We start from the raw sequence: 123,508 nt of genomic DNA, 5'->3' as shown, positions 1-123,508 counted from the left end.
GGAGACATGTCTTGTTATATAAATGTTAATCTGACTGTCTCTTGTTTTTTGTATTCTGTTTGGCCAGTGGCCATACTGGTGGGTGCAGGAAACTGTTTTTTACCGGAATAATTCACTCCCTCAGCTGTAGCAGTTCCACATTACCTGTGAAACAAGACCAGGTCAGTGTAATTTCCAGTCTGTCAATCATTATGATCATAAATTCTAGAGATTGAAGGAAAGTCAATCATTACATTTTCAGTTCTTAGATAATTCTATGTAATGGCTTACAAAATGGCACAACTGTCTGATATATTGTTGTGTGAACTTGAATTTTATCTTTGTGAATGTCCTGCTTGTATGATAGATAAACAGTGTTTATTTGTATTTATACAATGGGTGGGTCTAAACCTGAATGCTGATTGGTTAAAAGCGTATTATAGCCGGTGTCTATTCCACAAGTTACCACCGGCAAAATCTATGAATGCCTATTTACTCTGTTCCATCTGAATCCGCAATCCACTGTCTCATCAGCCCAGCCAAGCAATTTATAAACTTGATCTCCACTATAAAAAGCATCTAGACATTCTCACATTACTTTTAGACTAACATTTAGTTTTCAACAGCGGAGATTTGTATAAACCTTGCTGTCTGTCTCCGACATTTGCAAAACTGTTTTCAATATTCAAATTCGATCTCCAGCTCTCCCATAGTAATGAAGGTGAAGGGGTCGGAATGAGACAGACAGGCAGGCAGCGTTTCTCAGCCAGTCGAAATCATGAATTGTTTCAATCATTTTTAAAAGGTACAACGAAACACAGTGCAGCTAGTTTGCAGTCTTTACAGCTTAAACAAATGCAAATGCAGATACTGTTGTTATTCTGGCTGCACTGTTTGACGTGACTGTAAGTTAGCCGTAGTTGGCTAGCTAGCAAGCAAGGGTTAAGAACGTTGCCAGCCAGTATGGAACATTTAGAACAAACGACTAGGTCGTTTCCATTTCCAAAATGTTGGTAACCCGTTGTATAAAAGTGATAATGCCCTCAAAGCCGGTGTTTGGAGGGTATTGACCTAGTCTAGGGCCTAACAACACCCATGCTAATATATCTTCCAAACACCAGCTTCTCTGGCATTATTACCTCCCGGTCATGCCATGAGCTCTTCGATTGTCTGGTATATAATAATCACATCAGCACTCAACTTTACCAGAGGCCTTTATGGCAGCTCAACTCTGGGATGCCAGAGGTAGGCACATCTATGAGCATGTTATTTTTATATTGCTTTGTGAAAGACTGTACACTGTGTGTATAAAACTCATGCTCTTTCTATGACATAGTCTAACTAGGTGAATCCAGGTGAAAGCCACAATCCCTTATTGAGGTCACTTGTTCAATCCACTTCAATCAGTGTAAATGAAGAGGAGGAGACAAGTTAAAGAAGGATTTTTAAGCCTTTAGACAATTGAGACATGGATTGTGTATGTGTGCCATTAAGAGAGTGGAAGGGCATAATGTTTTTTACACTCATTGTATATGGCCATAGAGATCAATTAGGTATACTCAGCCTTGTCTAAGGGTAGTAAGTTGGTGGTCTGTTGATATCCCTCTAGTGGTGTGGAGGCTGTGGTTTGGGTGGGGTTATATCCTGCCTGGTTGGCCCTGTCTGGGGGTATCGTCGGACAGGGCCACAGTGTCCCCTGACCCACCCCTGTCTCAGTCTCCAGTATCTATGCTGCAATAGTCTATGTGCCGGGGGGCTAGGGTCAGTCTGTTATATCTGGTGTAATTATCCTGTCTTATCTGGTGTCCTGTGTGAATTTAAGTATGCTCCCTCTAATTCTCTCTCCCTCCCCTCCCGGAGGACCTGAGCCCTAGGATCATACCTCAGGACTACCTGGCTTGATGACTCCTGGCTGTCCATAGTCCACCTGGTCGTGCTGCTGCTCCAGTTTCAACTGTTCTGCCCGCGGCTAGGGAACCCTGACAAGTTCACCGGACGTGCTGTTTTCGATCTCTCTCTCTACCGCACCTGCTGTTTCGACCTCTGAATGCTCAGCTATGAAAAGCCAACTGACATTTACTCCCGAGGTACTGACCTGTTGCACCCTCTATCACCACTGTGATTATTATTTGACCCTGCTGGTCATCTATGAACATTTGATCATCTTGAAAAACAATCTGGCCTTAAATGGCCATGTGCTCTTATAATCACCACCCGGCACAGCCAGAAGAGGCTCTGAAGCCACCCCTCAGAGCCTGGTTCCTCTCTAGGTTTCTTCCCAGGTTCCTGCCTTTCTAGGGAGTTTCTCCTAGCCACTGTGCTTCTACATCTGCATTATTTGCTGTTTGGGGTTTTAGGCTGGGTTTCTGTATAGCACTTTGTGACATCTGCTAATGTGAAAAGTGCTTTATAAATATATTGATTGACTAATCACTTGGCAAATGGAGTTTGTGGAGTACATTGTTTGTGAAAGATCCTGGTTCTACTGTAGGCCTAATTATACCAAAAAGTATGTACAATGACCTGGTGGTTTGTGAAGGGTGTGTCAGCACTTAGTACACAATTGTGTTCGGCATTTCAAGACTGCTGTCACGGCTTTCTTCCTGGGATGAAGGAGAGGACCAAAATGCAGCGCGGTTAGTGTTCAACATGTTTAATTTGACGATAAACTGTGAAACATTAACAAAATAACAAACGTGAAAACCGAGACAGTCCTATCTGGTGCAGAACACAAAGACAAGAAACAGGAAACAATCACCCACAAAATCCCAACACAAAACAAGCCTCCTATATATGATTCTCAATCAGGGACAACGATTGACAGCTGCCTCTGATTGAGAACCATATTAGGCTGGACACAGAAACAGACAAACTAGACACACAACATAGAATTCCCACCCAGCTCACGTCCTGACCAACACTAAACAAGCAAAACACATAAGAACTCTGGTCAGGACGTTACAACTGCAAATTAATGATAAACTACAGCTTCATCCAGAGGTCACATAAGAAATATTTCAGAGAGAATTTAGACTCCAGAGAATTGTACCTTATACATACAATTCATCCTTCATTTATTCCGTTAGATATCCATCAAGTAGATGGTTCAATGTCTTTTTTTTCCATCAAGGAAAAGGACAGAAATAAATTAGATGCAACAAAGGGCAACAGAAAAAAACATTGCCGGATGTTATCTGTCGTTTAGGGTTGCAGCACACCCTATCAGCATTACACTATCACTTTCTCAAGGACAACACAAGTTACGTTTCCCAGTGTACGTAGCTTTCCTTTCAAATAATTCAATTTTTAAACTAATAATGTATCTGTATGAATGAAATAAAATTAATCATCTGTTATGACATGGATTTTCCTATTTGACAAAAGATCAAACACTAAACATTCAGTCTCTCAAAGGTTAATAAAAGGAAATATATTTTTCTGTAAACAAATGAATGCGAATAAATATTTAAATCTGTGACAGATGATATGATTCATATCAATAATTGTAACCTTCTTGAGCAAAAGCATACATTGGACTACAAATTACTTGAACTAATTACTTTAAAGGTTCCATCTGTTTTGCAAAATAAAACCCAATTGATCTCTATGGCCATATACAATGAGTGTAAAAAACATTATGCCCTTCCACCCTCTTAACGGCACACATACACAATCCATGTCTCAATTGTCTAAAGGCTTAAAAATCATTCTTTAACCTGTCTCCTCCCCTTCATTTACACCGATTGAAGTGGATTTAACAAGTGACATCAATAAAGGATCATAACTTTCACCTGGTCAGTCTATGACGTGGAAAGAGCAGGTGTTCCTAATGTTTTGTACACTCAGTGTATAATATCATATCAAAAAAACTCAAGAGACATTAAGTAAATAAATAGTATATCAAGCAAATATAGCCTTTCCCCCCCAGGGACTTTTGTTTTTTTCCATAGTTACTCTTTCAAAAATGTCACATTTATGTACTTTGGTTAGTGACAAACTCCATTTCCTCATAAAGCGTCCCCTCTATAGAACATTTACATCTACTCAGGTTTAGCTGATCGGAGCCCCTGTTGTGACTAGTTTGTAGTAGGCAGCCCTCTTAGCCATGAGTTCCTCATGTGTCCCCTTTTCTATGACAGCACCTTGGGACATGACGGCTATGATGTCTGCCGTCTGGATGGTAGACAGTCTGTGGGCAATGACAATGCAGGTGCGTCCACGTCTGGCCTCATCCAAAGCCGCCTGCACTGTCTGTAGTTGGAAAACACAATGTTAAAAATAAGTTCAGTTGAAAGTGTTTGTTTTCATCATAAGGACATTCTATATTCTCTCTAATGTAATACAGTACATGGCATGCTAAGAAAATATCTAAGCAAATGCATCATTGAGCTGTGGATAGAGTGATTTATCTGATAGAAAGGATAATCAAGAGGTGATATATATATACTGAACAAAAATAAAAATGCAACATGTAAAGTGTTTCCTGAGCTGAAATAAAAGATCCCAGAAATCTTCCATATGCACAGAAAGTGTATTTCTCTCAAATGTTGTGCACAAATTAGTTTACATCCCTGTTAGTGAGCATTTCTCCTTTGTCAAGATAATCCATCCACCTTACATGTGTGGCATATCAAGAAGCTGATTAAACAGCATGATCATTACACAGGTGCAGCTTATGCTGGGGACAATGAAAGGCCACTCTAAAATCTGCAATTTTGTCACACAACACAATGCCACAGACATCTCAAGTTAAGGGAGCGTGCAATTGCCATACTGATTGCAGGAAGGTCCACCAGAGTTGTTGCCAGATAATTTAGTGTTAATTTCTCTACCATTGGCCTCCTCCAACGTCGTTTAGAGAATTTGGCAGTACGTCCAACCGGCCTCACAACCGCAGACCATGTGTAGCCACGCCAGCCCATGACCTCCATATCCGGCTTCTTCACCTGCGGAATTGTCTGAGACCAGCCACCCGGGCAGCTGATGAAACTGTCGGTTTGCACAACCAAAGAATTTCTGCACAAACTGTCAGAAACAGTCTCAGGGAAGCTCGTCTGCTCGCTCGTCGTCCTCACCGGGGTCTTGACCTGACTGCATTTGGCATCGTAACCGACTTCAGTGTGCAAATGCTCTCCTTCGATGGCTAGTAGAACGCTGGAGAAGTGTGCTCTTCACAGATTAATCTCGGTTTCAACTGTACCGGGCAGATGGCAGGGTATGACGTTGTGGGCGAGCGGTTTGCTGATGTCAACGTTGTGAACATAGTGCCCCAAGGTGGCGGTGGGGTTATGTTATGGCCAGGCATAAGCTATGGACAACGAACACAATTGCATTTTATCGATAGAAATGTCAACACACAGAGATACAGTGACGAGATCCTGAGACCCATTGTCGTGCCATTCATCTGCCGCCATTACCTTATGTTTCAGCATGATACTGCACGGCCCCATGTTGCAAGGATCTGTACACAATTCCTACTCACCAGACATGTCACCCATTGAGCATGTTTGGGATAGTCTGTATCGATGTGTATGACAGCGTGCTCCAGTTCCTACCAATATCCAACAACTTTGCACAGCCATTGAAGAGGAGTGGGAAAACATTCCACAGGCCACAATCAACAGCTTGATCAACTCTATGCAAAAGGAGATGTGTCACGCTGCATGAGGAAAATGGCGGTCACACCAGATACTTTTCTCATACCTTTTTTTGAGGTATATGTGACCAACAGATGCATATCTGGATTCCTAGTCATGTGAAATCCATACATTAGGGCCTAATGAATTTATTTAAATTGACTGATTTCTGTATATGAACTGTAACTCAATAAAACCTTTGCAATAGTTGCACGTTGCGTTTATATTTTTGTTCAGTGTACATTGGTCTGGTCTATGGGTACCTTTTCACTCTCTGTGTCCAATGCAGAGGTGGCCTCATCCAGAAGCAGGATCTTAGGGTTTCTGACTATTGCCCGAGCGATGGCGATGCGTTGTTTTTGCCCTCTGGAGAGCTGGGACCCCTGGGCGCCAACCGGAGTCTCATATTTCTGCCAGAGTCAAAGATAACACAGGAGTGTCTAGTACACTACTTACAATATGAAGAGAACAGTATCAGAAGAAAATATCATGTTCCACCACAATAACATGTTTCATTTTTTTTACATTCTTCACAGTATAAAGGGAAGTTGGATAGTGTGACATAGACGTATTACAAAGATAGTACAATTTCACTTCCTTTACTCACATCTGGCAGAGTCATCACAAAGTCATGGAGATAAGCTTTCTTTGCAGCATCAACAATCTCCTCCATGCTCATGTTCCTGGTGTTATCACCATACTGTATGTTTTCAGCAATACTGCAGTCAAACAGCACTGGCTCTTGGGAGACGATGCCAATCTGAGCCCTCAGGAAGGGCACGTTGACAGTGTGTGATGGACGGCCATCGATCAACTGAAATTGGAACAAGGAAGTGTTTATTGTAAATACAAATAATAGTAATAGATTATGGCAGGCACTGTGGGCACACTTGATGAATTGTACCTGTGATTCCATCTACACTGAGTGTACAAAACATTAAGAACACCTGCTCTTTCCATGACATAGGCTGACCAGGTGAATCCAGGTGAAAGCTATGATCCCTTAGTGATGTCACTTGTTAAATCCACTTCTATCAGTGTAGATGAATGGGAGGAGACAGGTTAAATAATGATTTTTAAGCCTTGAGGCAATTGAGACATGGATTGTGTATGTGTGCCATTCAGAGGGTGAATGTGCAAGACAAAACATGTAAGTGCCTTTGAACGAGGTATGGTAGTAGGTGCCAGGCGCACAGGTTCATGTCAAGAACTGCAACGCTGCTGGGTTTTCCACACTCAACAGTTTCCCGTGTGTATCAAGGTCTTCCTAATGTTTGGTATACTCAGTGTACATGGCAGATAAGGTAAAGCACATGAGGTTGGTGGAACCTTAATTGGGGAGGACAGGGCTTGTGGTAACGGCTGGAGCGGAATTAGTGGAATGGTATCAAACACATGGTTTCCATATTTATTTATTTTTACGCCACTTCATTTGCTCCGTTCAAGCTGTTGTTATCAGCCATCCTTCCCTCAGCAGCCTCCACTGAGGTAAGGTCATGTAAATGAAGTTGGGTCTGGTCTGAGGACTCACCACTCTGCCCTCATCTGGATCATAGAACCTCTCCAACAGCTGCACACTAGTGCTCTTCCCACAGCCACTACAGCCCACAAAGGCCAGGGTCTGGCCCGGTTTCACAGACACCAGTAGTCCATTTAGCACCTGGATGTCAGGCCGGGTTGGGTATGTGAACTTGCAGTTGATGAATTCTAACTCCCCTTTGAAATCATCCTGGAAAGAGGGCATGGCATTATTACACACCAACATGTTTGATGTCAATGTGAATAATGATCCTTTTCCACTTGTACTGAAAATGTCTGATTGAATAAACAATCATGTTTTTCTCACCCATTTCTCCCCGTCTATCTGACTCATGCTGATTTTGGGGACTCGGTCCAACAGTTTAAAGAACTGGGCAGCTGCAATCTTGGCTTTGGCATAATCTGGGGTGAATGAGGAAGCTTTTCCCAGTGCCGTCCCACTGATCACAATGGCAGAGATCACTCTGGGGATATGCACAACACATTGGCATTTGTTTGATAATACAGTAAGCTTTTAGGACAGAAATACAGCTTAAATGGGTATGTTTTTGAAAATGTACAGTAAATATGATGATGACCTATATGCAGTATTGTTATTCACAGGTTTTCTGTATGTCACTGTAAATACTACATGCACAACATTCAGCAAAAGAAACAAATGTACCTGAAGACCACCAGGTAATGTAATCTTTCAGAGCTGACCAGATAGCCTCCATATCTAAAGGAGGCGGCGTACGCCATAAAGATAACACACTGAGCAAAGGCAAAACAGATGCCGTAGATGTTTGCCTTCTTCTTGGCAGACTTATACGGAGCCTCCAGCTGCTGTTCATATGTATCCACAAATGTGCTCTCCTTGCACAGCCCTGCGATGGTCCTGATGTTGGCTAGAGCCTCGCTGGACACCTGTGCGAGAGAAGGCAGATTGTCAAGTCTCTAAATTGAAATTTAAGTGAATAACACTCTCTGGACCAGTGCCTCGTACGAGGTCCTTTCATTTGACAGAAATGTTCTAACAACCCTTTTAGGGACCATTATTGAATTATCTTCAAATCAAACCAAATGCGCCAAATACAACAGGTGTAGACCTTACAGTGAAATGCTTACTTACAAGCCCTTAACCAACAATGCAGTTTTTAGAAAAATAAGTGTTAAGTAAAAAATAGACAGGTAAAACATTTAAATAAAAGTAACAAATAATTAAAGAGCAGCATTAAAAGAACAATAACGAGGCTATATACAAGGGGTACCGGTACAGAGTCAATGTCCGGGGGCACCGGTTAGTCGACGTAATTCAGGTAATATGTACATGTAGGTAGAGTTAAAGTGACTATTCATAGATAATAAACAGAGAGTAGCAGCAGCATAAAAGGGGGGGCAATGCATATATTCTGGGTAGCCATTTGATTAGCTGCTCAGGAGTCTTATGGCTTGGGGCTAGAAGCTGTTAAGAATCCTTTTGGACCTAGACTTAGCGCTCCGTTACCGCTTGCTGTGTGGTAGCAGAGAGAACAGTCTATGGCTAGGGCGGCTGAAGTCTGACAATTTTTAGGGCCTTCCTGTGACACCACCTGGTATAGAGGTCCTGGATGGCAGGAAGCTTGACCCCAGTGATATACTGGGCCGTACTCGCACTACCCTTGCGGTCGGAGGCCGAGCAGATGCCATACCAGGCAGTGACGCAACCAGTCAGGATGCTCTCGATGGTGCAGCTGTAGAACCTTTTGAGGATCTGAGGACCCATGCCAAATTTTTTCAGTTTCCTGAGGGGGAATAGGCTTTGTCGTGCCCTCTTCACGACTGTCTTGGTGTGTTTGGACCATGATCATTTGTTGGTGATGTGGACACCAAGGAACTTGAAGCGCTCAACCTTCTCCACTACTGCCCCATCAATGAGAATGGGTGCATGTTCGGTCCTCCTTTTCCTGTAGTCCACAATCATCTCCTTTCTCTTGATCACGTTGAGGGAGAGGTTGTTGTCCTGGCACCACACGGCCAGCTCTCTGACCTCCTCCCTATGGGCTGTCTCATCATTGTCGGTGATCAAGCCTACCACTGTTGTGTCATCTGCAAACTTAATGATGGTATTGGAGTCGTCCCTAGCCATGCAGTCATGATTGAACAGGGAGTAGAGGAGGGGACTGAGAACGCACCCCTGAAGGGCCCCCGTTTTGAGGATCAGCGCAGCGGATGTGTTGTTACCTACCCTTACCACCTGGGAGCGGTCCGTCAGAAATCCAGGATTCAGTTGCAGAGGGAGGTGTTTAGTCCCAGGGTCCTTAGCTTAGTGATGAGCTCTGAGGGCACTATGATGTTGAACGATGAGCTATAGTCAATGAATAGCATTCTCACGTAGGTGTTCCTTTTGTCCAGGTGAAAAAGGGCAGTGTGGACTGCAATAGAGATTGCATCATCTGTAGATCTGTTTGGCCAGTATGCAAATTGGAGTGGGTCTAGGGTTTCTGGGATAATGGTGTTGAAAAGCACTTCATGGATACAGACGTGAGTGCTACGGGTCGCTAGTCATTTAGGCAGGTTACCTTGGTGTTCTTGGGCACAGGGACTATGGTGGTCTGCTTGAAACATGTTGGTATTACAGACTCAGTCAGGGACAGATTGAAAATGTCATTGAAGACACTTGCCAGTACACATCCTGGTAATCCATCTGGCCCTGCGGCCTTGTGAATATTGACCTGTTTAAAGGTCTTACTCACATCGGCTACGGAGAGCGTGATCACACAGTTGTCCGGAACAGCTGATGCTCTCATGCATGTTTCAGTGTTACTTGCCTTGAAGCGAGCATATAATTAATTTAGCTTGTCTGGTAGGCTTGTGTCACTGGGCAGCTCGCGGTTGTGCTTCTCTTTGTAGTCTGTAATAGTTTGCAAGCCCGGCCACATCCGACGAGCGTCGAGCCGGTGTAGTATAATTCAATCTTAGTCCTGTATTGATGCTTTGCCTGTTTGATGGTTCGTCACAGGGCATAGCGGGATTTCTTATAAGCTTCCCGAGTGGCGCAGCGGTCTAAGGCACTTTATCTCAGTGCTTGAGGCGTCACTACAGACACCCTGGTTCGAATCCAGGCTGTATCACAACCGGACATGATTGGGAGTCCCATAGGCCAGCGCACAATTGGCCCAGTGTCGTCCGGGTTTGGCCGGTGTAGACCGTCATTGTAAATAAGAATTTATTCTTAACTCACTTGCCTGGTTAAATATATATATTTTTTTATTCAGTCCCACTTTTTGAAAGCGGCAGCTCTACGCTTTAGCTCAGTGCGTATGTTGCCTGTAATCCATGGCTTCTGGTTTGGGTATGTACATACTGTCACGCCCTGATCTGTTTCACCTGTCCTTGTGATTGTCTCCACCCCCTCCAGGTGTCGCTTATTTTCCCCAATGTATTTATCCCTGTGATTCCTGTCTCTCTGTGCCAGTTCGTCTTGTATTTTTGTCAAGTCAACCAGCGTGTTTTTCCCGTTCTCCTTTTGCTATTCTCTTTTTGATAGTCTTCCCGGTTTTGACCCCTGCCTGACTCTGGACTACTTTCCTGTCTGCCTGATCATCCTGCCTGCCCTCTGACCTTGATTCTGCCAGCCCTTCGGTACCCTTGAACTCTGAACTGGTTTTGACCCTTTTTCCTGTCCACGACATTCTCTTCCATTACCCTATTGGATTATTAAATATTGTAAGACTCCAACCGTCTGTGTCTGGATCTCGCCTTGTGTCATGATACATACACTCACTGTGGGGATGGTGTTGTTGATGCACTTATTGATGAAGCCAGTGAATGATGGTGTGTACTCCTCAATGCCATCGGAAAAATCCCGGAACATATTCCAGTCCTGTAGCTTAGCATCTGCTTCATCTGACCACTTTTTTATTGACCGAGTCACTGGTGCTTCCTGCTTTAGTTTTTTCATGTAAACAGGAATTAGGAGGATAGAATTATGGTCAGATTTGCCAAATGGAGGGCGTGGGAGAGCTTTGTTCGCGTCTCTGTGTGTGGAGTAAAGGTGGTCTAGAGTTTTTTTTCCTCCTCTGGTTGCACATTTAACATGCTGGTAGAAATGAGGTAAAATGGATTTTAGTTTCCCTGCATTAAAGTCCCCGGCCACTAGGAGCGTCGCCTCTTGATGAGCGTTTTCCTGTTTGCTTATGGCCGTATACAGCTCATTGAGTGCAGTTTTAGTGCCAGCATCGGTTTGTGGTGTTACCGATAATAGGGTGTTTAACTCACCTGTCCTGCTGCTTCCATTGCCTTCTTATCCTCGTTTGCGAAACCTGTCAGCATTTTGGCTTGGAAGACCCCAGACAAGCCAATAAGTGGTAAAAAGCAAACCACTACCAAGCTTAACTTCCAGCTAAAGGAGAACGCAATGATGAAAGACGCTCCGATGTTGGTCAAGGAGTTCACAATCATCCCAATCTGCGATCCAGTTGCCTGCAGTGAAAATACTATTAATTCTCCAAGCTCATTTCATAAACAGAAATATATACAGTGAGGCACAAAGAAATGTTTCAGAACTACCCCTTTGGATCATCTCATAATTTGTTAGAAATGGTTCTAATGGGTTCCACAGTATGTGTCCCTGACACTCACCCCCTGGACCATGGAGGCGTCAGTGGCCAGCCTGGTGGTGAGAGCTCCAGGGCTGTTCCTGGGGTCATCAAACCAGCCTACCTCCTGTTTCAACATGGCCTGGAAGCCCACCTTCCTTAGCCTGCGGGTCAGGAGCTCCCCAGACTTCCCAAATGCATAGCCCTTAAACAGAACAACAGTGTTCACACACATTACTAGGGCCTATTGTCTGAATCACATGAGGCTGCTGAGTGGAGAATGGCTCATAAGAATGGCCGGAACGGCGCAAATGGAATGGCATCAAACATCTGGAAACCATGTATTTGACACCATTCCACTCATACCGCTCCAGTCATTACCACAAGCCCGTTCTCCCCAATTAAGGTGCCACCAACCTCCTGTGGTCTGAATGTTAGCATCTTACTATGGAATGTAACAGCTTGATGTGCAGTACAATATAGCTACCTGTAAGAACTGAGAGAAGAAACTTGTCACCGCCACAGCGCAGAACAGGATACATATTCCATTGATCTGCACTCTCTGTTCATCCAAGTCACGTATAGAGAACGTCTGCAAATCAAAACAACAATATGGATGGAATGAAATACATTTAATGGAACAGCAACACCTATAATTATCACTACCAGCCCAGCTAATATGAAACTACATTATAAACATAGGCTTGATATGTACATAATGAATAGCCTCTCACCCCAAGGATCTGGCTGAATAAGATAGCATAGATTGGATTGACGGAGCCATTGATGGCAGCTCCTATAGATCCCAATAGCATGTAGGGCCACTCTGACTTGTTGTACTTCAGGATTCGAGCCACTGGTGCTGGCTCCACACGTTCCTCTGCTTCCTCCTTGGAATGCTGTGGGAATATACTGTATGAGGGACACTCATTTCTCTCAGAAATTAGGAGGGAAAATTGAATAAAGTACACTAATACAAAACTGATAATACAAGGCTGCTTATAGAATGACCTCAATACCTTTGACCTTTGAGGTTCCATCTCGTTTTCCATTATGGCAAGGAATTTGTCTGATTTAATTCTGATACTGCCAGTTATGGCATCAGGGATGAGTTCGTTTGACAGCTGGGTGTGAGATCGCAGGCGAAGAGATTGCCTTTAGGAGAAAGAGTGAATTACAAAGGCTTTACAAATTAGCTTCACTGAATCATTGTTAATCATAAGCAGTGTCACAAGCCTGTTCTGACATGACAATTAGGTTTACCTCAACCCAGATTCATAGCTTCCTCGACTGAAACGCTGAAGGATTTCTTCCTCAATGGTTTCATTGTCCGGACCTAAAATTGAAAATGAACATGTTATTTTTATCCATACAGATATCAAAAGTGAACAATGAATCATTATGAATTGCTCTTTATGTCAGACCTACCTTTGTTTGTTTTGTCACTGGGCATGTCATTTCCTTGGTTCTGAAGGGTAACGAGAGTAAAGTAGACCCCCTTCTTTTCTAGAAGATCATTGTGTGTACCGCTTTCCACTGCCCTTCCGTGCTCAAACCCAATAATGACATCAGCATTGCGGATAGTGGAGAGGCGGTGGGCGATGCTAATGGTTGTCCTGCCCATCCGAGCCTTCAATCACAGACATGATCCGTTTTGTAGTTGAGGTAAACATTACAACATGGGTAGACCATGATTTAAAACTGGAACAAATATTCAAAGCACTGACTTTGTGGTGATATAATGATTGATCGATTTTGTCTTGGAGTCACACACCTTGTCAAGTGCCTCTTGTACAATGGCCTCACTCTCGTTGTCCAGAGCCGAGGTAGCCATGTCCAGCAACAGGATCCTGGGGTTGCGGATCAGAGCTCGGGCAATAGCGATCCTCTGCTTCTGTCCTCCACTCATCTGACCACCACCCTCACCCACCAGCGTATCAAACCTCTGTATAACCACAGACAAACGTTTTCTCATTTTGACATTTCAATGTGTTTCTTGTATGAGATAGTATCAGAGTAATACATTGTATTTATTTGCTAAAGGTGTGCCTGTGGTACCTGTGGGAGGTCCATGATAAAGTTATAGGCGTTAGCCTCCTTGGTGGCCTGGATGATGTCGTCCATGGTGACCCCAGGTCGGCCGTAGCGGATGTTGTCAGCGATAGTCGTGGCGAACAGCACTGGCTCTTGCTCTACTATACCAATCAGAGAGCGAAGCCACTGGATGTTCAGGCTGCGGATGTCATGGCCATCCAAAGTCAACTATAAATGAGAAGCATTATGTGCATCAAACACAATAACATCTTGTTGTCACACCCTGGCCTTAGTTATCTTTGTTTTCATTATTATTTTAGTTAGGTCAGGGTGTGACATGGTGAAGTATGTGTTTTTGTATTGTCTAGGGTGTTGTTTGGTTTAGGGGGTTAAGTAGAGTAGATGGTTTAGTGTTTAGTGTAGGTGTCTAGGAAAGTCTATGGTTGCCTGAATTGGTTCTCAATTAGAGACAGCTGGTTATTGTTGTCTCTGATTGGGAGCCATATTTAAGGCAGCCATAGGTTTTAGCTGGTTGTGGGTAATTGTCTATGTCAGTGTGTAGTGGTCAGTGTCAGCACCATTTTGTTTATATAGCTTCACGGTCGTCAGTTTGTTGTTTTGTTTCATTCGTTGCTCTTCTCAAATAAAAGAAGAATGTATTTCTCACACGCTGCGTTTTGGTCCTCTCTACAAAGTCAAGACGATCGTGACAGAATTACCCACCAAACCAGGACCAAGCAGCGTGAAAGGATGGAACAGCGCTTAGTGGAGGAATGGACCCGGGAAAAGGATGAGTGGAGAACAACCTGGGAAGAGATAGACAGGTGGGCGTGCGATCCAGAGAAAGTGCCGGAGCCTGCCTGGGATTCGCTGGAGCAGTGCGAGGAGGGTTACAGGATTATGGAGCTGGAGAAAGGAGCACGAAGGCGCGGTAGGAAGCCCTCGAGGAAACGCCAAAAATTTCTTGGGGAGGGGCTCATGGGGAGTGTGGCGAGTCCAGATAGGAGATCTGCGTCAACTTCCCGTGCTACCCGTGAGGACCCTAAGAAGGAACCTGAGCCAGTCGGGCTGATATTGGAGGTGAGCAATGGGAATGATACAGAGACTGTTAAGGATTTATTGGGGAGGTTGGAGGAGAGTGAAATGAGGGAGCTGCTGTGTTGGTGCGTGAGGCACAAAATCCACCCGACAGAACGTGTGCGGGAAGTGATGTTACCTGAGTCAGCTATCCATGCTCGTCCTGAGGTGCGTGCTAACCGTCAGGGAATGACAGTCCCACGAACCAGGCCTCCTGTACGCCTCCCTAGTCCTGCACCTCCTGTAGCAGTTCCACGTGCTAACTCTCCTGTGGCAGCCCCTTGTACCAGTCCTCCAGTTCCGGCACCACGCACCAAGCCTTTTGTGCGTCTCCAGAGTCCAGTACGTCTTGTTTCTCCTCCCCGCACTAGCCCTGAGATGCGTGTCCCCAGCCCGGTACCACCAGTTCCGGCACCACGCACTAGGCCTAATGTGCGTCTCCAGGGTCCAGTATGCCCTGTTCCTCCTCCCCACACTAGCCCTGAGATGCGTGTCCCCAGCCCGGTACCACCAGTTCCGGCACCACGCACTAGGCCAAATGTGCGTCTCCAGGGTCCAGTATGCACTCTTCCTTCTCCGCGTACTCGCCCTGATGTGCGTGCCCTCAGCCCGGTACCACCAGTGCCGGTACCACGCACCAGGCCTATAGTACGCTTTGAGAGTTCAGTGTGCCCTGTTGTTGTTCCCCGCACTAGCCTGAAGGTGCATGTCCTTAGCCCGGTGCCTCCAGTTCCGGCACCACGCACCAGGCCTACAGTGCGCCTCATCCGGCCAGAGCCATCCGTCTGCCCAGTGCCATCTGAGCCATCCGTCTCCCCAGCGCCATCTGAGCCATCCGTCTCCCCAGCGCCATCTGAGCCATCCGTCTCCCCAGCGCCATCTGAGCCATCCGTCTCCCCAGCGCCATCTGAGCCATCCGTCTGCCCCGAGCCATTAGAGCCGCCCGTCTGTTCCGAGCCGTCAGAGCCGTTAGTCAGTCAGGAGCCGCTAGAGCCATTCGTCAGTCAGGATCTGCCAGAGCCGCCAACCAGACAGGATCTGCCAGAGCCGCCAACCAGACAGGATCTGCCAGAGCCGCCAACCAGACAGGATCTGCCAGAGCCGCCAACCAGACAGGATCTGCCAGAGCCGCCAGCGAGCCATGAGCGTCCAGAGCCGTCTGCCAGCCATGAGCGTCCAGAGCCGTCAGCCAGCCATGAGCGTCCAGAGCCGTCAGCGAGCCATGAGCGTCCAGAGCCGTCAGCCAGCCATGAGCGTCCAGAGCCGTCAGCCAGCCATGAGCGTCCAGAGCCGTCAGCCAGCCATGAGCGTCCAGAGCCGTCAGCCAGCCATGAGCGTCCAGAGCCGTCAGCCAGTCATGAGCTGCCCCTCAGCCCAGAGCTGCCATTTATCCAGAACTGCCCCTCAGTCCAGAGCTGTCTCTCTGTCCGGAGCTGCCCTTCAGTCCGGAGTTGCCCCTCTATCCTGAGCTACCTCTCTATCCTGACCTACCTCTCTGTCCTGAGCTATCTCTCTGTCCTGAGCTACCTTATCCCGGTGCTGCCCCTTGTCCCGGTGCTGCCCCTTATCTTAAGGTTACCATCTAAATTAAATGGGTGTAAAATGAGGGTGGTCATTCTAAGGGGGAGACGTAAGCTGGGATTGACTATGGTGGGGTGGGGACCTCGCCCAGAGCCTGAGCCACCACCGTGGTCAGACGCCCACCCAGACCCTCCCCTAGACTTTATGCTGGTGCGCCCGGAGTTCGCACCTTAAGGGGGGGGTTATGTCACACCCTGGCCTTAGTTATCTTTGTTTTCATTATTATTTTAGTTAGGTCAGGGTGTGACATGGTGAAGTATGTGTTTTTGTATTGTCTAGGGTGTTGTTTGGTTTAGGGGGTTAAGTAGAGTAGATGGTTTAGTGTTTAGTGTAGGTGTCTAGGAAAGTCTATGGTTGCCTGAATTGGTTCTCAATTAGAGACAGCTGGTTATTGTTGTCTCTGATTGGGAGCCATATTTAAGGCAGCCATAGGCTTTAGCTGGTTGTGGGTAATTGTCTATGTCAGTGTGTAGTGGTCAGTGTCAGCACCATTTTGTTTATATAGCTTCACGGTCGTCAGTTTGTTGTTTTGTTTCATTCGTTGCTCTTCTCAAATAAAAGAAGAATGTATTTCTCACACGCTGCGTTTTGGTCCTCTCTACAAAGTCAAGACGATCGTGACACTTGTACTGGGCTTTAGTCATACGTTTTGTGTCCCAACCATATTGCTGTAATAATGTGATAGTAAACATAGGTGTATCTTCTGAGCCTTATTACCATTCCTTCCTTGGGGTTGTAGAATCTCTGAAAGAGTTGAACTGTGGTGCTCTTCCCTGATCCGCTTGGCCCAACAAAAGCTGTGGTTTCTCCTGCTCTGATCAGCATGCTCAAAGAATCTAAAATCTAAGTAAACAGATGGTGGTTGTACATTGAGATATCTTTTGGGGATGATTTGAAGTTAAAGAAAGTGAGCGAAGAGGGTTTACCTTCACATCTGGCCTAGAGGGGTAGTTAAATGTGACGTTGTGGAATTCAATGTCACCCGTGACCTTGTCTAGTTTGTGGCCCTTCTCTGAGAAACAATCGATTTCTGGCTCCTGAAAGTGAACAGATTTATAAAATACTTTATAACTGAAATTTAATTGTTCTTAGTTCATATATTTTCTAAATTTCTGGCCTTACCCGGTCAATGGTATCGAAGATGGTCTTGGCTGCAGCTCGACCTGAGGCGAAGGCTTCCAGGCATGGTGAGGCCTGACCCAGGTTCATAGCTGCCATGAGAACTCCAAAGAATACCTGGAGACAAAAATACAAAGACATCCGTACATTTTCACCACTCCTATTATTACGTATTGGATACATATTTATTATTTGATCATGTGAGTTGCCATACCTGGATAAGAGTACCAGGGGATAGCTCTTTGGTTTCGATGACCAGTTTTGAGCCATACCAGAATGCCAAAGCATAGCAGAGGAAGATGATACACCACAGGTATCCTTGAAACACTCCAATGATCGTCCCCTTTTTCACACCCCAGTTCTGAGCCTCAATAAGGTTTTTGTCATACCTGTTCAAATGTGAAATGCATATTTATAACACATTTTCAAGTGCCAAGACATTGAAGTCAGCAGGGAAGGGAAGGTTAATTTGACCAGTGTCTCACAGCAAGAAAATAATCCTGCAGCAACAGGAAATGTGAATTATTGTGTGCATTATAATTAATGGACATTTTTGTAGGGGTTGTTTTAAAGTGGAAATGACTTTTTGAAACCTTCAATACACTACAAGTTTGCATTTCCTGCTGCGCAGCATATTTTCGCCAACAGGGTGATCAAATTAAGATCCTACAGTATTTCATGTTACCTTTCAACCTCCTTGTCCTCCCCTCCAAAGGCTGCCACTGTTCTGATGGATGACAGTACCTCATCAGCTACTGACCCTGCCTTGGCATAAGCCTGGAGCTCCCGACCTGTCAGTCTGGCAACAGCCTGAGGAGTGAACGAGTGGAGATGACAGACTGGTTTGTCTGGTTTATCTATAGTACATTTCACACATCTACTAAGGTGGTGTGAGACCTCACTAACAGACTCAGAGGCTGTTACAACAGAATGAGTGACCATCATCAAATAAAGTGATTTAATACATTGACTTCAACCCATCTCACCATGGCCATTAGTCCAGCAGCAAGTCCTATTAGTGGGCTTACTGCGATGACCACCATGGTCAACTTCCATCCTCCGATGAACCCCACCATGAAGCCGAAGATGAAAGTGGAGATCCTCTCAATGAAGATAGACACCTGGTCAGCTATCGCATTGTTGATCTTGTTGATGTCGCTGAGGTGAGAGAACAAGTTCAATCACACAATTGTTGTGGTCCGATTAGAATGTGTCAAACCCAAAATGTAATGGTTATTTATAGAAACATCTTCCAAACATGCCCTCAATCATTCACACATCTGTCACGATCGTCTTGACAAGAGAGAGAGGACCAAGGCGCAGCGTGTGTAAAATACATCTTTTATTATAGAAGAGAGAAAAAACAAGAAACGAACAACTATACAAAAACTAACAAAATAACAAACTGACGACCGTGAAGCTATACATATAAATAGTGCTGACACAAACACTATACATAGACAACTACCCACCAAAGCCTACTGCCTATGGCTGCCTTAAATATGGCTCCCAATCAGAGACAATGAATGACAGCTGTCTCTGATTGAGACCCAATCTAGGCAGCCATAGACATAACTAGACAACCTACCTCTTCTCTCCCCCATACACATACAACACCCCTAGACTAGACAAAACACACAAAGACAACCCACCCCCACTCACGCCCTGACCAACTAAATAAATAACAGAAAAAGGAACAATAGGTCAGGAACGTGACATAACCCCCCCCTTAAGGTGCGAACTCCGGGCGCACCAGCATAAAGTCTAGGGGAGGGTCTGGGTGGGCGTCTGTCCACGGTGGCGGCTCTGGCGCTGGTCGTGGTCCCCACCCCACCATAGTCACTACCCGCTTTCGTAGCCTCCTCCAACTGGCCACCCTCCAAATTAACCCCACTGGATTAAGGAGCAGCACCGGACTAAGGGGCAGCACCGGACTAAGGGGCAGCACCGGACTAAGGGGCAGCACCGGACTAAGGGGCAGCACCAGGATAAGGGGCAGCACCAGGATAAGGAGCAGCACCAGGATAAGGAGCAGCACCAGGATAAGGGGCAGCTCCGGACTGAGGGACGGCAGCTCCGGACTGAGGGACAGCACCGGACTGGCTGGCGGATCCTGGCTGGCTGGCGGATCCTGGCTGGCTGGCGGATCCTGGCTGGCTGGCTCTGGCGGATCCTGGCTGGCTGGCTCTGGCGGATCCTGGCTGGCTGGCTCTGGCGGATCCTGGCTGGCTGGCGGATCCTGGCTGGATGACGGCTCTGGCGGATCCTGGCTGGATGACGGCTCTGGCTGGTCATGGCTGGATGACGGCTCTGGCTGGTCATGGCTGGATGACGGCTCTGGCTGGTCATGGCTGGATGACGGCTCTGGCTGGTCATGGCTGGATGACGGCTCTGGCTGGTCATGGCTCGCTGACGGCTCTGGCTGGTCATGGCTCACTGACGGCTCTTGCTGGTCATGGCTCGCTGACGGCTCTTGCTGGTCATGGCTCGCTGACGGCTCTGGCTGGTCATGGCTCGCTGACGGCTCTGGCTGGTCATGGCTCGCTGACGGCTCTGGCTGGTCATGGCTCGCTGACGGCTCTGGCTGATCCGGTCTGACGGAAGGCTCTGGCTGATCCGGTCTGGCGGAAGGCTCTGGCTGATCCGGTCTGGCGGAAGGCTCTGGCTGATCCGGTCTGGCGGAAGGCTCTGGCTGATCCGGTCTGGCGGAAGGCTCTGGCTGATCCGGTCTGGCGGAAGGCTCTGACTGATCCGGTCTGGCGGAAGGCTCTAGCGGCTCCTGTCTGGCGGAAGGCTCTAGCGGCTTTGCAGGCTCATGGCAGACGGGCGGCTTTGAAGGCTCAATACAGACGGGCAGTTCATACGGCGCTTGGCAGACGGACAGTTCAGACGGCGTTGGGCAGACGGGCAGTTCAGGCGCCGTTGGGCAGACGGGCAGTTCAGGCGCCGTTGGGCAGACGGGCAGTTCAGGCGCCGTTGGGCAGACGGGCAGTTCAGGCGCCGTTGGGCAGACGGGCAGTTCAGGCGCCGTTGGGCAGACGGGCAGTTCAGGCGCCGTTGGGCATACGGGCAGTTCAGGCGCCGCTGGGCAGATGGCAGACTCTGGCCGGCTGAGACGCACTGTAGGCCTGGTGCGTGGTGCCGGAACTGGAGGTACCGGGCTAAGGACACGCACCTTCAGGCTAGTGCGGGGAACAACAACAGGGCACACTGGACTCTCAAGGCGTACTATAGGCCTGGTGCGTGGTACCGGCACTGGTGGTACCGGGCTGAGGGCACGCACATCAGGGCGAGTACGGGGAGAAGGAACAGTGCGTACAGGGCTCTGGAGACGCCCTGAAAGCCTGGTGCGTGGTGCCGGAACTGGAGGTACCGGGCTAAGGACACGCACCTTCAGGCTAGTGCCTGGAGGAGGAACAGGGCTCTGGATACGCACTGGAAGCCTGGTGCGTGGTGTAGGCACTGGTGGTACTGGGCTGGAGCGGGGAGGTGGCGCCGGAAATACCGGACCGTGCAGGCGTACTGGCTCCCTTGAGCACTGAGCCTGCCCAACCTTACCTGGTTGTATGCTCCCCGTCGCCCGACCAGTGCGGGGGAGGTGGAATAACCCGCACCGGGCTATGTAGGCGAACCGGGGACACCATGCGTAAGGCTGGTGCCATGTAAGCCGGCCCGAGGAGACGTACTGGTGGCCAGATATGTAGGGCCGGCTTCATGACATCCGGCTCAATACTCAATCTAGCCCTGCCAGTGCGGGGAGGTGGAATAACCCGCACCGGGCTATGCACACGTACAGGAGACACCGTGCGCTCTACTGCGTAACACGGTGTCTGCCCGTACTCTCGCTCTCCACGGTAAGTACAGGGAGTAGGCGCAGGTTTCCTACCTGACTTCGCCACTCTCCCTCTTAGCCCCCCCCCAGAAATTTTTGGGGTTTACTCACAGGCTTCCTTGCTAGTCGCGTACCCTCATAGCTCCGGTTCCTCTCTCCGGTTGCCTCTGCTCTCCTAATCGCCTCCAGCTGTTCCCATGGGAGGCGATCTCTTCCAGCTCGGATCTCCTCCCATGTGTAGCAACCCTTGCCGTCCAATACATCCTCCCATGTCCACGAGTCCTGGTTACTTTGCCGCTGTTGTTGGTTCCGCTCACGCTGCTTGATCCATGGTTGGTGGGTAGTTCTGTCACGATCGTCTTGACAAGAGAGAGAGGACCAAGGCGCAGCGTGTGCAAAATACATCTTCTTTTATTATAGAAGAGAGAAAAAACAAGAAACGAACAACTATACAAAAACTAACAAAATAACAAACTGACGACCGTGAAGCTATACATATAAATAGTGCTGACACAAACACTACACATAGACAACTACCCACCAAAGCCTACTGCCTATGGCTGCCTTAAATATGGCTCCCAATCAGAGACAATGAATGACAGCTGTCTCTGATTGAGACCCAATCTAGGCAGCCATAGACATAACTAGACAACCTACCTCTTCTCTCCCCCATACACATACAACACCCCTAGACTAGACAAAACACACAAAGACAACCCACCCCCACTCACGCCCTGACCAACTAAATAAATAACAGAAAAAGGAACAATAGGTCAGGAACGTGACAACATCCCTGTAGAAAATAATTCATGGGTTTCGGTCTTACTCTGATATCCTGGTGTTTAATTCTCCAACTGAATTGCAGTCAAACCAGCCAATCTCCATTCGCATCACCTTCCTAAAGTAAGTCTTCCTGATTCTCTGGATCTGTCTGGCAGCAGCAGACACCCAGAGGGCAATCTACACAGAGCAGGATTGAATGCATGTTTAGAAAAACCGGTTATAGATTAAGAAGGTTAAGGATGCAAGACTCAATGGAGAGAAAGCACTTTGAGCAGGAAGTTTAACCCACTTACTTGGAAATAACTAACAATCAAGACTCCTAATCCAATACCAACATAGTAATATGCAAACATGGTCATCTGTGCTTCGATATCCACCCTGTAAAAAAAATGGATGCTTAGCTATACTGTATATATTCTTGCTAGCCATTTCACATCCGTTACATAAACATTTTGGGATCCATAACCCATTCCATTCTAACCAGGACCTTCAGCATCAGCATGGACAGTAATGTGAATAGATCGACATAGAAAACCTTGGCGCAGGAGTAAAATATAGTCCACAATAGAAAAGTGTCACCTCACCCACAGAAGACCGTTGTGTTCTCTGCTATTTCAAATATGGAGCCATTGATCCAGGTGATGGTGTGGTTAATGCAGGTTTTGTTGGGGTCTGCCAGTTCTTGGACCTCTAGCTCGTATGCCACAAAGGTGTTCGTCATCATGCCATACACCAAGAGCATGAGAGGGGAGGCTGCCCCGTGGACTAGTGCACATAAGCCCCCCACTACCATCATCAGTGTGTCCTTCCATGTTGCAAATCGAAACTGGATCAAATAGATAGGTTACATCATTTTCTTCCAATAAAAGGAAATATAATATTGTGCAATCATAGCAAAAACAGTCATTATTAATCACAATTAATAATAATTCATAATATCTTAAGGATAAAAAATAAATACCAGTTGAAAGAATCCAACATCCAAGAGCTTTTCTTTTTTCTTTCCATCTCTGCAATAGAAACAATCAAATGGGAAGAGCTGTTGTATGGTGATGATCAAAGTTGATCTGATACTTTCATGATGATAGAAGTGTATAGCGGTATGATAGATATTATGCTAAGAAGAGCCAAGTTACAATTGGAAGAGTTTTGTGAAAAGTACCCGTATAGGAAAAAAGTGTTGAAGAAAATAAATAAGATATGGTCAGGTTTCATTTGTGAGGTTCATTCAACTGTGAATGAGGGCAATAATGCAATGAATGGAATGTAGTTTACTTGAGTATGAATCAAATGTTGTTATTTGAAAAGTAAAGAAGAAGAAAAAAGAAGCTACTGTTATTACAATTCCAATCAAAAACAGACACTTACCCTTTTTCATTCTCTGTTCAAAAAGAAAGGTCAAAGTTCAATTGAAACTTGAAGAAGAGATCTACAATATGATTTCAATTCTTACTGGGGCATAATCATGTTAACGTTATGGTATTTGTGGTATAACAGGAAGAAATGGGACACTTACCTTCTTCTTCTCTGTCTGGTTTTGTATGGCAATATTCTTTGTCAGTGTTCTCCTGTAGAGAAGTGACCTTTTTCAAGTAAATAGGATCCTTCATTTTTGTAGCTTTAACTCTGACAGGCACGTCCTCGCTGGGTCTAATGGGAGAGAAGGGTCATTTTAGCTCACAGTCTTCTTCACAAACATCCGCAAAAATACATTCACAGTCTGGAGTGAACTGTCTGTACTGCCATCCAAATGTAACTTCTATGGTAACACATTTTGTGGGATAAAATTTCTAACAAAACAATCTTAACATCTCTGGAATTCAATGTTGTGTTATCTATTTGCCATGACTATAGACGGATTCAGGACTTTTGGACTATGAAGGACTTGATGACAAGTAGTTGTATCCTTGACAACACCATTAGAGCCATATAATAAGTCCTCTATTACATAAAATGGAAAATAAATAAAATAAATAAATATAATAAATAAAATAAAACATTTGATCATTGAAAGTCATATTATTGAATAGAAAAACCATAGAATGAATAGGATCTCTGTAAGATTTTTTTTTTTTTTTAAAGGAGCTACCCTGACAAATTCTGAAATGGTTTTTTAAAAGATATAAATATGTAAATTACAGTACATGGATGGAAAAACACAGAAAAGATCAGTTTAGAGAGTTACTAACAAGTTCAACACATGTATGACTCATTTCTTATCAGAATAAAGAGCATTATTACCATAATACACAAGAAAATGCAAACAAAATATGTAGATATGGAAATATCCAATATATCTACCATGAAGATCCACTTTAGCTACGCAGAAGAATCATTTCTCATATATGCTTTCCTCCCTATCTTACTATAGAATGAAGAGCAAACTGTAGCGTACCTGTTTTGTCTCCCTGTCAAGGACTCCTCTGATATCCTAGCCATTTGGTCACTACCAACAATAAAGAATCTTATTCTCAGTCTACGCCTTTCACACTATCTCCCCTTCCGTTAGACTGATAAGAGTTCTATCAGCATTATGTCTCTAACTAAGGAGCTTTTGTGAGGCAAAGGTACATTCGTCCAATCAATGAGTTAATATAAGTTAATGCGTTTAACCATGCATTGATTAATATGAGCATTACTCCACACCTGTCTGACAATTTGTTCTCTTAGAAAGATTTAGGTGTGCATGTGCATGTATGTGCTGTATTTCTATAAATACATTTAAATAAACTTGAATACTGAAGTACACGGCTTGCATCAAATTCACCAAATATCTGAATTACATGTTTAAATATGCCTCTTGAATAATATGGAAGGAATGTTCAATGAGATGGAAAATATGAATGCAGTAAACGTAAATTATATCAAGATTATTTCTATGTAAGTCAACAGTTGGATTGTTGAAAGAACTTCTCCTGTTCCAGTGATAGGTGTGGATCACCTGGATGTCAACAGCAGAACGTCGTAAAATGATTGTACTGACTGACCTAAGGTCGTTAGTCTGTACAGCTAATTCCCCCAGAGCCACCATGATAACATTCATTAATAACAGAATCACACCATAGAATAGCCACACCATGGATAGTAAAATGAGTGTAATGACCTATGGGCCGTAAGTCTCTAGAGCTGATTCACACAGAGAATATATAGTGCAACATGCATCAATCAGAGATACATAGATACAATCAGAGATACATAACTCCCCAACCTTGGACTAAATTAGGCTAATGAGTATCAGGTCATAGTGTGAACGCATGGAGTTCACTTCTTAGTTAAAGGGCTCGTGAGCACCAACATGTGAAGTTCATATGAGCATGTCTAATTGGGTGTCAAATGAAAGCCAAGAGTCTATATTTTTGAGAAATTAAGCAATTTTTCAACCATTTTCCATCTTAATAATTAGGAATAAGCAAAGGCTTTGATTTCTGGTCAAACAGATGGAAAGGGGGTTTTAGAAAACATCTAGCAGAAAAAGTCTTAAAAGGTATTAGAAATACATCAAAACACAATAATGTTGAAGTAAATACCCCTGACAACTAATATCAACACTTATATTTAGTTCTGGAGGAATGTTCCTGCTTTCTGTTAGTTTAAGAAACATTGCCTTGTGAGTTGAAATTCTGTTACCAAAAACCCACATATCTTTTAGATATTTTCTCATTTCTCTCCCTCGTGAGGATGGAGGATAATGAAAGTTCACAGAAGTAACAAGTAAACGGAGACCTATCAATTAGTTATAGTGTTTTACTGATATCAATTTTGAATTACTAAGTTATAAAAACTCAAAATTCCAGTAACGGAATTAGCCAAAAATCGGTAACGGAATTTCTTCAATTGAATCGGCTACAATGGGAAATCATAGTAGTCACAAACTACAGTTGGGTTCACAAGTTTGGACAGTACAGTAGAGTACAGTACTTTAAAGAAAAATATAATTCAGTACAGTACACAGTAGACCACAATAGAGTTGAGAACACTATAATGTACTGTATTGTGCTGAACTATACTGTTCTGAACTACAGTACCAGTCAAAAGTTTGGACACACCTACTCATTCAAGGGTTTTTCTTTATTTTGCTGGTCTCTACATTGTAGAATAATAAGGAAGACATCAAAACGATGAAATAACATATGTGGAACCATTTAGTAACCCAAAAAATGTTAAACAAGTCAAAATATATTTTATATTTGAGATTCTTCAAAGTAGCCACCCTTTGCCTCGATGACAGCTTTGCACACTCTTTGAGATTTTTTTCAAAGTCACTGTGTCATGTCATAGCTGACACCCCATTCTTTCTGCAGACATCTTTGAATCTTAATTTGGAGCATATTTTTAAGTGTTTTTGGAAAACATGGACATAAAAAAACTGAGGAAGATTTTACCGGAATTCTGTTACCAAATTTTTATGTGTTTTTGTCACATGTTCAGTGAAAAATTGTTAAAAGTAGTCCTTGTGCATAGAGTTATATGGTTTGTTAAACTTTGAAATCAATGTTTTTTGTTTAGCATTCATTTTAAGTGTCAGCGCAATTCCGTTACCGTAGAATTGCCCATGTGTCAATGGTTGAATGCCACAGGATATGCCATAGGGGTTGGCAATAAGGCCAGGACTAGGCTAAGGGGTGATTTTTAGATTCTAATATTAAAAATGAGAAGATCGCTTTGAATCGAAACATTGTCAATAAAGGTGGTAATTTGGAGCATATTCAGTTAATGGGCCTTTTTGTTCTTTTCAAGTATACTTCATTACCCAACAACTACGTTTTTAAGGATGTGCCTATGACCACAAACCATTCAACAGGCAAGAGTACACTCATAATTTCTTTGTTATAAATTATCCTAATATCTGACCAAACTCAGGTCTTTACAAAAGTCTGAATGGTTTGAGGTCAATGCCCGCAATGGCAGCTGTCAGGATAGACAGGAATTTGTATTGCTTTAGAGCCGGTTATTAATTACCATCCGTAACTGATGATAAGTCATATCAAGTGGGAGCTTGAGAGGGTTTGTTTGAGATGGCCTGTAATAAAAACAGGACTGGTCATTGTGAGTCATTCCACTGGGTGTCTCACAATGTAGCTAGAGTGACGACCCTGAATGAATAAGGGTAGTGATGCAAGATAGATCTATGATAATCATAGGCTATCATTATAGACAGATATCATCATGAAAACATCCTATACCAGCATACCCACCACACCTGAATGGTAGGCCAGTAGACTTGGTGCAGTAGGTGATCATTTCAACACTGTCATGTTTACACTTCATTAGTGTTTACATATATATTTCACTCATCCACATAAATAGGTTGCAAATCGAACATTTTAAATTAACGACTGGTTTTCAGCTGTGGTTGAAGTGTAGTTACAGCTTTTATAACGTCCAGCAGATGGAGTACGTCGACCGTCCATAACAATGTGTTAAATAAAGTTTCTTCACACACCGGAAGGTAAAGAACACAGAGAAAATAGAAACTATTTTAGGACAAGGAATACAGTCACTGATGTTACACTATTACCAGCCGCTCAACAAGCGTACTTAGGGGAGCGAAATTCTGTCGCCTGGGGTAAGTTTCCAGTGTTTCTTTGCCATGTCTGAGAAAGGATATTAATCAAGCGGTTCAGTTTTTGATTAACATTAAATGTTAAAAGCGCTTGGTTAAAAGGACAAAGGTTAGTCGAGCTGATAAAGTTGCAGTTCGCTGAACAAGTGATTCGAGTCATTCATGTTTATCATCTTTCAAAGAATGGGCTAACTGCCTTGACGTGGTTATTGAAAGATGTGATGAAATATAACGAGGTGATTTTTTTTTTTTTTTAGGTCTTGGCGTCTGAATCTGATTAATGTTCATATTTTATGCGTAGGTGTTGGAGGTCATTGCTGTCATGTGAGGCGCAAAGTTTTGTGTGTATATATATATATATATACTTTTGTATGCAACAGGGGCTAGTAATGTAGATGTGGTATGAAGATTTCAGGCATTTATCCGAATAATATTTGCTCAATAAAAACTAGGCATAATCTATCAGATAACCCATAGTGGTCAAAGATCATTCATGGTTAAAATGGTAAACAGGAGATCTTATCATTCTTTTAGATGTTATGTAGACAGTTTGTGGTTTTGTTGATCCAGGTAATAGGGCAGGCTAATCAGTTTGGAGGTATAATACTTTGTAATAATGCATCATATTTTGTAGCCAAGTTGATTTACCCATCAAGTTTCCTCTAATTCCATGCCTCACTTCATGTTCAAATGGCCATGTCATCAGACTGTCTACTATATATTTCACTTGGAAATATTCTGTAATTACTGTAGGCAAGTTGTCCTTTGTCCTGGGCACATTCTTGTTTTTTCCCAAGCACTACACAGCTGATTCAAATGATCAAACCATCATCAAGATTTAATGATTTGAATCAGGTGTGTAGTGCAAAGTCAAAAACACAATTGTCACCCATTTGGGTCCCAGGGAACAGGATTAAGAAACATTGCTCTAGCTGTAGGATAGTCACTTAGCAGAACTTTGTTGCACACCAGAGAAATGTAAATAGACCTTGAATACTTAAACAAATGTCGTAGTGCAAACAGCACAGCAGATATGATATGAATTTGCTTCTAAAATCCAATTAAAATGGATGGAAATATACTGTTTTTCACCATAGCTCTTGGCCTACTATCTGTAAACTACTCAAGAATTTGTCAATGGTTTGCAAAATAGTATCCTACAAGATTCTGCTGTTTTTGCCATTGGACTGATTGCATTGATTTTTCTACTAGTTTGTGCTCCTCTGTAAAATAGAAGATAATATGATATGCCCCCAATGAACCTTCAATTACATATCTTTGCAAATAGAAAATGTTTATTTTTAATATGATAACATATGATGTTTATCTGAATGAACCTCTTTCCTCCCAGAAATGTTCCTGTACATTATTGGACTGGTGGCTTTTTGGTTTGTGTTCCGCTGGTACAGGGAACTCGCGAGAGTACCCAATAAAGGAGAGAAATATGTCTACATCACTGGCTGTGACTCTGGGTTCGGGAACCTTCTGGCCAGACATCTGGACAAGCTGGGCTTCTGTGTGATCGCAGCCTGCTACACTGAGAAGGGGGAGGATGAGCTGAAGAAGGTCTCTTCTGAACGATTGAACACAGTCCACCTGGATGTCATCAGCACTGACAGTGTCAACAAAGCAACAGCATTCATCAAAACCTTGGTTGGGGAGAAGGGTGTGTGTCTTTGAAGTCCAAATTAGCCAAATGTTGCAACTTTTGTAATACTTGGATATTTTCAAATAGTCAAATAGTCAAAAAGGAACAACTTGCTTCTTAGCAAAGAACAATTTCTCAAGCAAGATTTTTGCTAGGACTGTCTGGGAGTGGTCTGAGTGGGGAGAACTGAAAACTAGCTGTTATTGGTAGACTGGTTTGGATGTCACCAGACAGGCCGAAAACGCCATCCCACTAAAACAGTATAAAAATTCATGCGATCTTTTCAAACAGCTCTAAAAGGGCATTATCATAATGTTCACAATTTCACAGTATTATTCCAACCTCATAGTGTGGAAATATATACAGTTAAAGTTGGAAGTTTACATACACCTTAGCCAAATACATTTAAACTCAGTTTTTCACAATTCCTGACATTTAGTCCTAGTAAAAATTCCCTGTCTTAGGTCAATTAGGATCACCACTTTATTTTATGAATGTGAAATGTCAGAATAATAGTAGAGAATGATTAATTTCAGCTTTTATTTCTTTCATCACATTCCCAGTGGGTCAGAAGTTTACATACACTCAATTAGTATTCGGTAGCATTGCCTTTAAATTGTTTAACTTGGGTCAAATGTTTTGGGTAGCCTTCCACAAGCTTCCCACAATAAGTTGGGTGAATTTTGGCCCATTCCTCCTGACAGAGCTGGTGTAACTGAGTCAGGTTTGTAGGCCTCCTTGCTCGCACACGCTTTTTCAGTTCTGCCCACAAATTTTCTATAGGATTGAGGTCAGGGCTTTGTGATGGCCACTCCAATCCCTTGTCTTTGTTGTCCTTAAGCCATCTTTCCACATCTTTGGAAGTATGCTTGGGGTCATTGTGCATTTAGAAGACCCATTTGCGACCAAGCCTTAACTTCCTGACTGATGTCTTGAGATGTTGCTTCAATATATCCACATCATTTTAATTCCTCATGATGCCATCTATTTTGTGAAGTGCACCAGTCCCTCCTGTAGCAAAGAACCCCCACAACATGATGCCTTTCAGGTTATGTCGATATAGGACTCGTTTTACTGTGGATATAGATACTTTTGTACCTGTTTCCTCCAGCATCTTCACAAGGTCCTTTGCTGTTGTTCCGGGATTGATTTGCACTTTTCGCACCGAAGTACGTTCATCTCTAATAGAGACAGAACGTGTCTCCATCCTGAGCGGTATGTTGGGTGCGTGGTCCCATGGTGTTTATACTTGCATACTATTGTTTGCACAGATGAACGTGGTACCTTCAGGCGTTTGGTAATTGCTCCTAATGATGAACCAGACTTGTGGAGGTCTACAATTTTTCTTCTGACGTCTTGGCTGATTTCTTTTCATTTTCCAAGAAATGTGTGAAGTGGTTGAAACACTTAGGTTGAAGTCATTAAAACGAGTTTATGTAAACTTCTGACTTCACCTGTACATATAAAACACAGGAAAATCAGTTTTTTGACTGCACTGGGCCTGTTAAGTTAACCTTTCTCACTGTAAGATACCTCACTCCCACATGTGACAACTGGCATGTAAGCACTTGTTGACATTTGTAGGCATGGAATGTTTTCCTCCATCCTTCATTGTGACTACAGCCTGTGTCCTGCTGTGTGTGTGATTTGTTTGTACTATATGGTCTGCCTTAATGTTTTTTTCAGGTCTGTGGGCTGTGGTGAACAATGCTGGTGTCTCTGTACCATCAGGCCCCTGTGACTGGATGACCGTCGACGACTACAAGTCCATGTTGAATGTTAACCTTATTGGAGTCATTGGTGTGACTCTGAGTGTCCTGCCCCTCATCAAGAAGGCCAGGGGCAGGGTGGTGAATGTGGCCAGCGTGTTTGGGAGGATAAGCGCCTTTGGCGGTCCCTACTGTGTGTCAAAATATGGAGTGGAGGCTTTCAATGACAGTCTACGGTGCGAGTCCCGGCTTTTTGTCTAAGAATATACTGTATCACGTTTATTTGAATGAGTTCAAGAATTGTAGCAAACTGAATAGTGATGCTCAGAGCATTATTCTCTATGGCTCTGACTTTATATGGATACTGTATTGCAGACATGTTTTAATGTTTGTTGTGGCACATTTTTGTGTTTGAATTCCAGGATGAACATGTCAGCGTTTGGAGTTAAAGTCCTGTGTCTTGAACCAGGATTTTTCAAAACAAGTGTGACTGATCTAAATCTCCTGAGAAAAAATGTGAAGACATTGTGGGACAATCTGTCTGAAGAAATCAAAGATCAATATGGACATGATTACCCAGAGAGAGGTACTTTTTAAAATATTGTTTACATTGTTTTAAACAAACAAATATACACATGAACCTGTGCATGCTGCTGTAGTATGATTGACGCAAATAGGTTTATCAAAACCTGTGACAGAATGACAAGCACTCCAAGAACGGGCTGACAGGGATTGCCCAGGGCAAATGAACTGGGCAAGTTAAGTCTGCCTTTGACGTCAGCTTGTTAATGGAGGTAATACCTTTCTTCCAGCAAATGTGACATTGGAGAAGAATGTTGCGACGTTGCTGGATGGGGACCTGATGAAGGTTGTGAGCTGCATGGAGCACGCCATCTCTGCTCTCCACCCTCGGACTCGCTACTCACCTGGCTGGGATGCCAAGTTCTTATGGTTGCCAATGTCCTACATGCCAACTTGGATCGCTGACAAAATGCTCTTAAAAGATATGGCCAAACCAACAGGATCTATTCTTTAATGTTAATGGTTGTCTGACCAAAAGTAAGAACAAGTCTTTATTTACACCCACGGGACAGCAAGAAAAATGCCATACATTTTTTCCGATGAGAAAAAAGTATAGCATTTGATTCAACCAATGAATGAAAAATGAACATTCATTTGTTTACAAACTTAAACAGAGTTGGGATTTGCATTTTGTCTAGTCACATTTTGTATTTGTACGGTGTTTCACTGGTCTGATAATAAAATGTAATGGAAAGTGTTTCAGTGGTTTAGATGTTTTCATTGTGTCCACTTGATACATACAGTAAATTATATTCTGTCTCTAGACCATAAATCCAAACTCTAGTCTAGATCTACTTGGGCTGGGTTTCTGTATAAGCACTTTGTGACATCTGCTGATGTAAATATGTATAAATACATTTGATTAGCTTATAGCTACCCAATATCATTGAAGGATACAATCAATAGTTGTTTCCCAGGTTACTAAGGGGAGATGGCTGATTATAGTATTATGTGCATTCTACTTTACCTGCACTGGCTCCCTTCTTCTCATTCATTGGTCTTGAACAACGTCACACTTACACTGCTCTGCTCAATTATACTGTATGACTTTGCAGAATGGAGTGCACCTTCAAAAGAAAAACATGAGTGGCCTAGCCCTAGTGGCAATCAGGTGAAGAGGATGTATTTACCAGGACTATTATGGTCATGTAAACCATTGAAGGTCAATGGGACATATTACACAATCAAGCAGTACAGACCTTTGACACGGCTCCCATTCTGTAGCCCCTCAGAAGTCATTTTATAGTAGCCACTGGGAAGCACGTAGGTTGGACAGAGGAACAAACTCCATTCTGCTTTTTTATATACTGGATCAGAAAATACCAAACTTGCAAGTAGCCATGGTAGGTCCAATGTATAATTCACATTACAGAAGATGTTGTATAGGATGCAAAATGTACCTATAATCCTGGATTTTTCAGACATCCTAGAATTTGGGGAAACTAACAATTTTGTAACCCCATGCAAGTGTAAGCAGTAATAATGTTCCACCCTTTTAATGCTCAATTGTGAACATATTGAATTCAGCACAACATACTTATTGCATTTGTGAATAATTTATATATAATTGTGTGGCTATATATTATACATTTTTACATAAACACAACACTGCCTGAAATGAATTACCTTTAACCTTGTTGACAACAGTGTGTGGACTTGCACATGATTTACTTTACAACAGTGTTTCTTGTACACATTTAGGAGAGACCAAGATGCCATCTGGTGGTTAGATAAACACTATTACAGTTTGCCATTATACTGCTGTGATAGAATAGTATCATGATGAGAAATCAAAATAGGCCTAGCCTACTGTATGACTTACAGCATATTCTTCCTATCAAAAAACAAAAGCTTCCTAATCAAATGTTTACTCTCATTGGATATACCTGTGACTTGCTACCATTAATTCCAACTGCGGAATCAGAAATCATTATTGAAAAAAGAGGGTTGTAGAATTTAGAAGAATTGTAGAATTTTCTATTCAGCCACGTTCTCTCAAACCAGAAATACGCTTTTAGGTATTATCTTTCAACCCGCCAGACATGTATACTATGTCAAATGAAAAGCTGTGAGCTGCCTGCAGCCAAGTTTGCTTATGACCAGGTGACTGCTGTGATTATGACAAACTAATAATATAATCCTTAAAGTGTGTACCAGTTCTGTAAGCAAGATAGACAAGGAGTATGGTGATGGAGGACACAGACAAACAACTGCATATGAAAAGAAACGGAATACTTATATTGTAGGCCTACTCTAAACACTAAGCTATTGTCTTATTAATTTGAAAACTCATATGATGTTATATGTTTCTTTAGAGCCTATTCCTCTTTATCAATATAGTTATGCTGTTTTTATTATACTGGCAAACATGTCAACTATTCAAATGAATGAGTACTTAGAATACTAATGGATGAAGACTCAGCTTTCTCTGGTGTAAGTGTTTTGAAGAAAAGACAAGATGATATGTTATTGAAAAGGTACCATTCTATAACTGAAAGTTAACCCCTACAGGTCTTTCCTCTGGTGTCTGAAGAGAATATTCTATTCGATTTTTTTCAGGTGAGATTGATACAGTTCCTCATCTTTTAGAACTTTATAACATTACTTTCTGTATTACATTGCTTGTTGATTATGCAAGAAATAATGTCATTTTATGTGTGTCTGTTTTAGGCAATCCTATCACACTTGGCTCTATTCTGCATACTAATTTCAGTTACAGCCATAGCCATCGCCTGGTTTATTAGAGATTCTTTCAAAGTTGAAGATTTTGACAAGAAACATGTCTTTATCACGGGCTGTGATAGCGGATTTGGACATTTGTTGGCAAGGCAGCTTGACCAAAGGGGGTTTCATGTAATAGCCGCATGTCTCACGGAGAAAGGTGAATCGGAACTGAAGGCTGCGGCCTCTCCCAGACTGAAGACAGTTCTGTTCAATGTTACCGACAGTCCGAGCATCGAGAGTGCGGTGGAGTTTGTGCGCGCTGAGGTTGGAGAGCGAGGTAAGTGAGGAAGGCAGCAGGGGGTAGATAGGGTGCCAGTCAGAGTCGAGCACCGGACGAGATAAAAATGAGATAGGGGTGCTTGACTAACCGAAACTGACCCATACATCTGCATATTTTCAAACCACTATCACCTTGAGAGCTGCTGAGGAAACATCTAGAAAACCTACCGTAACATTATCTAGACACAGTGATGAGAACATTGACAAACTTTTGTTAGTCACCAGCCAAGTTTACTCTGAATCACATAAATGGTCTATGTGATTTGAATTAGATGCCAAATTGGAATGTTCTTGCTTTAAACACTAAACACTAAAACATATTGATTTATGGCTATCCCAATCTTTGAAGTATTACTACTGCACTTACTGTAGCCCAACCCCTTTAGAATGAAATATTTGGTGCAAGATCCACAATCATGTCATGCATCTTGCATCCTTTACCTCTTTCCACAAGCAGATTAGTGAATGTAATATTTAAGACAGCTTTGCTTCACATATCCAGCCCTGGTTAAAGATGAATGAATTGCCTTTTGACATTCCCAGAATTCATCTAGCTATTGATAGGACACATATTGCACTAGGGGGCATCACTCTAGGATTACATGTAGTAGAAAATAGTGTGTGTTACTACAGTTACTCTACAGAACAGTTGCAGTGTATCTCTTTCTACCCACATTTCTCATCATATAAGAGTACTCTAATACTTGATAATGCTGTATCACATGTCGTTATTGTAGGAAATCTCCTTCCCTCTCTGTATCACAGGTCTCTGGGGGCTGGTCAACAACGCTGGGAGGTCCACACCTATAGGCCCCACTGAATGGATGCAGTTGGAGGACTTCAAGAAAGTTCTAGATGTGAATTTAATAGGTCTGATTGACGTGACCCTGAAGTTCCTCCCACTCTTAAAGAAGGCTCAAGGAAGGGTGGTCAATGTTGCCAGTATCCTGGGGAGGCTTGCCCTCAACGGAGGAGGCTACTGCCTATCTAAGTATGGTGTGGAGGCCTTCTCTGACAGCCTTAGGTACTGTGGCATTGTTTTACAATATAATAAACTCAGGAAACTAGAGATTCATTTCCAAGCATTCTATTATGGAACTGGAACTGTGCAACACTGTGCAGGGTAGATTCGCACCACAGAGTTATTCATAGATTTAAGCATCTTAGTGTATTAGCTAGATAACAACTAAGCTGCTTGCTCTTATGTTCAGGCGGGATATGCAGCATTTTGGTGTAAAAGTGAGTATCATTGAGCCTGGTTTCTTCAAGACGGGTGTGACCAGGCTGGACCTCATTGAAGCAGACCTGCAGAGACTGTGGAACCGTCTCCCTGAGGAGGTCAAGCACTCGTATGGACCCACATTCTTTGACGAATGTGAGTAAATACTGTGTACTGTATGTTTTTTAAATTGTTTAGTCATGTCATTACAATGCTGAAACATTCATGTCTGATTTTCATCCATTTCCTGTGGTCTATTACAGATGTAAAAGCTCAGGATTTCTCCATGGGTCTCCTGTGCAGTTCAGACATCTCCAAAGTGACCAGTTGCATGCAGCATGCCCTTACAGCCCGCCACCCACGGACCCGCTACTCACCTGGTTGGGATGCTAAGTTCATCTGGATCCCCCTGTCCTACCTCCCTGCATTCATAGCAGACTTCACAGTCGCTGTTCTACTTCCTGTCCCCAAAGACGACAGAAAGAGCCATGCAAACCAAGTGGGTGTGGAAAACACATGAGCCACTGGACTCTTTCCTTTATCAATCACATCTATGATACATTTTAGATTGATTTATATTCATTATTTGCATTTCAAGGATGTTGATACTACACTGAATAAAAATATAAATGCAACATGTAAGGTGTTGGTCCCATGTTTCATGAGCTGAAATAAATCCCCAACAATTTCCATACGCACAAAAAAGCTTATTTCTCTCTATTTTTGGTGCGCAAATTTGTTTACATCCCTGTTAGTGAGCATTTCTCCATTGCCAAGATAATCCATCCACCTGACAGGTGTGGTATATCAAGAAGCTTATTAAACAGCATGATCATTACACAGGGACACCTTGTGCTGGGCACAATAAAAGGCTGAGGAGTATTTCTTCCAATGATAAAGCCATTTTGTGGGGGAAAATACACTCTAATTGGCTGGTCCTGGCTCCCCAGTGTGTGAGCCTGGCTGCTAAATGGGGGCCTATGCCCTCCAAGGCCCACCCATGGCTGCACCCCTGCCCAGTCATATGAAATCCAAAGATTTGAATTTATTTAAGTTGACTGATTTCATTATTCACTATAGACATACACAAGTACGTGGACACCCCTTCAAATGAGTGGATTTGGCTATTTCAGCCATACCCGTTGCTGACAGGAGTATAAAATCGAGCACACAGCCATGCAATCTCCATAGACAAGCATTAGCAGTAGAATGGCCTTACTGAAGAGCTCAGTGACCTTCAACGTGGACCTTTCCAACAAGTCAATTCATCAAATTTCTGCCCTGCTAGAGCTGCCCTGTAAGTGCTGTTATTGTGAAGTGGAAATGTCTAGGAGCAACATCGGCTCGGCCGCAAAGTTGTAGGCCACACAAGCTCACAGAACAGAACATTGCCTCTGGAAGCAACGTCAGCACAATAACTGTTCATCAGGAGCTTCTTGAAATGTGTTTCCTTGGCCGAGCAGCCGCACACAAGCCTAAGATCACCATGCGCAATGACAAGCATCGGCTGGAGTGTTGTAAAGCTTGCCGCCATTGGACTCTGGAGCAGTGGAAACGAGTTCTCTGGAGTGATGAATCACGCTTCACTATCTGGCAGTTGGACGGACGAATCTGGGTTTGGCGGATGCCAGGAGAACACTACCTGCCCCAATACATAGTGCCAACTGTAAAGTTTGGTAGAGGAGGAATAATGTTCTGGTGCTGTTTTTCATGGTTCGGGCTAGGCCCCTTACTTCCAGTGAAGGGAAATCTTAATGCTACACCATACTTTCACAAGTGTAGAGATGAGTAGGCAGTCGCAGGTTTAGAACTACTGAGTTTATTAAAGTGTGTGTGTGGGGTCACTTAAAAATGTCCTTGTTTTTGAAAGAAAAGCACATTTTTTGTACATTAAAATAACATCAAATTGATCAGACATACAGTGTAGACATTGTTAATGTTGTAAATGACTATTGTAGGTGGAAACGCCAGATTTTTTATGGATTATCTACATAGGCGTACAGAGGCCCATTATTAGCAACCATCACTCCTGTGTTCCAATGGCACTTTGTGTTAGCTTATACAAGTTTATCATTTTAAAAGGGTAATTGATCATTAGAAAACCCTTTTGCAATTATGTTAGCACAGCTGAAAACTGTTGTTCTGATTAAATAAGTTATAAAACTGGCCTTCTTTAGACTAGTTGAGTATCTGGAGCATCAGCATTTGTGGGTTCGATTACAGGCTCAAAATGGCCAGAAACAAAAACCTTCTGAAACTAGTCAGTCTGTTCGTGTTCTGAGAAATTAAGGCGAGAAATTGGCAATAAGCTGAAGATTTCGTACAACGCTGTGTACTACTCCCTTCACAGAACAGCGCAAACTGGATCTAACCAGAATAGAAAGAGGAGTGGGAGGCCCCGGTGCACAACTGAACAAGAGGACAAGTACATTAGAGTGTCTAGTTTGAGAAACAGACGCCTCACAAGTCCTCAACTGGCAGCTTCATTAAATAGTACACGCAAACACCAGTCTCAACGTCAACAGTGAAGAGGCGACTCCGGGATGCTGGCCTTCTAGGCAGTGTTCCTCTGTTCAGTGTCTGTGTTCTTTTGCCCATCTTATTGGCCAGTCTAAGATATGGCTTTTTCTTTGCAACTCTGCCTAGAAGGCCAGCATCCCGGAGTTGCTTCTTCACTGTTGACATTGAGACTGGTGTTTTGCGGGCACTGCAGTGACGATCGGCCTGCGCTTTCTACCGGAGGACGACGCATTGGAGACGGGTGTGTGCTGTGTTCCATACCTCCTCAGCATGCCGGAACCTTTTGTCCACCACAGGAGCCTCGATCCGACTCCGGTGCCAGGGTGCCCGGGCCGGCTCATAGCCTAGAACACACTGAAAGAGTGTGAGGTTAGTGGAGGAGTGACGGAGGGAGTTTTGTGCGTATCCTTCCCAAGGCAGAAACGCAGCCCACTCCCCCGTCCGGTCCGGACAGTACCTACGAAGGTACCTACCCAGTTCCTGATTTACCCTTTCCACCTGCCCATTTGATTGGGGATGGTACCCGGAGGTGATGCTGACCGTGACCCCCAGTCGTTCCATGAAGGCTTTCCAGACACGGGAGGTGAACCGAGGACCACGGTCAGACATCATGTCCTCTGGGATCCCGTAGTGCCAGAAGGTGTGAGAGAAGAGAGCCTCCGCGGTCTGCATGGCCGTAGTGAGACCAGGCAGAGGAATCAAATGACAAACTGGTGTGCCCCTCCGAGGGGGGAAGGTCTGTGACAAAGTCCATGGAGAGATGGGACCAGGGTCATTGTGGAACCGGCAGTGGGTGGAGTTTGCCATAGGGGAGGTGTCTTAGTGTCTTGCTCTGTGTGCAAGTGGAGCAGGAAGAGACGTAAACCCGGACGTCCTGGGCCATGGTGGGCCCCCAGTACAGAGACAGTTGATAGTACTGGCTATACCCGGGTGCCCCGACACAGGTGCTGTGTGTGCCCAGGCGAGGAGACGGTACCGCACATCAGAGGTATTATAGGTACGCCCCTACGGGCAGTGGGCAGGTGAGGGTTCCTGTCGCAGGTCTCGACCGATGTCGCGTCCACATTCCACACGACAGGAGTCACAATGCGGGACAGGGGAATAATGGGTGTCACTTTCTCCCTCCGATCCCTTGTGGCATGCACCCGGGACAACACATCGCCCTTGACGTTCTTAGATCCCGGCCAATATGAGAGGGTAAAGTCAAACCTGGCGAAGAATAGGGCCCACATGGCCTGACGCGGATTCAGCCTCTTTGCTGCTTGAATATACTCTAGGTTCCGGTGGTCCGTCCAAACAAGGAATGGGTGTTGAGTACGCTCCAGCCAGTGCCACCATGTTTTCAGCGCCTTCTTGACGGCCAGCAACTCACGATCCCCCACGTTGTAATTCTGCTCCGCGGGAGACAGCTTCCATGAGTAGAAGGCGCATGGATGGAGTTTAGGCGGCAATCCAGTCCGTTGGGAGAGAACAGCCCCTACTCCAACCTCGGAGGCGCCCACCTCCACAATGAAGGGCAGTGACGGGTCAGGATGAGCCAGAACAGGTGCGTTCGTAAAACGTTCCTTGAGCATACGGAAGTCTTCGTGGGCCTCCTCAGTCCATCGCAGCTGTCTAGGACCTCCCTTCAGGAGGGAGGCGAGAGGGGCCACCACTGTGCTGAAACCCCCAATGAAGCGCCTGAAATAGTTGGCAGAACCTAGGAAGCGCTGCACTGCCTTTATGTTGGATGGAACAGGCCACGACCGTACTGCACTGACCCTTTGCTCTTCCATCTCCACTCCCGCAGTGGATATGCGATAGCCCAGTAAGGAGACCACCTGCTGGAAGAAAAGCCACTTCTCCGCCTTGGCGTACAGGTGATGCCCTACTGTTCCTGAGGTGCCAAGAAAATATACTACTGTGTTAATCACAATGTAGTTTAAGGTAAGAAAAACAGACTGTTGAGATTGTTTTAAAAAAAAACATTTATTAATTTTACGTCTCAGCAGCATTTTGTCTCCCACTTTGCCAGCTAGAAAACCATTTGAGCATATTTAGAATGATCATTGATACAGTCTTTATTTGTCATTTTCATCACAATACAAAACAATCAATCTAAGAGCACAGGATGTATAACCCATGTTTAGAAAATGACAGTCAGATTCCTAATTTCTTCAAATTCTGTATCTCCAGATGCTCTTGGACTTTACCAGCTTACCAGAGTCACTAGAGATGTCCAAAATTATACATCTTCACATATTAAAATCATTGGCATATTCAAGTATTGTTCCAAATTAATTTTAAAAAGAGGCCATCATTATTCATAAAAAAGTCTTACCTAAATATGATAGTTTTGATTTATATATGCCAAAAAAAGTCAGGGAATTGTTTTTACAAGTTTGAACGTAAGTACCATGTAAGTATGCTTAGCATACTATTCTTCGAGATATTCCGAATTTTGATAGTTTTCTTTTTACAGCGTCTATAGATTTAGAATAGCTAAGGTAATTGGATCAGTTTGTATTTGTTTTGCTCCGTTTTGTTTTGTTTTTTTAAAGCCCTGAAATGAGGTATATAAACATGCAAGATAAAATGCATACATCTTCAGTTTGGTTCAGTGGCAAAAATAGTTAGTTATCCTTTCAAAACATTGTCCTAATGCGATATATCTACTGTACATCCACAATGCACTTCACCTGTTATGTGTTACTTTGTTTATGAAGCACTATCGATAAGCTCATCTACTTCCAACAGCCAGAGAATATTATCGACAAAAATCTTACTCTTCAAATTTACAAATGTACAACATATTTATAACATTTCTATCAGCAGCTTCAGTGCAAAGATATACATATATTACATCACAATAAAAAAAAAATCAGGAAACAAGAATTGGCATCAGAAATATCCGAAGGCATAGTCACGACAGACCTCTTTTCTGTATGCTAAAGAAACGTTTGTCTAATTTCTTTTCTCAAAACAATCTTCGTTTGTTTTTTTTTGTTTTTTTTACACAGGCTGCATATAAAAATAGATTCTGTGCAAAGGAGAGTGTGTCTTTGATTCCCATCTGTGAGAAACGGGATTACACATCGCTGTCCTCTTTAACAAGGTTCGCTGTGTCTCGGAAAGTGTCCTCAGTTGGTGAGTAGGTGCTGGGACGATCCCTCTTAAAGGGTTTGGCGGTTGGGGCAAAGGGAGAGGGGTCGGTGGAGGAACTGTCCTCATTGCTTCCTACTGCTTTTTCATTCTGCATCTGAAAAACAACAACGGGATGACTAGTAGAAGACAGGCCAACACAACCCCAAGGCCTCTTAACCTACAAGTAGCAATAAGAAGCAAACCTCAAACAGTTAGAAGGAATACAAACATATGTTCTGCATGTTTGCCATTTTCTACTGTAGAACAGGAATAGGAGCTGCTTGGGTGGCAGTATTGGCCTTACCTCTGAGTAGGTAGGGTTTTCAAAAGTTGTGCTTGGCTTAAATTTTCTTTTGAAGAAGCTCCACCTGGACTCCTGTCAATGTAGGACACAATTGCTGTAAATTACAATATAATCCCTTACATTTAACTAATGATACAAGTACAGGACGGAAGAGTCACCTGAACAGGCTTGGCTCTGGCTGTGGAACTGTCCACGGTGCACACAATCTGATCTGTATGGTACGCTGGGTTCGCAAAGTTCTTCTCTATCTGCTCACCGCTAACAGTAACAGTCACCTGTTTGGAGTAAAACAGTGCAGAACAATTAGTACTGCTTTAACAATGATGTCAATCCAACCTGCCCTAGGAATGTTCATGCAACAGTGTTGCCTTGCGTACCTGTGTGGCGTGGATGACAGCAGGATCACTAGACGATCCAGCCGCTGCAGTGGCATACAGAGGGTTCTCAAATGTGATTGGCTGCCTCCCCGCTTCCACGGCAAAGTTTTCATCCTGAAAGAGAGACAGTGTTATTCATCATGTCCCTCAAAGATGATACAAACAGCATTGCTATCTATCACCTACATGTATTTCAGGATTTTAGTATGAACGCAATGCCCTGCAATTTGCGCTTTACTTTATTAACTACGGAACCCTGGCTGGGAATGTGTTGACTGTCTATTAGTGTTGTTAATAACGGACAGTAATAAAAAGCTGGAGCTGGAGCACCCCCAGAGAACATTATTTAGTGTGGAGGTGCTGACTAACGGAGAATAAACTGGAAGCTAGAAAAATAAAGAGAGTAGCACGCTCCATATATACAGTATATATCCCTACTCTTCTACATTTGCACACACTGTACATCGATTTTATTGTGTTATTGACTGTACGTTTGTTTATGTGTAACTCTGTGTTGTTGTTTTTGTCGCACTGCTTTGCTTTATCTTGGCCAGGTCGCAGTTGGCCTACCTGGTTAAATAAAGGTGAAATAAAATAAAAATGTAAATAAACTCCCAGTCATTTATTGGGTAAAACACCAACGTTTCGGCATCACTGTGCCTTATTTAGGGTAGTATACACATACATATATACTGTATATACACACACATACATATATATATATATATATATATATATATATATATATATATATATATATATATAGAGAGAGAGAGAGAGAGAGAGAGAGAGAGAGAGAGAGAGAGAGAGAGAGAGAGAGAGAGAGAGAGAGAGAGAGAGAGAGAGAGAGAGAGAGAGAGAGAGAGTGTTTGACTCTCTTAATTTATTTTCATAGCTTAAAATAATGCACAAGTGAAAAATGTACAGAGGTCCAAAAGGCCAAAGTTAATCGGGGTCTCCCAGGCCTAACACAGGATTAAAATGCTGATGGTGCAGTCTGAAGGTGCAGTGACACCACTAAGTGCTAAACCAACACAATCCAGTGCTTACCAACTGCATGGCCCTGTCAATGAATGAAACCCCGATGGGTGGAGGTCCCAGATCCATGGTGACATTGTCACCCGAACGAAACGTCACCCCGTTCCCAGTGTCACCCGATTTCACCAGACTGCTAAGGCTGGAAAAGAGAGACGGTAGAAAAACTGTTTACAATTTCCAGGGTAACAATTCTCATATGAAGCTCTGGTTTTAAAACGACACAACAGAGGCACGCACAGATGGGTGAGATCAAAGCTGAGATCCTACCTGGGTAGTTTGGGCATGGATGGGATTAAGGAGCCAGTTCGTTTGTAGTTGAGGAAAACCCCAACAGCCAACGCTCCAGTAATGAGGATGATAATCACTGCTAACAGTACGGCAACTGCTGAAGACAGAGATATCAGCAGCAATGTTTATTCCAGAACATTTCTACTCATCATTTGTAAGTGTCCAGATAAACATGTACGTATCAGTAGTCCGAAACTAAAACACATCACTTATTGCTGGTAAATTACATGCAGATTACTTATTACTTGACTGACATTCTCCCAATTGAAGTTAAAAGGCTATAGAGTCACTTTACAGGAGAGAAAAACCCCTTTAGTGTTTGCTGAGTCAAAACCAATCTCAAGGTCACAATCTAATTTGACATTTTTTTAACTAGGCAAGTGAGTTAAGAACAAATTCTTATTTTCAATGACGGCCTAGGAACAACTGACTTGTTCAGGGGCAGAACGACAGATTTTTACCTTGTCAGCTCGGGAATTCGATCTTGCAACCTTTCAGTTACTAGTCCAACTCTCTAACCACTAGGCTACCTGCCGCCCCAGTTGTGAGTTGTGAGGCAACGGTTTCCAGAAAAATTATGTAATTTGTCTCTGACCAATGTTGTATGACTATTCTATTGTGAACCATTGATCAGTGGAAACTTTGTATGAAGACTGGCATATTGGACTGACTTGTTTGGGGAGAAATCATATAGATATTCTACTTCTTATCTCATATTATAATATACCTGTTCCTGCAGGGGCACCCCTGGACTTTCCCATCTCACAGTAACTCCCTGCATAGCCATATGGACACCTGGAATATAAAAGACAAAAAAAACGATGTTTCTTCCTGCTGGAACGAAACACTCCTATGGCTTGTGGCTGTGGTGTTACATGTTATAATAATATGACAACGAATCTACTCCCTGACACCAGCTGCTGAACTCACTTGCACTTGGGCAGGCCCCCTTCGTCAGTGTAGCAGGTCCCTCCGTTCATGCATCTGCATGCAAGGGGCATTAAGACTGGAGCCTCAATGGCTGCAGGAGTGAAAGCCACGCACAAAGTCACCACAACGTCACCACGAGGTCACCACGAGGTCACCACAACAATATCAAAGCAGCCATGCCTGCATGGAGTATGATTCCAATGATAAATGATGGTGCAGCCAACATGGCAGGGAGGTGATGTGATTTAATGACCATACCTGCGTCACATTCGTTGGGGTTGAAGCTGACCAGGGAGGAGCCTTGTGGGCAGGTGCAGGTGTAGCCTCCAGGCCGGATCAGACACAGGTGACTGCACACGTCCTTACAGGGGTTGGGTACTGATAGAGGGAAGAGACCACTGACTACCGTACACTCACCAGACAGGGGAAAACTACCGTGTGAATGTTTTAGACTTGACAAACTCTAACCTGAACGGTTGTGTCTGTGCTCCTGGTAGATGCGGACTTGAGTCAGCCAGGGGTTGATGGTCAGCACCTTCACTTTGTCCCCCTTCCCAAACTTATCCGTCTTCCAGACTTCACCCCGCTCCTTGGTTGTCCAGTACACATGGCCCTCAAAGACATCCAGGCTGTAGGGATTACCAATATCTGAAGCAGAAAATGACCATACTCAATTAGCCATAGTTTCATAAGACCCAGTCTATTGAAGTCCCATTGAGGTCAGAATACCTCTTTAACAAAAGAGACTTTGTCCTGGACATGTGGTCTGATTTAATCAGTAACTTTTAAGGGAGTTAATAATGTAGATATTACAAAGACTATAACATCACGATGTTAGCAACATCTAAGAAAGGTCTCAGTGGGTTCGGACCTCCAGACATGATGATCTTCCTCTCGGTGCCGTCCGGCTTCATGGACTCTATGATGTTCTCCTTGGAGTCACACCAGTAGATCCTGTCTCCATTCAGGTAGTCCAGAGCCAGTCCAGTGGGCCAGCCCAGGTCCTCATCCAACAGAACCTGCCTGTGCTGTCCGTCCATCCAAGCAGACTCAATCCTGGGTCTCCTGCCCCAGTCTGTCCAGTACATGAGTCTAGGGAATGCACAGACACATAAAAGTCTTAGTTAGCTAATGTTAACTAATACTTTGAAATCTATATACTGTCGATCACTCGACATTGCTGTTATAGCTGAGAGGATCCAGTGTATTAGCTTATGGTGAACACTGACACACACACACACACACAAACACACACACACACGCTTTCCTCTTTGGAACAAACAGAAAGCCTGTAGTTGATCACTTCCGTACCCGAGTGCTGGGTTGACAACAATAGCAGCTGGCTGGTCCAAGTCATTATGGATCAACCACTTCCTGTAGCGACCATCTAACTTTGCCACTTCAATTCGATTGGTCCCTGCGTCTGTCCAGTAAATGTGACTGAGAAACAGAAGGAAGATGTTTGATTGTATTCAACCCAAAAGGTATTTTCAAAAAACGAAAATAGTAAGCAATGAGCGAGGTGAGGTACCCTCCGATCCAGTCCACAGCGATGCCATCAGGGTTGGCAATGTATCTCAGGTTCAGATCCAACTCCTTCACTGGGTTATTGCCGTTGTCATTGAAAGTGGTCATGTAGGCCCGCTTGATAGAGCCAAACTGAGAGCCTCGGCCCAGGACCGTCCAGTACACAATACCTAAAAGCACAACAGGGTCATATTCATAAGTACACATCATAGCAAAATGTTTGCAATGGAAAATGAAAACAGGTGTTTCTCATTTAACAAGTTCAGGTAGTCCCTCCCCGTTTTGACCCATTTGCTTCTGTTTGGTTCCTAAGGAAGTGGAGTAGAAATGAAAACCTCCCCAGTCACTGTATCACTCCCATAGTGCTCTTCACATAAGCCAAAGAGAACTGCCTAGTTAACTAGTTGAGCTGAAGGTCTTACTGAGTCCGATGCCCTCTGGATCCCACAGGTAGTCCAGAGCCTGGATGTGCTCTGTGTTGTCCACGTAGTCTGAATACTGCTCTGAGGACAGGTTGAAGCAACGAATCCGCACATTGTCGGGCAGAAGCAGCACTGGTGGGTACCCTGAAATGGAGAATATTGAAATATGGTAACTTCCTTAACAATCAGGACTAACAGATCGGAGACAGAGGTTGCGTCCCAAATGGCACCATCTTCTCTGCTGTCGCAAACTGGCTCAAATGAAGATCCTACATCTGTATGGGCCCTGGTCAAAAGTAGTGCACTACGAAGGGAATAGGGTGCATTTAGGATGCAGACAAAATGACTTGTCCAGCTAAGCTCTTACCCTCAGCAGCACACTCCATGCCATGCTGCTCACTGACTGAGCGGAAGCCCTGGGCACAGAAGCACTCGTAACTGCCCTTGGAGTTCTGACACTCCTGTGGACATGTCCCGTAGACCTCACACTCGTTCACGTCTGATCACAAACACAAAAAACAGGAAAAACACAGAGAAAAGACCAAAAGATTACTAATAGCGTAAGAAGAGGAAAGAATAGATCATCAAAGATTGTGATGTTGTTACAGAGGGGTGTTTTCTTCTACAGTCGTGGCCAAAAGTTTTGAGAATGACACAAATATTAATTTTCACAAAGTCTGTTGCCTCAGGTTGTATGATGACAGTTTGCATATACTCCAGAATGTTATGAAGAGTGATCAGCTGAATTGCAATTAATTGCAAAGTCCCTCTTTGCCATGCAAATGAACTGAATCCCCCAAAAACATTTCCACTGCATTTCAGCCCTGCCACAAAAGGACCAGATGACATCATGTCAGTGATTCTCTCGTTAACACAGGTGTGAGTGTTGACGAGGACAAGGCTGGAGATCACTCTGTCATGCTGATTGAGTTTGAATAACAGCCTGGAAGCTTCAAAAGGAGGATGGTGCTTGGAATAATTTTTCTTCCTCTGTCAAACATGGTTACCTGCAAGGAAACACGTGCCGTCATCATTGCTTGGCACAAAAAGGGCTTCGCAGGCAAGGATATTGCTGCCAGTAAGATTGCACCTAAATCAACCATTTATCGGATCATCAAGAACTTCAAGGAGAGCGGTTCAATTGTTGTGAAGAAGGCTTCAGAGCTCCCAAGAAAGTCCAGCAAGCGCCAGGACCGTCTCCTAAAGTTGATTCAGCTGCGGGATCGGGGCACCACCAGTACAAAGCTTGCTCAGGAATGGCAGCAGGCAGGTGTGAGTGCATCTGCACGTACAGTGAGGCGAAGACTTTTTGAGGATGGTCTGGTGTCAAGAAGGGCAGCAAAGAAGCCACTTCTCTCTAGGAAAAACGCCAGGGACAGACTGATATTCTGCAAAAGGTACAGGGATTGGACTGCTGAGGACTGGGGTAAAGTCATTTTCTCTGATGAATCCCCTTTCCGATTGTTTGGGAAAACCGGAAAAAAAGCTTTTCCGGAGAAGACAAGGTGAGCACTACCATCAGTCCTGTGTCATGCCAACAGTAAAGCATCCTGAGACCATTCATGTGTGGGGTTGCTTCTCAGCCAAGGGAGTGGCTCACTCACAATTTTGCCTAAGAACACAGCCATGAATAAAGAATGGTACCAACTCATCCTCAGAGAGCAACTGCTCCCAACCATCCAGGAACAGTTTGATGACGAACAATGCCTTTTCCAGCATGATGGAGCACCTTGATATAAGGCAACTAAGTGGCCCGGGGAACAAAACATAAATTTTTTGGGACCATGGCCAGGAAACTCCCCAGACTTTAATCCCATTGAGAACTTGTGGTCAACTCCTCAAGAGGCAGGTGGACAAACAAAAACCCACAAATTCTAACAAACTCCAAGCATTGATTATGCAAGAATGGGCTGCCATCAGTCAGGATGTGGCCCAGAAGTTAATTGACAGCATGCCAGGGCAGATTGCAGAGGTCTTGAAAAAGAAGGGTCAACACTGCAAATATTGACTCTTTGCATCAACTTCATGTAATTGTCAATAAAAGCCGTTGACACTTATGAAATGCTTGTAATTATACTTCAGTATTCCATAGTAACATCTGACAAAAATATCTAAAGACACTGAAGCAGCAAACTTTGTGGAAATTAATATTTGTGTCATTCTCAAAACTTTTGGCCACGACTGTACACTCAGGTGGTGTTGCTGCTTTCTGTACCTTCACAGGTGTTCCTGTCTGTCTGTCTGGGTTTGTATCCAGGCTTGCAGGAGCAGAGGAAGCCTCCGTCTGTCAGATCTGTGCAGTTATGCTCACAGATGTTGTCACTGCAGGAGCGCCCACTGCCAACGTCTGGGCAGAGCACGTATACGTGTCACATTATGAGGGTCGACGTTTACTTTCACTTAAGTATTATACAAACAGCCATATAGCTTAGCATAAGATAAAGGTTTGTGATGATTGAGATGTAGAGTGAAGACTGTGGTAAATGAGTTGGGTGGGTTACTCACTGCAGCCCAGCTCGTCAGAATGGTCTCCACAGTCATCATAGTCGTCACAGGTATACTGCAGAGGGATGCACTGGCCATTACTGCATTTGTACTCATCCGCTGAACATGGCCCATGTGTGGGGGTCTGGCCTGTGACAAACACAACATGTCAAGATGTCAATCATCATGTTAAGATGTCAATCATTTTAGAGAGTAAAAGACATTGACACGAATTGGACAATCAATTTTGGTATTATTACATAATGTTTTATTTAACCTTTATTTAACTAGGCAAGTCAGTTAAGAACAAATTCTTATTTTACAATGACGGCCTACCCCGGCCAAACTCTCCCCTAACCCGGACGACGCCGGGCCAATTGTGCGCCGCCCAATGGAACTCCCGATCACGGCCGGTTGTGATACAGCCCGGGATCGAACCAGAGTCTGTAGTGATGCCTCTAGCACTGAGATGCAGTGCGGTAGCCCACTGCGCCACTCGGGAGCCCTAAATGATGAGCTACATTTACTCCAAACTCCCACGGAGCCGGGACAATATAGGCCGGTTTCCTGGACACAGATTAAGCCTTATTTTGGACTAAAAAGCTTTTTCAATGGAGATTCTTCATTGAGTATGCTTTCTAGTCCAGGACTAGGCTTAATAATCAGGGTCTGGGAAACCTGCCCTACATGACACTACTGTAACTTGTGATTGGCGTGTACTTACAGTGCTCCTCTTTCTCGTCAGTGCCGTCCCCACAGTCGTCCACAGAGTTGCAGAGCTCATGGCTGTAGATGCACCGGTTGTTGTCACAGCGGAAACGGAACGGCGCATCACACGGGATGTCCACTAGGGAGACAAGACCAGGACATGAACTCAATGTAACTTCTCACTGTCAAAGAATAAAGACCATCACATTCAACAATGTAACAATTTAAGGAACAGTGTAACTATTTAACCCTATTCTCAACCGGCTGGCAGAGCATGTTTTGACAATGGATTTGGAAATAAAACAAATCTTTACTTGAACTTGATTGGTCAACTCCCCCAGCCCTCCTGCATTCATCTTAAAATAGCTACATACATAAAGTCATAGTAAGTACATTTTTCCTCTATAAAAGTAGCTATCAGCAAAGTCAGAGCTAATAAGGGGGAAAAGTCAAGTGAGAGTGCTAGTTAAGACAGGCAGCACTTAAAGTAGATGGCTTTAGCTAGCAAAAAGACAGTACTAAACGACCACAGATTAAGACAACAATTATACTTATCACTCCTGGAGATATCAGGAGTCCTCTAGCTATAGAATTAAGCAGGAATATTAAAATAAATAGTTAAAATGTAAAAATGTAAAAACGCCTGATTAGCAGGAATTTAGTAAAAAATAATTTTGCTCAACCAGGCGGTTGGTATGTAAAAAGTAAAAAGTACGGTGGACTCAGAATAGGGTATATTTAAAAAAATATATATACTTATTATGGTGAAAAATATAATTGAATTGATGACAACACACTATATATTAGGCAACATAAATTGGTTAAACTACATTTCATGACCCATGGGGTCAATTAATCAATACTCAGACGTAAGGTCGCCTATAAAATAATACCTATAATAGTAATAAAAATTGCACTTTGTCATATATTAACTCAAAATGTAGTCCGAACATGTGGGGAAAAATGGTGGAAGAATCTGGATCATTTGAAATTTAAGAAAAACATTTTGACGGACATTGCATTACACACCACCTGAAAAAGCACAATTACCAATTTACCAACCGATAAAAGCCATTGAACCAGATCTAAAGTACATTTGGTAATATTGTTGAGATTAGTAAAAATGCTATGCAAATTGCCATTCTAATATGGCATTGCGGGTATGACCTTATTTTGACTTCTCAACCGCCTGGTAGAGCTCTGTAATCTCCAAAATAAACATAAAGATTAAAAAAATAACTATTGGAATTTCTAATTTGAGTTGGTAGTAATAGGAATTTAAGGGTAAATAATTGTTCAACAAGTTTTTCAAGAAGAGACAGTAATAGGGTTAAGGAACAGTGCGACCATTTACGGAACACTGTAACCATTTAAGGAACAGCGTAACAATTAAGTAACAGGGTAACCATTTAAAGGAACAGTGTAACCATTTAAAGGAACAGTGTAACCATTTAAATGACAGTGTAACCATTTAAAGGAACACCGTAACAATTAAAGTAACAGGGTAACCATTTAAAGGAACAGTGTAACCATTTAAAGGAACAGTGTAACCATTTAAATGACAGTGTAACCATTTAAAGGAACAGCGTAACAATTAAAGTAACAGGGTAACCATTTAAAGGAACAGGGTAACCATTTAAAGGAACAGGGTAACCATTTAAAGGAACAGTGTAACCATTTAAAGGACAGTGTAACCATTTAAAGGAACAGCGTAACCATTTAAAGGACAGTGTCATCATTGAAGGTGCATTGGCCTTACAGCAGAGATGGAGCTCCTCATCTGAATTGTCTCCACAGTCGTTGTCTCCGTCACATTTCCAGTAGGGCTGCACACACACATGGTTCCTACACTCAAACAGGAACGGTGGGCAATACGTGCCATTGGGATAACGGGTTGCTGGAAATGAAAGATAAATGGACCATTACAAATCAAATTCATGGTTGTAACTTTAATTTAGATAACTGTAGAGGGTGCTGTAGTAACATAATGATTGTTCTGGACACAATGTGTTTTGTTCATCTGAAGAGATGAGTAAAACTGAGTAAAACTGGTTGAAGAGACGTAATTTCAACCAGTTTTGCCAGTTTTTTCAACCAGTTTTGTATTTGTATCCAGTTTTGCTCACTGGGAGCGTTGTGTTTGACATCAGCCCATAGACACATCTATGATAATATCTAACACTTACGACATGATATCTCATCAGTGTAGTCCATGCAGTCGGCGTTGCCGTCACATTTGAAGCGGTCGGCGATGCAGTGGCCACTGCCACACTGGAAGTAGCCCATGTGACAGGTCCGCAGCTCTGCAGCACAGCCATGCCAGCACAACTCATAATTAATAGGTATTAATGATCCCATTTGAATTCAAATTCACTTTTGGAATACAAATTCTATTTCAGTTGGCACTAATATCACTCCATACACTTCACTCATTTACAGTCATGCCAAGTACTGATGTTTCTCAGATTCTGACCTTGTGTTCATGACTACTATAAATAAACATCTAGAATGGACTTGAATTCACAATCTGACCAGTATAATTGGCAACAGAAGAAGGAATGTCATGTTTTTCAGTAAGCAAAGTCAATTCATCCTGGTGGTCCTTTCTGTGTATCCCGTTCCTCAAAAAGGTGAAGTTTTAGTGCCTCTTTGCTTAGCGCTGTATTCCCTCACACATGAATAAGCCAAGCCAGTGGCAAAACAAAGAGCCTCCACTCACCACAGTCCCTTTCATCCGAGTTGTCCTCACAGTCGTTGTCATGGTCACAGACCCAGCGGTCGGGAATGCAGTGCAGATTATCGCAGCGAAACTCGCTCTCGGAGCACACACGCGGGCCTGGGGGGAACACAGAGAGGGGAACTAAAGAATTATCACCGCATACGAGAATACTAAATTAGTCATCATTGCCACAGTCCAAACAAACACGATGTAGACACAGCTGACAGAGGGTGTCCCAGTATTACTACATTATTCTGTGATTGTTTGCTATTTTCCCTACAAACCAGACACTGCTTTGATAAATACTATAGTTCTATTCCCTCAATTGGGTTATTGCAATAGCTGTGACTTGTTTTGTACATTATCAAATGATCTCTAAGACCCCGACCAATCATGTCAGTCATTTTTCTGTGGTGAGTTCATGATGGAATTCACTGGAGGTGTTCTCTCACTATGCATAACCACTACAGTTACAAGGGGAGTGGCAGCAAAAAGCACCAGGGCAAATTTCACCATACAACACAGTGATTTTCTACGAGACATTAGTTGTTCTTTGAAGCATAGATATTATCCTCATTAGCTGGCATGTTCTCAGACTTGTTTAAATTTTCCAGAGTCGAGGTGGCCGACTCCCTCACTCCCTCTGTCTGACATGCTGAGGACAAGCTGTTTCTCTACAGCTGATAAGCCCGCCCCACATAACACTGCTTCGAAGACAGGAGTGTTGTCTTTTGCAAGAGCACTTTGTTATCTTAACAGGTCCATTCTTTGCCATCAACACCTCTATTTCATCTGGGTGACTCACTGTGTCTGAGCTACAATGGAATACCCCATTAGAATTGCTCAGAGACTCAAACCATGACTATAAGTATCCAGTTGTCTGAGTTAGCCCATAACTGCTAAGCAGACACATAGGGCCGGTTGCACCAGTTGGACTTTAAAAGGTTGGGCTTAAAAGGATGAGATAGAGTTACGACCTAGTTATGCCCAACTTGTGCAACCAGCCCATGAAGGCTCAGTGTAGAGGTCCCAATGCGAGCCAGCCAGGTAATCTAAGGTTCAGGTGTTAAGTATACTGAAGAAAAATATAAACGCAACATGCAAATGTCTAAGATTTGACTACAGTTCATATGAGGAAATCAGTTAATTGAAATAAATTTGTTAGGCCCTAATCTATGGATTTCCCATGATTAGGAATACAGATATACATCTGTTGGTCAAAGTTACTGTACCTTAAAAGAAATGGGACTTTACGATGGGCCTCAGGATCTCGTCACGGTATTTCTGTGCATTCAAATTGCCATCGATAAAATGCAATTGTGTTCGTTATTCATAGCTTATGCCTGCCCATACCATAACCCCACCGCCACCTTGGGGCACTCTTTTCACAATGTTGACATCAGCAAACCGCTCACCCACATGACGCCATACACGTGGTGTGCGGTTGTGAGGCTGGTTGGAAAGTACTGCCAAATTCTCTAAAATGACATTGGAGGTGGCTTATGGTAGAGAAATGAACATTCAATTCTCTGGTGGACATTCCTGCAGTCTGCATGCCAATTGCATGCTCCCTCAAAACTTGAGACATTTGTGGCATTGTCTTGGTGACAAAACTGCACATTTTAGAGTGGCCTTTTACTGTCCCCTGCACAAGGTGTATGTGTATAATGATCATGCTGTTTAATCAGCTTCTTGATATGCCACACCTGCAGGTGGATGGATTATCTTGGCAAAGGATAAATGTTCACTAACAAAGATGTAAACAAATTTGTGCACAACAATTTAGAGCAATAAGCTATTTGTAAGTATGGAACATTTCTGGGATCTTTTATTTCACCTCATGAAACATGAGACCAACAATTTACATGTTGCGTTTATATTTTTGTTCAGTGTAGATACAGTACTAGACAGTTATGGTGGGTAGATGTACTGTAGAACTCACTGCAGGCACGCTCATCCGAGCTGTCCCCACAGTCGTTGTCCCCGTCACACCTCCAGCGCAGAGGGACACACTGGTGGTTGTCACAGCGGAAGTCCCCCAGAGGGTCACAGGTCACCTCCTCTGAAACACACACATGGACATGAGATAAGAGACAAAAGACGGCGCATTTACACTTCAGCTAATCCTTCAGCTTATCCTTCTTATCCTTCTTATCCTTCTTATCATTCTTATTGTTCTTACCATTCTTATCCTTATTATCCTTCTCATCATTCTTATCGTTCTTATCATTCTTATTGTTCTTACCATTCTTATCCTTCTCATCATTCTTATCGTTCTTATCATTCCTATTGTTCTTACCATTCTTCTTCTTATTATCCCTCTCATCATTCTTATTGTTCTTATCATTCTTATTGTTCTTACCATTCTTCTCCTTATTATCCCTCTCATCATTCTTATCCTTCTTATTGTTCTTATCCTTTAGTTTTTTCTTTAATGTATTTCGGCCAAACATTGCACTGGTGCAAACACATATAGTTGATTTTTTACTTGCTGAAAAATCAATGGTTCATTACAGCGATGTTACTTCTCCTCTTTCGACCAAATTACAAGGCTGTTATGATGTTACAGCTACAACCAACCATTGGTACTACAAGACACTGTCAGACTAATGAGAAATTCTTCAACACTGTGCCTCCTACTATTTAATATAGCGTCGATGATAACTACTAGACCACAGAGCTGAACTGAGAGGTGCCCTCTGGTTTTTTAATTAAAGCAGAGCTCATCATGCAGAGGGGAGTGCAGCATGTCTGAAGTGGGTGAGCTCTGAGCTATGCCAGGTCTATAGGAGAGGACAGGAGAGGAGGAGAGCAGAGCTGCGCTGTCTCTACCACACAGCGCCGGAGGTTTGAAAGATAGTGGATCCAGGCTCTCCTTGCTCTTCACCTGGCCCGGCCGCTGGCTGCATTCTCTAACAGAGATTAGCACGGATCTCCCCTCTAGCGCGGTGATGGCACTAATGGAGTGAGGGCCTCTGATAAGAGATGGGAGGGCCAGGGCTGCTGCTGTGTGGATCGGGGCGCAGCACAAAGAGCGCAGTGTGAACCTTGCACCATACACATGAGCACGCAGACACACGCACACTCTCACACACACACACAGGCCATAAATCTAGAGCGTTCTCTCACGGGGAGGTGAATGGAGCAAGCGGTGAGAACCTCTCCATCACTACCTCCTGCTGTCACACTATGTAATGTTCCGCTAACAACCCTTCATTCACTCTCAACACACATTGTTACCTCATACAAAGCCTCTATTATTCAGCACGGTGGGTTCGCACCATTGGTTGATTTATGTCAGGACGCTGGTGTTTCTGTGGACTCACCGCAGCCCTGCTCATCACTGTTGTCCCTGCAGTCGTTGTGACCGTTGCACACAGACCACAGTGGCACACAGCGGTAGTTGGTCCTGCAGTCAAACTGGGTGTGGTTGTCACAGCGATAAGACGGCCCCACTGTGAAAAGACCACGTCAAGGAAGTCAATAGAAGAGCAAACGGCTATCAAGTGTGATTTTCCACAGTTTAGGATGAACAAATCTCAATATGCTCACTGTAGCAATCCCACTCAATCCCTATAGTTAACTGGGCGTGATTTCACCACGTGATTCTCTGTGTTGGGCGCGTCACTCACTGCACTCTTCCAGAGGCTCGTCAGAGTTGTCGCCACAGTCGTCGTCCACATCACACTTCCAGTTCTGGGGGATGCAGCGTCCGTTACGGCACTTGGACTGTCCGGGCCGGCAGGTCCTGCTGGAGCAGTGGGTAGGCTCCTCATCAGAGCCGTCGCCACAGTCGTCCTCCCCGTCACACTGCCATGCCTCGGGGATGCACCTCTTATTGGTGCAATGCCACTGGTGGGTCTCGCACTGATGAGTGGCTGCACAGACAAACAGTCAATTCAGTTGAAACACTCTACTGAAGTACATTAATCCATCCCTGGTACTGAACAACAAAGATCACAACTAATGGGAAATCAACAATTTAATAACAATGTAATCAAACAATTACAAAGACTGTTTCATGTGTTCTCTGAAAACAGAAATAACAGAGCTAAATGCCACCCACCACACAGCACAGGATCTTCATCAGAGCCATCATGGCAGTCCTGGTTGTTGTTGCACAGGAAGTGGGGGCTGGTGCAGTTTCCATCGTTGCACTGGAACTGGCCCAGTTGGCAGTGGCGACTGGGGCAGGTGGAGGGCTCATCAGAGCCGTCTCTGCAGTCCCTCTGGCCGTCACACTTCCACCAGATGGGGATGCAGCTGTGGAGGGGAGGAAGAGCAATACCGTTCAGGGCTCACCAATGCCACAATTGTATAAAACAAAGAGAATGTGTGTATCGCAGTAGAACTCTAAGGTGAACTCCCACTCACCGCTCATTATCCGCACATCTGTACTGGGTGCTGGTGCACATGGGCAAGCAGCGAGGCACCCCCCCCAGCTGTAAAGTCAGGAAGTGGTCGGGGCATTCACAGGTGTGACCCCGCCCCCCGTCGCGGAGCAGACACAGGTGGGAGCAGCCTCCATTGTTCCCTGCACAGGGGTTGGTCCCTGGGGGGAGAGATGGGGTCAGAGAATCAGTCAGGCATTCAATGCAGCTGGGCAAACACAGGCCCGGCATTGTGTTAATGTAAACACTTGAATGGATCTAACAGACAGGAAACGTCAGGATAATGAAGTGATAGCAATCTGAGTGTGAAGGAATGGATGTTGATCCAGGAGAAGAGGAGACTCAGATTACTGTCTCCTAGACTGAGACTGACCTATGGGCTGCCTATAGGGATGGCACACGTGGATGTCGAAGGGTCTGTGTGTGGTGTTGACCAGAGACTGGCGGCCGGATCCGTCGTATTTGTTGCCTTTCTCCACTGTACGGGTGTTCCAGTCAGTCCAGTACACGGTCTCCTCAAACACAGTCAGGGCAAACGGATGGGGCAGTATCCCGTCATACACGGTGTGTCTGTGATGTCCCTCCAGGTCTGAGAACCTGAGGAGAAGAAGAGTAGGATTACAGGAGGCCTTTAGGCATTTCGGGAACAAAGCAAGACTGCATGGCAATATGAAGCAGGGTCTTACTCAATGTAGTTGAGATGGGCATCCGACCAGTAGAGCTTGTCATTGCTGTAGTCGATAGTGACCCCATTGGGCCACTCGATCTTAGTGGTGATGATTGCGGTCTTGTTGGTGCCGTCCATTCCAACACGGCCTATGAAGGCTTTGTCCCCCCAATCCGTCCAGTAGACATATCTGACAGGGATCAAATGGGTTGAGATTACTGGCTTATCGAATGAATCAAGAATAAATTAACTATTCACAATTTTGACCGTGTAATGATTAGTGATTAGATTTACTCACCCATATTTGGGATGGAGAACGAGCGCCCTGGGGTTTTCAAAGCAGTAGGTGTTATTGGCGTCCACACAGTGTTCAGCCAGTTTCTTCACAAAGCGTCCGTCCAGTTCGGACACTTTGAGACAGTCCAGGAAGCTGTCCACCCAGTAGAGTTTCCTGGCCACCCAGTCGACCGCCAGGCCCTCTCCATGGAGTACCCCGTTCACCACCACTTCCCTGTTACTGCCGTTATAGAATATCCGCTCAATCACCCTGCGGCTCACATCAATCCAATAGAACCTCTTGTCCACTCGGTCAAAGTCCATAGCCACCACGCTGGTTAGGCCCTGCAGGATGAGGGAGTAGGCCTCTCCGTCCGTGGACAGGTTACGAAGATAATAGCGGTTACTGAAGATGAGGTAGGGCGTAATGTTGCTGTTCTGACGACAGCTGCGGCCATCAGGTTCCCGTAGGAACCCGGGGGCACATTTACACATGTAGGAGCCCACCGTGTTCTCACACACCTGACTACACACGCTGGGCGTCTCCGCACACTCGTTGACATCGTCGCAGGTCTTGTTGTCGGACATGAGGCGGTAGCCGGGGCGACAGGTGCAGATGAAGCTGGTGGGTGTGTCAGTGCAGTTGTGGTCACAGTGGTGCATGGAGGGGTTGGTGCATTCATTTATTCCTGCATCCAGGACAAGAGAGAACAGGCATGAGAGGAGATTGACTATAAATCCAACACCACACTGCTGCTCTGCTTTGATACTAAATGGCTATATGGGCGTTGTAGTTTATGTTTTTATATTTTATATAACTTAATATGTTTTATTGCTTTTAAGATATCATGCACTCACCACAGCCCTTCTCGTCACTGTTGTCTGAGCAGTCGTCGGTACGGTCACACACGTTGAAGATCGGGACACAGTGTCCGTTGTCACACCTGAACTGCCCGGGGGGGCACGTAGGCGGTGGCGTGCGGCACAGGTGGTCAAGCTCATCGGACTCGTCCCCGCAGTCGTTGTCCCCGTCACATATGAAGTCGCGGGACACACAGCGTCCGTTTTGACAGGTGAACTGGTGCTGCTGACACGGCTGGTAGGTGCAGCCCTGCTCGTCACTGCTGTCCCCACAGTCATTCCTCCGGTCACACCTGTCATCAAACACATCAGTCACTCAGTGTACTTCGTCGTACACCAGGGGGTGCTGCTGCCCAGTCCACACACCCACACTGTAGTCTCATCATCTACTGAACAATGACTCATTCAAGACATCTGACAAATGTCATTGTTATGTCTCTGTCAAGTCTGAGTTGCCAAACCTGTAGGAGCTGCGTATGCAGAGGCCGTTGCTGCAGGTGAACTCGTTGACGCCACACGGTCTGCGCGTGCAGTTCTGATGCTCGTCCAACGCGTCCGCACAGTCCGCATCCCCATCACACACCCAATCACGAGGGATGCACTTCCGCTGTGGCGCTTGGTTATTCACACAGGTAAACTCCAAGACTGAGCATGTGCGGTTGTCTAACAAAACAGAGGGGGGCAGGATAAATGACACCAAATTAGAGGCGTTTCAAGATTATGAAGACTCCCGAGACCGGACCTGAAATCTCTCGCAGTCCAAACATTCCTAAGTGTATTTCAGGACCTCTAGCCGTGACTTCAGTTTCCTATCCATCTAATGTGATTGAGCCCTATTGTTTGAAGTGAGACTCCTGCCGAGGCCTGTGGTGCGCTGAAGCCATGCGCTCCAGGCTCCTTATTGTCAGAGCCCACATTGGTGAGGGATGACATAATAGTTTAGTTCCACCCTGAGCCTGGGAGCTGCAACAGACACAAAGTAATGAGTGAGGCAGGGGAAACCAGGAATGTGAGCTCCTTGGACTCTGGCCGGAGACCTTCAACAAGAGCCAGTATCCACCCCCCACAAACCCAGCATGTATCCTGATCCCTCAGTGTCTGACTCCTGATAGAGAGAGAGAGAGGAGGTAGAGGAGAAGAATTCACACTCACCACAGTTGTGTCTCTGGTCCTCGTCACTCATGTCTCCACAATCATTGTCCCCGTCGCAGATCCAGGAGGAAGCGATGCACCTGCCGTCGTCACAGGGGAACTGGTCAGCGTTGCAGGTTCTCACCAGGGTGGCTGCAGGGAATCAAAGGTCAAAGCAAACCATGCAAAAACTGATTACAATTAGAATACTATTGTCCTCTAAATACAAATATGTCAGTTACTTAAAACTTCCTTTACATGTTCTGATTGACTTCATCTAGTAAAGACAACAGGTAAAGCATATCGGAACCAAAATTAAGCAAGTGAAGCTATAAAAATAGTCATGGCATCTCCTCCACATTCCAATCTATGGTGTTCTATTGACACACTAGATAAAGTGAGGCTGTGTAATTACCCTGGGACAAAAGGAAGAGGAAAGGAAGAGAGGAAAGGAAAGGAAGACAGGAAAGGTAGCGAGGAAAGGAAGAGAGGAAAGGAAGAGAGGAAAGGGGAAGGGCCGTGTTTGACAGAGGAGACTAGTGGGCGTCAGTATGGAGGAATGTGGCAGACAGTGGGAGGCCGGACTGACTGACTGACCACATCACTAACAAAGGCATACACTACTGACACATCACCAACAGCACGCACGCACGCACGCACACACACACAGAAAATAAACTAATCATTCAAGACTCTTCAACTCAGGAGAACAAATGAATAATGACTCCATTCTGAGAACCTAGTTGAATCTCTCTTGTTTAGCATAGTGAGTAAAGGAGAGCTGTGGTACGTACTACAGGAGGAGGGCTCATCGGAGCCGTCAGCACAGTCGGTACCCCCATCACAGTACCAATGGGCTGGGATACAGCGGCCACTGGAGCAGCGGAACTCGTTCTGGGCACACGTAGAGGTGGCTGGAAGGGGAAAAACAGACATGGTAAGGTCATTTAGGGGTCACTCTTTTGGTGCTTCCAAAAGGGCACACTATTCCCTATATAGTGCACTATATAAGGGCATAGGGTGCCATTTCGGACTCGCCCTTACGGTACAGAACAGGCCTGGGGGACTCACCACAGTGTGTAGGGCTCTCGTCACTCATGTCCACACAGTCATTGTCCCCGTCACACAGGTAGGAGCGGGGGATGCAGATGTTGGTGGATGTACACTTAGTGTGTTCTGGCTGACATGTTCGCTCCGCTGAGATACATGACAAGAAGAGAATTGGTGTTATTGTTTAGTATATATATTTTAGTATACAGTGCCAGTCAAAAGTTTGGACACACCTCCTCATTCAAGGGTTTTTCTTCATTTTTACTATTTTCTGCATTGTAGAATAATTGTGAAGATATCAATACTATGAAATAACACATATGGAATCATGTAGTAACCAAAAAGTGTCAAACAAATGTTATGTTTGAGATTCTTCAAAGTAGCCACCCTTTGCCTTGATGACAGCTTTGCACACTCTTGACATTCTCTCAAACAGCTTCATGAGGTAGTCACCTGGAATGCATTTCAATGAACAGGTGTGCCTTGTTAAAAGTACATTTTTTGAATTTATTTCCTTCTTAATGCGTTTGGGCCAATCAGTTGTGTTGTGACAAGGTAGGGTTGGTATAAAGAAGATAGCCCTATTTGGTAAAAGACCAAGTCCATATTATGAGAAGAACAGCTCAAATAAGCAAAGGGAAACGACAGTCCATCATTACTTTAAGAAATGTAGGTCAGTGCAATCCGGAAAATGTCAAGAACTTTGAAAGTTTCTTCAAGTGCAGTCACAAAAACCATCAAGCACTATGATGAAACTGGCTCTCATGAGGACCACCACAGGAAAGGAAGACCTGGAGTTACCTCTGCTGCAGAGGATAAGTGTCACACCCCGATCTGTTTCACCTGTCTTGTGCTTGTCTCCAGCCCCCTCCAGGTATCGCCCATTTTCCCCATTATCCTCTGTGCATTTATAGCTAGGTTTTCTGATAGTATGAACTGGCCATGACTGACCCAGCAGACTCAGACCAGCTCCGCAACGCCGTTTCCTCCCAAGGAGACACCATTGGGAGACACAAGGAGTTACTTCGAGGTCTTATGGAAGGGTTGAATACATTGCTGGAGCAATTTGGTGGATTGTCTGATAGGCAGCCAGCCACGACAGTAACCTCCCAGCCCCTCAGTAACCGCTCTGTCAGCAGCGCGTCTCTCCAGGCCTCCTCGGCTTCCCGAGAACCCTGCTTACCTTCACCGAAACGCTTAGCTGGAGAGTCAGGAACCTGTCGGGCGTTTCTCTCCCAGTGTTCCCTCATCTTCGAGCTGCAGCCCTCGTCGAAGATAGCATACCGCTCGAAGATAGCATACCTGATAACGCTGATGTCCGGGAGGGCCCTCGCCTGGGCTAGGGCAGTGTGGGAACAACAATTCTCCGTTGTCCGGGAGAGAGGCTGCCCGGAAGTTACTCCAGCTTCGTCAAGACTCCCGCAGTGTGGCAGACTATGCTGTTGATTTCCGCACGTTGGCTGCTGAGAGTGCCTGGAACCCAGGAATCCCTGTTCGACATGTTCCTCGGACGAGCTTGCAGCCCGGGAGCTGCCTACGGATCACGAGTCGCTCATCACCTTGACCATCTGGATCGATGGGTGGCTATGGAAACGTAGGAGGGAAAGGAGATCTGATTCCAGTCCCACTCGTTTACACAAGGATCCCGCCTTGCCTCTGAGGAATCCTGGAAGTCCCTGGCGTCTACGTTTCCGAGAGAATCCAAGGTTACCTGAGTTCCCCCAAGAGTCTCTGAGGTCTGCAGACTCGCCTCTTCCAGAGCCGATGCAACTCGGCAGAGCTAGGTTGTCTCCAGCCGAACGTTTACGCTGACTTAACACCAAGAATTGTCTGTATTGTGGGACTACAGGTCATTACGTGTCTACCTGTCCATTAAAAGACCAGGCTCATCAGTAGGTATGAGTAATCTGGTGGGCTATACGGAGAATTTTCCTTCTCCCCTTACCCGTGCTCCTCTCCATGGGGCGACCAGTCAAAATCTCTCTGGATACTCATTGACTCTGGGGCCGATGAGAGTTTCATGGACACTACCCTGGTGTCAGAGCTGGGCATCCCAACTCAGCTCCTCTCCAATCCCATGGACGTTAGAGCGGTGGATGGGCGCTCTATAGGCAGAGTCACCAACAATACCACTCCTATCAAGCTGTGAGTGTCAGACTATACAGTTCATGCTCATCAAGTCTCCTCAGGTACCCGTGGTTTTGGGGTTTTCATGGGCCCATCGTCACAATCCTCTCATCGACTGGACTGCTGGTGCTATCATGGGCTGGAGCCCGTTCTGCCACGCTCATTGCCTGAAGTCGGCGCAGCCTGCACGGGACATCTTCCTGTGGGCTTGGAAGAAGACTGCGCCTGTGCATCGACTACTGGGGCCGCAATGACATCACTGTTAAGAACCGCTACCCGCTACTCGCCTCGGCTTTCAAACCGCTCCAGAGGGGCAAATTTTTCTCTAATCTGGTGCGGATACGGGAAAGTGACGAGTGGAAGACAGATTTCAACACAGCTAGCGGACTCTACGAATACCTGGTGATGCCATTCGATCTGACCAACACTCCTGCTGTGTTCCAGGCCCTGGTTAACGACGTTCTCTACGACATATTGAACCGGTTCGTGTTCATCTACCTCGACGACATCCTCGTCTTTTACCGCTCACCTCAAGAACACGTTCTCTAAGGCCGACAAATCATCCAGCGTCTCCTGGAAAACAGAAAAATGAGAATTCCATCGCTCCACCATCTCCTTCCTTGGATACATCATTGCTGCTGGGAATGTGCAGATGGATCCCGGAAAGGTGAGAGCTGTGGTTGATTGGCCCCAACCCACATCCAGAGTGCAGCTGAAACGCTTCCTGGGATTTGCCCATTTCTATCGCCGTTTTATCTGGGGTTACAGCACACTGGCTTCCCCCTAATCAGCGCTCACCTCTCCCTAGGTCCATTTCACGTGGTCCCCAGTTGCTGACAGGGCGCTCCTGGACCTTAAGCACAGCTTCACCATAGCTCCTATATTAATCCATCCGGACCCGTCCCGTCAGTTTGTGGTGGAGGTCGATGCTTCGGATGTCAGAGTCGGGGCTGTTCTGTCCCAGCGTTTTGCCCTGGACCTTAAGCTACATCCCTGCGCCTTCTTCTCCCATCGTATTAACACCATGGAGAGGAATTACGATGTGGGAAATTGAGAACTACTAACGGTGAAGATGGCGTTGGAGGAGTGGAGGCACTGGTTAGATGGGGTGGAACATCCATTCAATGTGTGGACGGATCACAAGAACCTGGAATATCTCCGCACCGCCAAGCGTCTCAACTTCAGGCAAGCTCGATGGGCCCTGTTTTTCACACGTTTCAATTTGACCATCTCCTTCCGCCCGGTGTCCAAGAATGTTAAGCTATATGCGCTTTCAGGCCGCTATAGCCCCGCTGTTACACTCTCAGACCCTGAGACAATCCTTCCTACCTCGTGTCTGGCTGCTGCACTCATCTGGGGGGCCGGCTAACCAGATGTTTGTCCCAGACGCTGCCACTCCCAGGGTCCTGGAATGGGCTCATTCCTCCAGGCTTGCCTGTCACCCTGGCTCCCGTCGGACCCTGACCTTTGTTCGACAACGCTTTTGGTGGCCTACCATGGTCCCTGACGTCTCCGCGTTCGTCGCCACCTGCCTGTGCTCAGAATAAGACTCCTCGGCAAGCTCTTGTTGGCATCCTTCAACCACTTCCTGTCCCTCACCGTCCCTGGTCACATGTATCTCTGGACCTCATCACTGGTCTCCCTCTGTCTGATGACAACACCCCTATCCTTGCGGTGGTGGACATGTTTTCCAAAGCCGGTCATTTCATTCCCCTCCCTAAGCTACCCTCAGCCAAGGAGATGGCCCAGCACATGGTGCAGCACGTCCTCCGGATCCATGACCTTCCGGTGGACATGGTCTCCGACCATGGTCCTCAGTTCTCATCCCGGTTCTGGAAGGCATTCTGAATACTCATTGGGTCGTCAGCCAGCCTGTCTTCGCTGCCTCGTCTGCGCAAACCCCACCACCTGGAGGCAGCAACTCATGTGTGGGGAATACGCCTGCAACACCCTCCCTTGCTCAGCCACTGGTCTCTCGCCTTTCGAGTGTTCGATGGGTTATCAGCCCCCACTCTTCCCTGAGCAAGAGGAAAAGGTCAGCATACCATCGGCCCAGATGTTCATCCACCACTGTCGCCGTATCTGGAAGAGAGCCCGTTCGGCTTTTCTCAAGACCACCTTCAGGTATCGAGGACAAGTAGACCGCCACCGGACCCCGGCTCCCGGGTATCGTCTCGAGCAGAAGATCCACTTGGGATCCTGCATACTTTCCCCCTGTTTTATCTGCTGTTCGTCTTCTGTTGCCCGCACCCTCCGTATACATCCCACTTTTCATGTATCAAGGATTAAACGTCTGTCTCACAGGCCTCTGTCTGCTCTTTCGTCTTTTCCGTACTCCTGTTTTCTAGTTCTTCCAGTTTTGACCATTCTGCCTGCCCTGACTCTGAGCCTGCCTGCTGTTCTGTACCTTTTGCCACTGCCCTGGATTACTGACTTCTGCCTGCCCTGACTCTGAGCCTGCCTGCCGTTCTGTACCTTTTTGACACTGCCCTAGATTACTGACCTCTGCCTGCCCTGACCTGAGCCAGCCTGCCGTTCTGTACCTTACGGACTCTGCCCTGAATTACCAATCTCTGCCTGCCATTGACCTGTTGTTGGCCTGTCCCCTGTTTTGTAAATACACTTTTGTGATTCGAACTGTCTGCAACTGGGTCTTGTCCTGAGTTCTGATAATAAGTTCGTTAGCGTTACCAGCCTCAGAAATCGGCAATTAACTGCACCTTTATTTCTGCTCAAATAAATGCTTCACAGAGTTCAAGTAACAGACACATCTCAACATCAACTGTTCAGAGGAGACTGCGTGAATGAGGCCGTCATGGTCGAATTGCTGCAAAGAAACTACTACTAAAGGACACCATTAAGAAGAAGAGACTTGCTTGGGTCAAGAAATACAAGCAATGGACATTTGACCGGTGGAAATCTGTCCTTTGGTCTGATGAGTCCAAATTTGAGATGTTTGGTTCCAACCACTGTGTTTTTGTGAGATGCAGAGTAGGTGAACGGATGATCTCCGCATGTATGGTTCCCACCATAAAGCATGGAGGAGGAGGTGTGATGTTGTGGGGGTGCTTTGCAGGTGACACTGTCAGTGATTTATTTAGAATTCAAGGCACACATAAGCAGCATGGCTACCACAGCATTCTGCAGCGATACGGCATCCCATCTGGTTTGCGCTTAATGGGACTATCATTTGTTTTTCAACAGGACAATGACCCAAAACACACATCCAGACTGTGTAAGGGTTATTTGACCAGAAGGAGAGTGATGGAGCACTGCATCAGAAGACCTGGCCTCCACAATCAACCGACCTCAACCCAACTGAGATTGTTCGGGATGCGTTGGACCGCAGAGCGAAGGAAAAGCAGCCAACAAGTGCTCACCATATGTGGGAACTCCTTCAAGACTGTGGGAAAAGTATTCCAGGTGACTACCTCATGAAGCTGGTTGAGAGAATGCCAAGAGTGTGCAAAGCTGTCATCAAGGCAAAGGGTGGCTACTTTGAAGAATAAAATATATTTAGATTTGTTTAACACTTTTTTAGGTTACTACATGATTCCATGTGTTATTTCATAGTTTGATGTCTTCACTATTATTCTACAATGTAGAAAATAGTAAAAATAAAAATAAAAACTTGAATGAGTAGGTGTGTCTAAACTTTTGACTGGTACTGTATATTTTAGTGACTTTTACAAAACAAAAACGTATCTAATCTTCATGAACTAATCTTTTTACTTTAGATTTGTAACCAAGTTTTGTTTTGAGGACTTACGGCAGTTTTGTTCGTCCGAGGTGCCGTTGTCATAACAGTTGTTGATGCCATTGCAGATGTAGTCCTTGGCGATGCAGCGTCCGTTGTTGCAGGGGAACTCAGTGTTGGGGTCGCACGGACTGAACAGGCAGCCTACCTCATCACTGTTATCCCCACAGTCGTTGTAGTGGTCACAGCGGTAGTGGTAGGGCACACAGCGACCATTCCCACAAGTGAACACAGTGGGCTCGCAGGTGTGGAAGGCTGTCAATAAAACCAGATACAACATTATCAGAGCTCTAGCCAATGGACAGGGAGAGCAGGTGAAGATGGACGGGTGTAAAATATGGAGGCGGGCTTTACCTGACAAGGCAATAAATGCTGCTGCCATTTGCACTTGGACTGCATGCAGGATGTAAGTACATGCATTCATTAGTTTAGGACGGGGTCAGTAGAAAAAAACAAGCAGCACTAAATAGCTACATTAGATTAGTGAACTGCAAGCATACACACCGGAAGTTTGGAAATCATTCTTGGATCCTGTAAAATTGTTGTTGCAGTGAGAAACAGAAGGCTGGTTAGAGGCAGCATGTTAAAGACAGTTAAGAGTAGCTCAGAGAGTGAAGGACAGAGCAGGTGTAGAGATAAATCAATCATAATTAGCTGTAATCACAACCACATTCAAGACATGCAAAATCATCACATTGCAAGATATTTCTGAATAGACGAGACAAACAAATATGATTCGAGAAAACAGGCACTACTTGTGGCCACTGAGCACCATACCACAGACTCTCTCCAGTTCGTCGCTTCCGTCCCCACAGTCGTTGTCATTGTCACACTTCCACTGAGCACGGATACAGCGTCCATTCATACAGGTGAACTGGCCTTCCTGGCAGCGGGTCCCGTTGTCAGGGATACAGTGCTTGTTGTCGGCCAGGTACCAGCGACCCCCTGAAGGACACTGACACTCAGCACCCTGGGGCCCTGCGGAGAGGGACAGGGGGACAGGCATCAGACGGATGGGGGGGGGTATGACAGACAGGCGTACCACAGCCCAACTCACACTATCCCAAAATAACATTACAACACCAAAACAATAGGATGCTAGAGAAGATCACATTTCAATGGAAGTTTGGTCCAACTCCGACATTTAGCTAAGAAACTACAGCCTGCTTCTATTTGATCAGAAAACTTGAGGATTAAAACAGGGCCTAACTTCTAGTACCTGGGGTACAGATGTGACTGCAGCCTCCGTTGAACTGCTGACATGGGCTGTTGCACTGTTGCTGCTTGTTGCTGGCCAGCACATGGACGTCCATGGGCCTGGATGGAAGGTTCTGGGTCATCACCCTCTGGTCAGACCCATCGTGCTTGTTAGCCCGGTAGATACTGCGTGTGTTCCAGTCAGTCCAGTAGATGTACTGGCCATACATGGTCATGGCGAAAGGGTAAATGGCTGTGCTGACGATGACCTCCCGATTGGCCCCGGTGAGAGAGCAGCGCTCAATCTTCTGTCTGATAACCAAAACCAGCACATATCATTAGCATCAACATGAAAGGACAACGAATGACTTGTGAGAAGAATGTAGCTTTATAAGAGGGTCTTACAGGCTGGCGTCTGCCCAGTACAGTCTCTGCTCTTCATAGTCCAGGGTCAGTCCATTGGGCCACACCAGACTACTGTTTACAATTTCTGCCCTGAAGTTCCCTCCCAAAGTAGAACGTTCAATCTTCGCATTCGTCCCCCAGTCTGTCCAGTACATATATCTGTGTGGCATGGAAGAAGACAAGTTTTCCCATTGTTAATCAATGATTGCACAGTGCACATTCAACACATGCTGAATATCTATTGAAGATACTGAGTGAGCGCTCTTGTTATCATAACAGAAGGAGTGAAACGGTATTAGCATTCTTGGCATTTCTGGCCAGTCTTACCCCCTGCAGGGATCCACCATTATGGCTCTAGGCCGAGGCACATGAGCGATGATGGATCTCTGTGTCCCGTCCACTGCCATGGAGTTGATAGTCTGGTTGATGTAGTCACTGTAGTAAATCCGTTTATTGATCCAGTCATAGGCAATACCATCAGGAGCTCCTAGATCTGCATGGACGCAAAACACAACACATAATGTGAAACCAGATTAACCAGATTTCTTTTCACCAAAAAAGGTGAAACCAGATAATTAATTACAGTATGATTTTGTAACATAACAAAACAAATCTAGTTGTTAAGTGTCTTACCTGAAGCCACCACGACTGGAGGTGAGGTAGGAGAGGAAAGACTGATGAAGCTAATCTTGCTGCTCCCAGCCCCTGAGCTCTGGGTGAAGTAGATCCTATTGTCTGTGCGGTCAAAGTCCAGGGCCACAGAGGTGCCGGGCACATTGACCACAGGGAAGGGCAGTCCGTGGTCGTCCGTGTCCAGATGCAGACTCTGCACTGTACTCTCTGTTGTATAGATGAGGTAATCATCCCGCGACACCACACAGCCCTCGTTGTCCGTCCCCAGGTTGCCAAAGGCACAGCCACACTTCTTGGTCTGGTTCCCGGGGAGGGCGAAGCAGAAGTGGGCACAGCCTCCATTGGTCTCCAGGCAGGGATTGTTGTTGAGCTGCTGGGCCGAGCTGGGCTGGATACGCTGGTCGTAGATAGTCACGTCTCTCAGCATGTTGATGTTGTCTCTGATCACTGCAGGCTGCTCTGTACTGCCAGGCTCCTTACTGGCCTGGAACACCTTCTTCAGGTTCCTGTCCACCCAGATGATGCTAGTCTCAAACACAGTGATGCCATAGGGAGTCGGGTAACGACTCCCATACCGGACTACCTCTGTCTCGCCCCCCTGAGGGTTGACCCGGGCTATCATATCCAGAGAGTCATCCACCCAGTAGACATATCCAGTCTGGTAGTCCAGAGCCAGACCTCGCGGGGTTATAATCCCAGATGACACCAGCACAGTGCGGTTGGTCCCGTCCAGCAGAGCTCGCTCAATCTTGGGGTTCTGTCCGTAATCTGCCCAGAACAGGTATCTGTTTTTAGGGTCCACCACGATGTGGCGTGGCATGTCCACTTGAGTCTTCAACAGCACACGTCGGAAAGTGGTGTTCAAGCGCAGGACCTCCACATAGGTCTCCGTCAGGAAAGCATTCGTGAAATAGAGGTTCCCTGAAAAGCACAGCCAAATTGACATATATAAGTGAAAGGGTAATGGGGATTAGATGATGTAGGAAAGGCCTCTGGTCATGTAGTTCTTATTGAGTGGTTGCGTAAGGACAGGGTAAGCCTGCTAATTTGCATAGTCACCAGGAGCTGGTTTCCCACACCCAGATTAAGCCTATTTCTGGACAGCAAAAGTAGAAATAGGCTTATATATAGTCTGGGTCCGGGAAACCGGCATTTGTTTAGTTTAACCATCATTAAAATCCTTATTGGCCACAGTACCAAGATAAGTAGCATTCTCCTGTCCATTATACTAATTTCTTTCCAGTCAACGGACTGTTATATAAACCAGCCTGCTCTCTGGAGTCAGGCCCTGTGTTGAAGCGTCTTACGCTGTATCCATGGATACCTACTACTGGCTGACCTTTAATTCCTCTACCTGCTGTAGGGCCCATAGAGAATGACAGAGGCCTCTAGTGGCCAACAGACCGTAGGCAGTGCCATTGTGGGCATCTACAATGCTTAGGCCATTTTAAAGTAGTCAAAGTAGTCAACTGGGCATGGGTTCCAATGGGTTGTGCCTACCTGGCAGAATGATATCATGATTATTTGTATCAATCCAGTGGCCATTTGTTTTACAAACTCTGCAATCACACAAGCGCTACAGAAACACAGCTAACCAAACAATGGTCTTTGGCTGATGCACAGTTTAATTAAAGGGTAACTACACTCCAAATTCTAAACGTCTTAGATATTTCCCAGACCTCAAAGGTGGTCTCCTGATGTGGTTTAAGGATTGTTGTGGACTTAAATCATCAAATTTAGGATGTTTTTCTATTAACAAAGTGTGATTTAATGGGAAAAATGGGAAAAACGGAAACCTGGAAAAACAAAATGGAGAAAAGGGAATTTGGGAAAAAACAAAACAGAATCAGGCAAAACATAAAACAGATTTTATAGAGCCCTACTACTGGCATAATTTTAAACACTTTTCATTTGAGCTCTCTGGACATGCCTACCTGCAGCCCAGTCCACGGCGATACCTCGTATCCCGTTGCGTCCGATTCCAGATGTGACCACACTGTCGAACCCTGCTCCGTCAGACTTGATCCGGCGGATTCCATTCTGAGATGTCACGGTGCTGCTGAAGTCACACCAGTAGAGGAACCCAGAGGGCATGTGGACGTCCACATGCAAAGCATTGCGGCCTGCAAGACACAACCAGAGACGAAAGACACAAACACTTCAGTGGTTGCTTCAATGTCACACTGTCACATCAGAGTATATTGTCTGAAACCAAACAAAGTATTGTTTCCTTGGTATCATGTAGCATTCATAAAGCATCCATAAAGCCTCCATATGCATGACATAAAGAGTTATAATGCCCTGCAGCAGGAGTTTTATATCTGAACAACACCTACCTCTCCCAGCCACTGGCACCATGGCCTCAGAGTGGTCAGCCCCCTCCAGACTGAAGCCTTTGAGGGCAGATAGCATGGAGATGACCACGTAGGACTGGTATGAAGCACAGGTTCTGTTGTCAGCGCTCAGCTTGAAGCCTGTAGCACAGGCACAGGTATACAGACCTCCGGGCCGCGGTAGACACAGGTGCTCACACAGCCCCATGTTGTTGCTGCAGCCGTTGGATGTACCAGCCGAGGCTGCAGAGGCAAAGACCACATGGTGGATTAGGACATCATTCATATACAACAGGAGTCTGGCCAAATAGAACTAGACATTTATTAACAACTTCTAGGTCTTGGATGACAAGCGCAACGCCAGCGACTGTTCAAAATGAGACTAAACTATTACAAATGACATTACTGGAACTGAAAGTAACCTGTGCCTCATTTCTTAGTCATCATTGGAAGAATCTGACGACAACACCACTTTGATACATTGTTGCCAAATCAGGCTCAAGGCTTGTTGAGGCTTGTTCCTAGAAAACATGTCACTTACAGTATCTGCTCTGTTTTAGGGGACAAAGGAACACTGCTTGTTCCGTACACAATGCCCAGTGTTCCTAATAAGGGAAGAGGAACTGGTCAACTAATAACCCACTCCGTCTCCCTAGTAATTACCCAACAGCTATCAAAAACACCGAAGCAATACCATAATTCAGCAATGCTATATCTTTACCACAAAAAACAGAACAGACAAAATATGTATGTTTGCATACTGATTAAACACTCAACACAATAGAATGAAAACTCCAATAAACTGGTAATCTTGATGCTTCCAACAAGTTAATGATTCTTATTTAACCAACGCTTAGGTCTCAATCCAGATCAATGGAGTGGGGTTCATATTTGCTTGGCTGTGTACCATCAGGTCCCTCAGATACTCACTCTCCCTGTAGTGCACTTTCAGTACTCTCAGTCCAGACACGTTGTCCCGCAGCACCACCTTGTTAGCACCGGTGGCCTTGTCCACACGCTCTATCACCTCAAAGTCCCGGTCAGTGAAGTACAGGAAGCTCTCATGAACAGCAACACCCCAGGGATGGGACAAGCCTGTCACTATAGTAATGCGATTGGTCCCGTCTGGGTCGCCACGCTCAATCTGTGGAGTTTTAATAATATCAAGACTGCCATTAATAACATGTAAAATACATGTATAATAGGCATTGAGGTGGACTACATAAGTGGTATATTGTTAGAGTCAGACACAGGAATCATAGGGCACCCTATTCCCTAATAGTGCACTTTAATTGACCAGAGCCCTATGGGCCCTTGTCAAAAGTAGTGTACTATATAGGGAATAGGGTGGCATTTGAGACACAGGCAGTGGTTAAGGTAGTGATGACGACCCACCATTCCAGCGCCTGTGACAGCCCAGTACAGCTTGTTCTCGCTGATGTCCACAGTGATGAACTCCACCTGATCCAGGTTGTTGGTGAACAGAGAGACAGGGTTGGAGCCGTCCAAGTCTGCAGCTGCTACCTTAGCAGGGATGCCACTCTCTGTGCCCTGGTCTGTCCAGTACAGTTTCCTTACAGAGAGACACAGCTATGAATACAGCCCCTCGGCAGCTCAATCACCTCATATGAGAACATCTACAACAGATTCAATCAATGTGTGAGATTAAGCGAGAAATGTATATCTCAATTATGTCATTAAAGAAAAAAGAAAGAAAAAACTCCCATGGTGATTTAAGGAGACGCACAAAACGGACAACGTTTTGATCAAACTGTTTTGTGCTTCTGATCACCAGAGTTGCGGACATTCCTCTTTCTTTGATACGTTCTTCTGTCCTGCAGCTGATAAGCTGGATTTGCATATTTTCCCCCTTTTTTTTATTTATGTCATTACACATTCGATATGCTAACAATGAATAGGTAATAGGTGCACATATTCCCTGGTGGTGGCTTGTTGGAGTGTGTTGTGTTGTGTGGTATACAGTAACAGTGGTAAGTCTCTCTCTGTGAGTGGAGCAAATGGCAGGCAGGCAGATAGGGCTCAGTGACAGTGGAGATGAGCAGCCGTGCCAGAGCAGTGTTAAAAATGGGCTTACCCGCGTGCTGGGTCCACAGCGATGCCAACCGGAGTGCCTGCGCCAGTCGGGGAGCCATTATTGGTGATTAGAGTCTTTCTGTACTGCATCTCCCCTCTCAGCCTCAAAACCTGACAAAACACACAAATGCACGCACATACTGTATCAGATATACCCCTGACAGAGGGAAACCAACTAAGATAACAACTTTATTTTTCTAAATACGATGATCACCGTCAGTACCATTCATTTTCCAAAATAACTGCGTTGTTTTCTACAGGACCATAGAGAGTATGGATGTTTCAGCTCACCTCAATAGACTGGGTGGCTGGGTTGGTGTAGTACAGGTTCTCTGTTATCCAGTCCAGGGCCAGGCCCACAGGGGAACCCAGGATGGCTGCCGGGGCAAACTCTGTCCTGTTGGTACCGTCCGACTTCACTCTGTGGATCTCACCCTACAGAGGAGAAGGAACAGGGTTGGTCCGAGCCTAGGGACAGTAGAGTAGTCTCACTTCACGTCTCTGTTTGTGTGGACAGTGCGAATACTTACCGGGTGCTCCACCCAATAGATGGTCTGCTCAGTGTTGTCAAAGTCCACATCGTATCCATTCTGAAGTCCAGAAACAGGCACCATGGCATCGTTGCTCTTGACGTCCGGATTCAAGGGAATGCCGTATATGACACTATCTCTCACCACCACCAAGAAAGGATCCTCATCTGCAGGAAAACCAAACTATTCATCACCAAACAAGACATGACGGCTCCAAACGGACATGTGTATAGCCTACGGGGCTCTGATTTTCTTTTTTAAAACAGAAACAAATACTACAATTTGATATCACCATACTTTCTTCCTAAGACCTCTTAATGTTGAAAGAAGGTTGAAAGAGGAGGGGGTTCAGATGGGCTGGTGAAAGTTTGTTCCACAGCCCTGATTTGCTTTGTCATCAGAGATTAGAATCAATGGATAGCTCGGGGGCATTTTCATTCTTGGGTAATTCACCTCTCAGGGGAGAATGCGTTCTGCATGGCTAGAAAAAGCTGAAGCCCTGCAACCTGATATGGGTTAAGCTGTTGACCTAAAGAGGACTCTCTGGACTTCACATTAAAGGTCCCTTGTCTTATTGAAACCTTAGCTACACTTTTATGATCCTAAATATTTACTTCTGGAAAGGGATTTTACAACAGAATTTAAATGGGATACTGTTGACAAGTCCCTAGCCTCTAAAATATGAGTCTGGTGCTCTAGGAGCTGGATATGCCCCCTTAAAATATATTTGCAAAGAGCAGCTCTGTATGTAGGTTTGAGAAGGATTTACAGCAATTCCTACTCCATTAATAAAAGCTTTATGAGTTATGACTGTTACGATCTGTTCCATCTGACCTCACTTCCTTTTTAATCAAACTGTGAGTGATGAGCGTTTCCCTCAGGTTGGCATGGAGCCTACCTCTGGCACAGGTGATTTGGTCTGCAGCCAGGTTCCAGCCTGAGGGGCAGGCACAGGAGTAGAAGCTGGGCCCCACGGCCGACAGCAGACAGATATGAGAACAGGGGCTGCTAAAGCAGTGGTTTTCACCTGCACACGGGTCCCATAACACAAACAAGAAAAAAAGGTCAACAGTGTTCAGTCACCTTTGGTTTCCTTCTGAAATGTAATTTCAAATACAATGACAAAACTGTACTGTGGCAATACCAGCTTATGATATCACCATGTCAAATATGTATTTTCAGTCGGCCTACCATATACTAATGTATGTCCTTGTCCTACCTGCGGGCTGCCTGGACGGGTGTACCACCACCAGGCCCATGGGCTGAGGGAGGTTGTAGAGCATCACTGTCTGGTTCTCCCCGTGCCACTTATGGGCTCGGATAACGCGGTTGATGTATCTGTCGGTCCAATAGACAAAATCCTCAAAAATGGTAATTGCGTGGGGATGTTGCAGTACCTTTTTATTGAGAGCAGCAAAAGACAAGAAGTGCATTTTATTGATATTAATCCACACAAAGGGGAAATAAGCAAATTTGAATTAAAATTATATTATGTATGTAATGTTCTCCAAGCTTAAAAACGGTATCAATAACATCTACACTGAACAAAAATATAAACGCAACATGCAACAATTTCAAAGATTTTACTGAGTTGCCCCGTCTTTTTTTTCTGCATATGTTTTACACTGAATGTTATCAGCTCTTCAACCAAAACCTAATGTTATATAAAAGGGACCCTGAGTGAACAAATAACACAAAAAATGTATACATATTTCATTTATTTATTAAAGAAAGTAATGCAAAACCAATGCCCCCGTGTGAAAAAGTAATCGCACCCTTAAACTCAATAACTGGTTACACCATCTTTAGCTGCAATAACTGCAATCGAACACTTCTTGTAGTTGTGGGGAGGAATTTTGGCCCACTCCTCCGTGCAGAACAGCTTCAACTCAGTGACAATTGTGGGTTTTCGAGCATGAACTGCTCATTTCAGGTCCTGCCATAACATCTAAATGGGGTTTAGGTCTAGACTTTTACTAGGCCATTACAAAACGTTCAATTTCTTATTCTTCAACCATTCTGATGTAGACTTGCTTGTGTGTTTTGGATCATTGTCTTGCTGCATGACCCAGCTGCGCTTCAGCTTCAGCTCACAGACGGATGGCCTGACATTCTCCTGTAGAATTCTCTGATACAGAACAGAATGCATGGTTCCTTCAACGATGGCATGGCGTCCAGGTCCTGATGCAGCAAAGCATCCACAAACCATGACACTACCACCACCATGCTTGACCGCTGGTATGAGGTTCTTACTGTGCAATACAGTGTTTGGTTTTCGCCAGGTATAACGGGGCCCATGTCAGCCAAAGAGTTCTACTTTTGACTCATCGGTCCATAGAACATTGTTTCAGAACTCTTGAGGATCATCCAGGTGCTTTTTGGCAAACTTAAGACAAGCATTCATGTTCATCTTAGCGAGCAATGGTTTCCACCTTGCTACTCCGCCATGAATCCCATTTTTGCCCAGTGTCTTTCTGATGGTGGAATCATGAACATTGACCTTGGCCGAGGCGAGAGAGGCCTGGAGATCCCTGGATGTTGTTCTAGTGTTCTTTGCAGAGGTGTGGACTCGAGTCACATGACTTGGACTCAAGTCTGACTTGAGTGACAAATTTGATGACTTGAGACTCAACTTGATAGAAAATAAAACAACTTCAGACTTGACTTCGACTTCGAGTCTCAAGACTTGGGACTCGACTTATATTTGAGACTGATGACACCTGCCCAAGTTTTGTTACGTTTTGTCACTCATTTTGTGGCACAGAGTCTCCGTGGATTAGGCTACTCTCCATGCAGCCAGAGACAGTATCGCACTTGCCCCCCCAAAAAATATATTGGCTAGTGAAACACACACTCGGCCCTCTGATTAGATCAGCAAACTGTCAATCAACACAGGTGAGCTACAGTAGCGTAGTGAGAACATTTTGCGGGGTCGAGAGTGTGAAACTGAATGAGAAAAATACATTTTTTAAATCTGTGGTGTAAAGTACTTAAGTAAAAATACTTTAAAGTACTACTTAAGTAGTTTTTTGGGGGTATCTGTACTTTACTATACTATTTCTTTCACTTTTACTCCACTACATTCCTGAAGAAAATAATGTACTTTATACTCCATACATTTGCCCTGACACCCAAAAGTATTCGTTACATTTTGAAGCAGGACAGGAATCTTGTCCAATCCACGCACGTATCAAGAAGAAATCCCTGGTCATCCCTACTGTATCTGATCTGATCTTACTTTGATGTTGTTGTTTTTTAAATTCTACCTTTAGTTAACTAGGCAAGTCAGTTAAGAACAAATTCTTATTTACAATGACGGCCTACACCGGCCAAACCCGGACGACGCTGGGCCAATTGTGCGCCGCCCTATGGGACTCCCAATCACGGCCGGTTGTGATACAGCCTGGAATTGACCAAGGGTGTCTGTAGTGATGCCTCAAGTACTGAGATGCAGTGCCTTACACCGCTGCGCCACTCTTGATACTTAATAAGTATACTTTAGCAATTACATTTACTTTTGATACTTAAGTATATTTCAAACCAAATACCTTTTTATTTGAGTCATTTTCTATTAAGGTATCTTTACTTTTACTGAAGAATGAAAATTGGGTACTTTTTCCACCCCTGTAAAAAATGTAGCCTACCATTTATATTTTATATTTATACCTTTGCTTATTCAATTTGGTCATTAACATAGGCCTACCTAGGGGGTAGTCCCCCCCACCCCTAGCGGCGCCACCCGGCGTACCACCTGGGCGAGCCTGACGGACCGGCTGAGGCATGGGAGCTGGACGAGCCGGCTGAGGCATGGGAGCCTGACGAGCCAGCTGAGGCATCCCTGGTTGCTTCGGCAGCAGCACACGGACCCGACGTCACCAACAAAAACAAAAAAACAAAAAGTCCCTGATGCTTCAAATTGTGAAGTGAGCATTCTGTAAGGACAGACGCTGGGAGACGAGAAGCAAGTACAGGGAGTGAATATTTAATGAAAAAACAGAAAGGAACCAAAACACGAACATCGTCTGGACAAGGGACACATAATAACATTAATGCTGACTAGGGAAAGAAACTGAGGAATTGACAGATATAGGGGAGGTAATTAATAACGTGATGGAGGCCAGGTGAGTCCGATTAAGCGCTGATGCGCGTAACAATGGTGACAGGTGTGCGTAATGATAAGCAGCCTGGCGACCTCGAGCACCAGAGAGAGGGAGCGGGAGCAGACGTAACAAAAAATTGTTTGGTGATCAAGAATATTAACTGTTTACTTTTCATGGTCACCTGCAATGGGGCATCAAGCAACAATTACTAGCATAGGCCTATTGGTCGTTTGGTATGTCAAAATTGCTTGAAATGTATAATTGAGTTATGAACCTTGCATTTGTTAATTATTAGATTATCAAAATGTGTTGTAGACAAAATAATGAATAGGGCTGTCTGGTAGCCTCAATAAATAGACAAAGATTTCGTGACCTTGGGACTATAGGGTTCTATCAGCACTAACATAGTTCTGAGATATTGAGCGTCAGTTTTCACATCCCAGATGTCAGAACTGTTTTGTAGTGAATTATTTTTTCATAACCCATTAAGGTCCTCACCTTAAAAGTACCTAAAGTACCTACAAACACTGTCTGCCATCTGCCCAGTACAGTTGAAACCGGGATTCATCCATGAAGAGCACACTTCTCCAGCATGCCAGGGGGCATCGAAGGTGAGCATTTGCCCACTGAAGACGTGTTACGCCGCCGAACTGCAGTCAGGTCAAGACCCTGGTGAGGACAATGAGCACGTAGATGAACTTCCCTGAGACGGTTTCTGGTAGTTTGTACAGAAATTCTTCAGTTGTGCAAACCCACAGTTTCGTCAGCTGTCTGGGTGGCTGGACTCAGACGATCCCACAGGTGAAGAAGCCGGATGTGGAGGTCCTAGGCTGGTGTGGTTACACATGGTCTGCGGTTGTGAGGCCGGTTGGACGTACTGCCAAATTCTCTAAAACGATGTTGTAGGCAGCTTTTGGTAGAGAAATTAACATTACATTCTCTGGCAACAGCTGTGGTGGACTTTCCTGCAGTCAGCATGCCAATTGCACGCTCCATCAAAACTTGAGACATCTGTGGCACTGTGTTGTGTGACAGAACTGTACATTTTAGAGTGGCCTTTTATTGTCCCCAGCACCTGTGTAATGATCATGCTGTTTCATCAGCTTCTTGATATGCCACACCTGTCAGGTGGATGGATTGTCTTGGCAAAGGACAAAATGCTCACCAACAGGGTTGTAAACAAATTTGAAAGAAATAACAGGGTTGTAAACAAACATTTAAGAGAAATACACTTTTTGTGCGCATGGAAAATTTCTGGGATCTTTTATTTCAGCTCATGAAACATGGGACCAACACTTTACATGTTGCAGTCATATTTTTGTTCATTATGTATCAATGGTTTGATATCTATGTAAAGAATATAAATAAAAAAATGAATTTGCTCACCAGATCGCTGGCCAGAACTTGTTTCCTGTTTTTGCCATTGTAATCACAGTAGTCAATAAAATCCAGGTAGGCATCCGCGAAGTAGAGCAGATTGTTGGGATAGTCAATGGTTAGGCCGTTGGGCCAGTACAGTTTGTTGCTTATGATGGTTGTCCTCATCTTCCCGTCCATACTGGCCTTCTCAATGCGAGGGTTCCTCCCCCAGTCTGTCCAGAACATGAGGTGAGCACTGCACAGTAGATTAACTGTTATAGTTACAGTCAATTACGCTGTTTTCATTTATTACATTTTGAATTTCCACTGTGTACTCGACTCTCTAAAGATGAGCCTCACCTGTCCCTAGGGTCCAGAACAATGGCTCTGGGATTGGTCACATTCTCACTGACCAAGACAGTCCTGTGGGTGCCGTCCAGTTTGGACACCTCAATGGTCTCCAGAACATAGTCAGTCCAGTATAGGTTCCTGCCCACCCAGTCCACTGCCAGGCTCTCTGTCACTGTCACTCCACTGTCAAAAACCTGTCAAATCAACACACATATGTTTAAGTTATTGGAGTTCATTCATTACCCTAGAGAATGTAGAAAATGTAGCATCTCTTTTGTGGGAAATGGAAGGGCATTCGGTACTCACCACAGCCCTGTCGCTGCCATTTTTGTGAGCGCTCCATATTCTGTCCTGGCTGGTGTCAGACCAGTACACACGGTCAGTCACTGAGTCAAAGTCCAGCGCCACAATGTTTCGTCCATCCCGGACCAGCGAGCGGACCACATTGGGCTGAGTGGTTATGTCATCGGACACAATCTGATTTCGGCTGGCGACTAAAAGGAAAGCCTCGCGTGAACCTGTAAACAGAAAATACTCTCTTTTCACCGGTGCATTATAATTCAAACAAGACTTCTCATCAGCTGTAGAAAATTCTTCCTTAAACTACAAAACAAGATAAGTTGAGCTCCTCAGATATCTACAGCAGGGAATCAATGCAGCCTTGTTGGGAATAATGGCAGATTGAATTACAGGGCTTTTCAGCTGGTTATCTTTGAGGTAGATGGGCTCATGTCAGGCACACTGCTCATAAACAAGCCCTTTGTTGTTGATTATGTCCTAATTACCTGGAGAGAGAGTCAGTGAGTGACATATATGTTATTTGTCTTATCTGGGGAAATCAGAGTAGAGTGGGGAGAGAATGAAGAAGAGAGAGAGTGCATCCGCCCGGTGGTCTGGTGCCAACACCGGCTCCCTTAGACCATTCATGTCCTGTCCTGTCCAGCGACTGGACAGTTTATCATGTCTGTGTGGGCCAATCAGATGCACTGTATATCCATATCTGCCTGTCATCGAGGAGACTGGATTTAATCCACAGTGGGAGGATGTGTCTTATTTTGAAATTAGGCCAATTATGTTTAGAGGAAACATAACTGAGTATGTTGTGGACTAAATGGATTGGTCAAATCTATATGATGGATTGGTATGAAAATGTACGTAAATCGTTTCTAAGAGCACAAAATGGTAATGCGGCAGATGCCAATTCAACCCCCCCCTGCACACACACATCCTCCTCCTCACCTGAGACCTTGCATGTGCGTTGGTCAGCCTCCAGAGTGTATCCGTCGGAGCAGTGACAGCGAAAGGAGCCTCTCTCGTTGAAGCAATGCTGGCTACACAGGCCAGGGGGGCTACACTCGTCTATGTCATCACACGTCTTCGAGTCGTTACTTAGCTGGTAGCCCATGGGACACGTGCACTGGGCCCCAAACGGCCCCTGGATACAACCGTGGGTGCAACCTGCGTTGTTGTCTGTGCAGCTCTCCTGGTCTAGGATGGTAAAAAGAGGAGAGTCAATAACAGACGGTAAGAAAATGAAACACCTTGGTAACAGTTAATGTGGATAAATGAACAAACTGAATGAAGGTACTACTGTAGCTAGCTACTCAATTAATCACAGTGCTACAAATAGCGCGCTCTACCCTCGAAAATATTTTGTGAATTTCATCAAAACACACCATTTGTACATTCTGAAACACATTTTCTACATATGTAACTACAGACAAGAATTTCCCTTTATCCTCCAATTGTGTCTTGCACCATTCTACCCATATTGAGAGGGTTAGTGTGGTTGGCAGGTTTTGGGATGAATCAAAGCTACACGCGTGAGGTTTTACCAATGATTGAGGTTGTTCCTACCTGGTAAGGGCTCGTCTGAAAGCAGTGAGGAAGGCAAGAAAGGAAAATCATAGATCACTTTTAAGTTAATACAGACCAAATCAACACATGCATGATTTGAACACAAGATTCCACACATAACAAAAATTCCTCACAAACATTAACGCACTCAATTGGTTGTGACCAGAAACGCGGTGCAAAATATGTCAAGATTTCAAGTGACCAGTGAAACTAGAAAATTACAAAGAGAAAATTTACAGAGAGTGCACTTCATTTTCGTAACATGACACTATTAGCATGCTGGACTAAAAGGCAGAGAGAGATGGTGACTTACTGCAGAGCGGGGACTCGTCTGCACCATTGGGGCAGTCAGGATTGTTGTCACACACCCTGCTGATGTTGACACACATGCTGTGGCCCGGGCACTGCCACTGCCAGCTAGGGCAGCGGAAAGGTGGCGTGGGGCAGTCTCTCTCGTCACTCATGTCCCTACAGTCGTTGTCGCCGTCGCAGAGCCACCGTTGGTACACACAGTTGCCGTTGTCACAGCGGAACAGGGTGGTGGGGCAGGTGCGGGGGGGACAGACGTGGTGCTCGTCTGAGCCGTCCTCACAGTCCGGGTGACCGTCACACTCCCAGGTGGAGGGGATACAGCTGCCGTCTGACTGGCACTGGAACTCACTCTCATGGTGGCACATCCCTGGGGGTCTGGTGGCTGGGCACAGCAGGAGAAGGCAAGGTCAGACAGTGTAGTGAAGTGTGGCTGAAGCTCAGGAGGAAGCCTCAACAGAACCTCGGAGATGATGTCACTTCACTGAGAGTAATGCTCAAACTGCTGTGCTCCAAGACCCGTTGGCTGATCAACACTGTATGTAGAAACTGATCCTTGTATTGTCTTCTTGTGACTCAAAACATTGAGGTGGTATACTTACAACAGCCATTGCATGTCTACTCTGTATCAAAACCCACTACTTGTACATTCTAGAACACATGTGACTACAGACAAAAAAAACATTTTATACAATTGTGTTTTGCAACATGCTAACCGTATTCAGAGGGTTAGTGTGGTTGGCAGAATCAAAGCTACACATGTGAGGTTTCACCAATGATTGAGGCTGTTCCTACCTGGTAAAGGCTCACGATCATCTGATAGCAGTGAAGAAGGCAAGAAAGGAGAATATATAAACTGATCATTTACATTTTCTTGTAACTTTAAAAAAAAAAGAGGTTGAATACTTACGACAGCCAGACTCATCTGAGTGATCGCTACAGTCAAAGACCCCATCACAGCGGTAGTAGGAGTTGATACACTGATGTCCATTAGAACACTTGAACTCATAGAGAGTGCAGTTGTAAACTGAAAAAACAACAACAAAGGATGCCGTTTAGAACACGCAAAGTCATTGTGTGTACTGTTTAATACACATGGAATAAGATCAATGGGATAAGAGGCTAACGTACGCTTGTGTTTACAGTATATTCAATTGACTTGAAATTGTGTGACACTTGTTGTTGGCGCTGTCCAACTATGCAAGTTCCCAAATACAGTACAGTGCGAAAATAATACAGAGTCACTCACTGCAGCCCTGTTCGTCAGCCCCATCCATACAGTCTCTGTCACCGTCACACACATAGCTGGGGCCTATACAGCGGTGGTCTGGGCACTGGAACTGTTCCGGGTGGCATGTACCAGTGAGGTCTACCAACACAGAGAGACCAATGGAGCTAACAGTTAAATGCAACACATCCTGACTGACAGTAATTCTCAAAAAGACACTCAATAACAGAGGTATTACTCCTATAGTAAATGTGCGACAATAAAAGTGATCCTTGACTAGGAGACTCACTGCAGTTGGCCTCGTCCGAGCCGTCTCCACAGTCGTTGTCCGTGTCACACAGCCAGATGTGTGGGATACAGCGGTTGTTGGCACAGGTGAACTGGTTTGCCGCGCAGGTGCCAGGGGTCTGGGTGGGGCAGTCCCGCTCGTCACTGCTGTCAAAGCAGTCGTTGTGCCCGTCACAGTGCCATCCACTGGGCACACAGTGCTGGTTGGCACAGGTGAACGCCCTGGGTGAGCAGGTGGTGTCTGAGAAAGAAAAGTAAGGATTAATGAAACATCATTTTTTGGCTACTTTTTAACACTGTAACAAGCCATTCTAAGTATACAAAATATAAGTATAAGTATATTAAACATTATTACTAATGCCCCAATAAAGTGCCTTGAATGACAAACAGTTAGTATACATAGTAATACAACGCATTACTATGAGCTCCGCCACAGTTGGCCTCATCACTGTTGTCATGGCAATCGTCAACGCCGTCGCATCTGTAGTTCTGAGGGACACATTTCCCATTGGTGCAGGAGAAGGAATTGGAACCGCACTGCAGCGTGGGGGGCTCGTTGGAAGGGTCCTCTACACATGTCTGCTGGCTGGGCGCCAGCTTCATGCCATAAGGACAGCCACACACCCTCTGGGAGTCCGGCACCGGGAAGCAGAAATGGCTGCAGTCTCCATTAGGGTTCGTATTCCTATTGCAGAAGTTGGAACCTGAGAGGGGTTGCAAAGGATATCACGGAATGAATCCAGTGATGGCCACAGAGTTATCCTCCATAACAGTAACACCGCAGCAGGGAAAACAATGAAAGAGTTTCTCACCGGTCTGGGAGTTGTAGTTGAAAGATTTGACGTGCATGATGTGGCTGATTCCCCTCCTGATGATGACCATCTCTCCCCCGTCAGTCTTGCGCACACGCACGATCCCACCCAGGCGCCAGTCAGTGAAATATGCATAACCTGGATAGGCCAAGCAGGAATGCTCATGAAACTGAGACCCGGCGTTGGGAATACCAGGGCACAACCTATGACATTAGCTATTTTATCTCTTATCATCACTGAACTAATGTTTGAGATGACACGGTAATTGCTCTCTCTAATGATCATCAATCAAGCTGGATGGACGAGTAGTAATGAAATTCTAACGATGAAAGCTTTTATACAGTAACAAGGTAGCTTTAATGCAACTGATGGAACAGTGTTGCATTCCATTCTTTGTGAATTTAAAGAGGAGAAAATTGAATCACCTCCAAAAATGGTGAGACCAAAAGGATGTGAGATCTGAGTGATGCGTTCCAGAGACAGCCTGTTCTGTCCATCAAAGGTGCTGTGCTCGATCTTATCAAAGAAGGCATCCACCCAGTACAGGCGCATGGAGCTGGGGGGAGACAGGACGAGTAGGACAGACATTCTTAAACACTGTTGCACAAACATATTGTCAAGAGGAGGATTAGGGAAGATCAGTCTGATAAGAGGCTTAATGAGATCTTACAGACGTCGGATCTTAATTTGATCACTCTTTTGTCGCTGAGAATTTTGCTGGACAGCAGGAAATGCAGATGAGCTTCGTGATTTACATAAATTCACTAAAAACCGCACTAACATACAGTTGGTTATATTAACAGTATTCCACTTTTCATGCAGCCTCACTTTGACCAGCTAATAGCTTACCACCGATTAAGCAATGCACATAGTGTCACAATTTCTAAACGTAAGTCAATCCTATGCATCTGATTTGTTATGAATGAAATTGCTATTTGTTTTCTTGACGGAGTACTACTGGAAGCTGAAGAATGGCGTATTGTGAGGCCTTCCTTTGGTCCTGCTAGGCTCTGGGACCATTGGCTCACCTCCAGTCGATAGCCAGGCCATTGGGCCAGCCAAGAGTAGTGTTCACAATTGACAGAGCATGTGACCCATCACACCAGGCCCTCATAATCTTCGCTGGACGGTACCAGTCGGTCCAGAAAATATACCTGCCAAATAAAACATACACATTAACCAACACTCACATTTATATGGGAAAAGATCATAGTGTCTTTTTCACCTCAACCGAAGTAGACTATGGCTTTAGGACCACTTCAAAATCTTTTATGAACTGAGAAATATAGACAGTTTATTTCAGAGCTCCACAGGGCTTTTTCAGTTTAAGCCAAGTTCTTAGTGTTCACTACAATACCGGCCTTCATGCAGCACTAATCTAGGCTGTTGGACTCAGAGGCCTTATGACTTTGAAGCTATTGGAAATGTCCCACTAGCACTAAATAAAGAGTCCTTTTATCAGGTTTGGGATTTAAAGTGCGAACAATCTATGAATGGGTCGGTACCTCTCGCATTATACTAGGTGTGACTAGACACAACTGCTCAGTTTGCTAATGCTTTTTCATGTTCTTAAGAGGCAGGGATCCAGGATGAAAGCATGGGCCTCTGAGCCCTGCTGGTTCTGGATAATGCCCTTACTAAATTGTGCATGCCCAGGACATTGGAGTACTTGACCCATTTCACACACTATCTTTGTCTCCCTTTGACATCCTATGGTCCTTTAAATGAATCTTAAACAAATATAATCTGATCAGCATTTATATTAATGAATTGAATAGAATCAAACATTGGGATATTATGCTGTAAAAAGCATGCATTCATCGGTAAAGTCAGCATTCTTCAAGCATCAACAAGATATATAACCCTATCATATCTGCTCTCCCTCTCTCTTGTTTTTGTTGCAACATTAAGGCTGGAAGTGGCGCCAAGCGTCTCTCCCTGACCCCCCCCTCCCTGAGCTCCAGCCAAGCTGTATTTACCCAATCACAGGATGCACCACGATGGACCTTGGGTTGTTCAGGTTGCGTATGATGGCTCTCCTGGACTGATCGGCCACCTTCATGACTGAAATACTCCTGAAGCGCGGGTCCGTCCAGTAGAGGTTCTTTGAAATCCAGTCGTAAGCCAAGTCCTCTACGCCGTCCACTCTATTGGCAGCTAGCACCTCCCTGCCTGTGCAGATCAAAGTGGTGACACCGCCATTTAATACGGAGATGAAAGAGGAACACATTTAAGTAAATAGACTGTCAGCTTGCATTTGTGCTATGTAGACCTGACAGAGAAAACTAGGGCTGGTCAACCCTATGTTGCAAAAACAACACCACTGATCAGTACAGATTGTGGTCTCATTTTATACTGTAATTTCTTTACCACATTAGTAACTTATTTTACATGAAAGTTGGAAGATAAATATTGAATCTTCTACAACTTGTATTAATTATGTTCCCAGTGTTTGTTTTATCACATTCTGGAGCCTGACTTTGAGCTGTTACGTGATAGTTTCACTGCTGTCCATGCTCCTGCCCGTTCCCTCCCTCCCTCCCTCTCCCCATCCCTCCCCCACTGCACTACCCGGCTCCATAAGGCACTCCCCTAACTGCCGGTATAAGCTTGGCTGGATCACATGCTTGAGCTCTCTGCTTGAAAGGATATATGTAGGGATGTAACCATGGTTACAAAAAAGTATTTCCTCACATTCTAAAAATGAAAAAAACATTCAGTAATAATGAACTACAAATTCAGTTATAAAAATATATTAAACAGAAAATTCGGTGTTTGATTCTAATATACAGTATTGAGTCATCAATCCAATCAAATAAATGTAGGCCGCTCTCACCGGTGCCATCCACTTTCTGCTTGTAGATGATGTCTTTGGCCGTGTCTGAGAAGAAGATGGCATCGTCCTCTGCGCTGAAGTCCACCCCAACGAAGTAGGAGGGCGTTCCAGTGACAGGAAGGATGACATCCTCCTGAGAGGACAGGTTGAAGGGGATCCCTCGGACAGCCAGCTGGCTGGAGAAGAGAAGGAACTGCCTCACCACTAGCGAGTGAGAAGAAGACATCCATCATGAACCTCCAGATCTTCTACCTCATATTTCACACCACATGGGCACTCACAGTATAAAGGACACATATAAAGGACACAGCACATTGAAGTGTACCAAGTCCAATGTTAATAGGGAAAAAGCGAAACGAGGTTTGTGTGTTGGCCTTACCAACACATCTCTTGCCATCAGCCTGCAGGTCGTAGCCCATGCGACACCTGCAGCGGTAGCCCAGCCCTTGGTTGTCTGACCTGTGGCTTAGAATACAGATCTGCTCACAGCCGCCTCTGTCTGACCCGCAAGGGTTAGCCACTGTGAACACAACACAACCGCTCAGTCACTGACAGAACATACAGAAGTGGGGCAGATCAGCGGAGTGGTTGTACCCGTGACATGCTTACCATATGGTTGTCTCAGTTGGTGTACCACTTGCACTCCATGTGGGGTCTGAGATGTGGTGTAGACCACCTGAGGGTCTGTGTCACTGAACTTGTTGGCTTTCATCACGGCCATCTTGGTCCAGTCAGTGAAATACACAGTGTGCTCAAACAGACTGATGCCAAAGGGATGGGGGATCACAGCACCTCCATGGACCACTGTTCTCCTGAAAGGTGGTGGAGAGAATACCCTGAGCAGACTGTACATTTTCCATTGTGAGAGACAGGGAAACGGCATTGTTTTGACTTCTTACATTTGGTCTCTCCAGACATTTGGCCAAAGAACATCACATTTGAGCTCTTTCATAAGGAACATATCTGGTATGCTTACCTATGAAGCCCATCATATGTGGTGGTTTCAATATAGTCGTAGCGGCTGTCGACCCAGTAGACTCGCTTGGCATCAATATCCAGTGTGATCCCTGCTGGCCAGCCCAATTTAGTCCTGATGATCCCATAGCGATTGGTTCCATCCATATAAGCCCGCTCCAAACCTGGCTCTCCATTCAGAGAGTCCCAGTCTGAGAAGAACAGGAACCTGTGAAGAAAATGTATTTTGGCTTAGTTAGGTACAGATTAGGTACAGGTTACCAGTACAGTAGGTTGCCCAAAAATTGTCAAAGACTCCAGCCACCTAAGCCACAGACTGTTCTCTCTGCTACCGCAAGGCAAGTAGTACCAGTGTACCAAGTCGGGAACCAACAGGACCCTGAACAGCTTCTACCCCCAAGCCACAAGACAAGACTGCTAAATAGCTAATGAAATGACTACCCAGACTACCTGCATGGACCCTTTCTTGCACTAACTCTCTTGCACTGACTCTATGCACACACACACTGGACTCTACCTATATATACTTAATTACACTTACACCCTAACATACACACACACTGACACGATATAGTTGAAGTCGGAAGTTTACATACACTTAGGTTGGAGTCATTAAAACTCGTTTTTCAACCACTCCACAAATTTCTTGTAAGCAAACTATAGTTTTGGCAAGCCGGTTAGGACATTCACTTTGTGCATGACACAAGTAATTTTTCCAACAATTGTTTACAGACAGATTATTTCACTTATAATTCACTGTATCACAATTCCAGTTTACATACACTAAGTTGACTGTGCCTTTAAACAGCTTGGAAAAATCAAGAAAATGATGTCACTGCTTTAGAAGCTTCTGATAGGCTAATTGACATCAATTGAGTCAATTGGAGGTGTACCTGTGGATGTATTTCAAGGCCTATCTTCAAACTCAGTGCCTCTTCGCTTGACATCATGGGAAAATCAAAAGAAATCAGCCAAGACCTCAGAAAAAAATGTGTAGACCTCCACAAGTCTGATTCATCCTTGGGAGCAATTTCCAAATGCCTGAAGGTACCACGTTCATCTGTACAAACAATAGTACGCAAGTATAAACACCATGGGACCACGCAGCCGTCATACTCCTCAGGAAGGAGACGCGTTCTGTCTCCTAGAGATGAACGTACTTTGGTGCAAAAAGTGCAAATCAATCCCGGAACAACAGCAAAGGACCTTGTGAATATTCTGGAGGAAACAGGTACAAAAGTATCTATATCCACAGTAAAACAAGTCCTATATCGACATAACCTGAAAGGCCGCTCAGCAAGGAAGAAGCCACTGCTCCAAAACCGCCATAGAAAAAGCCAGACTACGGTTTGCAACTGCACATGGGACAAAGATCGTACTTTTTGGAGAAATGTCCTCTGGTCTGATGAAACAAAAATAGAACCGTTTGGCCATAATGACCATTGTTATGTTTGGAGGAAAAAGGGGGATGCTTGCAAGCTGAAGAACACCATCCCAACCATGAAGCACGGGGGTGGCAGCATCATGTTGTGGGGGTGCTTTGCTACAGGAGGGACTGGTGCTCTTCACAAAATAGATTGCATCATGAAGGAGGGAAATTATGTGGATATATTGAAGCAACATCTCAAGACATCAGTCAGGAAGTTAAAGCAAAGTTGTGGGGAAATGGCTTAAGGACAACAAAGTCAAGTTATTGGAGTGGCCATCACAAAGCCCTGACCTCAATCCTATAGAAAATGTGTGGGCAGAACTGAAAAAGCGTGGAGGCCTACAAACCTAACTCAGTTACACCAGCTCTGTCAGGAGGAATCCAAAATTCACCCAACATATTGGGGGAAGCTTGTGGAAAGCTACCCGAAAGTTAAACAATTTAAAGGCAACGCTACCAAATACTAATTGAGTGGATGTAAACTTCTGGCCCACTAGGAATGTGATGAAAGAAATAAAAGCTGAAATAAATAATTCTCTCTACTATTATTCTGACATTTTACATTCCACAATAAAGTGGTGATCCTAACTGACCTAAGACAGGGAATTTTTACTCTGATTAAATGTCAGGAATTGTGAATTTGGCTAAGGTGTATTTGGCTAAGATGTATGTAAACTTCCGACTTCAACTGTACCTACGCCCACACAAACAAAACATGCACACAAATGCATACTGACACCACACACTCACTCACTCACTCACTCACTCACTCACTCACTCACTCACACACTCACACACTCACACACTCACTCACACACTCACACACTCACACACTCACACACTCACACACTCACTCACACACTCACACACACACACACACACACACACACACACACACACACACACACACACACACACACACACACACACACACACACACACACACCTCGTACCCCTGCATATCGACTTGGTACTGGTACTCCCTGTATATAGCCATATTATTTTCTACTCCCTAAATACACTGAGTGTACAAAACAATAGGAACACCTTCCTAATATTGAGTTGCACCTCCTTTTGCCCTCAGAACAGACTCAATTTGTCGTGGCATGGACAAGTCGAAAGCGTTCCACAGGGATGCTGGCCCATGTTGACTCCAATGCTTCTCATAGTTGTGTCAAGTTGGCTGGATGTCCTTTGGATGATGGCCCATTCTTGATACACACGGGAAACTGATGAGCGTGAAAAACTCAGCAGCGTTGCAGTTCTTGACACAAACCGGTACACCTGGCACCTACTACCATACCCTGTTCAAAGGCACTTAAATATTTCAAGGCAATCCATGTCTGAATTGTCTCAAGGCTTAAAAGTCCTTCTTTAACCTGTCTCCTCCCCTCATCTACACTGATTAAAGTGGATTTAACAAGTGACATCAATAAGGGATCATAGCTTTCACCTGGATTCACCTGGTCAGTCTGTCATGGAAAGAGCAGGTGTTCTTAATGTTTTGTATACTCAGTGTATAGCCATGTTATTTTTAGTCTTTCTTTTTTTCGTTCACTGTGTGTCCTCATTTCACCATTTAAATGTTTTATTTGATTTTTTTATCTTATTTTGAACTCTGCATTGTTAAAAAAGTACCCGTAAGTAAGCATTTCACTGTTAGTCTACACCTACGTGTAGACTACGAAGCTTGTCTACGAAGCATGTAACAAATACAATTTGATTTGATTTATGTACTGGATGCAATATTGAACATTGGTAAACTGGATTCCATAGCAGCAAAGTTATCCATCCTTTTAGCTATAAAACAACCAAGACTGCAACTCAACAAAAGGTGATACATAAGCGGATTTCCTTTTTTAATTGAATTTGAAACAGACACATCCTCCACTGTCTTTGTTCCCGGTCTTACAGGTGGGCCAGCCCTAAATCCCACCGAGGTAGAACAAGTGCGTACATTTAGCATCACTTCCCAATTCACCTGTAACCACCTGGCCCAGCCTCCACTCTGGAACTGCACTATTGGATTACAATGAGGCTCATCACTTTTAATACTGCTCACTAATCCGCCAGGAAAATCTGCGAATCGAACACACTCATTACTCTATACCGGTACAGCATGAGAGAGAGAGACAGATAGATAGAGGGATGTAGGATGGAGGGATGGAGGATAGGGGAGGTCTACTCGACTCACCCCACAGTTGGGTCCACGGCCAGCCCTCTGGGGTTTCCCAGGTTCTCTGCGATCAGCGTCACCCGGTTATTCCCGTCAAAGTCCACCATGTCAATCCGGTTGACGCTGGCCTCCACCACATACAGCTTATTGTTCACCCAGTCCACGGCTAGGTTCTCTGGGTAGTCAACTGATACATTTAAAATCACCTGCATATTGGAACCGTCCATATCCACCGAAAACACCTGGCCACAAAAGAAAGCATTGTTGCTAAGAGATTAGCTCTTTGGTGGTTAAGGCTCCGGAAATTCACGGAGATATAAAAAAAAGAGACAGTCCGAGAAACAGGGACGGGGATATGTCACCATAATACCTCAACATGAGAAGGAAATTACTGTCATTAAGGCTGGGCTTTGGTTGCTTGTCTGACTTCCATCTTGTCTGTCTCGTAGCATTTGAGCGGTGCTGTCGGATAGTATTCTGAAACCTCTACCCTACTGATTCCAAGATGGCACCAGTTTCTCAGGCTTGAAGCCTTGGCACCTTGGAAGGGATAGTGCTCTTTACAGCTCTGGCTCGTTTGAAACAAGACCCAGACATCTAAAAAGCAGGATTTTCAGCTGACCTGTTTAAAGAGAAACTGAATATGTGGAAGTAGCCTGCTAGTTTAACCTTCCTAGTACGTTCACATGGCCTGTTTGTGGTCCCCCGAATTTAAATACGCTGACATTCCGCTATGGAGGTGACTGATCTACACAGATACCCCACTGCTGGTATGTCCCTGCTTTTCAGCCTCATGGCTGGGGTTCAAACCATACAGAAGCCAAGATGCTGAACAAAGCCCTTTGAGCTGGCCAAAGAATGCATATAACAGGGTGGACTCGGTGAAAACAAATACTGCATGATTACTTTGAACACGATCGGGTTACAAAAATTACACTGAGCTATGCGAACATCATACCAGCATATCAGACAGTTTTCCAGATTAGACATTTTGGATTCCATTTCCAACCTACTTCCCCTTCATTATGACCCAGCCATTTGGGAGCCGACAGGTCTACCATTTGTACAGTATTAACAGTGGCGGTATCTTAAGAGATCTGTCAAAGTATTCCCTCTCCTTTGTGGGGGGGGGGGGGGGGGGGGGGGGCAGGTTCCTGTACAACTCAAGCATTTCCACAAACAATAAGCCTTTCTATCCTGTGGACTGTAACTACGGTCCACTGTACATGTAATTCTAACGATGCACTGATGCCTTAACAAGGCCACAGGAACCACTCGTGAAGTATTTTAATGCCAGTATTACCTTGTTCTGAATAGTATCCGTCCAGAAGACTCTATTGAGGAGGTAGTGGAAGTCCACCCCGACAGGGACTCCTCTGTTCTGGGAATGGACCAGGGTGCGAGAGCTGTGTCCATGGATGTCACCAATCAGCAGGTCTTGGCCATTGGAGAAGACCAGCGAGGCTATGCTAGCTACAGACAGTAGACAAGGCAATCAGTAAGACAACACGCTCAAACATTTCATCATCTCTTATAAACACCTGTCATATGCTGTTTGAGCAGTTGTTTTTTGACTGTATATACTGTATAATCATTCATTAATTTACTCAGCAGTGGAAAACAGAAAATAAATAACAATACATTTGAGTCAGTCAGTTTTGAAGCCATACTATTGGGTTGATTCAAATCTTAATCTATAGTAACCTTTAGTAAGATTTTTAGAAACTCAAATGGTCAAGATAATTTGATCTGTATTGTTAACACAGCAAATCCCTCTTTGCTGCTGGCCTCAAAGTCAGAGGGGTCCACAGACACAAACGACTGGCAGAAATAACACTCAGTGTGCAACAATGCACCAGAAAGCAGAGCAGGCGGACAGAGTCTGGCAGACAGGAGGCTGGGTTGAGGGGCTCTAGGCAGTAGGAATGACTTTGATATGTTGAAGTATATTGAAGCTCAACACTGGCCACTCACTTGAGGTGTTAGCTCTGCAGTATCGGTGCTGCTCCAGGAAATAGCCCTCTCGACAGCTGCAGCGATGGGTTCCTATCCGGTCTTCACAGAGCTGGTCGCAGACGCCCCACATCTGACAGTCGTCAAAGTCTTCACCCAAGAATAAAAAAAATAAAAAAACGGAATAATTCAAAGCACACATCCAATATTCTACCTCTAGTAGCCTGAGATTCCAGTTCTTTCAATGTACTGTAACGGAGTGAATTTATCAGTATTTACCGATACAAGAGCGGCTGTTATTGTTGTTGACAGTGTACCCAGAAGGACATGAGCAGGTTCCTCCCTCAGGAGACGCATGACAGCGATGCTCACAGCTCAGAGAGGCACACCTCCAGATACCTGACAACCACAGACATACACGCATTACTCCCAATGTCACTTATCAAAATAAAGTATGTGCGTGCACTTTAAACTGATTGTACTGTTACTGACTGCAATTGCGTCCAGCAGTGGTGTTGGTCTCATCCTCTCCATCTGGACATTGGGCTGTCCCATCACACAGTTGGTCCATTCGGATACACAGGCCTGAGGATGGACAGGGCCATTCTCCAGGATAGCACTCACGTGATACAGCGTCTGCAGAGAAAACAAAGTCATCTTCATTGCCTTGCTTTGAGAAAACAGCAACAATGTGTGAGGTATGCATTGAAGACAGCAGCCTTATTGGAGGATTCTGCAGCCCATTCTCCAAAAACACTCTTCAGTGAGGAGGGGGAAAAAATATATATATTTTTAACCTTTATTTAACCAGGTAAGACCCATTGAGGTTTAAAACCTCTTTTGCGAGGGCGTACTGGCAAGAAGGCAAAACAGGGAAATAGCAGCGTGTACTTAAAATATTACAGAAAAATACTAAATACACACAAAAGCGTCACAAGTTACAGATACAATTCAAGATTAGAAACAACTGCGACTATCACAAACAGTGTTGTCAAGGACACTAACTCCCGTAACTTTAATATCTTTTGAAGAATTCTAAAGCTCTTTGGAGGGGTGAGCGATCAAAGAGGAATTTGACTACCACACTATAAGGAGCACAGAGCCTAGCCCATACCAACCACGGAGACCAGAGGTGAATCAGCTTTCGACACAGCAGTGTTTCTCACTCCTTCAAGTGTGTATCTACTGAACCCGCTTACTGTTTCTTTTTCAGGGTTCTGGGTCCAATATTAAAAATGTGTCAAGAAGAAGGGGAGCTGTCACAGTGTAGCATCCATACCACAGCCTTTCTCATCTGCATTGTCTTCACAGTCATCTTCTCCATCACAAAGCCAGACCTGGTGAACACAGCGACCGCTGGGGCATGTGAAGTAGCTCCCTCTGCAAGCGGGATAGGCTACAGGGCAAGAGAGAGAGAGAGAGAGAGAGAAAGAGAGAGAGAGAGAGAGAGAGAGAGAGAGAGAGAGAGAGAGAGAGAGAGAGAGAGAGAGAGAGAGAGAGAGAAAAGCACATTGAAAAGGTCAGATTAAGTCCAAGTTAGGGGCAGAAACTATCTGGGTGAGGACTTAAGATTAGAGGTGCAGACTATGGGTTGACAGATAGCAGTAGTGGTGCGAGGAGGGTAGAGGTACGCACTGCAGCTCTGTTCATCACTCCTGTCTCCACAGTCGTCGTCATGGTCACAGACATAGCGTTGAGGGACACACTCTCCGTTTCTGCATTGGAACAGGCCACTGCTGCAGTGCTGTGCTGAATAAAACAGACACAAAACCCCTTCAGTGACTGTCTGTATGTGTCAGTTTTTCATCTTACCCCTGCTGCACTGACCGGACGAGGGCCTGGTTAAATACGTGGTCATGCGGGTCAGCTAGGGCTGTGGCGGTCATACAATTTTGTCAGCCGGTGATTGTCAAGCAGATAACTGCTGGTCTCACGGTAAGTGACCGTTAATTAACATAAAAACATTTAACATCTCCTGGCTTCCACACACTGATGCAGACCTTTGGAACATCTACATTTAAAAAAAATGTCTAATAAATCCACGTAATATAGCCTACACCATCACAATAAATCCATTATTTATTTTAGACAGGTCTAAAGAAACATGATAGAAACATGACATGAAAATGTAGTCTATTTCAGAAGAACAGAATAGCATTGTCTGAGTTGTCCTCATGTTAGGTCCTGATCTGGCTATGCCATATGGCTATGGGCTACACTAGTTCATTGAGCAGACAAGATTTGCTTAGAATTCCGTGGCATTATTTTATATTATTTATAGTATGAAGAACATAAATGAACAAAGCTGAATAAAATAGAAAGGATATTTTCTCCAAATGATTTGAGGGAGTGTGCGAATGCAGCTATTCTGTGTTGAGAGGTTAACAAAAAAACAGGTACTCCTATATGCTTAATTTAGAGTTATTTATGTAACTTTAGTTGTGATACAAATGTTGGGCTATATGTTTTGTACATTCTAAGGCTGCATGATGTGACTCTAATGATAATTTGAAAAAAGTTGCATGAAAGGCATAAGCTCTGCTTAGTTTTTTTGCTCAGGTTGTACACACTCCAATAGTCTCTCATTAACAATTTGACAAGCACTTGATAATGCCTCGAATTTCCCGGCTGCATCCCCTTTGTGCGGCCGTAATGCCCCCTAAAAAAATCCATGTTTTTTGCGGCCAGTGGCCGTTGTGCCCTTGGGCTGGATATAATAATTATAATTCCCTTCTCCCGGCTGTGTGCCGAAGCACCTCTCACTCACATTGTTCTCAGTCACTTGATTGGGCCTTTTTCACAGGCTACAAGTGAAGACAGACACATCGGGGACGCAACTGCTCGAGTCCTTATCTAATTCCTGAAGCGCATATTGAAGATATTGGAAGAACTGTCCACATTTACTTTTCGTCAGCCAACAAGATGAGTCGGCCTAACAAACAGCAAAAGCACTAGCCTATGTCAATCTACTATCCCCCATAGTACAAAAGTTGACCTATTTTATTCTGTGCGAGAAATACATATTCTAAACATAGTCTGGGACAGTTGTGGGATGCGATAGATCCCAAACTAATACAACCACTAGCATAAAAAAAACGGTTTTAAGCAATGAGCCTGATGCAACAGATGAGAATGTTTAGCTTAAAATGTTGATAAACTAAGGCTATTTCGTCACATTATAAGCGCAGAAAAGCGCACATGGCAATAAGCGCAAATGTTCCATTAGCAAGAAAACACCATTCTCAAAAGTGACCACAAATGTGATTATGCATGTAATGCTTTTATTATAAAGGTGCATTTTCATGGTGAACATTATCTTCCCCATACTTGAAACTCACACGCTGAGTATGTATGCCAGTTAGGCTCTATACCTATTGTAAAGCGGATTAATGTGCTTCATTTTAAGAAGTGTTTTGGCCACTTTAGTTGTGATACAAACCTTATCAAAACATATAGGCCTATGGGCTAGGCTACATGAGGTGTGACTATGATTTGAAAAGTCACCCAAAAAAAGCATGCGCTGTTTGCCTTAATGCCTTAAGCTGGGCATCATTCACAAGTGATAAGCTAATATTGTCACCCATCATACTATTCTTGATTTAATCTGTCTTTACATATACAAAATAATGTGTGAAATTTGTTTTTATTTATATTTCACCATTATCATGCACCTGTCTCGAAACAGGGGCAGCGGAACAAAATACATGTAATCTACGCATTTAAATAGAGAATGGAGGACGCTTTCCCGTGGTTCATTTTCATGCCAGCCAGGTAGGCTATACTCCTGTTTTAAAGAGAAGCAATGTGCATAATATTAGGAAAGTTGAGAAATACATATTTCTTATTTTACCTTTATTCAACTAGGTAAGCCAGTTAAGAACAAATTCTTATTTTCAATGATGGCCTAGGAACAGTGGGTTAACTGTCTTGTTCAGGGGCAGAACAACATATGTTTTACCTTGTCAGCTCAGGGATTTGATCTTGCAACCTTTCGGTTACTAGTCCAACGCTCTAACCACTGGGCTACCCTGCCTCCCTAATATAGTAGGCCTCCTCTTTTTAATAGAGGCCATCACTCTGTTTTCCTCACGCAATTGCATAGCCTATAGAAATGTTGCGCAACATGAGCTCATGGGCTCTAATGAAGTGTTGGATTAGATTTTCGATTACATTTGCATTGATGTCAAAGTGATTAGAGGGACAATAGAGTGCTGAGTACCAGCAGTTAAAACGTTTGGTAGGCTACTAATGACCATCAGCAGCATCAGAGCTTGGAGAATCATAATTACCGTGACTAAACGGTCACGTGGAATTTGACTGCCCTCATGACTCGTGACCGGTAATGTGGCAGTAATACGGTCACCGTAACAGCCCAAGTCACAGCCAGAAGTGAACACTTACTGCAGTTGGACTCGTCTGACCCGTCACGGCAGTCCATGACCTGATCACAGTGCTGGGTCCGGTTATAACAGGCACTGTTGGCACACCTCAGCTCTGTACACTCAGGGTAGTCTGAGAGGGAAATAAACATGACAAATCATACCAGACTGACATAGAACAAACCCATCTGTGGAATATTCAAAGAATATAAAGAATAAGCATCAAATAATTTGTTCAAAGAGGTGCATAATGCTTTCCCTTTCAAACGTCAAATGTCTCTACTAGTCTTAAACATTTCTCAAACATGACATTTCTCAAATGTCTTAAGCATTCCTATATACAGTTCTCAAGTACTCAAGTATTAACACAACTATGCAATTAGCCAAATGTAACAGTCTGCTGCTAGCAGATCATTAACTTAGCTGCCGCATTGGCAGCTCTAACCCCCTTTTAATCTCATGAATAGTAGAAAATATACCCTTAAATGCTCCCCCAGCAAGTCACGTTGGCAATTCACCTCTGAAATATAAAGCTTTGTACGTAATTATGGCAAACAGGCTCAACCTGTGATGGCGCAAAAAAAAATGCTAAAAGCTAATGGGAGGATAAAACACTTACAGTAAGTTTTCTATTAGCGCCACAAACAGCCTTGGCTTTTTTTCTGCCATTGTGAGATTACCAAAGTGTGCAGTGCTGTGGGTCTAACATGTCGGCACAATAATGGAATAGCAGCTGAACTTCAGCTTGACTAATCCCCAAGGAATCTGCAATCAACCTCTGACAACAAGAAGCATATTGTGGCCATTCTGTCAGTCAGCAAGCCTCTTAATCTTACAAATTGATTAAAATGCCACAGGAGCCTGAGGGAAGAAGGTAAGTAAGCCACACTGGGGAACTTACGGCAGTCTCTCTCGTCAGCCCCATCGGAGCAGTCGGGCAGCCGGTCACACCTGTACTCCCCTGGGATGCAGGCCCCATTGGTGCAGCTGAACTGCCCACTGGAGCACATCCTACCAGCTGCAGAGAGATTGAGGAGCAACTTAACCACAAGTGTAGCATTTCTCTACCCCCTTAATTGCCTTTGTCATTGATTTTTGGGTTAACATTTGTGGCACCTGTCACACTGGTGAAAGTCTAAATAGAATATGTTGTACACTGTATGGTCTACGCAGTACTTGTGTATTGATTTCCTCTACTGTAGAAAGTGCGAGAACTTACGACAGTGGTGTCTCTCATCTGAGCCGTCCTCACAGTCCTCTTCGTCGTCACAAACCCAGACATCTGGGACACACTCCCCGTCACTCAAGCACTGGAAATGACTCTCATCACATGTTACAAGGGCTGAGGACACACACAGCACATCCAATATTAGTCTCCACACTACCAGCAACAACACTTAACATGTGATTCTTACACAAGACACTTCTACGAAGCAACGCTTTTGCTGCTCTTTAACAGGGAGACGTGAGTAAATGGGACAAATCCTGTTAACATGTAAAGGGAGAGGGTCATTGTGCAGCCCAGTCCACTGTAAGAGGAGAAGTTACTCACGGCAGTCGGCTTCATCAGAATCGTCTACACAGTCTAACGTTCCATCACAACGCCAGTGCTGTGGGATGCATCGGCCTGTCCCACACCGGAACTGCCCCGTCTCACAACCTTCATACAGGAGACACAATATTACTAAAGTTAACTTCTAAAGTTATCTTCATTCCATATGTTAGACCAATTCTCATATCCTATTTTGTAATACCTTCAGTCCCCAGGTGCATAATTCTTCCTGATCTTGATCATGATCATGGGTATTTCTAAACTAGGTCAGAAATAAGAAATAATTTCCTGTCAAAATTTCCCTCTCTACTATAGTTAGTCCAATAAATAGAAGGAACTCTTTGTGTCTCTTATCAAAACATCTAAACAGTGTTGGGTGTGTTTGGGAATGTCTCTTATTGATGAAGCATGGTGTTAACAGCATCGACAGGGCCTGGAGATGAGCGTGCCAGCCATCCTCAAAACAGTTACACAACACTCAGCACACTCATCCCAAGCTTCCTTTTGATGTTCTCACTGAGTGGCATCTGAGGAGATAAGGTACCCCCACTCTACCTTCCCTGACGTTTTCCAGGAGATATCAACTGAAGCAGCATAGTTCAGTGGCAGAGCGCTCCGTCAGACCCGTCCGAATTGGAATGTACAATTCTCATTGTCTCTCTCTGACAACCTGATTTATGGTGCATGCTGTTCCTTGTCAGAAATGTAATTGGGATAAATAGTGGTACCAGGTGGTACCGCAACCCTTAAACCCAAATTCTTTGCTGAGGGAGATGTAAGGTGGTGGTTGGCGGTGCATGTCTGGGGTTGGTGGTCTACAGTGTCTTATCGACTACCTTTAATCACAGTCCCTGCTTGGTCAAATATGTGCTGAAGTGAAAGGTTTTACATTGCGTCAACACCTCAGTTGCAAAACAAACTGAAGACATTGTTCTAGAAACAAACGACACTGAGAAATACAACCAGTAATACAAATGACCTCTGTTTAATTTCCAATCTATAAATCAAACACTGCCATCCGACCAATCAAATTACACGCAAAACACAAACACATATATATTTTTTAAACAACATTACATTTCCAAACATTGGCGGTAAGATTTTTGGATACTGATTCATGACCAGTTTTCACGTAACATAAATGTGTCAATGGGCGATATCCATCAATCATATGTTATACATGTATTGTGACTCCTAGAAGCAAATATGCAAGTAATCAGCTATTTCCATTGCATCAGCTAGCTGTGCCATCACCAGTCAGCATGTGCATTGAGTTCCTATTAGCACAACCTTTCACGTGGTGCTTCTCTCCCACTCCAGCTATCAACAAATGACTTCAAATTCCAATGGCATAGGAGCATGTTCCATGATAAGGACATGCAAAACAAAAAGACAGTGGTCAATTGCAAACAAAAAGAAACCGACGTGTTGAAAATATAGCAACTGGACAATTTTGTAAGGGAAAAATAATTTTCAATCCGTCCACACCCATCTAGGCCTAACGCTAAACATGAGCTTTCATGAGATAAGGCACTGAACTAAGCATCAGTATGACGTCATCCTTTGATCTTGTGCTGATAAATTGAAATCTCTTAGGAAACTACTGCCTTTTCTTCTTCTCATTTAAAATAAGCATAAACTGATACGGCGTCGGTTGCACAGGTTCTACTGACATTTATCCTTTAGCAGGACGTAGAGACACCAGGAGATATTCAAGGACAAGATGGAATTGTTGGACACTGACATTAAGAGTCTGCCTACTTAATTAAAGAACAAGTCTGGCAAAGCATTTACCTCCGACAGGTGAAAAAAGAGCACTTCCAATATGACCAGTACTGGACCAAACGCCGAAAGCCAAGGGAAATGTTCCTTCCTCGTCGAACAGACATACAACGTAACGAATTGACTTGGAAAATCTCAGCCCATTCAGTTGACAAATGTTGTGTGAGCAGGCACTTTATTATAGGCGAGTCAGAAGTTGATCATCTCTTTTATGTAATGTGCTCTTCAAAGATGACTCACTTCCACTTGAGTTGTGGGGTCATGACTGTGCTAAAAGCCTTGTGAGGGGCTTCTCATATCATGAGGTCTGGTCTCAGATTAATTAGCCGACACCACTAAACTGCTTTTAAACTACGCCAGCCAAAGGGGCTTCATATTTAACTAATTCAGCAGCCAATTGAGAAGCAAGCTTTTTTCCTGCTCAGTTTACTAATGATAAAATTGCTTCCCCATTAGCTCAAAGAGTGCCTTTGTTGGGAGGAAATGATCCGGGAGGTTTCAGCATCATCTGTAACATGCAGGTAAGACAAACGGTGCATACAGTATCGGAGCAGCACAGTGACACCACTGAAAGACATTTTGGTTTATCTCTGTACCCCTGAACAGACATTCAGTGGTCTAATGCTCAATGCCATTATGATCATTATAAGATCAACTCTGAATATGTCATATTTGACAATGTATGGTAGATATCAGACAAATAAAACCACGTTCACTCGTTGCTTGACCCACAAGTAGGATTGCATATCAATGTCCACTAGTTTATTAACATAACAAACCAACATATTTTTCAAAAGAGCAAAATATTAAAAGTGTCTTTAAGCATCAATGGACTTCAAGTTCAGAGGAAGGACACTCCTGAGGCCTCCTAGCAACAATGGACTTCAAGTTCAGAGGAAGGACACTCCTGAGGCCTCCTAGCATCAATGGCGATGTTCATAATCCCTGTTCATAATCCCTGTCTGCTATGCATTAGGTTAACAGCTTTCAACAACCTTTGCCAAAGGGAAACCAATCTTCTGAGACATTCAAATGAAGCCAGTGTTTCCTGACAGTATCAGTTCTGGGAAAGGTGACTGGCAGACTAAAGTGGACTTTTAAATGAATGTGAGCTGCTCTTACATTCAGCCATAGTCTTTTTTAAAGTCATTTGACTAACTATTCCTTCAGGAATAAATTGGGTAAATAGTTTTTTTTTTAAAGCCAAAATATATTAACAATGATCAAAATAGGGGCAATTTGACTCTGTCAGTCAATTACTATTAAAATAAAGTTTAGAGAAAAGTGGCCAATATGATGCAAATAAGCTCTTAAGAATGTGGTGTCTAAGGATCGGTACTTTTTCGTTAGTGTCTTTGTTTAGCCTGTTTTGTTTAGTTTGGTGTTTTGTTTTGTCCCTCTCTCTGACCATGTCTTTTGTAATTAGCCATCTTAAACCCACAGCAGGCGAGAACCCCACACTATCCACAGAGAAAGATAAGGGCGCCCTACTACTGCCAAACAAAGAGGAGCAGCAGAGGAATTTTCATTAGAATGAAGCCTGCCAATGCCTCAGACCCCACTGTGAAATCACAATGGCACAATGGAAGAGCCAGCAGGGCTTCAACCTCATAACTGGAAGTGTCACCACGCCAAATGGACTATGAAGAGGGATAGCAGAATGCAGAATACAGTATAGCTTCTTGCAAAAAAACACAAGTTTAACAGAATCACCCCTCCCTTCCCCAAAACATCTCTTTCCAATCATGTGGGGGCCCTGAAAGAGTTGTAGCCTCTTTCATCAATACCGCCTGGTTTTTGTGCGTCCCCTCGCACTCTCTGAATGTGTGTCTAGAAAACGGCTGGCAGCGTGGAGCGTTGGATCCGTCCATGCTGTCAGAGCGAAGTGCTCCTGCTCCATTTCATATGGAAATCAATTCAACAGAATGCAGTCAATTGCTGAACAACTGACTTTGGCTCTTGCTGCCACACACAAAACAGAGAAAAGCCCAAGGGAGTTTGGTATTGGCATAGGTACAAAAGGAGGCAAGACATAGTGTCTGAGGAATGAAGCTGTACTTCTAATTCTAACTTGAAAAAACTCGTATAACGTTTTTTAACACATTTGTAAGGCTAGATTTGACTAGAAATGTGTAAAAAGCAACAGAGATGGAGATGTTACACTGCACTTCTGCAGGAGGTCAAATGGTTTTGTTCACACTGCCTCTGACAAACTGTCACTCAACACAACGTGAGCATTGTTAGCCTAAACCTTGCACCCTATGCATCACATAATAGTCTGGGACCTGGGTTGAGAGTGCTGTATAATGGGAAAGGATTAGCCCTTCATTTGAGTCAACTGTGCTAACTTCTGTTCTCCTTTCCAATACAGCGTTAACGTTGCTCACGGATTTACACCGGAAAAGGCCGCAGCATCTTTAAGATTTAGCACGCACATGCTGGCCAAGGTTTTCTGTGCCTTGTAAAATTTCAACATCAACCCGCAAGTGTTTTTTTGTAGTGCTATAAAACAAATTAACTAATAATAGGTTAGGCTCAATGAATGTGAGCAACTGAAAACACCTATTTGAGTTAGTAGGGGAAATGTTAATTAGTCAACCCCATATCCGCCTGTACTAGATAACGTGTGTAACACGTTGAACATCTTGTTCATCCTGGTTTAATTGTATGTTTTTTTTTCTAAATAAATCACGCATGTTTTTCACAAGATCCTGAATGACCAAGGTTGTTTGGCAAATGATTGAGGTTTGAAAGGCATTTAGCCCCAATATTCAAGCAATTAACCTGCGAAACCATGTTTTGAACGGCCACGGTCAAATCAAATCAAATTGTATCGGTCACATACACATATTTAGCAGATGTTATTGCGGGTGTAGCGAAATGCTTTCCACCAAGTCCAGTTCCTTTGTTACCTATTATTGTAACATTAAATCACCCTACAAGTGTGTCACACTAACCATTACTTCAACACAGGTGTTTTACAACACTTTTAAAGCCTCTTGATAATAAGCCACAAAAGACTGTCTGTCACACATTAAATGATCATCAAGTTGAGCCACATTAGCTTTTTTTAAATTACATTTAACCTTTATTTAACTAGGCAAGTCAGTTAAGAACAAATTCTTATTTACAATGACGGCCTACCGTGGGTTAACTGCCTTGTTCAGGGGCAAAATGACAGATTTCTACCTTGTCGGCTCGGGGATTCAATCCAACAACCTTGTGGTTTCTGTCTCAACGCGCTAACCAACTAGGCTACCTGCTGCCCCAGCTTTGGAGAAACTTTGACAGGGCAAAAATGAGTGTGAACCCTATCCCTGGAGGACCCAGCGGAAATTAGGCTCAATGGATTAGAGAAAGTAACCTGTCCTCCAAGGCCCTTTTTGTCATTTCCTCTCAAACGCATGCTGGATAAATCTGGATTAAATCAACCATTCCTGCCTCAAATTTCTGAGGAGATCAACAAGTGCCATGATGCAAAACTGCAAAAGATGCAGGATGTACATGAGGCCTATTCCTAGTCAATGCAGTTAAAACTTGGTATATACTGAAACAGACAACTTTGATTACCTGTTGACTTCAATGTCTTTTTAAACTAGGATGACACAAATCCTTGGTACATCATTGTTCATTTCTAAGGGACAAGCCTGCTATTTACTAACATGAAAACGCTGGCAAAGCCCTGATTTGATTCAATATTATAATTAATTCTGGCGAAAACCATGCTCATAGCCTCAGTTTGTAGAGATCACTACCATATTATGTACTAAAAAATGCCACTTGATAATTTCAATTATTACATTTGATTGAGATATTTGTGTTTTTTTATTTGATTATTTTGTCATACTTTCTTATTTTGTATTGCCTTGGAATGTACAGTAGCCTTTATAGTGCAATACAGCTAAAAAAAAATTAAGAAGAAACATACAGCCTATTTAGCCTGGGATGGTTCCATGTGAGGTTGTAAGAACTTTCCCCTTGAAGTTTACATACAATCTTTTGCCTGTTGTTGCTTAGGTAGAAATAGTCACTTTCAGCAGCAGCAGCAGCTGCAGCGTAATTAGTTGCTTGATTCACACTAAGGAGATTACATACTAAGGGTTGAGCAAAAAGAAAGCAGATTACAATTTGAGCAGTAGGGTATAGGCTACACTAGTATGCAAGAGACAAAGATAACAGTATTTCAGATCTATCAAACAAGGTATATGACTAGTTTCTACAACATTTTAAGGAAAATGGGTCCTTGAATTAAGGCCATATAATTAGTTATCATCTATAGAGGTTTTGCACTAGGCAAGCCGTTGAGTTCCTCTGAATAAGATTTGTACCAGTAGCTTGCAGTCCACACAGATTGTCTGCAAGTCACATGCTCACTTCTGTTACCTAGCAACAACAAAGCTCTGGCAAAAGTTCTCCAAGAGAGAACTTCAAATCGGTCTGAGGCAGGCTTTGTGCTCAATACAAGCTTTAATAATGTTTAGAGTGGAATAGTTTTGTTAAATAAGTCAAATATTGTAAATTATATTAAATTAATTCTGTATTTATTGGTTGCAAAAAAAAAATGTGTAGTGCTGGGGAAATAACTGGCCAAGGAGTTGGTAAGATTTGACAAAATAAATTCAGATTTTTTTTATATAGAAAGTGCAGATCACTTTATAAAAATATAAATGTATGTTTTGTCACGTACACTGGACAGGTGCAGTGAAATGTGTTGTTTTACAGCTCAGCCATAGTAGTACGGTGGCCCTGGAGCAAATTAGGGTTAAATGCCTTGCTCAAGGGTACATCAACAGATTTGTCACCTTGTTGGCTCAGGTATTCGAACCAGAGACCTTTCAGTTACTTACTGGCCCAATGCTCTAACCGCTAGTGCTTATCACTTAAAATAGGCCAAGCATTGTCCAAACATGGCTAAATGGCTTGTTTTTTACTTATAGATAGCCAAATTAGATGATTGTTTGCCTATCAACATCTTAGCTGAGTAAAATATGTCTTCAAAAAACAACCCCAATAACTACAAATCAGGCCACTTTACCAGATAGGTGTTATTGGGTTCTATGTACAAGTGGTTGACATTTTCTCATCCAGGGCAGATATAGGCTACACAAACAACTCTCAGCAGGTTCACAATGAATAAAGGCTGTGTTTAGATGAGTTTAGGATACTCTTACCTTGTGAATGACAGCGGAAAGTACAGAAAATCAATATAACAAGAAGTTTTGCAAGTACTGCTCTCCACATTCTGATGCTGGGTCCCGGCTGGTCCGTCCAGCTCCTCATGAAGCCGGGCAGATGGAGGTGCTCTAGGGACTGAGATGCTGTTGCTTGCCTCTCTCTTTTTTGTCCCGCTAGTTGATGAAAAGGGGCGTACACAAAGCCAGAGACGGTCGCTCCCCCAACCCCAGCCCTGCCGATAAAACCCTTAAACCGCGCGCCCTGGAATCTGCATAATTCCATTGCCCGGGATGTCTCATCTACACGTGATTTGACATTGCGTTGTCCATCAGACAGCTAGGTAGGCCCTAATGGTGGCAACATTAGTGAAATAAGAACGCAGCATTTTGTTGTCTTGTTGTCTAAACATCTATAATAATTACTCTCGATGTAAATCAAAACAACATGGATTAGCCTAAAATAGCTCATTCGCAAATAATTCCCTGGAGACTTTATTTTTTACAAAGCTGAATTTAAAGATTTATGTCCTAGGTCTTAAACATGTATTTATTTACTGTTTATCTATTTACTATTTATTTAGTAGTCAATTTGATTAACTCAGCAGCAGGCAAATAAAAAACTGTTGCTCTTCTTCCACCATGCTCACATGATCTTTCACATCCAGTGAGTGATGTCTAAAATTAATAAGACAATTATTTGTCATAAGAGTAAAATAAACTAATCAATTATAGGTTATGTTGTTGCCAGAGCATTGTTGAATGTTATTTTTTGTTCTGACTGAAAGGACTCAACGTTATTCAGCTTCAGGGTGACCTTGGTGTGTTGGTACGGGACTACACCGGGGTCAAGGCTCGCCTCAATTACATGGGGGCACTGGGGCAGGATCATAATTTCAAGGCCCAGATCATGATAAATGGCACAAAAAAAGCTGTAAAATGAGATGAAATCGACGAATCAATAAATATAGGCCTGCAAGTTGGATCACTATTTCATCCTGTAAATGACTGCCTAATAATCACATACTTTAGGTCTGCAAGCAAGGTTTCACCCAATAAATCCATTGAATATCCCAAAATGGTTTGATTTGAAATATAAACTGTGCCTCAAGCCTTGCAGTTTCGCTCTTTTTCGTAAAAAATCATGTTTTGATGTGCTGGGTATCATTCATAGCCTAATACATTTTATTGTTTTTGTACTCCTCGATAACTATCTATTTGTATACATTGCTTTTAAATATTGGTGTTACGGAAATAACGAAGGATTGGGTCTGGGACCATGTTTGCGAGCCACTTTAGATGGGCCTCACGTTTCTATGTGTAGCATGCAAACCTATTTATGATAGGCGCAGCAGCCCCATCATGTGGTGCAGAGGAGGAAATTCCACCTGCGGCGCGCCGTTTAATATTACATCTGCAACACTTCCGAACAATGCAACATAGCATTCCTTTTTCCATTTCCCTTGTGCATTTGTGTCGAGCTGTATAATTCCGTGGCTCATGTCTTTTGGCACAAGCCAATTAGCCAAATAAATACATACAAAATCAACTACGTTATTATAAATGTTACAATTCTGGTCAAACATGATTAATGTTGGTGTATGCCACCGCTCACTAAGAAATGGTGCGAGGAAATGTAAAGATGGGAAGGGAGAAAATGGTTTCGGGTAGGCATCTGAAATGACAGTTGCCATTAGCAACAGCTGAAACTTTGCGGCTCTCCAACAAGACCCATTGTAAAATACTCGTTGAAGTAGTAACGTTAAGTGAACGATACTGATTTACGCATCTCGAAGCTCGTATACCTTTTTCTAAAGGCAGTCGACATGGCATCACCCCACAGAAGTCCAAAAGACTTAAGGAAGATGATAAGAGAGACCAAACAGGTAAGAAACAGTACCAGGTTATTATCATTTCAAGAAACGTCGACGTCCGGCTCTGCCAGATTGAAGCTACTGTAGCTAGCTAGCTAACGTTAACCATCTACTCGTCATCATTAGCAGTAAAGCACGCTTTGTTTTGCATTATTTAGCCACCTGTGAGTGTGGATATCTGAATACCGCATGGCCAATCTTATGGGAATATACATTTAATTTCCCTCGAATTAAAACAAGATTGCATTGCAATGAATAATGTATAGCTAGCTAATTGTCTGACTGACAAGAGTGATTATCTGCTGTTCACTTGCTCCAGGCTGCTTGCACTTGCAGACGGGAAATGTTTGCTACAATGTTACAAATGATTGGAAACAAATTGTTTTCTCGTGGAACTCCATGAGTCTCAGTGGAAGTAAAATGTTGCAATGTTGGTGACAGCAGGGTTGGAAGGAAACTTCGGGTTGGGACAATTTTGGAGTCGATGGGGATATACATCAATAAATGGGGGGAGGTACAACATAACTCTACATGGTAGTTGGGGTTATTGGACGATCGGCTGGATGTGCCACAGAGAGTAGAGCCCGAATGGTCGTCACTAGTTACCACGCCTATTAAAAAAAATATTTTTCTTAAAATTGGATTTTAAAGGTAGCCTTAACGCGAACGACATTGGTAACCTCATGCCTAACCTTAAATGAAGACCAAAACGCAGATTTTTACGATATAGACCATTTTACTTTGTGGCTGTGGTAACTAGTGTAAACCAGCCAGACTGGACTAGGAATAGTTAAACCAAAGGATGTAGTACTGCTAGGACCTGTGGGCCAAGTGCAGCCCAAAAATAGTTTTAAAGTGGCCTGCAACATTTATAAAATTATATGAAATGTGTCCCACAAGAGAAAATAAAACACGAAACAATTTGGTGCTGGTAATGTTTCATAACTACAGGACCTTATAGGTATGTAAAATCTAAGAAAGTTGCCTCAGATGAGTGTTTTTATAGCAAGATAGACCTGGTTAACAGTATCACTGTAACATGAGTGCCTAATGTAAGTCAACTAGGCTAGGCTACATGTCTATACATTTCACATGACTTATTTTTTTCCTCCAGGACATGGACGATGTCCACAAGTCTTTAGAGAAACTGCGTGGCCTTTCCCTGGACGAGAGGACGGAGTCAGGGATGCTGCGGTCAAGGATAGACGAGCAATCGAGTTTGATTTGCATTTTGAAACAAAGAGCAGACGACATGCTTCTTCGTTGTCAGGCTCTGGAGAGGATCAACTCTGAGTTAGAAGACCTGAGAGCAGACGTACAGACCGAACTTGACAAGGAAAAGAAGAGATCCATGCAGTTAGAGCAAAGATTTATGGATCTGGCAGCCAACCATCAGGAGCTGATACATTTCAAGGACGAGTACAAAAGACAGAATGCCAAACTAAAACAGGAGAACGAACGACTTCGGGAAGAGAACGAGAAACTTTTCTCTAAAGACTTACAAGACAAAGAAACAGTTGTTTTGAAACTAACGCAAGAACTGAGAGACCTTGCTGAGCAACATAGAAGTCTTGATAATGAATATCAGTAAGAATGCACCATTTGTTTTTCTATTTAAATTTATGGCTGCATTTTTAGTGAATGTGGACTGACTTCATCCGATTGTTCAATGTAGGAGTGTCATAACAATAGGTATATATTCTTTCCCAACAGGGGAAAAACAACTGGATTCAAGACCAAACTTAAAGGGCTCATGGATCTCCATCAAACTAAGGAGGCGTCCTTACAAGATGAATTGCATGATGCTCAAAGACAGCTGAGCGATGCAGTGGAGATGTGCACGGGTGAGTTTGGCTGTATAATTCTGTTTCCCAAAAAATATCTGTCCTAAATGAGAAATATGACCGCTTTTCTGATGTCTCTTGACCAGAACTTGATCAACAGCTTAAAAAAGCAAGAGAAAATGATTCATTGAAAGGGACAGAGATGCAGAAACAAATTGAGGTCTTGGCCAAGGAAAAAGACAAATTCTTGGATCTCTCGATGCAAAGGGGGAAACTAATACAGGTAATGCATAACATACATTTTTTTTAAATGAACAGAATGGCAGTTTTAACTACACATGGAAGCAGTTCAGCCAAATCATGATATTTCTGCCTTTTGAAAGGATAAACAGGTGGAAATCCAGCAGTTGGAGACAAAAAGGCAAGAGGTGGAAAAAAACAGGGCTGCTGCAGAAGAAAGGTATGTATATAATGGTTTAAAGGCCCAGTGCAGTCAAAAATTTGATTTCCTGTGTTTTATATATATATATATATATATTTCCACACTATGAAGTTGGAATAATACTGTCAAAATTATGATGATGCCCGTTTAGTGTAAGAGCTGTTTTGGTGGGATGGAGTTTTGGCTTGCCTGGTGACATCACCAGGTGGTAAATTAGTTAAAATGAATAGAACAATAAGAACGAGTGTTCCAAATCTCTCCCCCTCATACCACTCCCAGACAGTCCTAGTAAAAATGTTGCTTGAGAAATTGCTCTTGCTAAGAAGCTATTTGTGGTTCTTTTTGATGATTTTGATTGAAAACAATCACAGTAAGGTACTTAATTTTTACCCAGAAAGGATTTGATATTGAGATAATCAAAACGGCTGCACTGGGCCTTTAAAATTCAGTCCAATACTGGCACACAAAATGTACAGTCTGTATATCAAATATGTCTCTGCTTTAGGTTTGAAAGAGAGGCAGCTGTGGTGAACACTAATTTGAAAGTCAAAGAACTCCAGCATGCTCTTGATCAGTCTGTGAACACTTGCAACAAGCTGAAGAAGGTTAGTTGAATTGTGGGAAAACCAATGATGTATATAAAACCTGGATTGCTAATTGCTATGTATTGACGATTGAGAGGCTTTGAAGACACCGGTCGGCCATATTGGCACTCCCCAGTCCTCCATAGGAAGGAATCAATGGAATTCTACAGTATTTCAATTAAATATATGAAGGACAAAATTACATATTTATGTATTTTTTGTTGTAGTGGGGACAGTGGGAACAATTAGTCATCTCTTAAATGTATACTTTAAATAAAATGTTTTTCAATTTGTTTCTATTTTATGTTTATCTCATTAAATATAATTTAAAAGTATCCATTAAGGTGTCTGTAATAGAATACATGTGACAAAAACAAATGTAGACATTAATAAATGCATTTCTGTAGCTTCCTAAATATTTTTTACAATGTTGGGGGAGTGCTAAGATGGATGCACGGTGGCTTCAACACACTGCCGTCTAATTTGTCATCTAGTGTATATATAAATCATTGGGATAAACTGACGTTGCAATATTGCAAAAGAGCTGCTATAAAAGTTCTATCGTGCTCAACTGTATACAATTATTTCATAGGATTTTGACGCCTATAAAAACCACAGCACCGACCTACTTGAAAAGGAAAAGGAATTAAATGCCAAGCTGCGCCATATGATTGGCTAAGACTACCATTCCATCCACCCATTCACTGATGTAATAAGATAAGAGTATGAATTTGCTTCTCTCCCAGGCCCACCCATGGCTCTGCCCATGCACAGTCATGTGAAATCCATAGATTAGGGCCTAATGAATTACTTTCAATTGACAGATTTCCTTATATGAACTGTAACTCAGTAAAATCATTGAAATTGTTGCATGTTGAGTTTATATTTTTGATTGGTGTATTTACATTGTGTGCACATGCTTCACGTGATAGAAATCTGAACATACTACCTGCACTTTGAAAATGTGGATTCATTATAATTTCCTGTGGATATATTGTTTCAAATTCATTCCTACATAACGACTAACCATCCAGACAACCGGTAGAGAAAGTTAAGTTAAAATGTAATTTTATCCAACATCCAGGCTTGTAGAGGACATGAGAGGACCATTTCAAACACAAACACTGAAATGTCCCAGACGGTGGATTTAGAAATTCTTCCGTCTGGTCCCCAGGCAAGTGTTGAGAGAGCGGCTGGGGCTCTACTGAATGCTTTTAGGGTATTAAACCCTGGCTTAAGAGCTTGCAGAGCCCCTGTGCAGCAGCGTCAGAACCCAACATGGTGAATATGGCTGAATGTTGAAAAGAGACAGTGCACTGTAACTTTTATATGGAGAAGCCATATGAAGATTCTGGCTTAGTTTACGTCTCTCTCACAAGAGGGCAGTGCAGGCTTTGTGTGTGTGTGTGTGTGTGTGTGTGTGTGTGAGAGAGAGCATTTGACCATTGGAACATTGTTATTTATCAGGCTTGAACATGTTGATGTTACCTGGCTAATTCTTCTCATGATAAATTATTGACAACTATATGCAGTTGAAGTCGGAAGTTTACATACACCTTAGCCAAATACATTTAAACTCAGTTTTTCACAATTCCTGACATTTAATCCTAGTATAGATTCCCTGTCTTAGTTCAGTTAGGATCACCACTTTATTGTGGAATGTAAAATGTCAGAATAATAGTGGAGAGAGGATGATTTATTTCAGCTTTTATTTCTTTCATCACATTCCCAGTGGGTCAGAAGTTTACATACACTCAATTAGTATTCGGTAGCATTGCCTTTAAATTGTTTAACTTGGGTCAAATGTTTCGGGTAGCCTTCCACAAGCTTCCCACAATAAGTTGGGTGAATTTTGGCTCATTCCTCCTGACAGAGCTGGTGCAACTGAGTCAGGTTTGTAGGCCTCCTTGCTCGCACACGCTTTTTCAGTTCTGCCCACACGTTTTCTATGGGATTGAGGTCAGGGCTTTGTGATGGCCACTCCAATACCTTGACTTTGTTGTCCTTAAGCCATTTTGCCACAACTTTGGAAGTATGCTTGGGGTCATTGTGCATTTAGAAGACCCATTTGCGACCAAGCCTTAACTTCCTGACTGATGTCTTGAGATGTTGCTTCAATATATCCACATCATTTTAATTCCTCATGATGCCATCTATTTTGTGAAGTGCACCAGTCCCTCCTGCAGCAAAGCACCCCCACAACATGATGCTGCCACCCCTGTGCTTCACGGTTTGGATGGTGTTCTTCGGCTTGCAAGCATCCCCCTTTTTCCTCCACACATAACGATGGTCATTATGGCCAAACAGTTCTCTTTTTGTTTCATCAGACCAGAGGACATTTCTCCAAAAAGTATGATATTTGTCCCCATGTGCACAGTTGCAAACCGTAGTCTGGCTTTTTTATGGCGGTTTTGGAGCAGTGGCTTCTTCCTTGCTGAGCGGCCTTTCAGGTTATGTCAATATAGGACTCGTTTTACTGTGGATATAGATACTTTTGTACCTGTTTCCTCCAGCATCTTCACAATGTCCTTTGCTGTTGTTCTGGGATTGATTTGCACTTTTCGCAGTACGTTCATCTCTAGGAGACAGAACGCATCTCCTTCCTGAGGGGTATGATGGCTGCGGGGTCCCATGATGTTTATACGTGCGTACTATTGTTTGTACAGATGAACGTGGTACCTTCAGGCATTTGGAAATTTCTCCCAAGGATGAACCAGACTTGTGGAGGTCTACAATTTTTTTCTGAGGTCTTGGCTGATTTCTTTTGATTTTCCATGATGTCAAGCGAAGAGGCACTGAGTTTGAAGGTAGGCTTTAAAATACATTCACAAATACACCTCCAATTGACTCTATGTCAATTAGCCTATCAGAAGCTTCTAAAGCCATTACATCATTTTCTTGAATTTTCTGAGCTGTTTAAAGGCACAGTCAACTTAGTGTATGTAAACTTCTGATCCATTGGAATTGTGATACAGTGAATTTTAAGTGAAATAATCTGTAAACAATTGTTGGAAAAATTACTAGTGTCATGCACAAAGTAGATGTCCTAACCGACATGCCAAAACTATAGTTTGTTAACAAGAAATTTGTGGAGTGGTTGAAAAATGAGTTTTAATTACTCCAACCTAAGTGTATGTAAACTTCCAACTTCAACTGTAGTAACTGCTTATTATAGGAGTTATTTTGATAAATTATTAACAGCTATTAACCTAAAAAAGGTTGTGATGACAAAACAACTCCTACAATAAGCAGTAAGAACTGAATGTCAAATGTCATGTTGCGCCAGAAGATGATCCTCTGGCCACCTCCCACTTTTCAGTATATGCTAAACTGATTTGCAGTTCTCAATATATGTTCTATAGGTAGTAAAAAAGCCTGGTAGTATGTGACATACATTATACTGTGTTCCTGACACTTATGATTTTTGTAAATCACACCTCAGTGCTCGTTACTTTTGATAAATTAGGCCTGTACGGATAGGCAAGTAAGAGTTACTGCAGCTGTGTCTGTAAACTTTCTCTGTTCCCTTGGCGAAACAGTGCCACTAAGCGTTTCTGTAATCTGAACTCCATCTGTGAGTGTTTGGTTCAGGACACTTTGCAGACATCCCTGCAGGTTATGCTGTTTTATGGGCAGAATTCGTTAAAAGTGGAAATGGGTGCAGACAAATGATCAAATAATTCTATTTAGGCCTATAAGAAACGTAAGAAAAAAGAACACACCATGATCTTATGTTCTGTTACCTAAAACAACTGGTAAATCTATGTTTACACCACGTGTGATCCAATTGGCTCGTTCTGCTGTATCTGTTTCACACATTGAAGATGAAACCCTTACAAGCTTCAACAATCAATGGTAGTGGCCCCTTTCTTGACATTTTAACAAGTGAACTACAAGATGACAGCCATCTGACTTACTAATACCAGGGTCATCCTAAGTGGGATATAAACTCGGCAAAAAAAGAAACGTCCTCTCACTGTCAACTGCGTTTATTTTCAGAAAACTTAACAAGTGTAAATATTTGTATGAACATAACAAGATTCAACAATTGAGACATAAACTGAACAAGTTCCATAGACGTGTGACTAACAGAAATGGAATAATGTGTCCCTGAACAAAGGGGGGGTCAAAATTAACAGTCAGTATCTGGTGTGGCCACCAGCTGCATTAAGTACTGCAGTGCATCTCCTCCTCATGGACTGCACCAGATTTGCCAGTTATTGCTGTGAGATGTTACCCCACTCTTCCACCAAGGCACCTGCAAGTTCCCGGACATTTCTGGGGGGAATGGCCCTAGCCCTCACCCTCCGATCCAACAGGTCCCAGACGTGCTCAATGGGATTGAGATCCGGGCTCTTTGCTGGCCATGGCAGAACACTGACATTCCTATCTTGCAGGAAATCAGGCACAGAATGAGCAGTATGGCTGGTGGCATTGTCATGCTGGAGGGTCATGTCAGGATGAGCCTGCAGGAAGGGTACCACATGAGGGAGGAGGATGTCTTCCCTGTAACGCACAGCGTTGAGGTTGCTTGCAATGACAACAAGCTCAGTCCGATGATGCTGTGACGCAACACCCCAGACCAGGACGGACCTTCCACCTCCAAATCGATCCCGCTCCAGAGTACAGGCCTCAGTGTAATGCTCATTCCTTCAACGATAAATGCGAATCCGACCATCACCCCTGGTGAGACAAAACCGTGACTCGTCAGTGAAGAGCACTTTTTGCCAGTCCTGTCTGGTCCCGCGACGGTGTGTTTGTGCCCATAGGCGACGTTGTTGCCGGTGATGTCTGGTGAGGACCTGCCTTACAACAGGCCTACAAGCCCTCAGTCCAGCCTCTCTCAGCCTATTGCGGACAGTCTGGGCACTGATGGAGGGATTGTGCGTTCCTGGTGTAACTCGGGCAGTTGTTGCCATGCACATTTGTGGCCTGCTGGAGGTCATTTTGCAGGGCTCTGGCAGTGCTCCTCCTTGCACAAAGGCGGAGGTAGCGGTCCTGCTGCTGGGTTGTTGCCCTCCTACGGCCTCCCCCACGTCTCCTGATGTACTGGCCTGTCTCCTGGTAGCGCCTCCATGCTCTGGACACTACGCTGACAGACACAGCAAACCTTCTTGCCACAGCTCGCATTGATGTGCCATCATGGATGAGCTGCACTACCTGAGCCACTTGTGTGGGTTGTAGACTCCGTCTCATGCTACCACTAGAGTGAGAGCACCACCAGCATTCAAAAGTGACCAAAACATCAGCCAGGAAGCATAGGAACTGAGAAGTGGTCTGTGGTCACCACCTGCATAATCACTCCTTTATTGGGGGTGTCTTGCTAATTGCCTATAATTTCCACCTTTTGTCTATTCCATTTGCACAACAGCATGTGCAATTTATTGTCAATCAGTGTTGCTTCCTAAGTGGACAGTTTGATTTCACAGAAGTGTGATTGACTTGGAGTTACATTGTGTTGTTTAAGTGTTCCCTTTATTTTTTTGAGCAGTGTATATTTAGATGTATTTAACACTTTTTTAGTGACTACTGATTCCATGTATGTTATTTCATAGTTCTGATGTCTTCACTATTGTTCTACATGCAGAAAATAGTAAAAATAAAGGAAAACCCTTGAATGAGTAGTTGTGTCCCAACTTTTGACTGGTACTGTAAATCAAGCAAGTATTTTTTATTCCACAAGTATTATCAGATCAACTGTTTTGTACATATATTTATCCGACTCAAGTTACAAATGCTGGTAAACACTCAAATACATTTAGTTACATTTTTTTCACAAAAGTAGTGCACTGGGCCTTTACTAGTGCTGTGTTAGAGGACTGATATGTTTTTATTTCTTTTTTATTTAACTAGGCAAGTCCGTTAAGAACATCATTTACAATGACGGCCTACCCCGGCCTAACCCTAACCCGAACGACGCTGGGCCAATTGCCGCCCTATGGAACTCCCAATCATGGCCGGTTGTGATGCAGCCTGGAATCGAACCAGGGTCTGTAGGGACGCCTCTAGCATTTGAGATGCAGTGCCTTAGACCACTGTACCAATCGGGAGCCCCCATATAGATGTCTTCAGTGCAGGCACACAAATCACAGCACCCCAAACTACTTCCCACAGCTATGCATGCACAATTTAAAGCTGCAATATGTAACTTTTTGGGCGACCCTACCAAATTCACAGAAATGTGAGTTATTGACCTGTCATTCTCATTGAAAACATGTCTAAGAAGTGGTAGAACTGTTTTATATGTGCACTATTTCTATGCTTCTCGTTTTGAAGTTTAATCTAGTCTTTTACTTTCGGTTTTGAACAAATCCTTTCAAACAGCTGAAAATACAGTATTTTTGGTTATGGAAAATATATTTCAGAGCAGTTTAGATGATACAATGATTCTCTACACCAGGGGTGTCAAACTCATTTCATGGAGGGCCTAGTGTCTGCGGTTTGGGGTTTTTCCTTTCAATTAAGACCTAGACAACCAGGTGAGGGGAGTTCATTACTAATTAGTGACCTTAATTCATCAATCAAGTACAAGGGAGGAGCGAAAACCCGCAGACACTTGGCCCTCCGTGGAACCAGTTTGACACGTGCTCTACACTATACTTGCTTGTTTTGTCACGAGGTTTTACTTACTGTCTCCAGACAGCACCACTGAATAATTTTCCATTTTGAAACTGCCCTCGAGGGTATAATACGTAATGCCCTGCCGGAGAGTGTCACACATTTCATAAACCAGGGTTGTAGTAACAATGTCTAATTGCTGACACAAAAAAAGCAACATTTAGGAAAAAATGGTATGTGGATGAAAGTCATGCTTAAGCGGATAAACTGTAAAGGGAAATAAAGGGCTACAGTTTACACTTTTTTTTTTGTTATTTCATGAAATGTTGCCCCAACACACTCATCCAACATATTACTACTTTACTCAAACATGATCTACATTTTTCTCTCTTAGCGAGTGGATTATTTACTTGTATATTTAAAAAACAATTATAGATCTAACGTCATTGGAATATATCTACAACTTTTTCTGCATTTCAATTTTTTTTATCAACTTACCACAAAATCATTTGTTGAAATATCTCAAAGTTGTGATGACACAGAGGACATTTTTTGTTGAACGAGCAGTGTCGGCCAGGGAAAGTGTTGGGGAAATAATTTGGTGACATCTTGTGGTCTGTATGTGAAGTATGGGGGGGCAGTTACCCCCTAGTACCCTACAACCCATTCTTTACTTCATTTCAAACTCAAGTTTTTTGTTGTTGTTTTGATTTATTTGACCATTTTAAAACATAGTACAACCACACGTGGATACAGTACAATACCATTAAAATCATTGAGGATGACACAAAAAAGTTTTAAAACGTATTTCCATTGTGGTCCTCATGAAAATGCATGAAAACAAAATATACACAAAATTATAGCATGAAAACAAAACATCTCAAATACATCTCATCAATAGGAGGAAACCGTAAAAGGAATGAAATAGATCACCATGTAATGTTCATTGAAAACAATTATACTTTCTTTAAGTCTGCAGTTTTAAATTATTTTGCCCGTAAACCATTTCTTAAGGGTTTATCTTAAAATACCCTAGCATAGCATAGGAATGGATTTTAAATGGTTTGTTACACCATTCCATTCCTTTGCACCAGTGTTAAGGAAATAGCTTTTTTCCAGCCATGCTTCTATAGCGCAGCGTTCTGATATTGGCAACACTGGCTCTGGTGTGATGGCTACGAGAGTCTCTAATGAAATGAAAATAACCAGACAGGTAACTGGGGGCAAGGTCATGTACAACTTTAAAAACCATCAACAGTTTGATCTACACCACTATGCTATATTGTATATAACCAACCTTGCTGGTCACCAGGACGGGCAACACTGGAATACCCCTGACATAACATAATCAATACCGGGATAAAACAGACAAAGCCTGCAGGCAATGTGATAGAATGAATAAGAAATAGGTAACACAGGCTGTTGTGAAGAATAGCCTACTCCTACGGCTATGCTCTGGTAGAAGGGATTATAGTGTTGGCATGTAGGGCCTAAAGCAGTGTTACTCACTATTTTTTGTAAGGGGGCCACTTTGGGTTGAGACAATCATTCAGAGGGCCGCACAGATCTTTAATTTGTTGTACTTTTTCTTCCAATATTATCAATTGCATGCAATTGATTTGATGTACAGCACATCACAAATACAGTATATACATACACACATCAAATAGGCTGCATCACATGTGTAAGACCCATATTAAGGGTTACTTCAGTAGTTGGATGAGTGAAAATGTCTCTTCTGCTCCTTGACTGAATTCATTCTAAATGTATAGTCTGTTGTTGCTATCCTTGTAAGGCAATCCATGTGTGCATTGGTCAGTATGTTTCTCTGTTGTTTCACAATGTTCATTGTTGAAAATGTTGCTGCAAATGAATAAGTGCTGACAAAAAAATGATGTCACCTTTTGTATACACTGCTTCAGAAGTGGATACTCTGTGTCTGACACAAGGCTCCAGAAATGGGTAACACCTGATCTTAGTTCACCTTGCAATGTGTCATTTGCCTGCAGCTCCACTATCTCACTCTCTATTCCAGCACGGTCAGGACAGAGGGCTATGATGACGGGTCAGAGATGACACTGGTACATGAAAGGGGTTCTCAATGAAGTTGAAAAACTCCTTGACTCAAACTCCAACTTCAACTCTTCCAACACATGCACAAAGGCATCATAGCTAAAATGTTGCAGTATGTCTGGGTTGGATGTGGTGACTGCTCTTGAGTTTTGGGAAATGAACAAACTGTCTGTCAGGTATGAACAGTGTGGTGATTTTATTTTGAAATGTTGTGACCACACGTAGCAATTTGCCCGGAGTTTTAGCTTTCCCCTGGAGCTGGAGATTCACCGTGTTCAGGTGGAAGGTGATGTCAGTTTTTTTTTAAACAGCTTTAAATCCACTGTGGATCATCCAGCTCTAACTCCTCTCTCCCCTTGCTTGCAACAAATTCACAGATTTGAGAGAGGAGAGAGAGAAATCTTTTCAAAACTCTGCCACGAGACAGCCATCGCACCTCATTGTGAAATATCAAGTCGCAGTATTCTGTCTGGTTTTCCTCCAGCAACTCGCGGAATTGCCAGTGATTCAGTGCCCTCGCAAGATTAATGTTCACCACACGCACGACTTGCTGCATCACATTCTGTAAGCCACAGTCTTTAAATTTAGCCACAAGTGCTTCCTGATGGGTAACAGGACATGGTAATGTAGCACAGCTCATTGGGGAAAAAAATGTCAAGTGCGGTGTTATATGGAGGGTGTAAAGACATAAGCACTGTAGGATACAAGGGCTCAAGCATCCATCATAAATGAGGAATGGAGGAGACCGCATTTGCCAGCTCACAAATTAGACCACTGGCAGAAGTCATGGGCAATACGGGGAAATTGGATCTGAGGGCAGTCAATGACACTGAAATTCCTTTTCTGGGTTGGATGGACATTTGTTTTAGTTTGCTTGATCCCAAGTTGATGTCATTACAGGGACATAATTGAGGGTTCCTATATTAGTCACAAATGAAAGACTGGATAAACCAATCATTGGGTTTAATGTAATTGAAGAAATAGTCAAAACAAAAAGTAAAAATGAGCCCTCAGAGCTGATGTATACAGTAAAGAGCAAGTTTTAATGTCACATGCACAAGTACAGTAAAATGCCTTTCTTGCAAACTCCAAACCCAACAATGCAGTAATCATTAACAATGCAATACTAAAAATAGCAAAAGGTAGAACAAAAACACACAAGAAATAAAAAATAAGAAATAAGAAGAACATGAGAAAGAAAGTAAGCATACTATATACAGTACAGGGTCAGTCAGTTCCAGTAGCATATTTACAATGTGCAGGGGTACTGGAGTGATGAAGGTAGATATGTGTGCGGGTAAGGTGACGAGGCATCGGGATATATGATAAACAGAGTAGTGTATATGATAATTGTATGTGAGTGTGTGTGTGTGTGTGTGTGTGTAGTCAGTATAAATGTATGTGAATATTATGCGTGTGTGAGCAAATGGAGTGATATTTTGTGTGTGTTGGAGTGTCAGTGTGCGCGAGTGTGTAGGGCTTTGTGAGTGTGCATAGAGACAGTGCAAGAATAAAAGTAAAATACAAGGGTCAACTCAGTCCGTGTAGCCATTTTGTTAGGTATTTAGTTAGCTATTTAGCAATCTTATGGCTTGGGCATAAAAGCTGCTAAGAAATTCACTTAAGCTAGGACAGGGTGAGAAGGAGACTACTCAAACTGCTTCAGCACTCAGAGTACACTGAGGAATGCTTGCTTACAGCAGGCAGATGTGACATTGTCATTCCAGGTGGGAAAACAAAATGGATTCGTCCCTGTCTCCCAAGAGAGGCCCCCTTCAATGATGAGATGTAAAAAATAAAAATAAAAAAGATATAATAATAAAGGCCGGCCCTTTCAACCTGATTGGCCTGCATCCCTGTCAATCACCCTTCAAGCTTCCACTCATTCCAACCAATCAGGGTGCTTGGACTCACTCCAGGGCTCCACACGCACACCTGACGTTAGATGTGCTTTGCCAGAAAATACGTTTTTTGATGCTGACAGACTATCACATGCTGTTAGCTAACTAAAGTGCTGTGCGTCAATTGGAATAACCACAAAAATATAAAGTACTTTAATGGAATCAGCTGTGTCTGTGTGCGTGGGGTGGTGACCAAGTGTTCAGTATGAGCGTCAACATCACGTTCTAACCGGACAGCACTATAGTGGGCAGAACCAAAACGAATCAGCACTTAAGTCCATAGCGGGCTCAGAAGTCAATCGCTCAGACTGGACATTATTTCATGGTCCTAGTTCTCGACAGATTTAGCGACCAACTGTTTTTTCAACAGTGTTATTTGAACCGGACGTGAGAATGATCTGGGGCCTGGACCTACAAAGTCAGGTAGTGAAACATGAAAACGCCCATCTCGAAAAGTTGACATTGCAGTAGTGAATACTACCAAACATGACATTACCTTACCAAGACAAACACAAACACAAGACAAACACTGCTAAGGATATTACAGAGAATGGTAGAGTGTCACCCTGTTCCTGTGCCCAGTAGAGGTAAAGGTTATTTTAGCACAGGTTCATGACAGAGCCCCACCGGAGCCTGTCCCTGAAACAGGTTACACAGAGTTGTGGGAGCCATCTGTAGAGGAACAGCACTTGGCCAAGAACAACACACATTAGTCAAACAGATGTTCAGAGAGGAAGCAGCCATTTTTTATAAAGATGCCATGGACATAGGGTACATTGAAAATCTCCAAATGGAGATAACATTGACTGATAACATACCAGTGGCAAAGAGATACAATGGTGTGCCACGCTTAAAAACGTAATCCGAAAATTCATCATACGCATCACCTCTGGTCTATGATGAACAGAAAAGGATGGGAGTATAAGACTTTGTGTTGATTACAGGGGATTGAACAAGAGAACTGTTCTGGACCGGCATCCCATACACTATACAGGAAATACTCAATGGTTTGGGAGAAAACTCATGGTTTGCAGTTCTAGATCAAGGAAAGGCAAACCACCATGGCTTTGAGGACTCCAGAAAATACATTGGCTTCAGCACTCCTTATATGAATGGAACAGAATTCCCTTTGGCCTATCAAACAGTCCCTCTGCCTTCCAATGAAGCATGGAGGAAAGTTCAGAGGGCGTAAGAATTATTATATTTGGATGATGTGCTTATTTTTAGTCAGTCATTTGAACAACATGTGGAAGATGTCCGTCAGGTACTCAGGGCTGATAAGTGTGACCCTTTTCAAGAATGAGCAACGTTATTTATTTTTTGGACTTTGTTTTTGGCTGAGGGTTACTGAATGGATGTTAAAGAAACTGCAGCAGTGCAAGAACTGGTAAACAGGCCACCAACAAATGTGAGAGCTGAGGAAACTACTGGGGTTTCTAGGGTACTATAGGGGTTATATACAGAACTTCTTACAACATGCAACACATCTCTATGACTTACTAGCAGTGAAGTTGGAGAACCCAATATCCAGGAAGCGAAGGACCAAGATTACTATACAGTCGGGACAAGCTACACCTCACCTGAAAGTGAGATGGGAGGATGCTCACCAGAGAACATTAGAACACTTGGTGAGTTCATTGACTAATCCATCTGTGCTTGCTTACCCAGATTTCCAGGACTCTTTTATCTTGCACGTTGACGCCTCTGAGGAGGAATTGGGAGGTGTATTATGCCAATGACAAAGTGGCTGTCACTCCTGCTTCAACTCCCCTTCCCTGGCACTCGAAGGCGCCAGGCTCCCCAGTATTACACACCTGTGTCATTTCCTCCCCTATATCTGTCTGTTCCCAAGCTCTGTTCCCTGCTTCAGGGTTAATGTTCATTTGTCATTTTGTTACCTGGCTCTGACGCTGTTCCTATCCTGTTGCATGTCCGTTCCATATTTAAATGTTCAACTCCCCATACCTGCTTCTCTTCTCC

General features: G+C 43.9%; 5 protein-coding genes across 6 annotated transcripts; 3 read left to right on the top strand and 2 right to left on the bottom strand.

Annotated features, from left to right (window-relative positions):
* Positions 1–4,029: 4,029 nt before the first annotated feature.
* abcb11a (ATP-binding cassette, sub-family B (MDR/TAP), member 11a) lies at positions 4,030–23,606 on the bottom strand. Its single transcript, XM_039014321.1, has 26 exons — positions 23,593–23,606; positions 23,101–23,149; positions 22,724–22,965; positions 22,433–22,517; positions 22,183–22,316; positions 18,511–18,682; positions 18,210–18,334; positions 17,739–17,913; positions 17,528–17,641; positions 17,332–17,442; positions 17,123–17,248; positions 13,772–13,975; positions 13,488–13,658; positions 13,142–13,343; positions 12,977–13,049; positions 12,733–12,868; positions 12,448–12,612; positions 12,201–12,305; positions 11,757–11,918; positions 11,394–11,597; positions 7,819–8,060; positions 7,462–7,618; positions 7,147–7,344; positions 6,223–6,429; positions 5,879–6,025; positions 4,030–4,230 (listed from the first exon to the last, which is right to left on the bottom strand). The coding sequence occupies exons 1-26, from the start codon at positions 23,604–23,606 to the stop codon at positions 4,030–4,032; spliced, it is 3,921 nt and encodes a 1,306-aa protein (XP_038870249.1).
* Positions 23,607–27,572: 3,966 nt separating this feature from the next.
* dhrs9 (dehydrogenase/reductase (SDR family) member 9) lies at positions 27,573–32,338 on the top strand. 2 transcript variants are annotated; one of them, XM_039014958.1, is made up of 5 exons: positions 27,573–27,705; positions 29,054–29,368; positions 31,082–31,295; positions 31,482–31,645; positions 31,872–32,338. In XM_039014958.1, exons 2-5 carry the CDS (start codon positions 29,056–29,058, stop codon positions 32,093–32,095), a joined length of 915 nt encoding a protein of 304 aa, XP_038870886.1. In that variant the 5' UTR covers positions 27,573–27,705; positions 29,054–29,055; the 3' UTR covers positions 32,096–32,338. The 2 variants fall into 2 exon arrangements, with proteins under 2 accessions (XP_038870886.1, XP_038870885.1); XM_039014957.1 differs by having other exon boundaries at positions 31,037–31,295.
* Positions 32,339–32,856: 518 nt separating this feature from the next.
* On the top strand, positions 32,857–36,500 carry rdh1 (retinol dehydrogenase 1). Its single transcript, XM_039014956.1, has 6 exons — positions 32,857–32,984; positions 34,153–34,200; positions 34,312–34,642; positions 35,410–35,668; positions 35,856–36,019; positions 36,127–36,500. The coding sequence occupies exons 1-6, from the start codon at positions 32,982–32,984 to the stop codon at positions 36,381–36,383; spliced, it is 1,062 nt and encodes a 353-aa protein (XP_038870884.1). The 5' UTR covers positions 32,857–32,981; the 3' UTR covers positions 36,384–36,500.
* A 3,869-nt stretch (positions 36,501–40,369) lies between these two features.
* lrp2a (low density lipoprotein receptor-related protein 2a) lies at positions 40,370–99,580 on the bottom strand. The gene is made up of 81 exons (XM_039014320.1): positions 99,562–99,580; positions 99,360–99,467; positions 99,027–99,149; positions 98,709–98,825; positions 97,830–97,940; positions 95,064–95,177; positions 94,708–94,824; positions 93,921–94,064; positions 93,708–93,827; positions 93,446–93,578; positions 92,779–92,944; positions 91,494–91,717; positions 87,872–88,078; positions 87,505–87,707; positions 87,275–87,415; positions 86,896–87,099; positions 86,039–86,231; positions 85,088–85,213; positions 84,485–84,615; positions 84,060–84,197; positions 83,667–83,951; positions 83,249–83,488; positions 82,981–83,100; positions 82,642–82,758; positions 81,736–82,116; positions 81,423–81,437; positions 80,805–81,053; positions 79,872–80,083; positions 79,575–79,759; positions 79,242–79,470; positions 74,975–75,152; positions 74,654–74,782; positions 73,756–73,922; positions 73,517–73,660; positions 73,227–73,336; positions 72,527–72,704; positions 72,062–72,275; positions 71,135–71,374; positions 70,733–70,921; positions 68,799–69,719; positions 68,493–68,658; positions 68,166–68,324; positions 67,783–68,072; positions 67,341–67,541; positions 67,068–67,094; positions 66,918–66,956; positions 66,576–66,818; positions 60,701–60,826; positions 60,424–60,543; positions 59,651–59,782; positions 58,960–59,161; positions 58,496–58,791; positions 57,660–58,326; positions 57,381–57,551; positions 57,068–57,291; positions 56,678–56,855; positions 56,370–56,566; positions 55,936–56,181; positions 55,630–55,758; positions 54,246–54,365; positions 52,304–52,420; positions 51,771–51,887; positions 51,344–51,481; positions 49,601–49,723; positions 48,898–49,026; positions 48,608–48,739; positions 46,760–46,891; positions 46,393–46,536; positions 45,975–46,140; positions 45,755–45,883; positions 45,315–45,535; positions 44,912–45,091; positions 44,702–44,821; positions 44,444–44,534; positions 44,241–44,308; positions 43,493–43,610; positions 43,238–43,364; positions 42,188–42,301; positions 41,969–42,085; positions 41,811–41,882; positions 40,370–41,621 (listed from the first exon to the last, which is right to left on the bottom strand). The coding sequence occupies exons 1-81, from the start codon at positions 99,578–99,580 to the stop codon at positions 41,451–41,453; spliced, it is 14,001 nt and encodes a 4,666-aa protein (XP_038870248.1). The 3' UTR covers positions 40,370–41,450.
* An 8,558-nt stretch (positions 99,581–108,138) lies between these two features.
* Positions 108,139–111,675, top strand: zgc:172182 (coiled-coil domain-containing protein 89). The gene is made up of 7 exons (XM_039014319.1): positions 108,139–108,198; positions 109,301–109,773; positions 109,900–110,030; positions 110,117–110,253; positions 110,354–110,430; positions 110,918–111,017; positions 111,589–111,675. Exons 1-7 carry the CDS (start codon positions 108,139–108,141, stop codon positions 111,673–111,675), a joined length of 1,065 nt encoding a protein of 354 aa, XP_038870247.1.
* The last annotated feature ends 11,833 nt before the right edge of the window (positions 111,676–123,508 follow it).

Source organism: Salvelinus namaycush, chromosome 19, assembly GCF_016432855.1.
Source record: "Salvelinus namaycush isolate Seneca chromosome 19, SaNama_1.0, whole genome shotgun sequence".
NCBI lineage: Eukaryota > Metazoa > Chordata > Actinopteri > Salmoniformes > Salmonidae > Salvelinus > Salvelinus namaycush.
Note: the sequence above shows the minus strand (reverse complement) of the source record. Positions and strands in the feature narration are given on the sequence as shown.

What these genes read in the sequence shown, in the direction of transcription:
- abcb11a (XM_039014321.1), bottom strand. An exon ending in AACACAACGGTCTTCTGTGG is followed by an intron (nt 22,518 to 22,723) that starts GTGAGGTGACAC and finishes TTTTTTTTACAG; the next exon opens with GGTGGATATCGAAGCACAGA. An exon ending in AGCTATGAATCTGGGTTGAG is followed by an intron (nt 12,869 to 12,976) that starts GTAAACCTAATT and finishes TTTCTCCTAAAG; the next exon opens with GCAATCTCTTCGCCTGCGAT.
- dhrs9 (XM_039014957.1), top strand. Translation starts at nt 29,056, where the DNA reads ATGTTCCTGTACATTATTGGACTGGTGGCTTTTTGGTTTGTGTTCCGC. An exon ending in GCTTTCAATGACAGTCTACG is followed by an intron (nt 31,296 to 31,481) that starts GTGCGAGTCCCG and finishes TTTGAATTCCAG; the next exon opens with GATGAACATGTCAGCGTTTG. An exon ending in ACATGATTACCCAGAGAGAG is followed by an intron (nt 31,646 to 31,871) that starts GTACTTTTTAAA and finishes CCTTTCTTCCAG; the next exon opens with CAAATGTGACATTGGAGAAG.
- rdh1 (XM_039014956.1), top strand. An exon ending in CGCTGAGGTTGGAGAGCGAG is followed by an intron (nt 34,643 to 35,409) that starts GTAAGTGAGGAA and finishes TCTGTATCACAG; the next exon opens with GTCTCTGGGGGCTGGTCAAC. An exon ending in ACCCACATTCTTTGACGAAT is followed by an intron (nt 36,020 to 36,126) that starts GTGAGTAAATAC and finishes GGTCTATTACAG; the next exon opens with ATGTAAAAGCTCAGGATTTC.
- lrp2a (XM_039014320.1), bottom strand. An exon ending in AGCATTTATTGCCTTGTCAG is followed by an intron (nt 66,819 to 66,917) that starts GTAAAGCCCGCC and finishes TTTTATTGACAG; the next exon opens with CCTTCCACACCTGCGAGCCC. An exon ending in AAAACCCTACCTACTCAGAG is followed by an intron (nt 41,622 to 41,810) that starts GTAAGGCCAATA and finishes GTTGTTTTTCAG; the next exon opens with ATGCAGAATGAAAAAGCAGT.
- zgc:172182 (XM_039014319.1), top strand. Translation starts at nt 108,139, where the DNA reads ATGGCATCACCCCACAGAAGTCCAAAAGACTTAAGGAAGATGATAAGA. An exon ending in TGATAAGAGAGACCAAACAG is followed by an intron (nt 108,199 to 109,300) that starts GTAAGAAACAGT and finishes TTTTTCCTCCAG; the next exon opens with GACATGGACGATGTCCACAA. An exon ending in AGGGCTGCTGCAGAAGAAAG is followed by an intron (nt 110,431 to 110,917) that starts GTATGTATATAA and finishes TCTCTGCTTTAG; the next exon opens with GTTTGAAAGAGAGGCAGCTG.